Source organism: Macrotis lagotis, chromosome 1 (genome assembly GCF_037893015.1).
Source record: "Macrotis lagotis isolate mMagLag1 chromosome 1, bilby.v1.9.chrom.fasta, whole genome shotgun sequence".
NCBI lineage: Eukaryota > Metazoa > Chordata > Mammalia > Peramelemorphia > Peramelidae > Macrotis > Macrotis lagotis.
This window is the reverse complement of record NC_133658.1, coordinates 794,379,291-794,523,469: the sequence shown is the minus strand read 5'-3', so window position 1 is coordinate 794,523,469 and position 144,179 is coordinate 794,379,291. Positions and strand designations below refer to the sequence as shown.

At 38.0% G+C, this 144,179-nt stretch overlaps 1 long non-coding RNA gene and 1 other non-coding gene across 3 annotated transcripts; both read right to left on the bottom strand.

Moving 5' to 3' along the window:
* Positions 1-25,036: 25,036 nt before the first annotated feature.
* On the bottom strand, positions 25,037-25,139 carry LOC141510460 (U6 spliceosomal RNA). Its single transcript, XR_012474946.1, has one exon. It is a non-coding gene; the product is annotated as a U6 spliceosomal RNA (small nuclear RNA).
* A 12,362-nt stretch (positions 25,140-37,501) lies between these two features.
* On the bottom strand, positions 37,502-95,864 carry LOC141488477 (uncharacterized). Of its 2 annotated transcripts, XR_012468704.1 has the most exons (4): positions 95,814-95,864; positions 95,299-95,536; positions 94,756-94,859; positions 37,502-37,770 (listed from the first exon to the last, which is right to left on the bottom strand). It is a non-coding gene; the product is annotated as an uncharacterized LOC141488477 (long non-coding RNA). The 2 variants fall into 2 exon arrangements; XR_012468702.1 differs by lacking the exon at positions 37,502-37,770 and having other exon boundaries at positions 94,282-94,859.
* Between the last annotated feature and the right edge of the window lie 48,315 nt (positions 95,865-144,179).

Here is a 144,179-nt window from a genome sequence, read left to right as displayed (position 1 = left end):
GGCAAACTTCTCCCATATTTTTGCCAAGAACTCCCTCTCCCCCCCCCCCCAAAAGGGGACCTCAAAGAGTTGGACACAACTGAAAAAGACTAGATTAGAAGATAGATTATTGGACTTGGAGCTAGGAAGAACTGTGTTCAAATCTAACTCAGAGACTTGTTAGTTGTTCAACACTGAAAAAGTTACAACCTCTCTAGCCTCATTTTCTTCATCTATAAAATTAGGGGACTTGATGGACTCTTAAGGTTCTTTCCTCACCATATTCAGGATCCTATGATCTTGGGACAAAGCCCTTGTCTCTTCACCATAGTGTTTTGTACTATTCATTTCTCATATTAGTCGTAGACTCCAATGCATGCAAAAAAAGTGTAAAGAAGGAGAAATATGGATATTCAACCCAGAATATATCTGCTATGTCCTATTCTGCTAATAAGAAACTGGGTAACATCAAGCAAGTTGCTCAAACACTCTAGGCCTTAGTTTCCTTAACTATAAAATGAGGGGACAGGGCTAAGTGTTTTCTAAAATTCTTAATTTAAGAATAAAACAAAAAAAACCCCCCAAAATATTTTCTGAGATTTTAGATATTCCTATCTGTGTGGTTGAAATGTCCTGGTAGTAAGAAACTTTGGAACCTTATGGACTTTGTTTTTCTGGACATCTTAGGTTTTATTTAAATGAGTCTTGCAAACAAAGGGTCTCTCACTAGACCTGTTGGCAACACCATACCAAGTGGCAAAAATGCTGTTGCTTGTATTTTTCTTATACATATATCCAGGAGGCAGTTTGGGGGGGGATGGGTTGATAACTTTTCTGATTTATAAAAGGCTACTATGTGATAGACAATTGTACTAAATGATCTCATTTCATCCTCACAACCCTGGGAAGTAGGATCATGATTCCCATTTTACAGTGAGAAAAACCAAAGCAGAAAGAAGTCAAGTGACTTGTCCAGGGTCAAACAGTCTGTGTCAGAGTTTGGATTTAAACTCTGATATCCGTGACTCCAGGCCCAGTTCTATAATCATTGTACCACTAAGCTGCTTACCTATCAGGATTCTGAGACTTGATTCTGCTAAGTCTTCAAGTTCCCTACTTACTGTGCCCTATTTCAGGGAAAAATTCATCCCTTCACAGAGCAGAATGTGGGTGGTATGGACCTTTTCCCAGCTAAGGCTGCCCAGCAATCCAGTATAGATAGTGTTTTCTTTCCCATGGCAGATGGCCCATGGCCTGAAGCCTGGGGAAACCTGTAGCAGGATGAAGCTATACTGGCCCTGGTCAGACTGATCAATGGGCTCTGATGAAGACAGTAGCTGCTGCAAGACCCCAGGCAGCAGGATGATTTATCTCAGGAGAGGGGACAGGGAAACCAGCGATGGTGGAACTGAAGAGAGCTGGCTCAGGGTCCCCAGTCCCTACCCCCATCTTCAGCATTCTTAGACTTGGAGAGACAGTCTTCTGTGGCCTAGGGTTGGGGGAAGTCGACTCAGTCAAGGATGTAATCCCATTTCCTTCATTCCTAGGAGCCCAAGGACCCTAAAACTTTGATTCTGGGTCTGGCTGAGATTGAGCACTAGGACCCTGTAGTAAACCTCCTTTGCCTCTCTCCTTCCCTACAACTCATGTGCCTGATTTTGTGATATCTCTTATATAATTGTGTATGTGATTTTTCTGTATCTATGTCAAATGACTGTAGCTGTTAATTGTTATTGTGTAAACAAAGGATATATCTCAGGCTCCTCTTATAGAGACTCTAATGACAGCAGAACAGAGGGAAGCCCAGCCTTCCTGATGGAAGGAAAGGATGGGCACCTAGGATCTCTGGTCTCTAGTAAGAACACAGGTCCCCATGACTGGTCCAAAGCAATTACTTCCCAGTTCTATACACTAGGATCTTAGAACCAAAAAAAGGGAGACGTTTGTAACAGAAGGAGCAATGACTCAGGAGTCATAAGATCTGGATTTTAGCCCACGTTCTTTCATAGACTAGTTGTATGACTTTGGGTCAACCTCTTCATAACCTCTATTAAAACCTCAGTTTTCTCATCTGTAAAGTATTGAAGGGCTTCTCCATCTTTAATGGTTTACAGACACTCAGAAATGGTAGGGACCTCAAGAATCATCTAGTCCAACCCATATCAGAATTAATTGAACAGTAAGCATTACTAAGTAAGGTATTAAGCATACTAAAATAAAAAATATAATAGTGTCTGTCCTTGAGGACCTGACAAACAACCAAAGAAAATATCATGCATGCACTTAAGTGTGTATAAAAAGTGTATGTACCCAACAACATATCCTTTCAGGCTTTCTTTGAAGATCTCCAGAAAGGAGGCACTTACTGTATCCTGAAGTGATCCATTTCACTTGCTCTATTAGGAAAGTTTTCCTTATAACTTGCCTTAAACATCTCTCTTCTGATTTCAATCCTCCTTGTTTTCTGGGGTAAGGGAAGGGTCAATCTTCCTTCCATGTGACTGCCCTTCATATTTTCAAAAATACTTATAATGTCATTTCTATCCATCACTCCCACCCCAGTCTTTTCTTCTAACTGAATATCCTTATTTCCTTTAAGTAATTATCAAGGCATGATTCATCATCCTAAGTCTAATATGGACTTCAGCTCTTTGTCTATACATGTGCCACCAACCATCTTCTCTGAGACTCCAAATTGAAGCTTTCTCTTTCACCTGCAACTGCTCCCCGCAGTTCCTTCATCCCAGAAATGGGAATAAAAATCAAGCCTTCTGTTGATCACACAAGAATCCAAACAGAAAAACTATGCAAAGTACTTTGGAACCTGCAATGTTAATGCCTGGCATGCTAATTTTAAAAGGTTAGGAGAAGTTTAGATAATACTAACTGATAATTGGGAATGCTTTTTGCCTTTCATTGTCTGGTACATAGTAGGTACTTAATAACTGCTTATTGACTGTTCTAATTTGATCCTTTAGATTGTAAGCTCCTTGAGGATGGGGTTGTCTTTTACCTCTTTTTGTATCCCCAGTAGATACTTAATATTTATTTGTTCTCCCTAAAAACTCTGTAAGGCAAGTGTTTCAGGCATTGCTATCACCATTTTACAGATGAGGAAACAGAAGTTGAATGGAAATACTCATTTTATTTGATGTTTATTAAGTTTGGAATAACAGTAACAATAAAAAGAAGAAATGGAGACAAAGACAGTTGAGGGGCTTATCCATGTCACTCAGCAAGCAGTCAAGTCCAGCCTTGGTCTTTCTGACTCCAGATGCAGTTCTCTTCCCTCTTGATCATGCTGCTTCTATGAATAGTGAGGACAATCATAATCCATGGGAATGAGTTGCTACTGGAGGGCATTTGAACCATGTGGGAGATATTCTTAAGCTTTTCCTGGCACCCTTCCAATCAGATCACAGTAGGCCCCCCCATTACTCTTCCTACATCTAAAGCTGGGGCTGACAGTGGTTGAATGGGTTCTGTTGGAAGGATACTGCGGAAAAATAGACCAAATCCAAAAAGCAAATCTTCTCCTTTTTCTCCAAGAGGGAAATGAATAAAGAAACTAAATTAACTTAAAAGATTTTTTTTTTATTTTGTGGGTGGGGTGAGCCCTTGGGAAAGACAACAAGCAGGCTAGTTTTTCCTGATGAGCTCATGTTTGGAGAGCCTAGTGCTATTATCCTGCCTCTTCAACCCCTGCCCTATGAGAGGGAGGAAGAGGCTGCTGGGCAGCAGAGAGACATGGAGCACAAGCCTGATTGATAATCGGTGACTGTAATTCTATAATTCATCTCCTGGCACCACAGCGAAATTAAAAGAGTTTAGGTTCCTAAGCATAATGATCATCAATTAACCGCCACCGAGATTTAGTGTCCCCATTTGGATTTCATTTTATTTATTTAAATTTCTCTTTCTTTTTTTCCTATTCATGAGCTTGTGGGGGGGGATGAGGAATTTTTTTTTTTTGAGGGGGTGGTGGGGTTAGACACTAGGAAGTCAAGAAAATGAATGCCATTGTCTGGAAGAACCAAGGGAGGGAGAGAGGGCTTTCTGAGAGACCCAATCACTCCTTGCTGCCTGGGGGGAGACGGAGGGCGGCTCTCAGAGGCAGCGAATCCATCATCCTGAGCCTAATCAGTTAATACTGATAAACTGCCAGCAATAACTGCCAATTGAGCTCGAGTTTTTGAGCTGCCAGTTCATCCATTTAGGGAGTGCAGCGGCACGCCTATGAAAGTGCTCTTTCTCCCCACTCCTACCCTGCTCATCCTCCCCTTTATCCCTACCCCATGGGCTGAGCTGGGAAGGCAAAGGATGCATTTTGCTGATGAAAAGGGGCACAGTTGGCTTCTGGAGGGGGATACATCTTGTCTGGAGAATTGGAATGTGTAGGAGGGAAGGGTGAGATGTCCTGTTTATTTCCAAAGCAGGGATGCTACACACTGCTTTAGAATCTAGGCATGAACGTTGTTATTGTTTTCAAGTTCTGTTTGACTTTCTATAACCCCATTTGGGGTCTTCTTGGCAGAGATACTGGTGCGATTTGCTTTTTCTTTCTCTACCTCATTTTACAGATGAAGAAACCAAGGCAAACAGGGTTAAGTGACTTGCCCTGGGTCACAGAGCTTGTAAATGTCTGAGGCCAGATTTGAACTCAGGAAGATAAGTTTTCCTGACTCCAGGCCTAGCACTCTATCCACTGCACCAACTAGCAACCTTAGGCAAGGATGAGATGTTTTCCAATCATAGGATAAAGAAGAGAAGGATGGGTGTGGGATCTGCTTGAAAAGGCGATGCCATCACCTTTCTTATAGGGCCAAAATTTCCATTTCTTCTTTGACACCTCAGATCTGATCATCGTAATGCTATTAACACTATTAGTAATAATAAAATTAAATTTGGTTTATATTGTTTTTTATGGTTGTAAAGTGATTTAAATGCATTGTCTTTTTTGATCTTCAGAAACATTCTCTGAGAAACAATATTCTTGTCCCCATTTTTAGAGAAGAGGGAACAAGCTGAGATTTAAATGATGTGATCAAACTAGTGAACTGATTTGGGGGGATAGCTGGTAGAGGCTGGAGTCAGGAAGACTTATCTTCCTAAGTTCAGATATAACCTCAGACACTGACTAGTGGTATGACCCTAGAGAAAATCACTTAACCCTGTCTTCTTCAGTTTCACCATCTGTAAAATGATCTGGAGAAAGAAATAGCAAACCTCTCTCTCCTATCTTTGCCAAGAAAACACCAAATGGAATCATAAAGAGTGAACTGACTGAACAATAAAAAATAGGATGTATAATAGGGATGTGTCTATATGGTTATCCTTGGGCAGAAAAAAATCAACAGGGGTGACTTCTTATCAACCCAATATTCTCTCCACACTGATACATTTCTCTCTTTCTTCCCTTCTTTTCAAGAAATATTACTCATTCAACCATTGCTTATGACTCCATCCTTATTAGTCACTCCTTTCCATTCTTTCCTAGGTGCTATGCCAATAAAACCAGAGTAAAGGGTTATAACTAGTAAGTTGTTTAATTGAATTAGATAAAGGCATAGCAAAATGCAAACAAAAGATAAATATGTTTCTGAAGCTTCAACCATCTAACAGATCAAAGATATATGTTTGGAATAGAATTTAGAGGCCATTTAGTTCAACCTACTCATTTCTACAGATGAGGAGCTTAGAGAAGGAGTGGTGACATGCCCAGTATCACACAAGTGATAAGAGGCATGTGTGGGCTTTGAACTGATGCTCTTTCCATAGAATCACATAACTTCAATTCTCCTTTCTCCCACAGAGTGGGACCACACTTTTGCTTCCACTCTAAAGTTCAGGGTAGCTAGTGGTGTAGTATATAGAGTACTGGCCCTGAAGTCGGGAGGACCTGCATTTAAAAACTGGCCTCAGACACTTAATAATTGTCTAGCTGTGTGACCTTGGACAAGTCTCTTAACCCCATTGTCTTAAATAGAGAATTTTTTTTTAAGTTCACTTGCTTAGTATAAATCTCCCAAATCCCACCAAATACAGTGAGAGGTAGTTTAGTTAGTCATGAAAGTCAGCACTACTGGGAATTTGGTCTAAATGACTTCAGATACTCTCAGTGTTGTTTAGTTCATTGGCTAAACTGGATAGGAACTTCTTTTTTCTCTACTGATCACCCTTTCTCATACAAGGATTTTTCTCACATGTACTCAATACTACAGGAATTGGAAAGACTATTCCTTGTCCTGTTTGTGATCTGGGGAAAAGACTATAACTTTGATCTTCCTCCTGTTTTGTCTCTCACATTCACCATGAGTTGGTAATTGGGGAATTTGGGGAAATACAGTTAGAACCTGGCTGTTGATTTACTATTTAATGGTGAGAATTCTATTTAACTTTTCTGGACCTCAGTTTCTCTCTTTGTTAGAATGGAATGCAGTGAGTTAATAGTTATAAGAAATGTTGTGGAAGAAGGGGGTCATATAAATGTAAGACATGATTATAACTTTCATCTTTCATGCATAGAAATAGGCGACAGTCCAGCTTTATCTTCTAAGGGGCAAGGCAGACAGCGGACTTTATCTCCAAGCCTTGCATGGCACTACCTCACAGGCCCCTTTCTTACACTAGGATATCTTCAGGATCCAAGAAGCCTCTTCTCCTAGGGAGAAGAAGGGAATTGGCTAATATTAGAATCCAGAGACTTGCGGTTTCGGAACCTCCGATTCAAATCAAGATACTGTCTTTCAGTTTCTGCTCTGTTTTGCTGAACTCAATTCAATTCCCTTTACCAAGCTGATATCTATCAGGGAGAGCCAGTCCTTGAAAATGTGATGATTTCTTCAGGGATGAACCAGACCACTGAGGCTGCAAGCCTTGCCACTGGGGTTACCTTTGTACTCCAGGGCTCTCTTCATTGTCTTTCTCCTCCCACCTCCCATTCTTCTCCTGACCTGAGTCATGTGCCCTTCCCTATGCTTTAATCATCAAGTCATCTCTCATCTTTCATCACTACTGCTTCAGAAAACTTACTTTTTTTCACAAAACCTTTCTAGATGGATGAGAGGGGAAATGATGACAGTGATTTCTCTGACTTTTCCTTGTCTAACAGTGGTATTTTAGAAAGGGTGCTAGGCCTAGAATCCAAAGAGTTGGGTCATAGCCTAGTTCTAACACTTAATAGCCATGTGACCATGGCAGGTCATCTAGATGCCTTTAGTGAATTAAAGTTACCAAGACTAGATGAACCACACAGCAGGCTGGTTAAAGAATTGTTACGTGGAATTGCTGAGCCATTCTCAGAGATTTCTGAAACATAGCAGAAAACAGGAGGGGTTTCATAGGAGTAGGTAAGGGCAAATGTTTTGATTTTTTAAAAGGGAAAGAGAGTAAAGCCTGTCTACAAACTGATGAACTTGAATTTTATTCCTGGCAAAATTCTAGAAGGCATTATTAAAGGGATGATTAGTGACCATCTAGAAAAATAGTCATGATAGAGTTGTTATGGCTTCCATGTGACTAACTCATGCAGATTAACTTTTTTTTTTTGGATAAAGTTTCCAGACTGGTAAATTTTAGCGAATCCTCTGACAGAAATTCTCTGAATCTTTTTGTGGATATGATAGGAAAATGTAGTCAGGTAAATTCTGATCGGTCTTAATGATCAGATCCAAGACCATTTGAATGAATGATTTGATTTCAATTTAGAAACAAGTCTCTATTATAGCAGTGCTGGTTACTTTGATTCTTAATAATTTTGTTCAATGACCTGGTGAAGCATAGATGGCAAGCTTTCCAAAAGTTCAGATGACTGAAAACTAGAGGGGATAGCCAAGACATTGAATAAAAGAGTCAAGGTCTAAAAAGATCTTGATAGATTAGAACATTTTGCTAAATTGTGTGTGAAATTGAATAGTGATAAGTAACAAAAGCCTTGAAGTCAGAAAAGCCTGGGTTCAAGTCTTCTTTCTATCAAATGCTGATGTGTGTGACCTTGAATAGATCACTTAATATTGGCATTCCAAGCAAATCTCTAAGGCTATAAGTCACAGAGTAGGTGAGAGACTGCATTGGTAAAGGGAATTTCCTTTTTTCAGTAGTTTTCTATGCCAATGAAATCATAAGTTCAATACTAAATAAATAAGTAAACAAAGAAACAAACAAGCAAATAAAATCTTTCCCTTGGTTTCCAATAGTCAACTTTCCAAATATAAGATATGGAAGGTATGGCTAGATCAAAGTTCATCTGAAAAAGATCCAGAAATTTTTAATGGAACTGCAAAATTGAAGTTGACATTGTGATATGCTGGTCAAAAAAATTAATGGGATTTAAGGATACATTAAAGGACACATAACATCCAGGACAAGGGAGGTGATAGCCTCTCTCCATTCTGCTTTGGTCATGTGACACTGAGTACTATTTCAGCAAGAACAATGATGAAGTATAGCAGACTCAGAAGAGGGTTATCAAGACTGTGAAGGCTCTCTATAGCATGCCATAAAAAGATCTGAAGTCAAAGAAACTTAGGATGTTTATCTTGAAGAGCAAAAAATTTGGGAGGAGGTACAGAAGTGATAGCTATTTTTGAATACTTGGAGGGTAGTAATGTGAAAGTGGGGAAAAATCATTTTCTTAAATATAATTTAAAAATTATCTCTCATTCTCTCTTCCTTCACTTTAGTTTCTGATGAAGAGATGTTATCTTTTGACCAGGCCATTCTTTCCACTTCTTACCCTTCATCCTATTCCCTCTCATCTCTTCTTGCAGTTTGCTTAGGAAATCTGACTCTGATGCCACAATATTTAATCTCTCACTATGTACTGATTCCTGTCTTGCCACAATCACATCTGAGTCTCCCCCATTAAAAAAAAATCTCTTGACACTATCACTCACCCAAATTAGGCAAATAGATAGTATAGTGGCTAGAACATTGGGCCGGGAGTCAGTAAGACTTGTCTTTGCTACTTCATATCTGATCTCAGATACTTACTAGCTGTGTGAAATTGGGTTAGTCACATAACCCTGTCTGCCTCATCTAGTATATTTTAGCAAATCTATGAAATGAACTGGAGAAGAAAATGGCAAACCACTCCAGTATCTTTGCCAAGAAAGCCACAAATGGGGTCACAAAGAGTTGAACATGACTGAAAAATGACTTAACCAACAACAACATTTAAGGAACAGGACATGGATGAGGTTTAGCAAAAAATAATGAGGAGTGGCCAGACAGTCAGGAGGAAAACTGAAAGAAAGGAAAGTTGCAAAAACCAGGGAATAAAGATTATCTTGGTGAGAGTAAGTCAATAATACCAAATGCTGCAGAGAGGTCAAGAAGAAGGTGGATTAAGAAAAGGCCATTGAAGTTGGCAATTAAGAGATCATTGGTAATATTGGAGAGAAAAGTTTCAGTTGAGTGATAAGGTCAGAAGCCAAATTGCAAGCAGTTGAGAAGTTAGTGAGAATAGGTGAAGTGGAAGAAATGTGAGTAGACAGCTTTTTATAGAAGTTTGACTGTGAAGAGGAGGAAAGATGTAGAACAATAATCTGAGAAGGTGTGTATATGTTTAGTTTTTTCAGTCATGTCTAACTCTTTGTGACCCCTTTTGGGGTTTTCTTGGTCGAGATACTAGAGTGGTTTGCTATTTATTTTTCCAATTTATTTTGCAAATGAAGAAACTGAAGCAAATAGTATTAAGTGATTTGCTTTGTGTTAGACATTAAGTGTCTGAGACCAGATTTGAACTTAGAAAGATAAGTCTTCTTGTCTGCCCTGAGCTCTGGGCCTACATTATCAATAACTTTTGAACATTTCCAACTTGATGGCCCATAGGAATTTCAAATTCAATCTGTTCAAAATGGAATTTGTTATCTTTTCCCTAAACCTACCCCTATTCTGAACTTCTATTTTTCTTTAAGTCTTACTTGATAATTCTGAATTCCTAGATGAGGATGAGAGGAAGTGTTTATTTAGCAGCCTTTCTACTCAGGTTTTTAAAGGGGCAAAGATGCTACATCATTCTTCTGATATGGCTCTCAAGGAGGGAGAGGTTTGGTGATAAGCCAGGGAATGCTGAGAGGGTGGTAGTACAAGGAGAACCTCAAATCTACTTAGATCCCGAAACCGGTTGAATTCAAGAGGCTTATGATCTCTTAGCCACTTTGTCACAGATACCCCTGATGCATGATGAATTACTGATTGTGGGAAAGTGTCATCATCTGTATTGTGGTCATGATGTTGGAAGTGCCATTCCTGGTCATCATCACTGCTGTATATCAGAATAAGCCTGGAGGTGTCATCATTGGTCCATTGCTGTGCTGGTCCATCAGCTATCCTTCTTTCATATTAGGAAATTCACTGAACTGCAAAGATGTGGCATTATGCATTGCATGGACTAGATCATTGAGCTCTGATATTTGGTTTTTCCAAGGTAGCAGGGGGAGAAAAATCCAAGGATTTCTGATTTCTTTTCTATATTTATTTCTATATTTCTTCTTTGTAGTGACTCTGAGAAGTTGGTAAGGGGGGCTATAATTGTTTTATTTTTTGTTCTTTTCCTCTTAGTATTCCCTATTACAGGAGGATTATCAAGTACATTCTCTGAAAATATTTAAATGATAGAAGGTTTTCTAGAAGGTCCTTAGGGCCTCAAGAATATAGAAGTGGTATGTATTAAAACTAGTTTCCCTATTTCCTCCTATCAGGAATTAATTTTTTCCCAAAAGGTAATAAAATTGTCCCTGGGGCCTTATCCCTCCCTGCCTCCTTTGACCTAGCTTCCTGGTTGCTTACGGGCATAAAAGACTCATCTATAAGGAGTTGAGATCTCTTTAACTTGGTGGATCTTTAAAGACTGCACCACACTCTGTTTTGCCAACCAGAAACATTTTCATGAAGAGACCAGGGTCACATCTATGGAAATTAGGCACCACTGTGTATTTGTTGAGTAAGGACAAGGCTTGTCACCTTTTTTAACCATTCAAAGACAAATGAGTACTTAATTTTATCCCAAATTGAATGTGAACTAAGAGTGGGCTAGTTCCTGTCCCTAGCAGAGGTCATATTGTCCAAACCCATAATTTTGCCAAAGAACCTGAAGCCCAGAGATGTTATGATTTGCCTAAGGACATACAAGGAGCAAGAATTAAAATTAAAGTCCTCTGACTATGAATCTAGTTCAAATAGGGAGGGCAATTCATGATATCCTTAGGCTAGAAAGAACTCAGAAGTCGTGTCAACCATTTCCCTTCCTTCAGGTAAAGCAACACCTATATAACTGTTTCAATTCAATTCAACAAATAGTCATGAAGCATCTAGAATTTACAAGGCATTCTGTAGCATGTTGGAAATATACAGATGAATGAAAAACAAAACAGTATGGCATCATGGAAGGAACACTATATTTGTAAGCAAAAGACCTTGGCTCCATCTTTTACCGCCTACGTGACTTTGGGCAGGTCCTTTAACTCCTTGGGTGTTCTATTTCCTATCTTCTAAATGAGGGGTTTGGACTTGGCAATATTGAAGGTCTTTTCTAACTCTAACATGATATGATTCTGTGATTTACAGTATATAATTGAAGTCAAATTCAATGTCTATAGTTTATTGATCTCACTCTCTTTCCTTTTTAAAAAATAAGGACATTTGTCTTTATTCATTCCTGGGGCATCTTTCCTATTCTCCACTACCTTTCAAAATTCATAGATATTACCTCAGCAACCATAGCCACATACTCTTTCAATGCCCTGGGCTTGCTGACTTTAATTCAAAAATGCAGGTGCCCTGGGACAGGTAGCTACTAAGTGTGGAAGTCAGGATATAAACTCCATTCTCCTGAATCCAGGAGCAGGACTCTTGGCAGTTAGGGGTTACAGGGGAAGAGAACACTAGGCCCAGAGTCAGGATGCTCTGAATTCAAATCTGATATCAGATACTCCCTTGCTGTGTGAAGCTTCCTTGTTGGATAAATCACTTAATCTGTCAGCCTCAGTTTCCTCAACTGTAAAGTGAGGATAAAAATAGTACCTACCTTTAGGGCTGTTGTGAGGATCAAATGTGAGCATTTGTAAATGGCTTAGCACAGGATCTGGTGCATCCTGGGGCTCAATTAATGCTTGTTTCTTCTTCTCTTAATCCTGTTTCTACAACAGCTACCCTGATAGACAAGATAAGGCTCTCCTCAGATCAATTTCTAAGGCAACAGGATTTCTGGGGTGGATTTAACTCCAAGAATGAATTAAAGAAGATGAGATGAGAGGTAAAAAGTGACTTGGTGAACAGGGAGAAAAGAAGGGCATGTGACTCTAGCCAGGAGAAGATTCACAGGTGTAGCAGAGAGACACACTCTCTCCCTCTCTCTTTCCCAGGGGTGCAATGGATAGAGGATGGGCATGGAATTGGGAAGACATGAGTTCAAATTTAGCCTTAAGCACTTCTTAATTATGTTCCTTTGGGTAAGTAGGTTAGCTTCTATCTGCTCAATTTTCTTATCTGTAAAATGAGGGTAATAATGTCATCTGCCTCCCAGGGTTGTTATAAGAATGAAATTAGATAATATTTGTAAAGTGCTTAATATAAAGCCTGAGACATAGAAAGTATTTAATAAATCCTTCTTTTCTTCCTTTCCTTCCTTCACTTTCTCCTTCTTTCCTTCCTTTCTTTTTTCTTCCATTTTCCTTCTTTCCTTTCTCTCTTGTTTTATTCCTTCTTCCTTCCTTCCTTTCTGCATTTTTCTTTCTTTCTTCCCTTCCTCCTTCCTTTATTCTTTTTTCTTCCATCCTGTCTCCTTCCCTTCTTCCTTTTCCTTTTCTTCCTTCCTATTGCTCATACATAACACTGATCCATAAAATTTCAGAATAAAATTTTTCTAGATGTTGCCATACCTAGTTCTCATATTCTCCAAATTATATGAAAAAGAAAACTTTCAAAATATAAATCTTGGAGTCAAGTGTTCTGTTTCTGAAGTCTGTTCCCTTGGCACCATATAACTGTGTTCTATAACATTCATGAGTGTGTTGAGATCTGAAACCCTTTCCCTTAAGAATTGAAAAGAATTAGGAAACAGGAACTCAACTTCTACTCCATTCCAGGACATAATCTGACTATGAATAGATTTAATAGTCATCCTTAATAGCATGGGCCAGTGTGCCTCACAGTGTGCCTTTTTGAGGACACAAATTAGTCTTGAAATTTGACCTTGATCCTCCTCATTCCCCAAAGAAATTGCCATTGTTTTCTTCCACATCACAATGTAGGATCCAGGGAAATACCAACTTGCAGATATTGAAATTTCCTGCCATATAGGCCTATAGCTTTCCTTTTACCAGGACACCTTTGCTAAATCTGTTGTCTGATTCTCTGGGACAGTGAGGTTTTCCCCTAGTTCATATTTTATTCTTGACCTAACATGGACATATTGTCCTTTCAGATAGATTTACTTTGTGTCTGCGTTTCCATAGCAACTCCAGTGGCCATCTTGGGTGCACCCTGCCCTGACTCTTGTCAAACCCTTTAAATGCTTTCTTTCTACTACTGCCCTCCAAATTCACTCAGTTGTTTTATTGGTGGTGGTTGGACTGTTATCTTCCTCAGGATAGTAATCCTGGCAACCACATCAGCAAATATGTAATGAATAAGTCTGGATGCCACAGTTTCCTGGAGGAAGAAGATGACATGATATTTATTTCTCAGATTCTCCAGTTTCAGAATTGAAGTTTTCCATCTATTTTTCTAAATCATCTGAGTCCTAAATCACATAGGCCCCTTTGTTGGGCTTTGTCTGAGGGTCCTGTTAGTGTAGAACTTCCCAACAAAGTCATGAGGTTGACTTTTTAACACACGGTAGATTTGTATGTCCCTAGTAGTGTTATTCTCCTTTCAGGCATCTCCTGATGAGGTTGCATGCCGGTTTCAGAAATGCTGTTGTGACTTTAGTGCAGTGATGTAACTTGGGATTTTTGTACCTGAGGAAAATTTCACAAAACATGCTTGGATGAAGCCACAGAAAATACACCTGTACTCAAATCAACTTTTAAAATTTAATTCATTTTTAGGAGAAAGAGAGAGAGAGAGAGAGAGACACCCTGCAACATTGTCTTGTAATAAGTGTGTGGGGGATATTTCCCTCTCTCTTCCCCAATCCCTATAAGAGAGACCCCAGGACATCTGAACCTAATATTGTAGAGGTTAGGTTGGTAGAGGGAAGCTTTATAAATTTCTATTTTATCTAATTATTAAAGTTAGATGTTTGTTAAATTCAATTATTTCTTTTACCCTGAAATATAGGTGCTGTTTTCATCCTTAAAATTTCAGTTCCTTGGGACAATGTTTCAGTTCCTTGGTTTGCCTCTGTTCAGACATTTTGAATTCCTTTTTGGGACTTGCTTTCAGAGTGAATTCATGAGTCATACAAGAAAACTGCCTTATTTACTAGACTTGGCAGTAGATGACTTTTGGATGTTTTAAAAAAGCATCATCATCCTGGCTAGGTATGGAACATTTGGCTTCTGCCTGTAATTCCTGCTTCAGGGGAGGCGAAGACTGTTGGATTTCCTCAGCTCAGGAGTTTTGAGCTGCAGAAGAGATAAAATCAACCAAGTATTTGCAATAAGTCCAGCCTCAATGGGGTAAGTTTCCTAGAGTCAGAAGGGTAGGGAAAGGGCATGGACCCAAGCTGCCTAAGGAGGGGGTGAACCAATGGAGGTTGTAAATAGAAATGGATCAAAGTTTCCATGCCAATCACCAGTAAGATAAGACTGATGAATGTCCACTGTACTTCCAGCTTGGGCAAGTTAGGGTGACCCTACCTCCAAAACCATCTTCTGCCCTTCCTTCTGCTTCCCCCCTTACCTGCAAAGAACAAATATCAGCCACCACTGTAAATATTCAAAAGAATCTAGTTTATGTCTTAAAAGCAATTCCAAAGGAAGCCTTCCTAACAGGTTTTGTTTGGTGATAAAAATAAGTTGGAATAGGTGACTTTCAAGGTGACTGTTTTGAAAAGGACAGCAGTCACTGGATATGTCAGTCATTTAGAGAGGCAGTAAAAGGAACATTGAGCCTAGAATAAGAAAAGCTGGGCTTGAGTCCCATCTCTTCTACTTTCTAGCTGTGTGACTTCAGTCAACAAATATTTTTTAATTTTTTTATTAAGTACTTTCTAGGTGGCAGGCACTAAGTAATACAAGCACTGGGAATACAAAGAAAATTGAAAACACTCTCTGGAAAAACTATGTCTCTCCAAGGTCTATTGGTAAAATTGGAGGTTATCTCAAAGGAAAGGTACCAGCATGGAAAGGAGAGGGCAGGGAAGGACTCTTTCAAAAGTGGGATTTAAGCTGAATCTTGAAGGAAGTCAAGGTAACCAGGGGGAGGGGATAAAGATGGGAAACATTTGAGATGTGGGGTATATTCAGTAAAAATTACAATTGGGAGATGAAATCTTGTGAGAGGAACAACATGGAGGCCAGCATTATCGTATTGCAAGAATAAGTGGAGGGGAGGAGGGAAGTATAAGTTCACGAAGACTGGAAAGATAGGAAGGATCCAGGTAATCCAGGTTGTAAAAGGCTTTCTTAAAAAGCCAGAGGATTTTCTAATTGATCCTGGAGGGAATGGAAAGCCCTTGGAATCTGTTGAGAATAGAAATGACATGATCAGATCAATACTTTGGACATAAGGGCACTTGAGGGGAGGATGGTTTGGAGAGGAGAGTCTTGGACTCAATCTGAAGGCTATTGCAATGATGCAGTCATGAGGTAAGGAGCATCTGGACCAGGGAAGAGGCTGTGTCAGGGGAGAAAAGAGAATGCATTTGAGAGATGTGATGAAAGTACAATCAACAGGATTTAGCAACAGATTGTGTGGGATGAGTATGAGTGAGGACCTTGGGTAAACCAAATAATCTCTTAGAGCTTCAATATCCTTACCTATAGAATGGGATAGGGGCATCTAGGTGGTGCAGTGGATAGAGCACTGACCTTGGAGTCAGGAGGGTGGAAGTTTGAATCCAGCCTCAGACACTTGCCATTTATTAGCTGTTTGACCTTGGGCTAGTCACTTAGCTCTGATAGCCTCTCATCCAGGGCCATCTCCAATCATCCTGATTCATATCTGACCACTGGACCAGATGGCTCTGGAGGAGAAAGTGAGGCTGGTGACTTAGCACAGCACTCCCCCATCCCCCCCACTCAAATCCCATTCATGTGTTTGTCATGGTATTACGTCTCTGATGTCATGATCTCCTTCAAGAATGAAGGACAAACATCAGCAAAGTGGGATAGAGACATAAACCTATACAAGCATCATGGTTAAAGGTCTCATTCTTAGAATGAAGAATGAGTTAGAGATAAAGGCACATAATAGAACTGAGATTGTTGGATCTAGAGAAGAGAAAAACTATTTTAGTGGATGGCTACCTATTGTTCTTCAACCTTCCTGTGGGCAATTTGTCACAATCGTTCTGCTATTTTCAGTCATGTCTGACTCTTTGTTATGTCATTTTGCATTTTCTTGACAAAGATACTGGAGTGGTTGTCCATTTCCTTCTCCAGAACATTTTTAAAGATGAGGAAACTGAGGCAAATGGGTGACCTACCCAGAGTCACACAATTAGGAAATATCTGAGGTCAAATTTGAACTCAGGTTTGACTGATTCCAGCCTCTTTATTCACTGTAGCACTTAACTGTGGGCAATAGCAGAAGAGTTAGTCTTTGTTGGCATTAAGGTTTTGGGATATTTTCCTAAGCAATGAAAGTGTTGAATGATAGAGGAAAACTGGAATAGTCTCTTAAGAGTCTGGGTCTGGAGAACCACCCATTACAGTTTGACTAGGTTAGTTGAGATTTATTTAGAGATATTTTGAGCAACTTGGGAGACAAACCAGTTTCTCTTCTCTAAACTCTGGACTCTATGAGCAATACTGGTTAAAGTCAATGCCTGGCAACATTGAGACATCTAGGGTTGTTACTGAGGGGAATCCTTCCTTAAAACATTGTTGGATAATAAATTAGATTGTATCATATGTATAATAATGTGTAATAAATTAGATGTATCATATATATAATCTATCTATCTATCTATCTATCTATCTATCTATCTATCTATCATCTACCTAAAATTTCACTTATAGCTTCCATGTAGCGCAAGATGGTGATTCAAAGTTGGCTTTAGGGACAGGAAGACCTGGGTTCAAATCCTATCTCTGACACATATGGATAGTATGACTTAGGGCAAGTCATTAAGCTTTGTGATGCTAAATTACAGAACAGTCACTGATCTGTGTTGGTAGAGGGAGTTTCTTCAGTGGGAGTGCCTTATGCTAATAACCTCACCAGTCCAGATGCAAAAAGTCTATAATGTACAGAGGTGTTGGACTGAGCTTTGGATATAGAAGATCTTGATTCATTCCCTGGCTCAGGCAATTACTAGTTGTGTCAAACTTAGACAGTCACTTTGTTACCTCATCTGGATAATGGGGATAAAACAATATTTGTACTCATTCCCTGACTCATGGACTGTTGAAAGGAAAGTGCTTTACGTACACCAGAAATAATAATAGGAATTTATTGGTGTTACATTTCATGTTTGGAAGTATTTTAATTGTGTGTGTGTGTGTGTGTGTGTGTAGTCTGTCATCAGTATCTTTCTGTCTCTCTGCTCTGTCTCTGTCTTTCTGTCTCTCTGTCTGTCTCTCTGTCTCTCTGTCTCTCTGTCTCTCTGTCTCTCTCTCTCTCTCTCTCTCTCTCTCTCTCTCTCTGCACATTTACAACTCTCTCTCTTTTATCCCTACCTAAGCCCTCTTTGCAATAGTTGATGCCCAGTCAATGTGACTAGGAATGACTGATCTGCCTTTTTTTCTTTGTTTCCAAAGACAAGCCTCCTTTTTAACCCCTCCCACCCCCACCCCTTGATCCATTCTCTCCTCTTCTACCGATTCTCTCCTCCTTTCCCTTCTCCCTCAGTCAAGGTGTATTCTCTCAGCTAGATGTGCTTCCCATTCCCAGATGAGAGTAAATTTGGGGCAAAAGTAAGGAAGAGTACAGTCAAACGCTGCTGGACAAATCTCCTGTTGTTTCCCATACTCCTTCTTATTGCTCATTTGCAACCTTTTCGAAATATAGTATTTTCAGCCACCAGGAGGGGAAGAGTCTTTCTCTCTCTCTCTCTCTCTCTCTCTCTCTCTCTCTCTCTCTCTCTCTCTCTCTCTCTCTCTCTTCACCTCCCCTTCTCTTTTCCCCCCATTGTAATTAGTTGTCAAAAATTTTTAGATGGAAGGGGGAATGCTCAGGTCCTGATGAGATGATACAGCAAAGATTTCATTTCATCTTGAATTTGACATTAAACTTTAATAGTCTCAAGGACAAGAAGCCAAGAGATATCAGATGTAATGAGATAAAGCAAAGTTTCTCTGACAGCAAATTTGATCACAAATGGGCTCCGAGATTGCTTCTTTGATATAAATGAAACATAATTCATCTTCCAGGGCCTTGAATGGGCTTTCAGGCTGGGGATGAGGCTGGCATCTCCCTTGCCTGGCTCTGACAAGTGGCTTTGTGGGGAGATGATAAGAGGCCTCCCTGGGACCCCTGCTCCAGCCCACTTGTTTGGAGACTACTGAGAATGAAAGGATTGAGTCAGCTCTCTCAGAAAGTGTCCTGGGAACCTATGGGCAGGGACTATGAGAAATATCCATCTATTGTGAACCCTAAGGTGCTGAGGCCACTGCTTTCTTGTTCCTCCTCCTATGATGGGGTGGTATACCAGAATGGGTTGGAGATATTTGAAAAAGAGAGACTAGGGTATGATTATCTCAGAGGGGAGGTAGCATGGTGATGAGGCAGCCCCATTCATAATGTCCTATTTTGCTGATGAGAAAACTGAAGTGCAAGGTTAGGTCACTTGTTGAGGGTCTTATGACTGGTAAGTAGAGTATGAGCCAATTTCTTCCTCACTCCAAGTCTCTCTATTACACTACATTGGCTCTCTAAGAAGTAAAAAGGCAGGATCAGAGCAGGAATGAGTGTTTAAAAAGTCTAGGTCATGATCTGACTAGATGTTAGTACAAACAGTACAGGAGTATGAAAGCTAAGAAAGAATCAGCCCCGGAGTCCAATGGGCTCCAGCAAATACTATGATTTTAAAGGGACCAGGACTTAGTTCATCAAGGAGCAGAAGCAATAGTTATACCTTGCTTAAGAACTCCTTGGATCTGTTAGCTTTTTAAGTCTGTCTTGTTCATAAAGAAGTGGACCACTATCAGAGGCCAATGGTTCCCAGGTTGGGTGGGATTTTTTAACCCAGTCACATACATGAGAATACATGAAAATCTATTTTTCTTTCATGTTTTTCATTTAGTAACTTGGTGCTAGAAAGAACTTCTTTCTTAATGTAAAAAGTACGTGGCCCAAATCTTTTATGATGACAAGGATTTGGTTCTGAGAATCTAAGAAAATGAAACAAAAAATATGGCCACTTCATTTTCTCTTTTCCTCTTTTGGGGGCCCGGGGGGGGGCATAATATAGTATCATTCAGCTTTTCCCAGTTTACTGGGATTCTGATTGAAAGAAGGACTACAAAGGAGATTTGAAGCCAGTTCCTACCATCAGTCTCTCTTGTTCATAACCAGATGATGCAATTAAAATTCCTTTTTACAGCTACAAATTAAAGTGACTTATCACTCACTCAAAGGACTGGCATATGGACAGACTGAGAGGAGATTCTTGCCCTCTCTGGCCTTTCCTACTGTTCCATTCAGTCCTACCCTGGAGATAGAATGGGGGGGGGTGCCTTCTCCAGAACCTTATAGATACATGTTACTCCCAGGTTATAGTCTCCAAGGTGATAAAGGGATGCTAAAGAGGTGCTAAAGAAAAACACCCCCATCCATACCCATACCCACATCCATACCCACACCCATATCCACATAATTTTAATAGATTTATTTGGCTATTTTAAGCTTCTTTGTCATTGTCATATCAATTAGATTGACTCCAAGACTTGGTACTTCTTTAGAATTGCTTCATCATTATCATTTATTTTTCAGGGTTGTTGTAGCTGCTGCTGCTGCTAATACTACTACCCCCCCCAACCCCTAAGATCTCCATGACCATCATCAACAAAACTACAACTATTACCACTCCCATAATCACCTTTATCTTCACCACTCCCATTAGTCCTAATACCACCTCAACCATCCCATAACCACCACCACATCACCATCACCAATCCTTACTATTCTTGTTACCCTTAATGACACCTTCATGCTCACCTCTGCCCACTCATGACTACTAGTATCTTCCTCTGCTATTGCCCCCCCATATATATATACACACACATATATATATTTACATATTATATAAATATATGTGTATAAATATATATATGGAGAGAGAGAGAGAGAGAGAGAGAGAGAGAGAGAGAGAGAGAGAGAGAGAGAGAGAGGAGTGTCTCATGGTTACAAAGATCTTTTTAAACTTTATTTTGTCTAATCCTTATAATCGACCTGTTAAGATAGTATTAAGTTCCATTTTGCAGATGAGAAAAATGAGTCTTCAGAGTGCTCAAATGACTTGTCCAAGGTGATACAGCTAGTCTGTGACTGAGCTGGTACTCAAATCTCAGTCTTTGATTTATACTCTTGTTCTCTATCACATTATGCTGTCATAGCAGGCTTACCTCACTTATCTGCTAAGCACATAAATATGTTCAAATACCGCTGGAATTTTGGACCATCAATTGATATCCCCAAAGCCTCACCTAGAGAATCTAATCCTCATTTACAATACAATTAGAGGGTTTTGCCCTTAAATTGTTCCACTGTGGGAATGTGGCCAGTCTGCTGAATGAAGCCCATCCAATTGTAGACTGTGCTGATAGCCTCTCAAATAGCCATTCTGATTCTGTAATAAATGGATGAGTTCGGAGTATAGTAAGCCTATGATAGGGAAGGTACTGCAGCTTTATTTGGAATTTGATAATTCTTTTCTTTTCCCTCTCTTCTTTCACCTCTATCTTTGAAGAGAGACAAAGTGATAGTTTTGTTAAGTCATTTCAGTTGTCTGACTTTTTGACTCATTTGGGGTTTTCTTAAAAAGATACTGCAGTGGCTTTTCATTTCCTTCTCCAGCTCATTATATAGATAGGGTAACTGAGACAATCAGGGTTAAATGACTTACCTAGGGTAACAGCTGGTGAGTATCTAAGAACAAATTTGAACTCAGGTCCTTCTGACTCCAAAGTTGGTTCTCTATGTAATGTGTCTCCTCCTGTTTTGTTGTGCCCTAAAGTTAGAAATGGGAGACTAGTCTTCCAATGGATAAAAAACAAGGATTTGGAAAGGGGAGGTTTACAGTCATTGGAACTGGGCCCCAGTTATTGCCTTAGTTAATGGGGTATAAGCAGATAGCTGTGTGGTGGCTAGAACTCTGGGTTTGGAGTCAGTCATGAAGATCTGAGTTCAAATTTGGCCTCAAGACACACAAGTCAAACAACCTCTCCTGTCTCAGTTTCCTCAAATGTAAAAATGAGGTAATAATAACATCTGCCTCTCATGATTGTTGTGAGAATCAAATGAAATAATATTTATAAAGTGCTTTGTTAACCTTAAAGTATTATATAAATGTTACTATCATTATTATTATAGCAGAAAGAGCACTGGATTTGGAATGAAAGAAACTACATTCAAATCCTGCCTTTCAGACTTACTGCTCTTGGTGTAAGTGGCATAAAATTATAAGGAGAGGGAGGCAACCTTCCCAACATTAGTGATGAATGCCTTCCATCTCTCATAGAGAGGAAAGTAGAGAGTCACATTATGCAATCCCAGATATATTTTCTTAATTGGTGAGGGGATTGATTTATTTGCTAATTAACAAATGGATGTAATGTAGTTTCTTTTATTTATATTTGAGGTTGGCAACTCTTTGGAGAAACATCTTTGGACATGGTCAAGGAACTGAACCCTTGATGTGGAAAGCGTCCTTTCTCTTTTCTGGGTCAGGTGATAATGAAGGAGAGGTGGTAGGCTACAGTGAATCAAATGCTAGGTCAGAATCCTACCTCAGATAATTATGAATGGTGTGACAACTTCTCTCAAATGTCTGTGTAGATATGTACACTTACACATATGTGAGTGAACTTGTATTCTTGGACTTATGATACACATATATGTGCATATATATATTCAAGGACACAGAAGTGCTCCCTGAGTTGACAAACCTTCATCCTTCTTAGGAATTAAAGAACTTACTACTTGAGTGTAATTTTGCCTGTTATTCAAAGCTTTCAATAATTTGGCACCACCGTTTTCAGCTTTATTTCATTATTGCTCCCCACCAATATACTCTATGTTTAAGTTGATTTAGACCACTGGCCCTTCCCCCTAGACATCTTTTACTTTGCTGATTTGGTGCCTTTGCTTATACTCTTCCATAGGCTTGCCTGGGATTTCTTTCCCTCTTTTTGCCTACTGAATATAAATATTTGTCCTTTAAAGTCCAGTTCAAGTATTGCCTCTTCTATGAACTTGTTCTGGCTTTCCTTACACAGCACTGGTTTACACAGACACTTATTATATAATAGTTGCCTACAACTATAATCTGCCTACAAAACAGTAAACTCCATGAAATCAAAGACCAAGTCTTATTTATACTTTGTAATTCCTCCAATATCCAATATCTGTTTGTTGAATTAAATTGCTCAAAAACTTTAAATTATTCCTCATTGGCTATAGAATTTACCTGAGACTCTCAAGCCTTGGTATTCAAGGCTCTCCATTATTTGTCCCAACTTCCTTTTCCAATTTTATTTGCTACTCTTCTCCTTTGTAACCACCGAAACTTCAGCAAAATTAGATCTACTCATGGTTTACTCTCTTATTCCTTTTGGTCCTGTGATGTTTCCTCATTTTTACTTGTCAAAATCCTGCCCACCCTTCAAGGTTCATTTTATTTTTGTTTTTGTTTTTTTTTCTTTTCTTTTTTTAGACTCATTTTAGATGCCATTTTCTCTGTGAAGTCTTTCCTGATTGCTCCAGTGGGATATACTCATGTAGCTAGCTAACTTTCTACTTTCTGTGGAAACCTTTCTTATAACTTAACACATTCTGCCCTGTTTTCTCAGCTCAATTGTAAGATTCTCAGGGGGCAGATCCAATATCTTGTTCATATTTATACTCTGTAGTACCTGGGCTTATGGATACAACATTAGCTTCATTCCTTCATTCAATGAGTATTTATTAAGATCCTGCTATGGTCCAGGCATATGAATATATTACAAAAGAAAAGAAAAGTTCTTGCCCTCAGGAAGATTATATTCCATCGAATGGAGTGTGTACAAAGAAAAGTAATAGCCATATACAACATAACATGTAATTTCCAGGGGAAGGGCACTAGCCCCTGGAGAAAGAGTGGCTTTTGACAGCCTTCTTGTAGGAGGGGACATTTGAAATTTATTGAAATCTATCTGGAATCCATTTATATTTTGAGATTGTGCCATTTCTTGAAGTAATGAGTGTCACAAGCTTTCAGCACATTAAAGTAAGGGATGAGTTCTTTTATTTGTTTTTAACAACCCTCTCAACATTCTCCCTAGCTCTGGTTTTCTGGGATTTGGCAAACAAGTCCTTATTTTTCTTTAATAAACTTGGATCTTATTCTCTGTATTACTTGACGCCAGCCCACCATCCTTTTCACTCTGTCCTCCTACATTAGCCAAGAGGATTTTGAGTTCTGAATGAGGTGATCATGCCCTGCACCCAGGAGGCAATTGATCAGGGCCAGAATTAGTCCAGGACCAGTGGGGCTTTGTTCCAGTGTTCTTACATTTCGAGATTATTGATGGACATTTTTCTCCCTGAGAGAGTGAATCCATGCTGCCTCCTTGATAATCCCTGCTCCTTGCCTCTGGGTCCTCCAGAGGTGCTGATCCCCTTATGATTGTCTCTGGGGACTGTCTGACTGTTGACTGGGGAAACTGAGGAGGAGAAGGCTATAATAAGAAAAAAGATGGAATATCTTTTTCAAAACCTTCATCTTGTTTCAGCCTGTCTGAGGTCTGGGAGTTTGGGATGAAAGGAAAAAAAATCCCTATTTTTAGATTCACTTCCAATCTGGCCCCTGCCTCTCTGGAGTCATCAACAATTGCAGTGTGTGTATGTGTGCGTGGGTGTGTGTCTTTATTTTCCATTTACCTCGAAAATTGATAGATTTCCAAGTGCCCCTTAAATTTAAAACAGGGGGGAGAATGAGGGAGAGGGAAAATGAAGCTGCCCATCAAAATTAGCAGGGGAGTGGGTAAAGGTCATTTGATCACAGCTTGGCCGCTCTCTGAATTAACCTGCCTAACAGAGACTTGTTGAGTCTGAAGCTCTTTACAATGCACATTAACACAGGGAGGGAGGCAAGGAGACATCCAGAGAGAAGGTCACTGCCTGCCCTTCTCAGACCATCAAACTTCAGATGAAACTTTTGTGGAGATACAATTTGAGGGGCCTAGCAAGGAGGACAGATTTCTTAGCATTTTCTTATCTTTGGGGGGTATAAATCCTAAATTTAAAGTATATGGGGACTGCCTGGAGGAAATCTTTGTCTGCAGGATGAGAACTTTCCCAGGAGTCCAAATAACCCTTGGAATTTTTAAAAAGAAGGTGAAGACTTTCTATCATACCAACTGCAGATTCATTAATCGTCAGTGGGGAAAAGAACAGGAGGCATTTAGATGATAAAGATGCTGGGAAATTAGAGGCAGCCGCTGCTCTGTTTACTGTTTTTATTTTATTTTTATTATCATTAAATTGCTTCTAGTCACCTGTAATTTTCTTAGACTGTCACAATTACAAATCTTTGAGGATTACTCAAGACACATACATAGGCAAATAGTCATAAAGGCATGATTTAAGCTTACCAAAGGGTTGAGGACCTCAGCTTTCTGTGCTATGAAATCCCAAGGACTATGGTGTATCAATCATTTTTCTTTCAAGGCACAAATATGACTTGTGATAATTGTGACCATGGAAGTCTGTCTCTCTGAATTCAAGACATCTGCACATGTGTGTCTTGAACAACTCCACTTCATGAATTTGCATGTCATCCTCGCTCAGGGGTCATGCTAATCTTCTCTGTGTCGTTCCAATTTTAGTATATGTGCTGCTGAAGCGAGCACCTTGACCAACTCCAGACAGTAACTGTATAAATTTGCTATACACTTATAAGTAAGGTAAGATGACCATCTCATGGACTAAAATTTAGAGGCTACTAAGTTAGCAAGAATAACCACTTAATGAAAATAGCAGATGATACTAAGGTAATACATCTTTCTGTTGTACCTCCCCTTTCTATTCTTTTCAAACTTTGGTAATGTTTCTGCATACATTTGCCCCCTGAAAATTTGATGCTACGTTTTGAGATACTAAAATTTTGATAATTAATTGTTATTTAATGAGAAAGAAGAGGCACTATTCTGACTTGTTGGCTCTGGGAACTAAATGAAAAAAAAAACAGAAGAAAAAACCAAAAGAGTTTGATTGGGAGACAGAAAATAGAGAAATATCAATATAATTTTGTAGAAACTGAGAGTTAAGGGAGACCTGCAACAATGCTTTTGGAGGGTTCAGACCAGAGCTTGGTCTGTTTGAGGATAAGAGGTCAGGGGCAGAAGATAATTTTTTTCAAGGTCCCTGGAGAAGCTAAACTTAGCTTGAATATGAAAGAACAATCATATGGACCTAAAATTCAAACACAGATTTTTCAGTAGGGGACAGGTGTTTGGCAAAAAGAGAAAAGGTGAGCTATGAAGAGGCTTTCTCTTCTAAGTGAAGCAAAGCTGGATTCTGCGTAATAGTAGGTATCCTCTTTTAGTAATCATAGATTTGAGCTAAAATGATGTTAGACATCATCTAGCACAAAGCCCTTATTTTTATGTCATCCAATCAATGAATATTTATTAATTTCTGGGATTTCAATGTGCCAATGCATTGTGCTTTGTAAACTGAGATTCAGAGAGATGAGTGATGCTTAACAACTACTACTACTTCTAAGATAACACAGGTGTAATTTAAACATAGGTTCCTTGATTTCAAGGCTACCATATCAGTAATCTCAGACTCAAATAGAAATGGGGACCACCAAATCATATCTAGGTATCCCTGTGTCCTATATATATTGACAAAGGAAATCACATGTTAGCATGATCTTTGTTCTATTGTATTTTTATTTATTTTGTTACATTTAACATGGTTCCTGCACACCTAGGAGCATTTTGAGCCATAGGTGATATGTTTGACACCTGTGTTCACACTGTATCACGTCTTTACTACCTATGTAATAGAACAGTTTCTGTTGTTCTCAAGAAGTCTATGTTGCTGAGGACTCACTAGGAGATGATCCCAGAGAGGCAGTGTGGTATAAAAGAAAGATCACTGGATTTATAGTGAGAAGATATGGTTTAAATCCCACCTCTTGTTATTTTCAAACTGTGGCCTTAAATCACTTAATCTTTCTGAATCTTAGTTTATTCACTGGTACTTAAGTCATGTAAACTCTGAAGTTTCCAATTCCCACTCACATAGATAATTTGGATTCTCAATTCTCTTACTCCTAGTTTTAGGGGTATTCATGAAGAAGTGATATTCTTCAATATCCATCATTGTGCTTCCCCTGTTATCAGTTGAGAATCATTTAGTCAGTCAGCTTTAGGTAACTTTTTAGAAAATAGTATTTCTTTATGAAGATGGTTCAGTAAACACATAGGGTATCAAACATCCACCATGTCCTCCCCTCCCCCCAAGTCTGTGATACCTTTTTTGAAAAGTACATACAGAGCCCAAGGGAAAGTGGGTTCAAGCTTAGAGAGTGAATTGGGCAATAGGAGTAACTCCTTGTAGCCTTTTCCCTCATTCACAGAAGTACTCTAGAATTCTTCCTAAATTTGGTGAAATACATCTCCTAAGCTCTTGGTTCCTAATGCAAAAATTGCCTGTCAGTTCATTTAATGATACAAATAACTCCAATGGGATGATATGAAGTCCACCCTACTCAGGACCCTTTGGAGCTTGCAAGGTCCTCCTCAAACAAAACTAAATCCTTCTGCTTCATATGGTTCATTCCAGACATATGCTCGAAGTTGAATCCAATTTTAATTGGAAATAAGCTCAGGGGCATGGCCAATTTTCTCAACCTATCCAACAATTCTTGTTTTATGCAATGAGTCATTTCAGTTCCAAATGACTTAATTAGTCTAAAGCCTATGATCAAATGATTGAGCCAAGCTTTCATCTGGCTAAGGTATCAAGGCTAAAATGGAGGTGGTAGATTTGACTTCACCCTTACACATAAAACTAGGAGTTTGGATTAGATAGATGACTTCTATATTCCTTCTTGTTCTAAATCATTATCATGGGAATGGAAGTCAGGAGATCTGAGGTCAGGGCTAATGTCTAATTCTAATCAACTTCATCTTTGGACTTCATTTTTTTTCCCTTTGTAAAATGTAAAAATCAGACTTTTTCTGATGCCAACATTCAGACAACCAGAGTCTAGGTCAAAGAGAAAGTGGCTTTTGAAGGTCAAAGGAACCTGGAACTCCAAGAGAATAGTAAAATGTTAGGAACTGTTGTGTGAGGGAGCACTGTAAACTATCATCACCTGGTGTCCTTGAGCACAAGAACCTTATTTTGCTAGGTGCCACAGGAGTGGGAGTGGATTAGAGACTGGGGAGGTATTTAAGTACTGGTGTTTTGGTAAATAAATGGAGACCTTGGAGACCTTGGAGTACTTGGGGATCTTGGAGAACTTGTCATGCTTGCCATCCTTGTCTCTTCCCCCTTCAACACTCACCTGGGGAAAGGTTGAGGGAGTCCAGAAAGGGACTCAGCATATGATGTCTGAACTGGAATTCTACAGTAAAGAACTGTGTTGTCCTAAGAAACTAAAGTCACCCCAATTAGATTAATAAAGTAGACTTTGGGGCTACCCCATGAATCTTCTGGCTAAGGAAAAGAGGCAATAATGCTAGAAACCTAGCATCAGGTATGACTAGAGCATGCTGCTGATATGGGGTTTGAAAGTTAATTAATGTCCTCAGGGTGAGTTAGGAGAAATAACAATTGCTTTGATTATGGAAGCAGATGACAGAAGACTTGCTTTAATTGAAATGGCTGGGGAAGAGATAACACAGAAATCATCCACTTCAGGCTGGTTTCATTCTCTTTCTTTATACTTTCATTGACTGATTAGCTAGGTTCCTTCTTATACATAGTCCCCTTCCCCAAATAAATATTACCCTCAAATAAATAACATATTTATATGTGTAAATAACACATAATACACAGATAGAAGTTTATTATAAAATGATAAATTTATTATTATTAAAAATAATGTTTAAAGGTGAAGTATAGTGGATAGAAAGTCAACTCTGTGGTCAGAAAGATCTGGGTTCAAGTCTTATCTCAGATTGATTGACTCCAGGCAAGTCATTTAACTTCTCAGTGACCTGGACAACTATCTAAAGCTATAAATGGAAGCTCAGGTGCCTATCTGTATTTGCAGAATGAGTTCCTCACTGGGAGATCTGAACCCTCATGAAATAACAGCTTTAGTTAAAAAAAATACTCAAATGTATCTGAAATCTTATTAATTTGGAAGTTTCCTTCCATGATATTGATTTTAATCTATTTACTTTTGTCCATCTTGTATGATTCTTCTCCTTGTCGCCTTCCAAGTTCAACTTCAGGGCTAGATAGAAGTCTTCTAGTATTTTTCCTGATATGAGAATAACAATGAGTAACTATGGCTGTTCATCCTTTACCTTCACTCTCTGATCAAATTTCCTTCTTTTTCTATCATACATTTCTTTGATGCCATCCTTTATTTCAGCCCTTTTTCCTTGTTATATGTTGCACCCCACTTATTTCTGTATTACAACTCTATTTTAATACTCATTTTTAATTCTTTGGAAACTTGTATTCCATATACTCTAGCCATATAAAACCAGAAGAATTAGCTCTAAGGTCAACAAAGGAGCCTTGAAATCTCCTGAAGTCAGTCCAGTCTACTTTCCTTCTCCTATTTAGTTCTCATCATCTATTTGTATTGTTTGTCATATATATATATATATATATATATATATATATATATATATATACATGTGTGTGTGTACACACACATACACACATTTGAACACATTATATACTGATGTATAAGTTCTGGATGTTGCTGTCCATTCTTTACCCAATTGATTTTTCCTCTCTATGAAGGATTAAACCGAAATCTTTTGAGAGATCATGGATATCTTCCAGGAGTCTGCAGCATTCTGGGGCTTGCTACAAAGTTATCTACATACAAATTCATCTGGAAGATCTCAATTTGAGCTTTACTTTCTACTTTACACTGGCAAACATGTTTAGCAGACATTCTACTTTTTGTTTGATGTCTCAAATAATGTTTATGATCACATTATAGTTATACAAAAATTATCACTTTTCTTCAAAAGCTCTTGAATGATTCAGATATATGGATAGGGGATACTTAATTGGAAGAGACCCTTGATCTGCTAAATCAAATATATCTTAAAAATAATTTACAAATAATAAGTGCTGTTGAATCTTGCTACCTTTCAATTGTTTGATGGTAAAGGTTTATTCTATAATATGAAATATTGCTTGCCTGCCTAGTTTTTGCTGTACTATCATTGATCTATATATAGATGACTCTCATAAACATTTTATATGGATGAGAAAATAGCCTTATAGAGGGTGGGGTATTATTCTTCTTTTATTCACTTTTTTGGATAAGGTTTGAAATATTTTCCCTCCCACTCTAAGTATCTTCCCCTACATTAGAAATCCCAGCACACAACTGTCTGGCTTTCAGAAGAGAATTTCTTGCATCTTTGGCCTAATTAGGTTACTTTATCCATCTTTGTTATATTTAGTGCCACTTCTATATCCTTTATAAGTATATCTAGCATTATGATATTGTAATCCAAGGGTGGTCACTCACCTGTCCTTGGGGAAATCAGTTTGCTATAAAAATCTTTGCAGATCCTTTCCATTTTTTTCTTTTCTGCTGCTCTTCCATTTTCATCACTAAATGACTATTTAGTTGGACCTCTTGACAAGTTTTCTTTAAATTGGTTTTATGCTCCACCACTCATAATCTGTCATCATCCTTCTTTGTAAGATTTTATAAACAAGTTTATATTCTATAACAATATTGCCTTTGGCTCCATCTCTCTCCACTTGGCAAAGAAGTCAAATGTTTGCTGAATAGGCTCATTTTAGTTTAGGTTTTTTTTTTTTTGATCTCTTTGTTATGGCAATTTACATCAATTAAACTTCCATATGAAATTATTATAATCAGTGTTATTGCTTTTTCTTAGGTCCATTACACATTTTTCAACATCAATAACTTGTTTCACATCAGGATTGCATTATTTCAATTGCATGCTATATTTTCCCTTCTTCTAGCTTCATACTAATTTTGTTCTTTGTTTTAACAAGTCAGTTATCTAAGTGTACAAAACAACTGATTCAGGAATGGTTGCCATATTAACAACAACTTGTTTTATGTCAGTTAAAATTAATTTCATTTTTAATGTGATTAGGTATTTGTCCTGACCAACACCTACTAATTCCTTTATTCTGTAGTGTACAAGTCTGCTCCCTCTTCCATGTCTTATAATCTCTCTCTCTCTCTCACCTATTCCCACCTATTTAAGTATCATAGATTATGTTGAGTCAATTTGGAGGGGAAGTGAAGGTCTCATAGAGTCTCCTCTAATCCTTCATCTTTTGCAACAGATGTTTGTGTGTATACAGCAATTACTTTTATGATAGTTTTTTTTTTTGCAAATCCTACAACATGAAATGACACATATCCTGTAAGATTATGTTTTTTGTTGTATTTGGGTATCTAGTAAAATCAGTTTTCCATTTGCTTTATTTGACTTTCCAAGGAAGTGCAACTCTATTCTTTCTTCTTGTTTCATTTATTGTGAGAACATTTATCATTGAATCCTTCCTCCCCACAGAAGAATGTCTGCTTGTTGATCATTGCACAATAATCTCATTTTAAAGTTCTGAGGTCCTCTTAAGTTATTTTAGGAGGACAATTGCTTTAACCCTGATTTTTGCTTCTCTGAATCCTTCTTTGTGGAGGAAATCTGGAGAACCTGAACATTTCAGATCTACTCTAGCATCTTCCCAGAATGTCCCTGTAGACATTTAATTGCCAAATTAAAATGTATGGTTGATCTAAAATTCTCATAGGCCCCACTCACTGTTTTCTATTACTCTGCCATCATCATTGTAGAAGCAAAAGAGGAACAGCTCAGAACTGAGAGTTGGTTTGTAGTTTTCTCTGTTTGGTGGATTTCCATGGTCAAAGAGATCATCAGCAAGTGGCCAACATGCTAGTGATGACTCTCTCTGCTTTTTGCTGGGTAGATCCTCAGCAAACAGACTTGGTTTATTGCTGAGACCTTCCTCAAAACCTTTCAGGCACTCTAGAAACTACCAGAGTATATATTTCATTTGTATTTGGTTTGAGAACCCAGAATCACCTCTTTACCATGATAAGACATCATAGGAGAATTTTGTATAAGCATGATGATGATGATGATAATAGATGATCTATATATGGTGCTTTAAGGTTCACAAGATTTCATTATTGGATTCTCAAAATAATGCCATTATAATAACATTAATATTAATATCAACATATCAATACATTTAATTAGTAATTAATATATTAATTTTAATAACATTAATTATGATAGTTATGGAGATAAAAAACTGAGAATCACTGAAGATATATGATCAGACCACAGCTAGGTAGCTAATGAGATAAGGAGTGGAACTGTTTTGATTTCAAGAAAACTGAGATCCAGAGAGGTCATAAGATCATATATTTAGACTGAGAAAAGACTTTAGAGGTCATTTCACCCAATTGTTTTATTTTACATATAGGGAAATAGACACCCAGAGAGGTGAGGTGACTTGAGGAAGTTAGTTGGTGCAATATGGTTGATGAATTTAGAATTAGGAAAACCCTGTTCAAACTGAGGCTTTCTTAACCTGTTCCTCCTTCTGTCAAATAAAGATAATAATACCACCCTTTCTGAGTTGTTGTGGGAATCTAATGAAATAATATTGGTAAAGTGATTTGTAAATCTAAAAGTGATATGTAAATGTAAGTTGTTGTTGTTGTTTATTGTTTCCAAGATTACACATATATTAAGTGGTGAAGTAGAAAGGTCTTTGCTTCCAGATCTCATGTTCTTTCCACTAAACCTGCTCATTAGTTATAAAATACTTTAGAGTTTACAAGACATTTTACAGTAGAAAAATGAACTAGGGAATGGAAACATTATTGTCTCCATTTTTAAAGAGAAGGGAAACTGAAGTTTAGAAAGAAAAATGACTTGATCATGGTCCCATGGCCAATAAGTGGCAGTTTAGGTCATTTGACTCCAAATCTATCACATGACATGCTGGTTTTGTGAATGGCAGATTGAACATGGTCAGAGACAGTCCCCAAAGTAGCATGTGTGGAACCAATAGCTTTGTATTGACAGAATTGTGGAACTGGAACAAGAGAAAGACAAAAAGAATTCAAGGAAAGGTGAAGTGTGAAAAAGAAGAAAAGGTGGGGACAAAGAAGAGAAGATGAAAGCAGATCAGTCAATTTAGGGGAGGTGGGGTGGAGAAGGGAAGAGGATTAAGTCTGTTAATCTAGAAAGGAGCTAACAAAGAAGAGAATAGCTTGGCAAAGTTGATTTAGGTTGGTAGCACAGAAAGGATCTGGTAAAAGATAGTTCTGCTCATAGGAAATAATAGAAGATAGAGAAATCAGCTTGGCATTCTGCCTACTAGAACATGATATGATACCAACCAGGAAGGACATTATTGTGCATAAGAAAATGCCCCTTTAAACGTGCTATCTTGCTCAAAAGTCTTCAGAGGCTCACCATTAACTCAAAGAGCCTATAATTCAAACTCATCAGGCTTCTTTCTATTCAAGGAGATAGTGTACTGAACCAGAAGACTAGATTTTGGAGTCAGTGGACCTAGATTGGAATCCTGACTCTATCACTTACTGTTTGTGATCTTGGAAATATCCCTTAACCTCTCTAGGTCTCACTTTCCTCACATTTCAAAGTCAGACTGAATCTCCTTTGAAGTTGAACTCTTACTCTACAGGCCTATCAAGGTCCTCTGTCACCTGGCACCAACTTAAGTTTTCAGTATCCTCTTGCCTTATTCCCCCTCCAACCAATCTTGTCCTTGAGTTTCCAGGAAGGAAATACAATGGAATTCTGATGGAAGGGGTATGATGGAATCCCAGAAAATGGGTTGGAGTTGGGTGGTTGGGTGGTTGGAGGGAGATAGAGTGCCTCTTCTTTGGGGAGGGAGGAAGTATACCCCTCTAAATATTGGCTCATGAGACAAAGCCCATCCTACTCCATGCTCTTTTCAATTATGATAATTGACTTCTTGTAGTTTCTAGATCCTATGAAGAGAAAACAGGGGAGAAAACAGAGGTTCCCACCTCTCCTAGAACACAAGTCTTAGGTTCCCACTCATGATGCCGAGTCCAAAAAGTTAAGTTGCTACCAGCCAGAACACATATAGACTTCTTAAGCAAGTCAGCCAGTTAGAGTGGAAGGTCAAGAACTGAAAAAAGGGGAGACAGATTACAGGGAAAAGAGAGCTAAGAAGAGTAAATGTGGGTGGTATAGCATTCAATATTATTTTCAATTTGTAAGTTTTTCTTTTAGTTTGTGGGTTATATACTCTTGTATAAATATATTTCTCTAGTCTGAGACAGAAAACCCTTTTAAAAGAAACCCCCCCCCAAACCAAAAATAAAGAATATTGTTTGCCATATTTAGGGAGAAGGTAACTGGAAATAAGAAGAATGTGCACTGGAAAGTGTGCCATTTTTGGCACCAGAAGACTGGACTTTGAATCTGATAATGAATGATCAGTGAAGGAATCTTGAGCAAGATTCACCCTTTCTCTCTTGTGCTTAGGTTCTTCCTCCACAAAAGAGCTTCTCCCTACTTCATAGAGTTGTTTTGAAAAAAGCAACTTGTGAACAAACATCAAAACTTTATCTACTTGGGAGTTACTCTAAGAATGAAATTCTTTGTTAGAGTATGAGATTCTGTAGTGATGTTCCTGTTTTCAAGGGTGATGGATGTGTTTCTTCGAGGAAGAAGGCAAATATAGCCATGATACAGCAACAATGAGAGCTCATATTCATGCAGCACTTCCCAATTTAAATCCATTATTAGCTCTCTGGGTCTGTTTATTCATCTGTTAAACAAGGTGGTTTGATGAGAGTACCTCTAAGGGCCCTTTTAGCTTTAGATCAGATATTTTTACATTTTTCTGCCTGTCAAGGACCCCTTTTCAGAAGTGTTTTTAAATTTACAGAATTAAATGCATTGGATAGGAAATCAATCACATTAAAATACTGTTTTTATTTTTTAAATAAGTCTATGTCTCCATCTATGATGTGTTATCTCATTTAATCCTCACCACTACCCTGTGAGGTAGAAAACATAAGAATTATTTCCATTTTACAGATGAGGAAACTGAGTCTCAGAGATGTAAAGTTATTTGACAAATGTAGTCAAGGTATAGCTGAATTTAAACTTCTCAGTCTTTTGACTCCATGTCTACTTTTTAGTAAGAAATACAAACTGATCTGATCTGATCTTGAGCAAAAGTGCTGTTCTTCTGGGTGCAACCTCTTATATTTCTCTCTGCTTGGCAAAATAGGAAGTTGGAGATGTCCCCTCTAAGTAAGCTAAGTGTATTATTTTAAGTCAAGTTTTTTTGGATTGAATCACCAGTGCCTTCTGTAAACTCTGGGTGTGTGTGTGTGTGTGTGTGTGTGTGTGTGTGTTTCAAAGCTCCATCCCCTCCACTTTTCAATCAAGCAATAAACCAGTACTGCTTTGTCTTAAAAGTTTTTCCTCCTCCTTCTCCTACCTCCTCCAGAAACCTAACCTCTCCGGCCCCCCTCCCCCAACACATACAGTTTTAGCGTCTCTAATAAATACCTCTGTGGTTTGTTTTGTTTCAAGCCCTCTGCCTGAATGCTAATTGATTCCTACTGAAAGGGATAATAGCCAACCCTCCCTTTCTCACTGAGCCATATTGCTCAATTATTACTGCTAAAGCATTTCACTCCACAGCTTTCCTTTTATTGCTCCCCATTCCCTACTAGTGTTAAATTCTAAAATACTTCATCAGTATGGAAAGAACACTCCTGGTCTGATGGTAAGGGGACCTGAATTCTGGCATTGTCTCTATTGCTACTCACTGGGCCTCAGTTTCTCCATCAGTAAAATGACTTATTTATAAAATTTTTAGATGACACAAAGCTGGGTTGGATAAATAATATAGAAAGACAGAGTTAGGATTAAAAGAAAATCCATGGATTATTATGATAGTCTATATCCAATAAAATGAATTTGATAGGGATTTATGTAAAATTCTATACTTAGGTTAAAAAATTCAACTTAAGTACAAGATAGGGATAGTATGGCTAGGCAACATTTCCTGTGAAAAAGATCTGGGGGCTTTAATGGTCTACAAGCTCAGTATGAGTCAACAATGAATGTAATCAGCTGAGGCTAGCACACAGAAGATAGTAACACTGTTGTATTCAACCCTGGTCAGATAGTATCTGGGAGACCTTGCAGCCGTATTCTGGACACCACATTTTAGGAATGACATTAACAAGCTAAAATTTCTCAATTAAAGTATCAGAATGATGAAGGATCTCAGGATTATGCCATATGGGGCAGCTAAAATAGAGCATGGGTCCTAGGGTCAGGAGGACCTGAGTTCAATTGCAGCCTCAGTCACTTAGTAGCTATGTAACTCAGGGCAAGTCACTTAAACCTGATTGTCTCCCTAGGTCCTCCCCCCACCAAAAAAATGAAAAAGACTGTGCCTCACGGGGATTAATCGAAGGCAGTAGGAAAGATTAGCATAGAGAATTCTTAGGGGAACAGGATAACTATTTTCCAACTCAAGTGAAAGAAGGATAACCCTTGTTCTATCTGGCATGAGAAAGGAGAAATGGAGCAAATGGGGTAGATATTACAAAGATGCATGGATAGGGAAAAACTTCTTAAATTATTAAAAACTATCCAAAAAGAATAGTTAGGTTAGAACTATCCAAAATGATAATTAAATGGCATAGTGAATAAAGTGCCAGACTAGAAGTCAGAAGACTCATTTTCCTGAGTTCAAATGTGACTTCAGATAAATATTTATTAGCTGTATGACCCTAGGCAAGTCAATTAGCTCTGAGAATGAAATGGCAAATCACTCCAGTCTCTTTGCCAAGAAGAATACAGTGGTATAGTGGAAAGAGTACTGGATTTGGAATTAGAAAATCTGGGTTCCTAATCCTCTCTCTGCCACTTTCTGTCTTGTACAGTAAGGGGATAATCTCTATGGACGCTTCTAGCTTGCTTTCAGATTGATTTTGAGATTACCATGATAGTCTCCCTTTAAGGGAGCTTATAGTATGTTCTTTCTATAAGAACTGACAATGGAAAAATACCAACAATAATATTTTTAAGGTTAATATAAATGTGTCCCAAATAATATTTTGTCTTCCAGTAGCTTATTTTTAGTTCCTGAAAACAACCTTCCCCTCAATTATATTTTGCCCTGACCCTTGATATGTAATTTACCCAGTTCTAGGGTGGCCACCCAAAATCAGAATGTAAGAACCCCACTCTCAGAACAGCACTTTGGAATCCAGGCTCCCCTCCAGCAGGAGCATGCCTTCTGACTGGATCTTTCCCCCCTTCCTGATCAATGGATCTGTCAAGCTCTCCAATGCAGGACTACTGTTGGATGAGTTATACTCTCTGCTAGTGTGCATGTGGATCTCCCTTCTTCTCTCCCTCCTCTTACCCCTCTTTCCCATTTCTTGCAATAAAGCTTTGCATTGAACTGACTCTCTTTGTTTTACATGCTATTCTCAGCACCCGAACTCAGTAATGGATTGTTTTCTTTGATGTCTCTGATTGGCCACAGGTCTTTCCTCAGACATAAATTGAGTAACTGGAGAATGACTTAACCTCTAGACAGCTTCACCTACACTGGGAAGTAGGGGATTGTGAGTCCACTTGTAGAACTGGCAAGGGTTCACTAGCAAAGGAGAATCCTTTTCCTCCCAGGAGGGATGCTCATATGTCAGAGGAAGTCACAAAACAATTAGGGCATGAATGGGATCTCAAAACCAAATATCTTATGAACTCATCATTTTCTACTCTATTATAACTACTGATTTAAAATGTTGCTAACCATAGCTAATCCCCACCCCCAACTGCTTCTTCTTATCCAGTACTGGCTTTGTTTATAGCTGCTCAATAAGTATTTATGAGTGAAGCATTGAACTACCACGTTGACTTTAGATGATGATGAAGACTACAATTGTGATAATAGAACTGGCATTTAGACAGTATTTTAGTGTTTACAGACAGTGGTTTAATGTTTAATGTGTCTTTTCTTTCAAAAAAAGAGAAGATAAAAGGAAGTTCACGGCATCACAGAGTTGTTGTTGTTGTTGTTAGTCCTTTGTTCTTGAAGACTAATGACATAACGAGGGTGCTGTCTTGACATGCACCTGAATTGGATTTCAGGAATGCAAAGCTAGGCAAAGTCATCCATCCCACTGTCTCCTCCAGAGTCTAAGGAGTAGGAGTTGGGTCCAACAGTAAAGGCCATCTCATTCATTCATCAGTTCTCATCTCTCATGACCTAGAGAAGTAAGGGGTAGAATTTAGTCACTTAGTAGAACCAGGACTTGAACTCCAGCTCTCAAAGTCCAGATTCAGCACTTTGTGCCCGACAATATACATGTCCAAGTGAAATAATAAATTTCTGTATTTCTATAACTGTTCTGTGCTGGTCTGTGGTTTATGTCCCCAAATTGAGGTCACAACAGAACTCTGGGTATAGGAAAGATGAGTGTACATCTTGATTTATCTTCTCCTTTAGAGGTAAAGAGACCAGTTAGTAGATCTGCTGTTTCTTACCTTGGTTCCCATTTTCCAATAAAGCTCAACCCTCAGGGCTCTAGAGGGTTATCCAGTGGCATGTTCCTGGTTCTCTTTGCTGCTTGGCAGGGAAGGTTGACTATAGGCAGAGGGAGGCCCTCCTCTGTGACCTGCTCCTCTTTTCCTCCCTCCTTCCCCTCAAACCCCAGGCTACACTTTGAATATGAAGCATTGAATTGAGTCACTGTAATGAATGAAGCCGTTGGATATCTCATTTACGGTCTGACATCCATGCTGGCACCTCGGCAGATGCCTCTTACCCCTGCCTGGGGAAGCCACTTATGAAGATAGCATATTGCTGATCTACAACCGTCCACCCGCAACCAATCCATTTAGCATTGGGCTTCCATTAGGAATAGGATGGGGGTGGAGTAGGAGAGGGGAAGGGGAAGAGAGGAGATGAAATAAGTTAGTATATGCCTTTGAATATGTCTCTTTTATCAGTCAATTGCAAAGGAAATTTGGGGAAACTTTTGTGGCCAGGAAGGTGCTGATGGTCTCTTGAAATTTTGCAGCTATGTGTGACATTCCCAAATGAAATAAAGCTAAATGGATGAAAAAAGCTAATTGGGCCTTGCAGGTATCCACAGATGTTTACCAGCCCAGAGACCACCAAATCATCTTCCTGGGCCCTAGGCACACAGGTTTTATTTTAGCCAGAATTGTTGTCTTGAAAAAGTAATATTTCTTTGGGGGCAAGGAATATATATTGACAGTAACAAAAGCTATTACTTGTAAATCACTTGAAGATTTGTAATGATTTACATATGTAGTAGCATATCACCTGAACCTCACAGTAACCATGTGAGTTAAGTGGATTCAATTATCCCATTTGATGTAAGGAAATTCAAGGTTTAGAGAGGTTAAGTAACTTATTCAGGGTCACATAACTAGGATGTGCCTAGGGCAGGGTATGAAGTCAAGATTTTCTGACATTAAGACAAGTAATCATCCTCTATACAAAAATGAAGCTGGTGTTTTCCCCCTATTTCTTTGGCCAGCAGCACCATCTTCCAGGTACCCAAGTTCACCAGTTCAGTTCCACCCTCAGTTCCTCACCCTCATTTACCCACATATCTAACCAGTTGTCAAATTTTGTTTCTACTTCATCTTATCCTTTGAATCAATGCCCTCTCTCTTCTTTTACACAGCTTTCATTATCTCTCATTTGGACTATTTCTTGACTCAAGTCATTCCCCACTTCAATCCTTTCTCTACAGAACTGCTAGACCTGAAGCACAGGTACTGAACGTATCATATTCTATTCAATAAACTTCAATGGCTCCCTATTACCTCTAGGATCAAACATGACCTGGCTCCAACTTGCCTTTCCAGACATTACACATTATTCACCTTACAGTCTCGGTAAAATGACCTTAGTGTTCTTCATACATAATTTTTCATATCTTTTTTCTAAGGTTTAATACTAACTATCCCCCATGTTGGAATACCTTTCTTCCTCATCACTGTTTCTTGGAATCCTTAGATTTCCTCCAGACTCAGCTCAAATTATACTTTCTACATGAAACTTTTCAGGATTTCCTATTAGTTTTTTCTCAAATCTTCATGTATCTGGTTTGTACATACCTATCTCCTGGCTAGACTGTATACTTCTCAAGGATAGGGATTCACTTTGGTCCTTTTTTTCAGTAACATTGTATATTAGATATGCTGGATCCTTAACATCTAATACAATGTGGTACTCAGTAGAAGGAATGTTAGTGATTTTTAAAATTTTGCACTTGGAGTCAAAGTTTCAGTTGTTCAGCTAGTTACTGGCCTGTTCTGACTCCATCCTGCTTCCTGGACTGCCAATTTCTTTCCTTTGGGTGATTGTCCCAGGGGCTTCTAGGTAAATCTATACTTTACCTAGAAGGAAGTCTGAATCCTAGGCCCATCCTACCCCCTATATCTTTTTGCCTCATTCTTCCCCAAATATAGAGCTCTGGGCCATTTGGGAGGACATAGAATAATACTTCATCCCTTGGAGGTAAGCTGGCAGACATGATCAGTGGAGGTTCGACTGCTCCAGGCTGCGATTTTGACAGCTCCTTTGATCTTTTACTGACCAGTAAATTATTTATTGGGTTAGTCATAAAGAAAACCCAAAGACTATAAAATATATTTATAGTATCACGAAAATCTCCTCTCCTCCCTACTGTCTTCAGACATCTATTGTAGACCTCCTTTTCTATAAAATAGTCAGTGTACTGTAACATCACTGTGAGCTTAACTGTCTCTCTCTCTGTCTCTGTTACACACACACACACACACACACACACACACACACTTTCTTTCTCACTCCCTTTGTCTTTCCTTTCTTCATTTCCTTCCTTTATTTTTCTTTCCTCTGCTCTCTCCCTCCCCTCTTCTTTCCTTCTTCATTTTCTTCCTCCTCCTCCTCTCTCTCTCTCTCTTCCTTCCCTTCCCTTCCTTTTATTCCCTGCTGCTCCACATTTCTTCTGAGTTTCATTACATTTTGTCCCCTTTCCTTCTTCCCTAGGATCATAGAAGGTACTTTTGAGATCTTCCAATCAAAATTATAGCCATGGAAACTGATTCTCCTAGGAATTAAGTGAACTGTCCCAAGTCCTACAAGTCACAGGCGTCAAAGGCAAGATTCAAACCTAGGTCTGATGATTTCATATCCAGTGCTCTTTTTACTATGATCCCAGAATTGAAGTTTTATCTGAATTGGGGTTGAGGTAGCTGTAGGTGCTAGTACTCCCTAGGTCTTTAGGCCTTTGTAATCCTCTTCTGTAGGGTTTCCAGATGGAGCCTTCACTCTTACTTAGAGAAACCTGATGTTTCCCAGGCCCTGGGCTGGAGTCCCATCAGCAGATTCTTCTAGTGTGATTTGTCTGCCTCAGAGCCTCAGAGGCACATCTGTCAACCCCCTCCTCCCCACTGCCAAAATGAACTGCTCAGAATCAATGCTCAGCTTCAATCTGTACTTTGGGTTGTCATTCAGTAAGTTCATTTCAGAAAGCAGTGGATGGGTGTGCACGTGGGGGGTTGTATGTTTGTGTGACAGTGGGGAGGGGGGTAAGAAGGGTGAGGGGAGGGTGCACATAGATAGGCTCCTGCAAATTGCCAAGTGCTTCCTCTTATTTTATTTCTCCTTTGGCTTTTAGCTAGCACCTTCCTCAATTAGAGTGGCAGGCCTGAGCAGACAAGGAAATTAGTGGATCTTTCCCCCAACATCAATAAAACAAATTTCTCTCCGGGATACCTATTTGTTATTTGGATATCAGAGTGACTGTAATCTGTTTCCATTTTCATTCTACATGTCCCCAGCAGAAGCTTGAGGCTCAGCCGTGGATATCCTGCTGTTTCCATTTGGATGTACGAGACGATAGATTAGATTCCTATTTGCTATGTGGCCTCCCCCCACAATATCCATTAGCTATGTCAGGAAGAGCCAGGAGAATGTACCTCCCCCTATTTATATTGGGTGGGGTAGGATGGGAGTGGAGGCCATTTACAGATGTCATCAACTATCAGAGTCACCAAAATGGCTGGCTCTCTCTCTCTCTCTCTCTCTCTCTCTCTCTCTCTCTCTCTCTCTCCTTGATAATTAATCATGGCAAAGGTTATTTCTACCAGGAGAGATATGGTTATCAGGACTGCATCCTGCTGTTGCAAGGCAGGTGGGGGGGCAGTGAAGAAGGAAGACTCCAGTTGAAAGATGGGGACATGGGTTGTTTGTCTTCTTTTTCTCTATAGTTTGTCAAATAGCTAAAGTATCCTCGACTCTACAGGACTGAGGAGGGTGAAGTCATTTTGACTGTTTAAGTTCTTTTCAGTCATTCGGTCTCTTTGTTCAGTAAACTTTGTAAATGGGGGGGGGGGGGGGATGCTAGCCCATAATCTTAACTACTTTTAGCTCCCCTGACCACGCTATCTAATTTGGTTATCAGATTTTTCAAGCTTTTCAAATGCAGGGCATATGTGATCACAAGTATTTCTTCCTAAGTCTAGCTACCCTGAATTCTTTGCTGAACTAAACTACCACCTTCCTCCTCAGACTTAATTCTTTTCTATTGATTTATGTTTTATTTGCCTGCTAGATTGTAAGATCCTTGAAAGTAGTCTTAGGTTACTCTGCATCACCTTCTATTGGGCATAGGTACCCAATATATACTGGATGAATTGATTGATGCCTTGGAATTAACCTAAGGGCTATTGACTTAAAGGGAAGAAAAGCTGAATTTGAGTCTTAATTCCATTGTCTACTAGATATGGTGACCCTGGACTAATCATCTCTTCTCTCTGATTAGCCACACTTGCCTCATCTGTGAGAAGCCTCACTCCCAGGGTTATTATAAAGATCAAATGAAATAATATTCTTGAAGGTACTTTGTACTATAAAGAAGAAATTCTTAACCTTTAGAAGTTAAGTGACCTTGGGTCACTCAGCCTCTGTTTACCTCAGTTTTCTCAATTATAAGATGGGAATAATAACACCTACATCCCTGAGTGGTTGTGAGGATTAAATGAGATAATAATTGTAATAATTGCCTGATCTATATAAATACTAGCTATTGCCATCATCATTATTATTATTGCTATTACAACTACTGCTGCTGCTGCTGTTGCTATCAGTACTACCTGCCTATCTGCTTTTTCATTATTATGAACTTTCCAAACTGATAAAGTTCTTTATAGACTGGTTTAAAATCCATAAAATAAAATCCATGAAATTATAAAGGAACCCAATAATACTGAAATATTATTACCCATTTATTTTCAAAAAGATCATGGTTAAGAACCCCTGACAACATATGTATGTGAGTTGCTATGACCACCATCATAAACATCATTCTGTTGATGTACATCAACTGTTATTTTCCTCCCACTTTGTCAGACTGAATAAACAGTGATGATGGGATCATCCTAAACCTTTCTTACCTCTGACCTATTTATAAAGTCTGAGTTAGCTTCACTGGGTCCAGGTCCTCTGTTACCAGGATTCTACTTTTCCTTTACCCCTTCACTTGTTCTATTCCTATCTTCCCAGCAACAATGAGACCAGTTGTTGGGCATCCCTCTTGGCTATTTCCCCCTTTTCCCCTCTTTTCTTCTTCAGGTTTCCTCCTCCTCTGCACAACTCAATGCTGAATTTCAGGTTCACAAACTATATGGTGAGGTGGTTGTTGGGCTTGTTTTCAAAGAAAATATGTCCTCCCCTGTGACATTGACACTTCACAATTGACAACACCTGTCTCTGCTGTCTTTAGTACTGACACGTGGCTCTAAACTTGGAGCCTAAGTGACTTGTCAGCTTCTCTTGTCAGGGTTTGCCAGCTTGGGTTCTTCATCCTCATTACTCCATACCTGGAGCCATAATCCACTACCTTTCAGATTACAATTGTTTCCATAGCATTGTATATTACTCATTTCTCTGGATCTGCCCCAATCCTTACACAGAGAGACAGCAACAAAGAGCCTCTTAGATCAAAAGGGAAAAGTTCAAGTTGGACCCCTTCTCCAATCCCACCTCCATCACCATCACCCCTATTTCTAAGTAGAAATCAGAGAATGGCAGGGCTGCCTTCCAAAGGGAGGGTGATATTGTTCTGGGGACTTGAAGCATGATTATTTCTTGTTTAGGCAGCACTAAGGGAGGAGCTGTCCCCTACACATGTAAAAAGAGAGGAACAATGAGCTCAATGCAAGATCAGATTAAGCTCCCTGAAGGTGCAGAAGCAACCAGAGGTCACCATCATTATTATTGATCCTTAGAAATACCCTGGAAGTATAGTTTTGGCTCCAGGAAGCAGAGGAGGGAAGAAAGAGATTAAATAGTTCTCAGAGACCCCAGAGATCTTTTATTCTGAATCTAGTAGCTTGATATATGATGCAGAAATACCATCCTCTTACTTTTGTGTGAATATTCTAGAATTCCAGGATCCTTTATAGACCAAGCCATGCCCCTACCCTATCCCAAGAAACTAACTAGGTATCTTGTAGAAGGGATACCTAGCAAGTACTTGTTGAAATAATCCTCTGTGACTCTAGGCAAGTAACTTTATCACAATTGTCTTGCAAAAAAGAAAGAAAGCATGAAAGAAAGAATCTCTGATGTCTCTAAGTATTACATACACTTAAAAAGGTTTATTTATTCATTCAACATTTAGTCATTCATTTAACACTATATTACTTCATGATTTCCCATATTTTAGTCTATCGGTCACTAAGCATTATTATATGCTTATTCTGTGCCAGGCACTATTCTGTACTGAGAATATAAAAAGAAGCAAAAAATGTTCCTGTAGAAGATGGGATTTTATTTGGGACTTGAAGAAAATCAGAGAAGTCCAGTGGTAGAGATAAGGAGGGATACCATTTCAGGCATGAGGGACAGTCACAGAAAAATGGACTGAGAGATGGAATATCTTGCTCATGGAGCAATAAGGGAGCCAGTGTCATTTTATCAAAGAGAATGTGATGGAGGAATGTGGTAGTAGAAAGGGTGAGGGGTAAGATAAGATATGACAGCTCAAAAAGTAAGCCTTAGAGTGGGGAGTTAGGTTATGCAAGACTTTGAACAAAACAGAGGATTTTATACTAAATCTTGGAGGTGATAGGAAGACACTAGAGTTTATTGAATAGAGAGGTGACATGGTTGAACCTGTATCTATTTATTTATTGATTTGTTTATTTTTAAAGGACAGCCTTTTCTTTTATTTATTTTGAGTTTAACAATTTTTTTCCCTAATCTTGCTCCCCCCCCCCCCCCCCCCCAAGAAGGCAGTCTGTTAGTCTTTACATTGTTTCCATGGTATACATTGATCTAAGTTGAATGTGATAAGACAGAAATCATATTTTTTTTTTTTTTTTTTAGGTTTTTTGCAAGGCAAACAGGGTTAAGTGGCTTGCCCAAGGCCGAACAGCTAGGTAATTATTAAGTGTCTGAGACCGGATTTGAGCCCAGATACTCCTGACTCCAGGGCCGGTGCTTTATCCACTACGCCACCTAGCTGCCCAGAGAAATCATATTCTTAAGGAAGAAAAATAAAGTATAAGAGATAGCAAAATTACAGAATAAGATAACAGGTTTTTTTTCCTAAATTAAAGGTAATAGTCTTTGATCTTTGTTCAAACTCCACAATTCTTTCTCTGGATACAGATGGTATTCTCCATAGCAGAGAGCCCAAAATTATGCCTGATTGTTGCACTGATGGAATGAACAAGCCCATCAAGGTTGATCATCACTCCCATGTTGCTGTTAGGGTGTATAATGTTCTTCTTGTTCTGCTGAACTTCCTTAGTATCAGTTCATGCAAATCCTTCCAGGCTTCCCTGAATTCCCTTCCCTCCTGGTTTCTAATAGAACAAAAGTTTTCCATGATATACATATACCACTGTTTGTTAAGCCATTCCTCAATTGAAGGACAGTCACTTAATTTCCCATTCTTTGCCACCACAAACAGGGCTGCTATGAATATTTTTGTACAAGTGATGGTTTTACCCTTTTACATCATTTCTTCAGGTATAGACTCAGTAGTGGTATTGCTGGATCAAAGGATATGCACCTTTTTGTTGCCCTTTGGGCATAATTCCAAATTGCTCTCCAGAAAAGTTGGGTGATGAAGCTGTATTTATTAAGTACCATTTGGATACATGGTATTTCCTAGACATTAGAGACACAGAACTTGTTCTCATGAAGTTTGCAATTCATGGGCCAGGAAGAGAAAACATAATAAAGAATGATGACGAGGGAGAGTAAAATTCTTCCATTCTGTGGAGGTGATGAGACATCTTCTGATTTTTGTTTTCTAGGGAAGAAGATGTCTTGGCTCTTATCCTCAAATGTTTCTGTCTTTGTAACAGTACTGAAGGTGGAAAAAGCTATCTCATTCTCCTTGTTATAATGACACTGACCTCCTTGCTGTTCCATGAATAAGGTACTTCACTTTAAAGGAGGGTTATAGTATTTTTTAACCTTCTGCTGAAGTTACTTCACTAAAGTTATTATGATTTTATGTTCACTCTCCACTGGGGAGACTGTAGTTAATAAGCCTCTTCCTGGTAAAAGAGGGCTACAGCTCTCCTCAGTCAACCTCCTCAGCTAATAACTATGAAGATCTTTCCCTTTGCCATGTTCTTCACAGAGATCAATAGATACCTAGGCAAATATTATATCTTCTTCATTTTAACTCCCTTCTTTTTTACTGTTCACTGACTCAATTCAACTTATATCTGACTTATTGTTAGAAAATAATTTTAATTCATGGTTGTTTAATTTTTAAATTCCTCCTGGCTAAGGAGACTATTATTACCTGTTATCTACTTCCTCAAAAAGAGGAGATGAGTGAAAGTTGGTGAGGAAATGACTTTGAACCTTGCTTATCTTCTCCATTCAATACAAATGAAAAGGATGGGCTTGATGGAGAAAATTTAAGACTGGGACAAATTTTTTCCCACTTCTTACCAGCCACAAATCATAGTCTTGTTTCCTCTTCTTTTGAATCCCTTGACCTTTGTCCTTATGCCAATTTTGCTCTGCCAAGCCTCAGCCTTGGATGACTTTCTCCAGGGCCTAAATGTCACTCAAGAGCATAAGTAGAGTCAGTAAATGTTGGGAGTTATCCAGGGTTGAAAAATTGTCAGAGCATGAATGACATTAGAACAAGGGAGTAAGGGAATCAAGGATAGAGGACAAGGTAGAGGTGTGTTGATTAACTATAAGGTTTAATATTTTTAAGAGAGGAAAATGAGGGGCAATAGACTGGCAGAATAGGCATAAAAGAAAAGACTGGAGATTGTATGAAAGAGACAATATGGTTATGAAGTTCTGGGTAGAAGGAGGAGTTTAAGGAAAAGGAATAATTAGAGAGGGGTATTTCAGAGTTCAGTATTACAGCAATAGCACAGTTATAGGTAAGCACGAGAACTAAGCTATGTTAGTCCCTATAATATGGGTTCATATCTAGAAAAGAGAAAGAGACCACAGAGGTAATCTGGTTCAACCCCCCTCTCTTTGCAGATGGGAAATTGGGATCCAGGGAAGTTTTTGGTTTGTCTGAATTCACATAAGTAGCAACATCTGAACCAGGATTTGAACCCTGGACCTCTGACTCCATAGATAATGTTCTTTCTATTTTATCTTAGCCCTCAACCCCCAACTCCAGCCTAGATGTGGAATGAAGCTGTAGGTTGTTGGAGTTGAGGGGGTTTATGAACATAGAAACCAGTTTGTTTGAGGGAACACCAATGCTATATTTAAGAACCCAAGTATGTGTATGTAGGTTGGGCTAGGGTTGAAGAGACAAACTCTGAGTCAGGTAGTAAAGTCCTTGAGAAAGCAAAGAGAATGTCCTGGAGACTGGTTAATTCCATTCAGGAGATCAGACTGAATGATCTAGATCTGAGGTTCTTAACTTTTTTTTTTTAATATCATGAGGGTACTTTGCTCAGGCTCCTGCTGTTTGTTGCTTTTTTGCATAAAATAAAATAAAACATACAGGATTATGAAGGAAACCATTTATATTGAAACTCAGTTATCAAAATCCTTTCTAGTTTAATGGACTTGAGACTTAAGGACTTGAGAAAAAGGAGTTAAAACTGTAAATGGTGACCTAGGATGAAGCATTTTTTTAGCTTTCTTTGAGTGTAAAAAAAAAGAAAAGGTATATTTCTGTGTATGTGGTGTGTGTGTGTGTGTGTGTGTGTGTGTGTGTGGTATATGGAGGAAAAGTGGGGGAAGAAATCAGGATGAAGGGAGGGTTCCAGAAAGTTCTCCCCTGGCATGTGAAGGTTATCTAGATACTTTGAGGCCTGAATTCAGGAAGTTGGACAGTCAATACTCTCTTCTGGTTTGTACAGGAACATCCACTTAACTTCCCAGTTGACTAGTCACTCAATCCTTAAAAATAAAAACAAAACAAAGCCCCCCCTCCCCCAACAAAAACAAAAACAACTGCTTCAGGGCAAATTCCTTTGAGAGAAGAAGAAAGAAAAGGAGCCCAGGACATCAGACTGACATACTTTGGGGGCCTATTCAGTTCTGAAAGTAAGTCTTTCTTGAATATTAGTATCACAAAGTTGAAACCAAAGTATTAAATGATAGCTTTGCAAACTGACTTTGAAAAGAGAAGGGATGCAGAGCCAGGCGTGAGATAACAGTAAACAGAAGCATTTGGTGATTCACCACTGAGAAATAGGGCCCTCCAGGGTCTGGTTTCTGGTGAGAAAGCTTTTAAATAAATACATTCAGGGCAGTGTTTCCTGGCCCCCAGTAGAGCAATCCCTGGGTAGTGCCTCTTGGTAACCAAGGAAGGCAATGAGGACAGAAATCCTAATGAAAGAATGGATTGACTAATAGTCTCCTATATGCTCCAGGGTAATGACTCACCAGCTCCCCACTGTGGTCAGTGCAGAGTTGGAAAGTGGAACATTTAAGGAGATCTCAACCCCTAGATCAATGCTGTCAAGCAACCAGGCCATTCCAGAACTTCTCAGCATCTTTTTCCCATACCTCAGACGTTCCTCAATCCAAAAGGTTGTTCAAGACAGGGACTCTCAAGGATCAGTGGAAAAAGCTCAGTCTGAAGGATCCTCAAGGACATAGTCCTTTCTGTATCACTGCAACATGTCTCCCCTGGATCTCCAAAGAAATTAGCATCAGGCCACAGACAATTAAGATGCTGCAGCAACTCATGTGGTGCATCATATTATGAATCAGGAGAGGTATGGAAATAGGAACACTAAAGCTTGATAGAAGGGAACAATAGTGTATTCGATCATCAAAAATATATTTGAGCTTTGTGATAAATTTGAAAATTCCATTAAGGAGATGTCTCTTGCTCTGGAGATGCAGAAAATTTCAAACCAAATCATGAAACTCTGCTACAAAGGTCTGACACAGGAGAAGATAGAGTATAGTCTAGTTTCTACATCCCTACTCAAATTCTCTTTGCTACTTGTTCCATCTGGGGATAAGCAGTGCAACTCTCAGACAGATGTGAAGCACCAGCCTAAGAAGAGCTGATTCTTCTCATGCCTTCTGTTGATCCCCTGTAACTCCCACTATAAGTTTATATTCAAACCTTCTCTATAGAGAAAGAAGGAAAATAGCTGAGTATTTTTGTTTAAAGATATTTTTAGTTTAACCTGAAAGTAGAGATAGAAACCTTAGACTTCCTTCTCTTTAAGCTATAAGCAAGAGGAAGAGTAAACATATTTATAATATAGGTCTTAAATAAACAAAGCATGTTGATGATTTTGCTTTAGTCAAGAAAATGGAAACAAGGTTTGCCAGTGGTTCATCTACATTGATTAATAATTTTTTGAAATTCTACCATAAAGCAGGACTCACAGACCTTTCATGGTATCTGTGGGAACTTGGGAATCAAATCCCACACCAAGCATTATAACTTGAACATAGTAGGTGCTCAATAAAAGTTTTATAGATGATGGTAATGATAATATCATGTCCACTTATAGTCTCCTAATACTCTGTAGTTGAAGAAGAAAGACAGCTTGCTGTGGAGAAGGCAGTTGCAAGTCTGGGAACAGGAATATCACTAGTTCCAGATGTCAAATCTCTCTCCCAAGTTTGGTGTGTCAAGCAGTAATTATCTCTAAGGAGTCCTAGCCAGGAAACTTTTGGAGGCAGGGATAATTCTATGTAGGGAGGCGGTTTCTTTGTATGAAACTGGTTATACATAATAGTTTGTATTGTTTTTGCACTCTGATCTAGTTTGGGCAGCTAGGTGGCCCAGTGGGTAGAGTACTGGCTTGGAGGTAGGAAGACCTGAGTCAAAATTTGTTCTCAGATACAACCCTGGGAAAGACACTTACTGTATTTGCCCAGTTTCCTCATATATAAAATGAGGTGGAGAAGGAAATGGCAAATTATTCCAGTATCCTTGCAAGAAAACTCCAATGGGGTCATGAGAAGAGACATGACTAAACAGCAAAAATAATGATGTATTTAGTGTGATGAATGGAAAGGAAAGGGAATAAGCTTTGTATATATGAGTCAGGCAATGAACATATATGGATTTTCGCAATAACTTGAGAAGTAGGTGTTACTATTATCATTTTACAGTTGAGGAAACTGAGGCAAACAGAGATTAAAGTGATTTGTCTAAAGTCACATAGCTAATAAATGTCTGCATCTGGGTTCAGACTTAGGTTTTACAGACCTCAGTCCAAGGGGACATGATTTAAGCACAATGTCAGAAAAGTATCATAATTTTTTATTGAATTCAATTCAACAAATATTTATTAAGCATAAGGACTTGGACAGGATATACAAAAGCATAAAATGAAATAGATCTCCCTCAGTGAGCTTACATTTTAATGGGTGGTATATAACATGCAGAGATGAGGAAAGGTAAAATACAATCAAAGTAATAAAGCAAATTCAAGAGGAAGAGAGTGCTAATCAATAAAGATGATGGTATTCTGTAAAAGTTTCAAGTGGAGGTGATCCTGAGCTATGCTTTGAAAGCATTCTAAAAGGTTTCAGAAGTAGGTATGGAGTCAAGGATCATTTGTGCAAAGGCAAGAGGTAGAAGGAGTGGACAGAAAACAATTTGACTGGAATGGTGTGTCAAAGAGAATAATATGAGGATAGGAGTGGCAGGTTGAAACCACAGTAAAGTTTAGTATGGATATAAATACTAAGCTGAGAGGCCTGCTAAAGGCAGAGAGACAATGAAAATTCTTGAATGAAGAGTCAGTATGACCAGATCTGTATTGAAGGAGTGGAGAGAGACCAGAGGCAGAAAGACCAAATAGGAAGCTATTGCCATAGAATTGGTAAATAATGATGAAGACTTGACCTCTGGAGAAGCTGTATGAGTTAGAACAGGTAGATAGATGGGGGGGGGGGTGTAATATTGATAAGATTTGATAACTGATTAGACATGAGGAAGAGGTAGAGTTGAGAATGATTGTGATATTGTGAACATGGGTGACCAAAAGAAGAGGTATTTGGAGGAGAGATGAGTTTTTTTTTAAATATTAGGAAATTAGCTGATATTAGATTGCTCTTTTTTCAGGGGGAGGCAGGAGGGAAGGGAGGGAGCAAGAAAAACTCAAAACTCAAAGCCTTATTAAAAATGATTGTGGAAAGCTTATGGTTAAAAAAATAAATAAAATATTTAAAAATTATCTGTTTTAGGACAAGGGTACCTAGCAGAGCCTGACCAGTATCCTAATTCAGGTCACCCAGAACAAGAAGAGGGCTCTATAGAATGTAGACTGTATATGGATGATTAATGAACACTCAGGAAATGGAGTGGTGATGAGAAAAATGACAGCTTGGCTTCATCAAGAACAGGTCATCTCAGAGTAACCTTTTTCTTTCTCTCTCTTTTTTCCTAATGGGGTTTCTAGACTGACACAGAGATAGAGATAGTGTTGTGTAACTGATAGAATGGTGATCTTGAATTCAGGAAGACCTGAGCTCAACTCTTACTTCTGATAATTACTGTGTAATGTTGGGTTATGTCAATTTAACTTCTTTTTTTTAATAGATATTTTATTTGTTTTTTCAATTATTTATAATAGTAGTTTTTACCTATCATTTTTTGTAATATTTTGAATGTTACAATCCCCCCCCTTCCTTCCCTACCCTCCTCCCACAGAAAGCAGTCTGATAATCTTTGATTGTTTCCATGCTATATACATTGATCAAAACATGTCTGTTTAGCTTCTATGTGCCTTCAGTGGCACCTGGAGCAGCTACTAAGCTTGAGACCTAAAGGTAATTATGATCTGACTTGTAAGAGGGAATTCTCATGCTGGGAGTTTTCCACGATGATAATATCATTGATCCTTCCTGGACTTGATTGGTAGATCAAGGTGATGCTTATATGCATAGTTAGAGAAAGCATTTGATGTATTTCATTGCTAAAAGAGAATTGACTCTGGATTCAGAGAACTCAGGTTCAAATCCTGCCTATGATGTTTACTATCTATGTGACCTCGGGCAAATCACTTCACCTCTAGAACCTCAGTTTCCTCATTTGTAGGATGAGGGGATGGGACTAGATGTCATCTGAAGTTCCTTCCAGCTCTAGATCTATGCTTTTAAGTCTCTCAAACAATTCATATGTAAAAGATGAATGAAAATGGATATAACAATGGTCCAATCAGTTAGATTCAAAGCCTTTCAAATACTTGGAACACAGGTGTGTTTAGACTGGAGAAGAGAAGAGTCTAGGTGAAAATGATAATTCTCTTTAAGTATTTGAAAGACTCTCAAGGAAAAGAAGGAATGCCCTGGTTCTGTTTGATTTCAGAGGGCAGGACTAAGCTGAAAAGCAGAAGTTGACTCAATGTAAGATATAATTGGTTAATAGAGCCATATAGATATGGAATTAACTCTCTCTGGGGCTCCTTCATCAGAGATCTTTTTGGGAATAATACAGAAGAAATTCCCATTCAGGTATGGATTGGTTCAAATGGTCTTTGAAGTCCTTTTCAATTCTGAGTGCTGATTCTGTATCCTGGGGAAAAGATTGTGTTCTGAAGTTGGGAAAGGGCAGAGGAAGTATCTATAAAAAAGTGCCTTTTTATTCAAGGATGGTGACTGTGAAGACCAGCTTTCTAATTCAAATGGGTTTGGTTGGTGAGGAATAGGGGACATGCATATGTGTTTGGGAGGGGAAGGCAAGATACTTTAAATGAGGAAGTTTAAGAGACTGATAGATAATCTCTTCTTCTAAGACTCTTATGGCCCCTGGTGGAACTTTCTCAATTCATATTATTTCTGAGTCCTAGATCTAGAGCTTGAATCAGGGACCTCCCCCTTATTCTTAGAAAGCTAAGGTCAAGGGAGGGTAAACTACTTGTCCAAGGTCATATAGATGGAAAGGACTCTTTCCATTGGACCAATTTTACTGAGTATCTATTGTGATGTTAGGGACCCCATGACAAAAAAGGAAGTAGTTCCCATCTTTCTCTGGTTCAGACACTGTTGCTCAAAACACTTGGGAATAATATATCGTGCTGCCTGTCACATAGTACACAGAGGACTTTTCCTCCTTTTTGGTACCTACCCCATTTATTTATTTTTAGGTTTTTGCAAGGCAAATGGGGTTAAGTGGCTTGCCCAAGGCCACACAGCTAGGTAATTATTGTGTCTGAGGCCGGATTTGAACTCAGGTACTCCTGACTCCAGGGCTGGTGCTCTATCCACTGTGCCACCTAGCTTCCCCAGTACCTACCCCATTTAAAAGAAAGTTTCATTGAGAGAATAAGGACAAAAATATTAAATGAAACCCACTAAATGAAAAAAATTAAATGAAAACCCATTAATCAGCCTCAAAAATCCCATGTTCTATTATAAATCCCTACAATTCTTTATTTTTTTGTTCCCCTATTTGAGGATATTCACCAATCTTGTCTTTCCTTACTACTTTTTTGCTGGTGCAGTTCATTTGCACCCCTTCCCCCTTTCCTCCTTTCCTCCCTTCCTCCCTTCTTCTCTTTCCTCTTTTCTTTTTCTCTCTTTTCCCCTCCTTCCTCTCTCTCTCCTTGCTATTTTTTTTTCTTTTGGTGAGGCTGGGGGTTAAGTGATTTGCTAGAAATCATCAGTATCTGAGGTAAAATTTGAACTGAGATCTTCCTGATTCCAGGGTTGGCATTCTATTCACTGTCACACTGCCCCTCCCCTGCTATTTCTCTCCTGTGATTTTGTCTGTGATTTTGTCTCTATGTCTCTCCTGTTTCTCTGACTCTCTCCCTCTGTTTCTCTGCATGTCCCTCTCTTCCTTCATCTCTTAGTCTCCCCTCCTCTAATTCTCATACTTCTTAATGTTCCCTTGGCATTGCTTTCTTTAACTTTGCAATATAACTATTTTTGTACCCTACTCAATCTCTTTGAGAAGATGAGCAAAAGATTTTTAAGAGTTTATATAGTGATAGCTTTAAAGCTGAAAAGGACCTTGGAGAACAATCACCTAATCTAACCCTCTCATTTTACAAACGAGGAAACTCAGACCCAGAGAGGGAAAGTGAAATTTTTCCAAGGTCTCTCAGACCAAGTCCTACAAAGAGCATTGTGTCATCAGGACACCCCACCTCTTTCCTCCACCTATCTACCCCTCTTTCTGTCTCCTCAAAGACTCATGGGAGCTACCTCACGGCCAACTTGGGAACTATGAAGGTTCCAACCCCTGAAATCACTCATCACATAGATTACAGAACCATAACTCTTGAAATGGAAGGGGAGGGAGCTCAGTGGTTACCTAGTTCAGCACCCTTTATTTATTTATTTATTTATCCATTTATTCATTCATTCATTCATTCATTCATTTATTTATTTATTTGTTTGTTTGTTTGTTTGTTTGTTTGTTTTTTGTAAGGCAAACAGGGTTAAGTGGCTTGCCCAAGGCCACACACACAGCTAGGTAATTATTAAGTGTCTGAGATGGGATTTGAACCCAGGTACTCCTGACTCCAAGGCCCGTGCTTTATCCACTATGCCACCTAGCCGCCCCAGCACCCTTATTTTATAGTTGAGGAAACTGAGGCCCAGAGAATTGTGTTATATCTAAGGTCCCAAAGCTGTTAAATATCAAAGCTAAAATTTGACCTAATACCTCTATTTCCAATTTGAACTTTCTATTTTGCCCATCTATAGGGCAATGCTCCTTGTGCAAGACAAAGGGTAAAATCTCAAGTGTTCCTTGTCTGGTGGAAATTCTCCCCCCTCTCATTTTCTGTGACTCTGAACTTCCCAGTGAAGAATTCTCCTTTGGGTGTGTTTTCTTTCTTTTTTTCCTTTATTTTTATCTCCCTATCTCTGTCTGTAACTATTCCTACCCCAGATTTTCTTTTGTGGTACCTAAAGCAGAGTGACATCATTCTCCTAAATCAGTACTATATTTGAACTTAAGAGTATGTCTGTGCTTGGGGTTGGGGGGAGGGAAGTAAGGGGATGGGAATGAGAGGAAGAACCAAATCCTAATATATCTATGCAAAATTTTGAGCTACACTAGAGTACCTCTTAGGGTTTGTAAAAAGAACAGAGTGTCAAATGCCAGAGTTTGGAGAGCATACTAGCCTTGGCTTTTGAGAAGCAGAACTAGAAGAATGACTAGAGTCCAATTTGACCTCAGAACTGAAGAGGTCAATTCAATTCAAGAGTAAGGAGAAGGTTTATATGAAGGATGAAGAGCAGAACCAGGAGAACAATTTCTACAATAGCAATAACAGTATAAAAACAAAGACTTTGGAAAGATAAGAACTCTGATCAATGCCAGAGGACTCATGGAGAAACATGTTATACTACCTACTGAGAGAGAGGTGATAGACTCAAAATGCAGTTATAAGACATACATTTTTGGCCACAACTAATGGTTAGAATTTGTTTTGTTTGACTATGCATATTTGTTATAATCGTTTTGTTTTGCTTTATTTTTTAAATTGGGAGTGGGAGGGTGAGGGAGAGAAAAGAAATACTTGTTAATTGACAATAATTAAATTAAATTTTTAAAAAAAGAGCTAAAGACTATAGGATTGGGTCCCAGGTGCAATTCAAATCAGATGCTCTGTTAGCCCCTGACTACTGAAAGGTAGGTCTACAGGGTCCTATCACATTCTATCATAAATGTATGCCAAGGCTAGGCCTTCTTCCCACGGCAAGCCCCAGCTGCTTCAGGGACCCTGGGATTAGTTCCCACCAGTCCAGAGCGATGTCGCCTATTTAGCTAGCTGAGATTCCTATCACTTTTCTTGTTGTGTATATTGAAACATACATCATCTGTTCATTAAAGCATGATGTCAAATTATACTGACTCCAAGCAAACAAGGTTAGCCTGGCTGTGGACGTTAGGATGAATCGATATTACTTTGGGCTGTAGAGGGGATTGTGGCAGTAATTCATACCAAGGCCTGGGTTTTATTAGGTAAGAAATGGAGTGATATTTGGGGGTCTATGTTTGTAGCTGCAAGGTTGTGCAGGATGGACTTGAGTCAATGACTTGTCATTAATTCATTCAATCAGTAAGTACCTACTATTTGCAAAACAATATTCTAGGTGCTGAATATAAAGTTTTAAGACCTAGTCCTGCTTCTTGAGGAGGAGGGAAGTCGCTTTCCTCAAGGAGCTTACAATCTAGTAGAAAAATAAGAATTACTTACCAATGACTATTATAGAAGCCAGTGTGAGATAGTGACTTGAGAGGTATAAACCAAGCATGCTGGAATTCATAGAAAAGAAAGCATTTTTGGATCTAGGGACTGGGGATGAAGGGGGCTAGATCAGCTAGAAGAAGAGTTGTGATCAGCAAGTTCCACTGGAATTGCTGTGCTTTTTTCTTTTCCTCTGAGTTTCTCTAGTCTTGAATTTGGATTATAGTAGACGGGAATATATATGAAAGTTGTATGGGTGTGTGTGTGGGGGGGAATCCTAATTTTATAGACTTTAGTAGTATGACAACTTGCATTTGCTTAATCTCAATTAATTTAATTTAAATTTAACTAGTTTCCTCATCTGTAAACTGGGTCTAATGATCAGAACTCCCTTTCCCAGGGTTGTTGTGAGGAACAAATGAGAGACCATATACAAAGCACATCACAAATCTTAAAGTTTCTATGTAATGGCTAATATTCATATAGTGTTTAAAATATGTCAAATATTTTATAACTATTATTTCAAGTTATTACATTTAAAAAAATTATTACAAATTTATGCTTATTTGCAGTTATTATAAATATCATTTCATTTGATCCTTAAAACACTGGGAGATAGATGCTGTAATTATCTCCATTTTACAGATGAGGAAACTGAGGCAAACAGGTTAAATATCTTATTTTTCATTCTCAGATTAGGTTAGAATCAAGTTACAGTGTCCAATTGTGGCTGATCAGAGCCAAGAATGTTCTACTATAGGTCAGAACACAAATAGTTCATGTGAACATTTGGGGTAGATTCTTCAAATTTGCACATCTAGTGTTTCTTTTGAGCTGCTTCAGTTCTGCTTTGCTTATAGAGCCCAGCACTCTCTCTGATGAGGGCTCACCATACTGTGCCAAGTCTCCCCTGATATGCAATCAGTTTTTTTTTTTAGGTTTTTGCAAGGCAAACAGGGTTAAGTGGCTTGCCCAAGGCCGAACAGCTAGGTAATTATTAAGTGTCTGAGACCGGATTTGAACCCAGGCACTCCTGACTCCAGGGCCAGTGCTTTATCCACTACGCCACCTAGCTGCCCCTGCAATCAGTTTTAAAGTTCTTAAGAGAGATCTTAGATTTCCTTGTATTGTTTTTCTGACCACCATGTGAGCCCTTGCCCTTTGAGTTATTTCAGGCAAGAAATACCAAGATCAGAACAGATATCTGTATGCCAATTTGTAGATGTGACCAGGTTTTTGATACTGTCAATCATGAGGGTTTATGGAAAAATCATGTCAAAATTTTGCTGCCTGGAGAAGTTCACCAGCATTAAACTTCAGTTTCATGCTTGCCAGGCTTCTGGATAAATGGATGATACTCTCACTTTCCTATTCACCAATGGCCTAAAATAAGGCGGTGTGATTATTTCCATGCTTTTTAACATGAGTTTTCAATAATGTTGTCAAAGGCCTTAAATGAGGATAAACACAACATCAAGGTCAGCTTCTGCACTGATGGTAAATTCTTCAACTTGAAAAGGCTACAAGCCAAGCCAAAGTGAAAGTAGTGCTGGTGCATGGTGTTTTGTTTGCAGATGATTGATTGTGTCTTCGATGCAGCCTCTGAAGCTGAGATGCATCAAAGTATGTATCAATTTTCTACTGTGCTAATTTTGTCCAGAATCACATAGCTAGTGAATAAATCTGGATTTGAACTCAAGTCTTCTTGACTTTGGGCTCACGCTCTATTGTGTCACCTAGAAACTATTAACATAGGGGTTCCTGCCCAGATTCCTCTGCAACTTCTGCCATCTGTCCATGGGAAAGGCCACCTCACCCAGAGGCAGTGAGGTGGTCTTGATGTCAGTCAGAGAGGTGATGGAATCTTTTGAAGCCTGAAGAGGGCAGTAGGATTTTGAAACAAGCCTGGTGGTGAGGGAAACATGTCTTTGTCAGTCCCATCTGCAGCCTTCTCCTCTTGGGCTTGGAATGCTGCTCTGTAATTGATTTTTGAAGGTGATGGGATGAGACACCCGACAGCCTCTTTATTTCCTTTTCAACAGTTTTGTTTTTTTCCCCTGGCTGCTCTGGGCCTCCCATACCACTCAGCAGATTTTCAACTTCCCCTCCCTCTTCCCCTCCTAGCCTCCTGTCACTAGCTGGTCCCTACTTGCTTTTACTTTTTCATTCCCCTCTTCCACCTCCCCCTCAAGGGCAGTGACTTGCAAATTGGGAGGAGGGGAAGGGAACTGCAAAATCCCATCATGGTAGGTTTGACTTTGGGATAAATAGTTCCACCTCCTCAAATACTCTAGCCTTATATAGCACTTACAAATATCAAAGCAAGGTAAATTCAATTGTATTTGGAGAGTTCTTTGACACCTTTTGAGAGAAATCATGGTGACCCACCACCAGGGTCAGCAAATCTTAGTTCTGGGGTGCAGCTGGCTGATAAATTGGTGTCATGAAAATAATACTGATTTGGAAAAATGTATATCCAGGGTTTAGTTCTGCTGCTAATAACCCATTTGCTTTTAAGCAAGTCACTTATACTCCCTCAGACCTTGTCTCAGACAGTCCTGTGACTGAGGGCAAATCATTTAATGTCTTTTAATTTAATTTAATACCTCTTTGGTGTCCTCACCTGCAAAATGGTAATAATAACAGAACTTACATATTAAGGTTGTTATGAGTATCAAATGAGATAACTCGTAAACTGCTTGGCAAACCTTAAAGCATTTTATAATTGTTAGCTAGTAGTAGTTGTTGTAGTAATAGTGGTAAAATGGAGTTAAGCTAAGTGGTCTCTTAAGATTCTGGTGAATTCTTAGCATTCCATTTTTCTACCTTCTAAATATCATGAATATCCTTGAAGGACCCATTAGGTCTAAATGTCCCTCTGCTTCCTAAAATCCAGAAATCAGAAGTTTTCCATACTTCAGATCTTTTCTCATTCCTATCCAGTAGGGCCATATCATTTAGACTTTTGCCTTCATATTGTGTTCCTTTGTAAATCTGACTATGATCTCTTCATTATTATTTTTAATGGATCCCTGAAAAGGAGATATTGTGGCAGTTTCCTTGAATCCAATCAAGAATCAGGCCAAGCAGATTTTCAATTGTATTTTTCACCAGAATTTGTGGGTTGAAATGAACACAAATCTGTATTTGTAACTATAGATACAATGAGTGTGAATACATATATGCATGCATATATGTATGTATGTACAGTGAGTGTGTGTGTGTGTCTGTGTGTGTGTGTACACAGAAATGGTGATGGAGTCCCAGAATGAGTGCTAATTAATTAATTATTCAAGCAACTTATGGGGAGAGGGGATAGATAGGTACCAAGCAATTACAGTGGCCAGGATGTTTGATTTTACTGGCTATTTACAATTAAGTCAAAGGTGGAAGTATCATTGAGCTTGTGGACAACCAACATGAGTGAAAAAAGAGTTAGGTCAAAGTTGTATAAATTAGCATCAGTGTCAGGGTTCAATGAATATTGACATAGGCATATCCAAGGATGATGATGCGATGTTTGCCCTTCATTCTCAAAGAAGACCATGACATCAGGGAGGTGATATCATGACAAGCTCATGAACTGGATTTGAGTGAGGGAGTGTGGTGCTAAATTGCTATATCCAGGAATATACAGGAGTCAGAACAGACTTTCAGAGGCAGTTTTGATTCACCTTGGGATAAAGGCCTTTCTGTGCTGAAGACTTCTGGGGCATCTCATGGCAGCCCAAAGCCCCAAACTTTCTACAGGGATATACATAGTTGAGTGGGCCATGAATAAGAGCCTACAGGAAGAGTCACCTAGGTTGCCAACCTTCCCAGAGCTTCTCTGCTGGCACAAAGAAAACTCTCCTGGCTCTTTTACTCTCCCTCTTACCCAAAACACATTGCTTCATCATAAATTTCAGCCTGGAGGTTCAGATCTTAGGGAAAAGAGGAGACATCTTCAAAATGAAAGCCTGGAGCCCTCATTAGGGCTACTGGCAACAGCTGCTGCCTTCCTGACCCAGAGATCAACTAATTGCCTTGCCTTATTGAATTAGGTAACAATGGGTTCTTCTGGGGCAGTGATGATTGGATTGACTGCTTACCAGAAGTGCCCAGAAATTACTATACAATGAGCACTTCTGGGCATATCTTGAGAGGAAGCATATTCAAGAGTGTCCACTAATTAGAATGGACACCAGGCTGGTCTGACTGTACTCTTGTCTGAGAGAATAGCTCTGAGGCATCTGAGTTCTCTCCCATTTACAGTGGTGTGCCATTTCCAAAGAAGAGTTGGTATCTTCTCAAAATCCCCTCACTTTTTTTCCCCAACAGTGCTCCAACTCAGTAATAGCTGATGTGATGATGTGATGTTTGTCCTTCAGCCTTTCTACCTTTTATCAAAGAAACAATTTGTTTCCCTCTATGCTGCAGCTTCCCTCCCATACAAGTTAGTGTATATTCAGATGCAACTATGTAAAGCCATGTTGTTTTATGTGACCCGAGAAAGGTGACCTGTGTTTTAGATTGATTTATTATGATTTTTGAGGTGAAAAGGACTATGTTTTAGGCTGGATCCAGATTGTAAAGGGCTTTAAATGACAAAGGGAGTTGTATTTTATCCTAAAGGTAATAGGGTAAATCTGACAGCTAATTGAATTTGTAGAAATTGAGGAAGTAGAGTTGAGGATAGATCTTAGACTGAAAACTTGAGGACTGGGGAAATAGTGTGACTCTTGACAAAAATAAATAAATTTGGAGGGGGAGTGAATTTAAGGGAAAAGTCATGGGCTCTCTTTTGGATATGTGGACCTTAAGATGTTGGTGAGCCATATAGGTAATCATGGAAAGCAGGTGGTTAGATAAATACAGATGTATCTTTAAAGAATCATTGAAATAAAGTCAGAGCAAATACAAAAGTTAGCCTGGGAGGTGGGGAGTAATTTTGAGAGAAAGGTATCATTCTTATCACTGGTCATAAAAGAGCTGTCTATAGCCAAACTAGAAGCAACTGGGATGGGCTGTGATAGACCTGAGATCTATTAGGGAAAATTTGTGATTTCATTGTGAACTCCATCCACCAATGAACCTCAGTGTAGTCTTAGAAGGTTCTTTAAGTGTCAAATATGCTGCCTGGTCATGGGGCCTATTACAGTCCCCAAACTGATTAAAATTTAATTGGGAAATATTTAACACAATAAATAAAAATGTGATAGAATATAGTAAATTACAGACAATTTAGCTCTCACTTCTACTTGAGTTTGATAAGCACCAAGAAGCTCAATGACTTACCCAGGGTCATGTAATATATGTTAGAGGAAGATTTTTAAGCTAGCTCCTCCTGGCTTCAAAGTCTGCTCTCTACTATAGCACACTGCTTTTCAGGTTTACTTAGGATATTTTAGGGACTAGGAGATTCTTTTTTATTTGTATTTCCAATTACCTTACCCTGGAGCATTTTCCCCTGAATTTATATATTCTCATTTTCCTTGTAAACAAAAGATAGGGGAAATGTTCATTATCTGGAATGAATTGAGATGGGAATTTAGAAGACAAAGAGAGAAGTGGGCTGTTTAGAACCAGACATTCAGGTATGGCAGAACAAGGGGAACAGGAAATCAGGCTTCAGGCACAGTTGAACTCTGAAATCAGGGAACCAATCATCATAAGAGTCAGAAAGATCCTGGGCACAGGGTGCCTTGAGTTGGAGTTCAGTCTCCAAGAGATTTACAAAGTTGTGCTAGGGTCAAGGCTTGGGACTGAAGGCCAGGCTCCTGGGGCCAGCTCCAAGAGGAAGATTTTTTTATGACTGAAAAGTGACCATGAGTCATTGAGGGATAGGATGTATAGTTGAAAACTTGAATGTTTTTCAAGTTGTCTCTTCCCAGCTCCCATAAACCTGGAAAAACTGTGGTCAACAGGCCAGTATGTCCTTCATCCCATTCCCCCCACCCTACTCCATTGATGGATGTATGAGTATTGAAATCTGTAGACCTACCTTCCTGCCTGGATGCAGGCTATTGATTCCTATAAAATTCTTAAGAGGAATTAAACAACACCAGCTTCTACCCTTTAAAAAACTGGGTTGGATTCCCTCTTCAAGCTTATAAGACCATTGGGACACCCTGACTTTATAGTCTCTTATAATGGCTTTGTCAATTGATAAGCTGAAGAAAATTCTCCCCAAGCTGCTCTTACTCCTTTTTTTTTCTGAAGGAATCATTATGCAATACTTAAAATAGTCATGGAAAGCAACCCATCCCCCTCCTACCTTAGCTGGTACCGGAAGAAAACTAGGCAGAAGGACTAAAGAAAATCAGATGGTGAGCTAAAAAAGAAAAAGAATGTACTCCTCTTCTTTTACTTCCCTCTGGGCTGGGCTTTTTTGAGCTAGGAAGAAAAGGGGCAGGAGTACGATTTGTAATGGCCAAGGAAATTGGTGGTGCTTCCTGAGCATGATCAGCAAGGGAACCTGAATAGGAGCTCAACATGGAGTCAGAAAGAATTCTCTCTCTCTCTCTCTCTCTCTCTCTCTCACACACACACACACACACACACACACACACACAAGCTAAAAATATGTCATTTAACTTCTATTTCAATTTTCTTATTTGTAAAATGAGGTTATTGTAAGGCTCAAGTAAAATGACATTACATATAAAGCAATTTGTGAAATTTAAAGAACTATATGATCTATGATGATGTTATTTCTGCTTTTGCTCAAGTTATCTCTATCAATCAATAAATCAAGCAATCAATAAGTATTCATTAAATGTCATCCATACTCCAGGCACTATACCAGGTCCTAGATCTTGAATCCTTGATGTCTTTTTAGCATTAATTAACTCTGAGGTCTTGGTTCTTGCTCTTTCTTGGCTACTTACTAGTTGTGTGACTTAGGCAAGTCATTTTAATCCTCCAGGCATCAGTTTCTTCATCTATAAAATGAAGGTGTTGGATTAGATCATCCTTAAAATCTCTCCTAGCTCAAGCATTTTATGATTCAATGTTATGGTTCCCCACCAATTTCCTTATATCATTAAATAAAATAACAGAATTTTGATCTTCAGAGAGATTTTAGAGATCTAGTATAACCTTTTCATTTTATAGATGAAGAAACTGAGGAGTAAAGATATTAAGTGCCTTTACAGGACTCACACAACTAGATACAAGCCTTCAGGACTAAACTATGTCATCTTGTACAAAACTCACTTTCTTTAATAAGCCTTTCTCAATTAACCTCACCTTACTCTGCTCTCTTTCCTTGGGAACCATCAACATTTACAAAGTTTACCATTTGTAATGATTATATTTATATAGTACTGTAAGTTACAAAGTTCTCAACATACACAGGCAACTCATTTGGTCCTCACTGTAACCTGTGAAGTTCATAGAGAAAGGATCATCATATTCATTTTATAGATGAGGAAAACTAAGGTATAGAGATATTAAATGACTTACTGAGGAGGTTACATTGCTAGCACATGAAAGTCAGGACTTGATTCTGTCTACTAATCTGACTCTCTTTCCTTGGGGGTATCATAGCACATTAATTTTGTATCAAATATCATTGTTCTACAGTTGTTTGTATGTAGCCATTTTGGGTTTCCCATTTCAGGTTCCTTATGAGACAAGAAAATCTTCTTCCTTCCATGCCTGCATAACAACTCACCCTAAAGTTAAGCACTTTAAATTGAATTCTTCATAAGTATTATAAAACAGGCGATACAAGTACTGTTATCTCCATTTTATTGCTGAGTAATCTAAGAACAAAGTAATTTATCCAGGATCACACAGCTAAATTTTTAAAAAAGTATTATTAAAAGATCTAGTGGGCTCATAAAAGTTGCAAATGTTTTTATGGGATAGCTAAACATATAGATAGATAGATAGATAGATAGATAGATAGATAGATAGATAGATAGATAGAAACATATAGATAGGCTACCCTCACTAAGGGAGACTGATTTCTGATTTGGGGGAGTAGAAGATGGGGCAATGAGGCTAGCCTCTGTTCTTCTCTGAGAGATGTGTCAGACTAGAATTATGTCTACATGAACCTTTAAATATTACTTGCCTAGGGGCATGACTGGTTCAGAACAAAAAACTACTTGCTTCACTGGTCTCTATTTCTTAAAGAGTGGGGAAGATGACGCTTAGCTTATACTCATCAGTTTGACTCTTCTCCACCAAATGCTAGTTACACAAAAGACCATCATAAATAGTGAATAGCATGTGATCCCATTTATCCAAGCAAATATCAGACAGAAATGGGAGAAGTTATATAGATTAGAGTAGAACAAAAAATACACAAGAGTGAATTCACTCTTTTGATGGAAGTGAGTTCATTTCAATTCAATTCAACTGAGAGAGGCCCCAATCTCTCCAAAGGGGAAATTGCTCAATGTCTATAAAGAAACAAGTTTGAAATCAGGGATATCTTGAAGCTGGGTTCCTTATATGTCTGAGATTTGTACCAGAGAGATATTGTATACATGTCTGTCTTCCCTTCAAGAAGGAATCTGTCTCTCTTCTAAACCTTCAGCATTTTTTTTTCACCAGTTGAGAGAGTCTCATATTAAATGACTGGAAATCTGGGTTACATTATCAACTCAATAAACATCAACAAACACAACTATGTAAACATAGAAAGAGCAGAAAAATAATAATATATAAAATATCGAACTATTATATATAATTTGATTTTTAGGTGTATTGTAAACTAAACATGATAATACTAAATCCTCTTTCTTGTCTGTGTCTCTAAATTTTCTCCTGATTTTTTCTAAGCATTTTAAAATGTTTCATTGGCATTTTTTCTTATATGTTACATTGCTTTTACCCCCTTCCAATCCTCCACTCTAAAAAAGACCTCTAACCTCTAGTGACAAGTGAGCATAGATTAAACAATTAGTCATTTCTGAAAATGTATGTCTTGTTCTGCATTTGGGGACATGAAGTGAAGGGCAGCAATTGAGGCAGAACTGAGCCTCACCTCTGATTTCAAAGGATTGAACACATAACTGCTGTCCCCTCACCATGTATCCCTGTTGCATCTTTAGTCCATCATCTCTTTGCCAAAAGATGGGAAACTTTTTTTGTCACCTCATCTGGGGTCATGACTAGTCAGAATTTAAAGTCTATGAAAGTGATTTTCCTACTGTTATTGTAGTAATTTAAAAAATATTCTGGCTCTAGTTATTAATTTTGTATCACTTCATACAGGTCTTTACAGATTTCTTTGGTTCCCTTTGTCTTTCATTATGACACAATATTATTCCATTATGCTTATATCCTAATTTGTTTAGTTTTTCCCTAATTTATGTTCCTACTTTGTTCCATTCGGCTAAAACAAAAATGTTCATTTTATCTTTTACTATATCTTGATTTGACATACATGGCTAAAGTAGCATTGCTGAATCATAGGAAATGCAAAGCATGTGCAATTTAGTGATTTTGGGGGGAATAGCTCCAAATCACTTTCCAGAATGGTTAGACTAATTTACAGTTTCACCAAAGGTGCTCAAACCCCTCAAACAGTTGCCATTTCCCTTTTTTTGTCATTTCTGCTGACATGAGTGTGAGAGAACCTCAGAATTGTTTTAATGTGTTTCTCTTATTATTTGTAATTTGAAGCCTTTTGTATTATTTTTGTTTGATTGCATTTCTTATTTTGAAAACAACATAAACTTACCAATTTATGTATTAGGGAATTGCTCTTGTTCTCATATATTTGAATTAATTATCCACATATCTTGGCTATCTGATCTCTTTTAGAAAAATTTACTGCAATTTATTTTCTAGTTCATTACTTCTCTTCTAATTTTATCTTGATTGATTTTGTGTAAAATATTTTCAATTGTATAATAAAGCTTGTCCATTTTATCTTGTTCTAATGATCATCTCTCTCCCTTACTTGGTCAAGAACTCTTCCCATATCTATAGTCCTAAATACTATTGGCATCTCTTTTCCTCTAATTTGTTTCTGATGTGATTTTTTTTTTTTTTTACTTAGGTCATATATCCATTTAGAGCCAGTAGTGGCAGAAGTTATGAGATGTTAGACAGCAGCTAGTCAATGTTGAAACTAGGTCCAAAGGGTCCTTTGATTCTAAGATCAATATCTTTATCAAACTTCATACTGTATTTCTTCATGTATAAGATAAATTCTTTTTCAGAAAATTTGGGGTCTAAAAACTGGGAGTATCTTATATGTAGTTGTAGATTTTTTTACTTGCATTTCCACTTTTTCACACTTCTTGCCTTTATGCTCATTGTTTTGCATTTGTTACTGGCATATTAGGTGACATTTTGCCAGGTTTCTGCCCAGAAATGGCTCAGAAAAGATTTTCATTCAATGATGAATTCAAGTTCAAAGTGATCCAATTTGCAAAAGTGAATGGAAATCCTTCTGTTGAATGTCAGTTTGGCTGTCCTGCAACTGAGAAAACAATCCAAGACTGGCTATGGGACACAAAGATGTGTCACAAAGATGGTTCAGCAGGAGGCAAGAAGAATTGCTGATGAAAAAGAAATGACAGATTTCAGAGGTGGACACAATTGGTGCTTCAGGTTCATGAAACAGAATAGACCAAGCATGCATATATGCATCAGACTTGCCCAAAAGATACCTGAAGACTATGAGCAGAAGGTCCTTGAATTTTATGATGAATAAAACTTGAGTTCAATAACTTTATGTGATACACTTCTTTTCAAATTTCGGGCCCCCAAATTAAGGTGACTTATTAGAAATGGCTGAAAAGAAACATGGTCATTTATCAGGGTCCAGAGGCCTGAATTCTGGTGGGAGAAGGATAAGGGTGACCAGAGTGTAAGTGGCATGAGGAATATACAAAAAAATAACTAGAAAATGGTATGGTGATCTGGTCCCAGACAAGCAAGGCAAAGTGAAAAGTTCATTGGTCAAGGCCCAGGTATATCCATGATCCTTTCTACTATTAGAGTCATGAATGTTACAATGAACCTACAGAAGAGAATTTAAATCCAAGTCTTTTTATTCTGCTTCCAAAAGCCCTTACTTTGTACACCTTTGCAAATCTGTAGGACAATAAATAGTAAGGAATAATAGCAGGATAGTAACTTATCCCAGGACCATTTTTATCTGAATATAATTGAATAAAATGGAAATGATTTTTTTCAACAACAATTTCCATTTATGTAATATAATTAGGATGTTCATTTTCTGCACTAATGTCCTAATATATCCCGTGTGTGTGTGTGTGTGTGTGTGTGTGTGTATTAGGGGAGTTTCTCAGATGCTATCCCAGTAGCACAAAAGCTGTGTGGCTCCTAGCTGGAAAGATTTCAGGTCTGGCCTGATGACAGATTGTATGTTTGTCATCCGCGAACCAGTCTAGTTAAACCCAGAAAGGCTCATCATCAGGGTGGCTGCAAGAAGATGAATTTTCGGCCACAGTAACTTTTGAAGATTGTCTACCAAATTGAAGATGAATTTCAATCTGCGTCATCAATGGAGAGAGTACTCAGACTGATGAAAGCAGGGATCCTTGAAGATGAAGTAATAAAGGTGCATTTGGGGGTGCAAAGTGCTTTGCATTCCTAATTCCATTTGACAATACCCAACCCTTCTAGCCTCCAGGCCAGTATGATTTCCCTCTAACATATCAGCTGCCTCCCTTGTCAGCCTTCTCTTCCCCAGCTAAATAATAATAATTATAGGACTATAGATTTAATAATGATGATAATATTAGTAGCTGGTATTTATATGGCACTTTTGAGGTTGTGCAGCAAATTCTATACATGATCTAATTTGATCTCCACAACAATCCTGTGAAACAGATGCATTCTTAATCCCCATTTTACAAATAACAGAGATTGGAATTCCAGCCTAAATCAATCTTCTGACTCTGAATTCAGTATTTTCCCTATTACAGTATGCTGCCTCTATTACTTGTAACTATTCAAAGTTGGAGGCTACTTGGTGGCTTGGTGGTTAGAATGCTGTGCTTAGGAAGACTTGAATTCAAAACTGCCCTCAGAAGCTGGTACCAGCTCTTTGACCCTGGGCTGATCATTTAATGTTTGTTTGCCTTACCACACTGGAGAAAGAAATGGTAAACCACTTCAGTGTCCTTGCCAAGAAAACCCCATAGATAGCATGGTCCTTGGGGTCACAGACATGACTAAACAACAACAAATCCAAAAAGATATTTAAATGAGAAAGCTCTGAAATAAAATTTAAAAAAATTTAAAAGCATAGAGAACAGAATGACAGGCAAGCAGGATGACTTTGAAAATCACATGCTGTGGCTAATATGGAAATGTGTCATGTGTGACTTCATATGTATAATTGATAACACATTACTCATCTTAATGAGCTGGGGAGGGGCTGGAGGGAAAGAATATGGAACTCAAAATTTAAAAAAGTTAAATAAATAGTAAATTAAATAGAAAATCACGTGAATTTGTTTTGTTCTTCACAAGAAAAACTAAGATTTTTATGGTACATATAAAAAAATGAAAATGATCTCTTCATATCCTTTGATCTATTATTGTGGCCTGTGAGTCACTTCTATGACTTTCAAAAAAAACAGTTCTTTATGTGTTTTAGATATTGAGTTTTTTTCTATTCTATTTACCTTATGCTTTTTTTCAATTAAAAAAATTAGGATGAATCATCTGTATAGGTTTTCCTGGAATGGGAACACCTTCCTATTCCTGTAGGTCACAACTTAACAAACAGCAGCTATAGGGAGTCAGGAAGACATGAATGAGTTCAAATTTGACTGAAGACATATACTAGCTGTATGACACTTAGACTGTTTGCCTCAGTTTCCTCAATTCTAAAATGTGGATAATATCACCAACCCTTAGGTTTATTAAGAAGATTATGTTTGTAAAATTCCTGATACATAGTAGGTACAAGTATAAGCTAGTTTTAATGAGGGTTATGGTGATTTGATGATGCTGAGGCAAAAACTAGGTATTCCTGACTATCCATTATGTCAATTTTCTTCTGCCCCTGATATTAATGATGGTAGATTGCATTCATATGGGTTTTAAGAGTAACCCCAGTTTGCTTTTAACCTGCATGCTGCTAGTGTGAAGGGTTCAGTTCAAGGTGGAATTTCACCAGAGAGCAACAACCTTCTATATTAATTTTTAAAAAAAATTTTTTTTAATTTCATTTATCTTTTTCTAACCATGCAAAGATAGTTTTCACCAATCATTTTTTGGCAAGGTTTTGAGTTTCTTATTTTTCTCCCTCCCTCCCTTCCCCCCCCCATCAGAAAGCAATCTAATATAGATTATACATGTATAGCTATTCCATCTTACTTTTTAAGAGGCAACTGAGGGAAGGAACAGCATTATCCTTGATCCCCTGGATACTTTATTTCATGAAAATGTATCCTTTTCTGGTGTTACTGTGATCCCTTTTTACAGTGAATCCTCTCCTGGAAAGATCATAGATCTAAGGTCCTCAGCAGTCATCTAGTCCAACTTCGTTATTTTACATACAAGGAAACTGAGACCAAATAGTGAGCATCGGAGGATTTGAACTTAGATCCTCTGGCTCCTGAGACTATATGCTCTTTCACTGAAGCATGAGTCCCAAAGAGGTGCATACCAGAGCTCTGGGGTTCAGTTTTCAGAATATTTTATAAATTTACTGATCATCATTTTTTTTCTAATAGGGAGAGGATAGGATAGAGAAAAGAAAAGTCCTCCCGTTTCAAGAGTTATCTATAAGCCTTTTTTTTTGCTCCCTGGCTCTTTAGGGAAAAATAGCAAGAGGGTAGCTAAGACCATTTATATGAGTCCAGGATCAAAAAACCCTATCTCTCCAGAGAACCCAGGAAAGCTTAGGTGGAGTGTACTTCCTCTCTCTTTGCCCTGAGTGATCAGTTGACAAAATACATCTAAGAAGGAGAAGCTCTCTATGATCAGCTGTCATCTCCTCTAAACACCCCTGATGTATTTTCTCTCTTCATTACCCATGAGACGTCAAAGCTTTCCTTGCCTGAATACAAACTCATATTTGCTTTCCAGACGTGGGGAACCAATTCCAGAGCCATGGCCAGCAGTGCTGGGGGCACAGCAGAACTCTGACTCGGTTCTAGGAGGATGAGGATGAGGAAAAAAAGGAAGTGAAGGGGGAGGAACAGGAGAAGAAAGAATGGTTGGGATTGAAGAAGTAGAAGGAGAAAGGGAGGAGACACTGAGAGAAAAAGGGAAAGCAGTGGCTATTAGCTTACTAGTCCATTTCTCTACAACTAGCTCTTTCTCTAGCCTCAGATTTTTCTATAAAGTTTCTATAATGAAACTTTTATAAAGTTTCTATAAAGCTAACTTTGGGTGATGGTCACCTAGTGATTTCTATACAGACACACTCACACACACATATACCTTAATGATGGTAGATTGTATTCATATATATATAGATATATAGATATAGATATAGATATATAGATATATATATATATACACACACACATATACATATACATTACAACCATGCTTACAAATATATACAAGTTGACTGGGTCTATCTTCTTCCTTTGTGGTATTTCCAATTCTGGGCTAGAAACTAATTGATGCACTTTCCTCTTTCCAATATTTAGTCTCACCTCTTCTCTCTGATTCATTCTATTCCTTAGCAGGAGCAAAACCAATTGGCATATATTGCTTTGTATAGCATGTAAATGAAAGTGAACTCAGAGACCATCTAGGTTAGAACAAACCTTCCTAACTACACAATCAGTTAAGTATCAAATCCTTTCAATCCTTCCTTTGTCATTTCCCTTTCATCCATCTCCTTTTCACTTCTACTGCCACCATCTTAATTTGGATCTGCCTAATTACATGCCTAGACATCTGCCACAATCTCTATCTTTCCTTGAGTGTTCTTGATGTCATTTGATTCATACAACAGCCCTTTGAAACAGACTAATGAAAAAACTTAGATTTAAGGAAACTAAAGTCTATGTTTGAGATTCCAGAGATAGGAAGTGATAGAACCCAGACAAGGAACCAGGTTTTCTGATTTATAGTCAGTCTTGGTGTTCTTTCCATTATATAATGGCATCAGCTCCTCACATTCTTATCATGTTTCAAAGTCTTGTTGTTTTGATAGTGGAATGAATTGCACTGGAGCAGGGGAATGGGTCCATTGAGCCTCATTGGAGGCCCTGAAATGAGGGCTGAGCTGGTTGGGATATCACAAAAAGAATGCTTGGGAAGGTATGAGTTGTCTGGCCCTAGATGACTTTCAGAGGGCCTACCAAGTCCAGGTTATGATGTTTTCACTTCCTCTATGAAGCCTTTGAGAATACTCCCAGACTGGAATAATTTCTCTCTCCTCTGAACTTCTGGAGGAGTGATTTTTTTTTTTTGCTTGTCAAATATGGGCATCCAGGTAACAAGGTAGATAAAGTGATTAACCTAGAGTCCAGAAGATCAGAGCTCAAATCCAGCTCCAGAAACATTAATTCTCTGACCTGGGACAAGTCACTTAAGCCTACTCAGCCTCAGTTTTCTCATCTGAAAAATGGAGATGACAACACCTACCTTCCAGAGATGTTGTATAGATAAAGTAAGTTAACTTATGAAAAATGTTTTGGAAAACTTTCAATTGTTATATAAATGTTAATTGCTGCTGCTGCATTTCCTCCTCGAAAGCAGTTATAGTTTCTTGTATTTTCCTATATTTCTAATCTCTGGCACTGTTTTTTCTCCAATAATTTTAAAAAATTGGCGTTGTGGATAATTTATTTCATTGGTCTGTGATTTCATACACGTAGGGAACTTTTAGAGAAAAGCCATTCAGAGTGGTTGCCAATATACAATTTATGGTTTTATAGAATTATTTGTGGTTGCCAAAATGTTCTTACTCAAGCTATATAGCATTTATATGGAGAAGAAGCATTGAAACCCAGGTCTTCCTAGCCATGAAGTCAGTACTAGGCCATCTTGCCTGAGAATAATAATATGAAAAATGTGATTATAATGTTCCCCATCCACTGATTCAGAGGTCTCACTGATAGGCATATTTCCCCCAGAAGACAAAGGTAGGAAGAAAAGTTCCATTTATACCAACATGTTTGCAACAGTCCTCTCTCAGTAGCAAAGAACTAGTAACAAAAAAATAGGATCCCATGGATTGAGGAATGACAAAACAAATTATGGTACTTGACTATAATGAATAATTTTACATTGTAAGAAATAATGAATATAAAGAAATGAGAAAAGCATGAGAAGACATATTAACTGAAGTAGAGCACGATAAAGAAACTGATCTACAAAATGATTGGACAATGTAAATAGAAAGAATAAAAAATAACTAAGCTGGATGAGAAATTGCACCCTGGGGTAGAGTGGGGGGAGTGAGATGAAGTGAGGTAAGCCTATGGGTATGGAACTCTGAATATAGTCAGACTTGGTTAAAATACTTATTAGTTTTCCTGTTATTATTTTAAAATTATTTATTATAGGAGATAGTAATTTCTTTGAGGAATATATTTGGAAATAAAGGTGATTAAAAACAAAAGGCCCCCCCAAAGAAGAAAAATTTTAAAAAGAAAAAATATAGTTCTTTCCCTTTTTGTAGGGGTTGAAGGTCTTTCAGTATGAATGGAGGAGAATCCACAATTCTCATATTTGGTTAATATTTTGGTTAGTTTCACTAAACTACTTTTTCCCTCTAGTATTCTTTGTTATAAAGAGTTCACTGTGTGGGGAGGAGAGAAGAATTCTGGAATGAATTTGATAGAACAAAAGATCATCAATTTAAAAAAATGATATTCAGAGAATTCTTCCTGATGTTTAAGCTATACTTCTTTTTTGCACAATAAGGAAGGGAAAAGTAATGTATTAAGGGCCTCTATGTGCTAGATACCTTAACAAACACTTTATAATATTATTTCATTTGATCCTCATAGCAGTCCTGGGAGGTGGGTCCTATTGGTATCCCTGTTTAACAGTTGAGTAAACTGAGGCAGACAGAGGTTATGGGACTTATCCAGGGTTTGCCTGAGATTGCATTTGAACCCAGACCTTCCTGACTCCAAATCCAGCTTCTACCACCTTACTGCTGATCTATGAGTTTGAGTTTCCTCTTTCCCTTTGCCCCTTAAGAATACAGTTTTTTGGGGGCAGCTAGATGGCGTAGTGGATAAAGCACCAGCCCTGGAGTCAGGAGTACCTGGGTTCAAATCCAGTCTCAGAGACTTAGTAATTACCTAGCTGTGTGTCCTTGGGCAAGCCACTTAACCCCGTTTGCCTTGCAAAAACCTAAAAAAAAAAGAATACAGTTTTTCCAGTACTGGACCTCAGAAACCTTAATGTTGTAAGGGATCCACTCCAACTTCTCTTCATATGTTAGAGTTCTAAATAATATCCCTGACAGATGGTCATGCCATCTCCTCTTCAATGCTTTCAGTGACAGGGAGCTTACTTCCCAACCAACAATTCAGATAGGATCCCACCTTAGTTTTGGACAACTATTATTGTGAGGGAGCTCTTTGTTCACTGGACATTCAAAGAAGTCAATATTCACTTTTTGCATTCAAAAAATGATAATCACACTTAAGGGACTCTGCTAGGCACTGGAGATTCAAGACTGAAAAAGGAACAATACTTGTCTTCAAGATGCTAATAGTCTAAGTCATGGTCGGGAAAGTCCAACCTCTGACCATTTGGTCTGGTGCTGCCATGTCAACCGCAGGCAGGACTTGAAATTCAATAAATCTAGGAGTTTTTTAGAGGTGAATTAATTAAATGTTTAATCAAATATAGTAGATGAATGATATTATAAATATTCAAATGGCCCTTGGCAGAAAAATGGTTCCCCACCCTGGTCTAAATAATGAGAACAAAAATTCATAAAGAGCTTCAAGAGTGACAAAGTCCCAAAGAGCAGATGGCTTCCTTTTAAGATGGCAGCAGGAATGAGGTTGAACTTCCAAGTCAGTGATGGTCATTGCCAGACCAAGTGAGAGGCCTCAGAGAGGTGCTGAGGGACCAGAGGTTGATTGAGTAACAGCAGGTCATCTTGTAAGCCATTATCCCAGAGGAGTAATCCCCACCCCCTCATCCCCCACCTTGGCAGCCTTTCCATTTGATCTGCTAGGGGATGGAGGGGATAATCAAATGGTTTTGGCTAATATTGTATGCATGCATAATTAGGCAGCAGAAATTACCATCTGGGCTCAGAGTACTTGTTTCAATACCCAGGCTTTGGGTAAGAAGTTGGTAAGAGAAAAAGAAGGCCTCATACCACCCTGTATCAGCTTCCTAGATCTGATTGGAAGCCTGTAGTCAGAACCCTCATGCCCTATCATGAGGGAAGTCCCAATCTCTAGGAAGACCACTGGTGCATTGAGCAGATACAGTGAGCAGGTGGCAGAGGGAATATTGACTTTTGCCAGTTTTTTCCAGTTTTCTCCTTCCACACAGTGGGCATGGCTTTGCTGGGTAGGTGGGTTGCCCTAGGTGGAGGGTGTCAGGGTTGAATGAGCAGCCTTCTAGAGAAGAAGCCAAGAAGGAACAGAGTGATGACAAGGGCTGGTGAGATGCCATCTGCCCCACCCCTCAAACAGAACTCTACTGTCTCTTGGCTGTCAGAGTCTCCCTGCGGGTGACAGTGACACAGTCTTATGCTTGGCCAGGTCTGGCTGACATTTGCCCACAGTCGTGCTCTCTCTGCCATTGGATTTTCCCCTTCCTCAGACTCAGGGTTCTGGCAGAGTTGATATAGACAAGGCTTGAAATGCTTCAGAGCCAAGCCTGTGGGCATTTAATTAGCTGTTATATTTTTACAAGGGCAGGGTCCCAACACTGAGAGGACTAGTCCAGCCTTATGTAGCACCTGGTTCAGTCTTTAGGTTCAGATCAATCCATCCTCTTTCTCTGGAAAACAAGGGAGTTGGATGTGATCACCTCTAAGTTCTTTTCCAGCCAAGGAAATTCTAGAATTCTGTGAATTAGCTGAGTTTGCATGTGTTCAGGTTGTAGCTATGAGTTCAGCCCCAGTGACTTTTTCCAGTTTCCTTTCATAGAAGACAACAAAGTTGGGTCCCTAAGGAGTATTCATTCTGGAGCTTCTTCCCATTATGTCACAGTGGGGATATGAGGGAATCCACATTTTGCCTACTTTCTTAAAGGGGCCTGAGTCCCTGGATACTACTCAGGGACCATGCCTCATCTGCTTTGAGTTTGGTTTCATCATGAATTCCCAATCTTTGCATCCTTCCCATTCCACCCAACTCAAAGTTTACCTCTTATGCATCAAGTGCTACAGCTCACTTTTATCTTGAATTCTAAGCCAATGTCCCCTGAGCTTGGAACCTCTCAAAGGTATTCCTCTTATCTCTTTGTTGATGGTTTTTAATCGGGGTACTATTAATATTGCCTGTCCCAGTCCCAGTTCCACCCATGTCAGGGAGGAGTGGGAAATGACTTCTTCAACATGGAACCCTTTCCTAACTAAGCATCCAGTTCGCAAAGAGGCGGAGGGCTTTGAGACTGGCCCAAACCCCTAGTCAAGGCAAATTCCCTGATGGCTGACGAATATGAAACAGGTTGGAAGTGAGCTTGCATTTTGTTTTTTAAAAAATTCTCTTTTCTCTTGTGCAGTCTGTCAGAACTCCAAAGCAAGAAAAAGCCCCTCAAGAGAACAAAGGGAGCTTTGAAAATCTTTCTCCCCCCATCCCCCTTTCAAACGCTTATCTGAAAGGACATCTTTTTACCCTTAGTTGCAGCAATCATAAAAGCACAGGTGATAAACTGCCTTTTCATAATCATCAATTGGGAGGTGAGGTGTTTTTTTTTTAAAGCAGGAATTGCAGCAGCAGCAAGAGAGAAGATCTGGTCTAGACCCATACTTGATACCTAGCCCTCTTGGCAGGAAGGGAAAGAAGAGGAGGCGGGGGGAAGAGGAGGGGGGTAGGAAAGAGAGCACACCAAGTGAGCAAACAAAATAGAATGAACTTTGTTTAGTGACACTTTTATCTCTGGGTCTTGTGGCTGTGGAAATGTCAAGACAGCTCCTGATAGCATCTTCTTTGACAGCTGTAGCCTCTGGGCTCCATATGAGAGGGTATTGGTTTTAAGTCTGCTGAAGCCCAGGGGACCATGGAGTGGAAAAGACAGGAGGAGGGCTTATGGGTGCATCGGAGACATCATGACTCCCTAAAAGACAGAGAGGAGTTCTTGGCAGGTTTGCCTGGGTCCCTGGTGAGAGCAAATCAGGATGCAATGACTGGAAGGGATCCTGAGTGGTCATCTTTTTTTTTGAGGTTTTTGCAAGGCAAATGGGGTTAAGTGGCTTGCTCAAGGCCATACAGCTAGATAATTATTAAGTTTCTGAGGTTGGATCTGAACTCAGGTACTCCTGACTCCAAGGCCAGTGCTCTATCCACTGCGCCACCTAGATGCCCCCTGAGTGGTCATCTTATCCATTCATTGACCTACCTTCACATGGGACAATTTCCAAAATATTCAAGAAGATAATCTTGTTTGATTTTCGAAGCTCTTTAGGTGGAGAGATTTTAGAATACTCTCTGGGACAAAACTGAAGCAGCTACAATGGATAGAAAATGAGACTAAAAATTGTGTTCAATTGAGTTCAAATTCTGGTTCACCCTAGTTGCATGACCTTAGATTTAGACACTGAGCCAAAGTTAAAATAAATTCATCTGCCTTATTGAGTTGTTCTAAGAATCAAATAAGACAATATACATGGAAGGTGCTTTGAAAACCTTATGAAGGTCTTTACAGATATTAGCTATCATCATCATCATCATCATCATCATCATCATCATTATTATTATTATTATTATTACCATTATTATTATTGAAGGGATAGGAAGGTAGGGGAGGGAAGGAAAATGCTGCTTCTAGTACAGAGCATCTATCTAGGTTCCTGGTACTTTAAATCAACTAATCATATGTTTTCTACCTTTGTCTACCTCAGTTTTCTTATGAATATAGTGAACATAGTAATAGAAACTACCATTCAGAGTTGTAAGGATTAAAATGAAATAATATTTGTAAGGCAGACACTGCAGCACTTTTCACCTGGCTGCTCAACTAGACTTCTCCATTGTTTTCAGAAATTCATCGTTTTGTTTTGTTTTTGATAAATTTATTTATTTATTTTACATGCAAAGATAGTTTTTCAACATTCATTTTTTTTGGTAGGATTTTGAGTTCCATCTCTCCTTCCCCTTCTTGAAAGTGAGTAATCTGATATAGATTATATATATATATATATATATATATATATATATATACAACTTTATTAAACATTTCTATAATAGTCATGTGATAGAAGAATCAGAACAAAAGTAAAAAAACATGAGAGGGAAAAACATAAACATTGAACAAATTTTAAAAAATTAAAAACAGTATGCTTTGGTCTGTATTCAGACTCCAAAGTTCTTTCTCTGGATATGGATGGCATTTTCTATCATATGTCCTTTAAAATTGTCTTTGATAGAAATTCATCTTTTTTGTAAAATCAATTCAACTTTGAAACTCACAGTTCTTTAGCACTCCCTTCCCCTTGTGCTTATCCCATCCATTGATTGGATAAGGTAGATATTAGAGAACTCCTCAAAGATCTTCTAGGAAGGAGACTCAAACAGACACATCATCCTTTCCTGCCTAGCAGCAGAATTTCTTTATTCTGGTATTACAAGTATTATCCCTCCCCTTTCCCCTATTTCATCTTTTTAAATGTGTTTTCTCTCCCTCCTCCCCTTAGATTGTAAACTCCTTGAGGACAGGAGCTATTTTTTGCCTTTTCTTGACCTAGTAGAGCATCTGGTATTCATACTGACTGACTTTTAAAAATTGGGACATGGTCCAAATCTCTAATAATCTGTGGTTTTCCAAAGATTGATGAGAGCATCTTAGGAATAACACCACCCACTTCTCCCAGTACCCAGGGATAGAGCTAACTGGATATCTTTCAAAAAATTAAACCCATCATAAAGAAATCTGTGATCCAGACTCCAAAAACCTTTAATTCTCTAAGATCATAGGATTTAGAGGTAGAAGAGAATTTAGACATCACCTAGTCTAGTCTCTTCATTTTACAAATGGGGAAATTGAGGCCCAAATAGGGGAAACAAGTTTCCCAAAGTCATACAGACTTGAGATAATTGGGATATGAATTTCTGTCTTCAAATTCCTCATTTTCTATCATCCTCTCCTTTAGCCCTCCCCTTTTAACCTCAAAGGCTTATACCTGACCTGCCTTTCTCCTTGTTAAATCACCTGGTAGTAGGGATGTTCAGCCTTCCTCTTTCCCCTGCACCTGGTTCAGGATGAGGGAATTCCCAGTTCTGCCTACTCTAGACTCAGGTGCATGTAAGACTCTCATTCCTTTACAGGATCCTGTTAATTGCTTCACAATGCACCTGTGCTCTGAAAGCCCTTCCTCCTCACTACTATTAACTAATTGCACTGTAGCAGACTCTTAAAACCCACATTTACATAGGAATAGCAATAGCTCTAACCTCACTAGTTTCCAGGACGAGTGCTTTACACGTGGGAAGTATTTAATACTTGCTTGTTGAGTGATAGATTGGTTTCTAAAATTTCCTAGCCCCTTCCCTTAGGAAAAGACAACATTTTCTTACATTCTCAGGCAGCCTCATTAGATTTCAGGAATTTAGATTTCTGCATTCACAGTAATGTAAGAGAAGAAAGAGACCTTGGAAGTTATCCAGTCTACCTCCTCATTTGACAGATGAGGAAAATGAGGCCCAGAGAACAGAAACAATACACCCAAGGTCACATAGCAAAGTCAGGATGAATAACAATTAATACAGGTACAAAAGGTTTTACATGTATCAGGTAGAGGGACTTTGGTTATATTAGGTAGTAGTATCAAACTCAAATAGAAATGGGGCCATTGAATAATATATAAGGATTCCTGTAGGCTATACATTGACTTAGAAAACCACACATTAACATTATCTATGTTCTATTGTATTTTTATTTGTTTTGTTAAATAATTTCCCAATTATATTCTAATATGGTTCTGGCCACACTTGGGAGTGTAGTCCACAGAGGCACATTTAACAGCCTTGATGGAGTGGATAGAATGTTGGGCTTAGTATCTAGAAGATCTGAATTCTATTTTTTAAAATTTAAATCTTTCTCCCTTCTCCCCCTGCACTAAAGAAAGTTATGATTTGACACAGATATTTGATACAGAGAGAGGACACAGTTTGGAACTTAAAATGTAGATCCCCTATAAAATTTAAATTAAAAACAAAAGAATCCAGATCTTCCAGAATCCCCCCTTACCATGCTCTAGAGAAGGTTACTATTTGACACAGATATATAGATATAGATATATAAATAGATTTAGATAAAAAGATAGATAGGTATATACATACATACATACATACATATATATATATACACTTCATATGTAAAACCACATTATAATTTTACACTACTTTATTCTATTTATACTTTTCTGGAGGTGGATAACACCTTCCTTCTGAGGTCCTTTGAGCATTTGAGTATTTATAATTTTCAAAAATAACTTAGTCATTCACAGTTGTGCTTCAAATAATATCACTGCTATTGCATACAACATTCTTTGGTTTCTGTCCATTTCATTCTTCATTATTTCATTCAAGTCTTCCCTTGTTCTTCTAAAATCCATCTGATCATCATTTCTTACAGCACAATAGTATTCCATCACAATCATATACCCCAACTTGTTTAGCCATTCCCCAGTTGATGGACATCCCCTCAACTTCCAGTTCTTTGCCACCTCAAAGAGAGCTGCTTTAAATATTTAAGAACATGTAAGTTCTTTTCCTTTTTTTTTTTTTTTTTTGCTGTTCACCTTGAGAAACAGACCAAATAGTGAAATCACTAGATAACTCTTTGGGCATGGAAGACCTGAATTCATATCCTGCCTTGGATAACTACTAACTGTGTCACTCTTGGAGAGTTACTTAATATCTCCTAGTCTTAGTTTCCCCAATTAAAAATGAGGATAATCATAGAATCTACCTCACAGGTATTGTGAGAATCAAATGAGTCAGTGAATGTAAGGTGCTTTACAAATTTATTATTTTTTTTAATCTCATATGCTCTCTGAACTCCTAGGCCGGTGTTCTCTCTCCATCACAGCAGCTGCCTCTATTATGTTATGAACAGCGGATGCTTCCTGGATTCTTCATCATCATTATTTCCTCCTCCTATCTATTTGTATCACTCTCTCCTTTTTAACATGCCTGTCATATCCATTACCTCATTTGTTCCTCAAAACAACCCTGTGAGGTTGGTAGGGCAGGTATTATTATCCCCATTTAACAGATGGTCATCATCATTGCCATACATATTAATTAAGTGTCTTTCTCTCCCTGTGGTGATGTATGTGTAAAAGAACTGGTTATAAAGCAAGATAAACATCCATAACGATGGCCCTTCAGGGCTCACTCTTATAGAGATTACATGCTCATATTGAGACAATAATAGCCAATAATACTCAATGTCATATGGGAACAGTATCCTTCTTATCCTACCTGCCACTGGAGGTGTACCAAGAATATTTCCTATGAGCCCTCAGAAACCCCTTTATCCAACTACCAAACGAAGTTATTTTAGATACCTGTGCAATACTATATGACATTAAATATAAATGACTAATAGCAGGATAGCGACTCTTTCTAAGGACATTCCTATCTGAACTCCATTGAAAAAGATGAGAAAAACAGGATGATAGCAAGAACAGACAATTCATTAGCAGCAATTATAAGTCACATTTACATGACATCTTAAGACTTCTGATTCTGTGCCATGATTAAACAAAAAATGAATCTGCATAAAGTTTCTTTTCTCTTATTGTACTCAGGATTTTTTTAGACTGTGGGAAGACTGAGAAGGGAAACAATCAAGCAGCCTCAACAGCCTTCTGACAGTGGAAACAACCCTGGACTAGGGGCTAGGAGTCCTGGTTTTGAATCATGGCTCTGCAGAAATCTCTCCATTTTCCAGACCTCAGTTTCCTTGTCTCTCTACTCCAGATCATCCTGTACCATCAATTCCATGCTAAATAACTCTACCTGATGTCTTGTTGGCTCTATGTTTTATGGTTGCCTCCTCAAATCTCAACATTAAATAAGATTCAACATGGTGTCCACTCTTTTTTTCTTTCTATGTATTTCCTTACATATATTCCCTGAAATATCATCTACTATTCTAGTCACTCAGGGTCAAAGTCTTAGAGTCATCCTTTACTTTTCCCTTTCCCTCACCCACCATATCTAATCAGTTGTTGATTCTTATGAATCCTACATCCATTATACCTTTTGTATCTATCCTTTTTTCCCACTTAATATGGTCACCCTTCCCAGTCTTCATTACTGCTCATCTGGACTACTGTAATTAATATCCCACAATTGGTCTCCTTGATTTTAGTCGTTCCCTTGTTCTGTCCTTCCTCCACATATCTGATAAGGTATCATTTCTAAGGTTTAGGAAATGTCATTCATTCACTCTTAAAAACCTTTAGTGGCTCCTACTGTAAAATCCAAACTCCTAGGCCTGGTATTCAAGGCCCTTTTCACTCTGATTCTAATTTACCTTTCCAGATTTATTTTATATTACTCTCATTCCCATACTCTATGTTCAAGTCAAATGATGTAAGTTCCTGAACTTAAAAATTCCATCTCCTGTCTCAGTGGATTCTGAGAAGCCTCTCATGATGCCTGGAATTACCTTGAAAATCTTTTAACTTTTTTCAAGATTGCACTTAGGTACCAAATCTTCTATGAAACCTTCCTTGATCCCTTCCCAGCTGCAAGCGCTTTCTCTTCCCATGATTGACCCCATATTGTGTTCATATGTATTGTAGTTGTTTCACTAGTGGGTTCCTGGAAGGCAGGGATCATGTCTTTTCTTATCTTTGTACTCTTAGTGGCTAGCACATGATAGGCACTTAATAAATGCTTGCTGAATCTAATTGAATTTATAAAATGATCTCTAAGGTCCCTTCCAGCTCCAAACTCTATGATCCTATAAATAATAATAAGTCCAGAAGTAAGATAAAGAGCTTTACAAATTGGTCTCCCTCCAGCCTTCAGAGTTAGAGCAATTAATTCAATATTATGTGCTTTAGGGTTGGTTATTACCTAGAATAGGACACTGACAAAAGTTAAATAACTTTCCAGTACCTACTTAGTATAGAGACCAGGCAATGTTGGGGTAAAGAGAAGTTTGGGGGATCTCCCCCCAAACAATGTTTTTCTACGGTATAAGAATGAGATTTGGAATATGTATGATTTTCGCTTTCACATTCCTCATCAATAAATTATCCAAGAGTATGGGACCAAGGAGGAGTGAGCTCAAAGTGGAAATGTTTGTACAGATTCCTTAGGTCTAAAATGGACCTTATCCCATTTGGTCCCAAAATAGAAGAATTCAGATCAACAGGTTATAGGGAGAAGATTTTTGGTTCAATATAAGGAAAAACTTTCTAAAAATTGCAGTTGTTCAACAAAGAAAAGGATAGTTCTCCTAGGTAATGAGTCCCTTGTCATTTAAGATAATGTAAGCGAGGCCAGCTTTCTGGAAATGTGGTTGGGATTCAGTCTTCACAGGGATGGATTAGGTGAGATCTTAGGTTTTTCCCATCTCTAAGATTCTCTGATTCTCTGAACTGTGAGTCATCTGAGGTTGGAAAGGTAGGGAAACCCTAAACCTAAACTGGGTTCCCTTTCTGAAGCTCTTCAGGATTAGGGGACAAAACACCGCATTCGAGACTTCAGCTTTCCCCAGTCACTTGTTCCATTATGGAACTCAGCCAGCCCCCCTGCGCCCTCTGGAGGCCTTTTAAAATATCTTCCATCCCTGGTCGCTCCCTTTCCAGTTTCAGTAAGGAGCATCTTTGTCCCGGTGGCATCCCTTTGGCTGGCAGATTGAAGTAATCCCCGTGATATCTGGGCATCTTTAAAACTCCACATCATGTAAGGTTTAACAGAGGCGTGTCTGTTTTCTAGCTAGCGGGGATGTTGTGGGGGAATGCAGCCTGGGAGGTCTGAGATCCAGGGAGCTTATGTGGAACCAGTGGAACTCACTAAAGTTTGGCATTCAAATACTGAGATCTAGAGTGTGTTGAGGTCAGGGACTAGGGATTTGACTATGGAGGTGAATCAGCCCAAGTCAGAAATAGATACAAGAAAACCTAAAATTCCCAGGTCAAAACTTTCCAAATGATCAGTAGAAGGATCTGTCCTTGAGTATACTCCTGCAGACTGGGGGATAGGGCAACCCAGTCTTTAAAACAAGAACAAGTAAAAAAAAAACCAGACCATGACCCAGGAAGACAAGAGTAATTATTTAGTGAAGAGAAGAGCAGAAGAATTAAGCTTTAGAAACTAATCATTCCATCATTCTGGACCCTGGGTCTGGGTGTTAGTCAAGGGCTGGTAAGAACTCCCCAGCACATACTGATTTTCCCCTGCCCTACTTTGACTTCCTCTGCTCTATCAAGTTTTCCTAACTTCCCAACTTCCCTCTGACTCTCTCTCTCTGTTGCTCAATCTCTCTCTGTCTCTCTCTGTCTCTCTGTCTCTCTGTCTCTCTCTCTATCTCAATTTCAGTAACTGCAGTGAATAGTCATAGAGATCATCCTAGGAATCCCATAAACCTTCATACTCTTCCCTCATACTAGGGGGTGAGTTAGTGGGGAGGAAAAAGGGAGAGAAGCAGAAGTGACCCAGGCATGGCCACTGAGCTCTGTTTGTGTTGAGGCAGGGAGACAATGCATTGGAGGAAGGTAAGGAGGTGGGCAGAGAAAAGTCTGGATGGAGAAGACTGGACAGTCCCCAAATTTCACTGAAGCACCCCAGTAGGCTTACTCCCCTCTATTTTCCTGGTTTGGAGATTAACTATTGTTCTTTTACCCAAATGACTTGAGTCGCTGTTTCAAAAGTAACAGTCATTCATTTGCATGGTATTTGCATCTCATTTGAATAAAACTCGTTTAATGTTCCCAAATCACTGAGATGTCTCCTAAGCCTCCATTTTTCTCTCCTCAGTACCTCTTCTCTTCCAACTCTTATCCTTATCTTTTCTAATCTCACTCTGAGTTGATCTAGTTGGACTAAGAACCCCCTGGAACTGAACTTCTGATTGCACTCTCCTTCCCTGGCCTGGGTCTGTACCACATATAGTTCCAGAAACCCTGCATTTGGCTCCGGTAGGTAGAGAACCTATCAGGAGAAAGGAAAGCCCAGGAGTGGGCAAAAGGCAATTTCCGTGTCTCAACAATATGAGAGCTCTCCCTACTCCTAAGGCCCTCTGTTTGAAAGAATCCTTCCTAAGTCTTTCTGGCTGTGAGGAGCAGAGTGAGGCCTGCCTGCAGCTAAATAGAGCTAACAGAAATGAGAGAGAAGGAACTGTGTACATTAGCTGCCAAGCAGCTTTATGACACCCCCGGGAGGAAAAGGAAAACAATTAAAGAATTGATAGTTTTGCTTTGTTTTGCAACCTGCAGGTGGCCAGGGAGCTCTGCTGGGGGGGAAGAATTGGGTAGGCATCCCAGAGAGATGCTCTCTTCCTGGGAACTCTAATGTTGGAAACTGGGATGGAGCTGAGTCTGGGAGGAACAGAAGGAAAACAAAGCCCTGTGTTTTGCTATCTGGAAAAATCCTCCTCCTGGCCCCTGGCCATCCTTTCCCTAACTAGATTAGATTCCTAATAGGAATACAGGTGAAGCTGAAGCTTGGAGTCGACTGCTGCTACTGCTGCCCCTACATTCACTCTGCTCCTCTCCCTAGACTTGGAGGTCTACCTTGACCCTGTGCAATCCAATCCAAGCCTGACTCTCTCCACTGACCTTATAGACTCATAGAATCACAAAGCTGAAAGGGACCTCAGAGGTCATCTAGTTGAAACCTCTCTTTTACAGATGTAGACACAGACCCTTTCCAGAATTGAAGTAATTTCCCCAAGGTCATGTAGCTATTTCAGCAGCTAGGTGGCACAATGGACAGATTACCTCACATGGAATCAGGAAGATTTATCTTCCTGAATTAAAATCTAACCTCAGACACTTAGCCACTATATGATCCTGAGCAAGTCACTTAACCCTGTTAACCTCAGTTGCCTCCTCTGTAAAATGAACTGGAAAAGGAAATGGTAGACTACTCTAGTATCTTTGACAAGAAAATCCCAGATGGGGTCAAGAACAGTCAAATAATATCTGTGGACCTCTACCTCTGTGAAGAGGTGGGTTAGGGGTGTTCTCTCATATTTCTTCATTTAAGTCATGCTTGATCTTTATAATTTTATCTCAACAACAACAAAAATGTGCAACTATTAAGTCATTGAACTGAGAGAGGACTTTGTGGCTATAAATCCAGTTCTCTTCCTAGAGAAGGTTGGTGGAACAGTGGAGAGGTCTGGAATCAAGATCTGAGTTCAAAAGAGATAACATTTGTAAAAGTAGCTGAACATGATTTGAGAACACAATAGATGTTGGATAAATAGTAATTCCCTCTGCCCACACAACTCTGCTTATTTATAGTGACTCAAACACACAATACTCATTGTTTTGTACTAGGAAAATAAAGAGATGAGGTCTATGGTCATAAACAACTCTGCTTTGCAATTAATTCTATAGCATCATATATGGTCATCTATTAATGAGTTGTGATTTTCATCAGCATCATTTAGAAGACAAACTCTAGTGATTTGCCTTAAGATCAGGGAAGTTAACACATTAGTTGTCTATGATCAACATAGCTGATAAGAGCTAGGGTCCAGATTTGAATCAAGGTATTCCAAATGTAGGAATCTATCCATTATTCGCCCCCTGCCTACCTACAGCACAATGGAAATTTAAACTATTTGTATGCCTTTTCTGTAGAGAAACCAAAACAATTTTAAAGATCTCTCTCACAATCTTTAACAGAGTGCTGTAATTGTTATTCAGTAAATACTATTTGGTTGATGTGATTGCTTGAGCCAACTTCATTGCTGGCCCTATTCCTTTAACCAAGGAAACACCCCAATTGATGTTCCTACTTCCAATCTATCCTTCACACAATTGCCAAAGTGATTCTCCTAAAATATGGGTATTACCATGGTAGTCATCTATACAATTAGTTACAATGGTACTCTTGACTTTGAAAACAAAGGCAATAGAGAAAGGGTTGCTGTTTGGCATTTAATTCCTTCCTAACCTGAGTCCATTTACCTCTCCAGTCTAATTACATACTTCTCTCCTTCTTGAGTTCTCTTATCTAGCCAAACTGGCCTTCTTTGCTCACCTATGACACTTCATCGTCCATCTCCATGCCTTTGTGTTGGCTATCCCTTCATGCTTGCAATGTGCTTCCTCCTCTGTTCTACCCATTTCAACTCCAACTTCCTTCAAGGCTCATGTCAGGTGTTACTTTCTATGTGAAACCTTTCCTGATCCTCCAGGTGCTCTTCTCTATCTCTTCTCCATGCTTTTATCATCCAGTCATCTTCATCATCCATGCTCTTCTCCAAACAAATTACTTTGTATCCATTTTGTATATATATTCTGTATACATGTGCATACATTTACATATATAGTATATATAATATATATGCATATAGATACATATCATGTACATAAACATATGTCTATAGAATATAAACCCCCTGAGCACAGGAACTTTTTCACTTTTGTCCAAGGCTTAGCACATACTCAGCTTACTGTAGGTGCCAGTTTGGATACTTCATGTCTATGTCTACTGAGACCCTTCCCACAGGACTGATTTTTCTATTCCCTGCTTTTCTTTGGGGGGGAGGGAGAAGCACCAGATTGAAGGAGCTTGAGCACTGATGAACAGAGAGAAGGCTGGCTTCAATCTTGGGACTGAGAATAGAGGTGGGAGTGAAGTAGCAGCTTCCCATCAGTGCCCTTGGTTTCACTGGCACTGGGTGTGAGCAAGCCCCCTCCTCACCTGCTGAGCAAGCCTGCATGGCTGTCAGGCACTGCTCATTATGTGAGTATAATGGGAGCCGAGTGACACCGAATATCTGTTCTCTCTCCGCTATTACACTTGTCTCTCTCTCTCTTCCTCTCACAGGTGAACTAAGGGGTCTGATTGCCTGTGTGTCGGATCTCTCCATAACAACCAGGCAAACGAGACAATCCCGCTGCTCAGATCTGCTTGGCACCTGTCTCCCAGAAAACCTTGGAAATAGGGTTCCACCTTTCCCAAGCAGCATCTTAGTAGTAGCTTCCAATGTGGGGAGGTTCATTGCCTATCTTTGGGATCCCTCTTTTCTCTCCTAGAGAGGGAAGGGTTTCTATTGAATGTAGCACAATCCATCATGGGGAGTATCAGACTTGGAGGCAGGAAGACTTATATTTGACTTATGATTCAGATGACTGGGAAGGTCACATGAGCTTCTCTGAGAAACCATTTCTTCATCTTTAAAATGGGAATAATAATAAATTATAAATAATAATAAAAATTCTTAGGAGGTAGAAAAACAGTTTTTCTCTTCTTCCCTTTTGCTAGAAGGGAAATTGTATATCTAAGAAGAGGGGTTCAAGGGAGAAGACCGAGAAGGAAAAAATCAAAGGGTTAATTATTACTGCTCAATTTGGGGCTCAAATGTCATCTTTTTCATGTAGACCTCCATGAAACCCCCAATTGTTAATGAGAACTTTCTCCTGGAATAAAGAAAAAAACAAACAAAACCATTTTTTTTGCTAATCATATTCTTTTTAAAAAGAAAAGTCCTGATTATCTTCTTTTTTCATTTCACCTATTATTCCAATGTATCTTTCCCCTGCCCCTGAGTGCTATCCCTTATAATGAAGATTTTAAAAATGAGGAAAAAATTAAGCATCATATAGCAAAAGTCTAAAATGATATGAAGTGTTGAACACCCATAGAAACACACCTCTGCAAATCAAGGGAATGTCTTTTCATAGCTCTTTGTTATTAACCCTTAGTTATTATAATCTCACAACATTTAGTCAATCAAGAGGTACTCATTAAACACCCACTACTTGCTAATCTCTAGGAATGAAAAAAGGAAAACAAAACAAAATAAATCAATGAGCAGTCTAATGGGAAAGACAACAGGCAGGCAAAATTATTTATTATTGTTCTTTTCATTTATATTGTTGTAGTCATTGTATAAATGGATTTCTTGGTTCTGTTTTATTTCACTTTTCATCAGTTTGTAAGGGAGAGACTATGAGATAGAGGCAGGGAGGGAGGAAATTCTGAGCATAGGGCATTGCCATTGCAAAAGCACAATGATGGGACAGGGTATGTTGTTTATGAAGGACAGAGAAAAGGTCAGAGTGTAGGAGGGGAAATAATATCCTGTACAATAGGTTAGGGACTAGTATGGTAATATTTGACACTGTTGACTATCCTTTCAACTTGCATTTTCTTTCCTCTTTGGATTTTTGTGACCCAAATCTCCCGATTCTTCTCTACCTGTTTGAAGCCTTGCAAACATATAAGTCTAGGAGGTTGATAACATTGGCTGCTGAAGGTGGTGAGAGAAGCATCAAATGGTCACTCCTACTAAGTAAAGTTAGAGAGATGTTCACATTATGTCCTAGAGGCAATAGGAAGCCACTGGAATTGATGAGTAGGGGAGTTATATAGTCAGTTTTTGCTTAAGGAAAATTACTTTGGTAACAGTTTGAAAGCTGATTGAGGGATTTGAGTTAGGGACACTAATCAGAAAAAATAATCCAGGTGAGTGGTGGTAATGAAAACAGTAGTTTTGAGAGTAGAGAGAAGTGGTTGGATGTGATTGTTTTGGGGTAGAGATGGCAAGATTTGGATTGGATATGTGGAAATTATGGCACGTATAAGGTGAGGGAGAGTGCGGATGGAAATTGGGAGCAAATACCAAGATGGCAGGTCCTGAATAATCTCAGAGATAATAAAGACATTCATTCAACAAACACTTATTAAGTGCTCACTAGAGCATTGTGCTACACAGAGAGAAAAAAATTTGAGTTATAAAATACATAATCTTGAGATAACCCCAGTGTAAGCTTTAGTAGCTAATACAAGATTCTGAAATATTCTTTTATCTAGTCACCATTCTTTTATCTAGTTATGTTTTGAGAGGGTAGCTAGTGAGAGGCTCCTTAAACTCTGCCTCCTATTTACCTGCTAGAATGTCTCACTATTTGATGTTTCTCTCACCACCTTCAGCAGCCAATGTTTTCAACCTCCTAGACTTATATGTTTGCAAGGCTTCAAACAAATTGATTGCCTCATGTCTCTGATTCCCACTCTGAGGAAATTTATTTAATTACAGGACTATAGGCATCTTATGTATACAGTCAATCCAACAATTAAATCCAGGAGTCACATTCACATATGGTTCCCATCAATCATAAGGTAAGGGTCATTTCTTTGCTGGGACCTTTTTATTTTGCCCCAGAAGGTAGAACTAGGATCAATGGTGTGAAAGTTGCAAAGAGGGGATGCCAAATTTAATGTCAAAATATATATATATATAAAAGCCAAACAAGCCTTCTGAACAATTAGAATTATCCTAAAGCAGCCAGGTAGCACAGTGGATGGAGCACTAGGCCCGAAGTCAGGAGGACTCATCTTCCTGAATTTAAATATGACCACAGACACTTGCTATCTCTGTGACCCTGAACAAGTCAGTTAACCCTTCTTGCCTCTGTTTTCTCATCTGTAGAGTGAACTGGGAAACGGCAAGCCATTTCAGCATCTTTGCCAAGAAAATCTCAAATGATGTCATGAGTTGGATAGGACTGAAAAATGACTCAAAAATGTGAAAAGCAGACATAGTTTATTATTTCTCACTGTTCAAGTTTTTGGCAATCATTTAAATTCCTTTGATAGTAGAAGTAAATTTATCAAAATTTATCAAATTTATCAAAAATGGGCAGCTGGTTTATACAGATAGAGTACCTGGTCTGGAGTCAGGAAAACTCAACTTCATGAGTTCAAATGTGACCTCAGACATTTACTAGCTATGTGATCCTAAGCTAGTCACTTAACCCTGTTTGCCTCAGTTTTTGCAACTGTAAAATGAACTGGAGGACATGACAAATCATTCCAGTTTAATGCCAAGAAAACCCCATATTGAATCATAGAGAGTCAGACATAACTGAAAAACCACAGAACAACAATAACAAAGTAGAATGAGTTACTTTCTCTTTTATAAGAAGTCAAAGAGAGCCTGAATGATCACTTGTCATATAGTTATAATGGAAGATTTCTTCTGAGTACAAATTGGATCTGATGGCTTCTGACTGCTAGGAACTAGATGTTCCCTTCTAACTATAAAATCCTGTGTTCCTATGACTTTAGAGCAGGGTTTCTTTACCTAGGGTCTATGTACATGGTTTTCAAAAAGAAATATTTTGGTAACTATGGTCTCAATAGAATCAATTTCCTTTGTAATCTTAGATTCTATTTTATGCACTTAAAATATTTTGAAAAAGAGTTCATAGAGCTTATCAAACTGCAAAGCAATCTGTCCTGCAAAAGGGTAACAACCACTTACTTCAAGTTATATTTCAAATCCTTGCTCCTCACTTCCATTTTACAGATGAAGAATCTGAGGAAGCTAAAGAGGGGAGACAACAAACCTCAAATCACATAGAACCAGAACTAGAATGAAAGACAACCAATTCCCAATACAATGTTCTTTCCAAAGGAATTGATGGAATCTTAATGCAGATTAAAGTGCACTATTTTCACTTTTTTTGTGTCTATTTCTTCTCTTACAATATGGAAATAATATGGAAATATGTTTTACATGATTGCACATAAATAAACTGTATCAAATTGCTTACCATCTTAGGGAGGAGTGAATTCAAAAATTTTAAATAATGTTAAAAATGATCTTTTACATTTAATCAAAAATAATATTTTATTAAAAATATTCCAATGTTCTTCCCAAGGCAGTCTTTCTACACAAGAGATACAGAAAGGAACCATTAGAATCAAATGGAATTATTAGGGAAAATCTTCATGGAGGAGGTGAGGGGTAAGAATCTGTTCTGGTAGAAAGGAAGGAACAAGGTGAAGGGGGGCATGGTCAATCAGTGCCTAGGGCTGGTTGAATTCAAGTTGAACGTGGACTCTGGATGCTGACAGTCAAGGGAACAAAGTGGAGAGTTTCCTCTCCCTCACTTTGACTCCTTCTTTCAATTCCCAGCAGAGAATTCAAAGAATGGTTGCACCAAGGAGGAAGATATTGCTTACACTATCTGGTACTACCTTCCCAAGAGTGGGCAAGGGTGAAGTGAGTGAACTAAACTAGGGAAGAGAAAATGAAATCATGGGTGTGAAAGTGTTCTGTTGAATACTGTGTACTTTTACACATGATTATTCTTGCAATTTCTTCCTTCCCTTCCTTTCTTTGCAATTTTCCTCTTATCCTCCACCTCTTAGGTGATTAAACAGCTGTCCTAGATGAAGAAGGTATCATATAAGAAAAAAAAGACTAGGAAGCTGTGTGAGGAGTAGATGGGAAGATGTCTCCTTTTATCCTTCCTATTCTCTTTAGTTCTCTTTACCCATTCTACCAAAAATAGAAATTCCTTTTTTTTGGGGGGGGTCAGTGTGTGTGTGTGTGTGTGTGTGTGTGTGTGTGTGTGTGTGTGTGTGTGGTGGGGCTAGGAGGCAGGGTTACATTTGCAGACTGGGACTATCTTTGGACAGAATGAGAAAAGAGAGAACTTTTTTTTTGCTCAGATTCCTCAGGGTTTTCAGCCAATACAATCTGTCCTTTTCTTCTCTTATGGCCTCTGGGTTAAACAAATAAATGAATAAAGGAGATAAATAGGAATAAGAGCAGGAGGAAGAAGAGGAGCCGATTTCATGGCTATTCTGTGGGGCCTGTGGTTTCTCCCCACTCCATGTGCAATGCATAAATCATCAAGTTGTATTGCTTAGCAATTGCCATGGAAACATGTTCAGACTACCAGGGATGCAAGATCCAAACAAGAGTAAAAGATCAAATTATTCTGGCCACTAGAGGAATTCAGGGGTAGGGAAAGAAGAGATGACCTCTTCCCTGTCCCCTTTCTCTCTCACCCCCTTGTCCCCTTACAAAGAGAGCTTCTACTGTCTTCTATCATCCCTCCATCAGAACCTGAGGCTTTCCCATAGTCAGCAACTCTCTAAGTCATTTTTCCAAAGTGAGCCCTTTTGAAACTCTATGTTAATCAATATCCTTTTAGTGGACTTAGGATCTAGTGGAATCTTCGTCAAAAATGATTTCCTTTCATTGCCCTTCTTGAATGTGTTCATCAGGGCTTCCAGTTGACATTTCCTGAGCAGGAGGTACATGAGAGAGATATAAAATTATGAGTATTCTGAATTTAAAAGGAAAGTTAATGGTACCTGCCAAGGACTGGTACTCAACTTAGGAAATGAACAGAATTGATCAGTCAGTTGGCTTTGTATTCCAGATTCATTGGACCATAGATTTAGACTGGGAGATTTCTCAGATTCTATCTAATCCAGCTCCTTGCCCTTTACAGATGAAAAATTTGAACCCCCAAGATGATCAGTGATTTGGATGAGTCAAGGATAGAAGATAGAAAATTTATCTAGAGAGATAGAAGAGGGAAGATAGAGGATAGAGATAGAAGGAACTAGACTCCCATTTCAACTCCCTGACACCCATTTTGTTCAATCATTTCAGTCTTTGTGACCCCATTTGGGGTTTTCTTGGCAAATATCCTGGAATGGTTTGCCATTTCTTTCTCCAGTTTATTTTACAGATGAGAAAACTGACATAATTAAGGTTAAGTGACTTGCTCAGGGTCACATAGCTAGTAAGCATCTGAGGTTATATTTGAACTCAGGTCTTCTTGACTGCAGGCCTCATGCTCTATCCATTGCACCACCTAAATGACTCCATAGCTAGAGCTTTTCCTACTATATTCTGCTGCTTCGTGGTTGTGACAACTTTTCTGGAATGCAGCTCTGAAATTTGTATAAATGCGTTGTTAATAACCAAGTAGCAGTTTTTAAAATAAGCCAACTCTCCTCTGAGGTAACTGAGAAAAGGGCTAGTTAAGCAGTTTAGGAGATATAATTTAAATATTGGCAGATCTATAGAAATCTCAACCAGTGTGCCAACCACCTGACCTATGACTCTAGTTCACAGTCATATGGATTGGAAGAACTGGACAGGACCAAGGGTCTTTGGATAACAGGTTTAGAATAGGACTGAAACTTAGAAATTAAAGGAAGATAATGATGTTGTTGATGATGATGATATTAGTAGCTAGCCTTTATATAGAGTTTTAAAGTTTTTTTTAACAAGTATTTCATTTTGTCCTGTGAGAGATGTGATTGCTATCCCCATTTTGCAGAGGAGGAAACTGAGGCAGATAGAACTAAATAATTGGTCCATGATCACACAGCAGCTAGTGACTGATGCCAGATTGAGTTAGGTCTTCTTGACTCAAGATTTAGCATTCTATCCTCTGAGTCATCTAGATACCTAGGATCATAGGAGCCCATCTCCAGACCTGGAAGAGACCTTAGAAGATAGCTAATTGGACAGCCTCATTTCACAGAGAAGAAAACTGAGGCCAAGACAGATTCAATCACTTGTCCAAGATCATGCAGGTAGTAAATAAAAGAAGTGACACCAAACCCATCTTTCCCTTTTCATTCAGAGATGTGAGGTGAGGGGATGGCAGGTGAGACTGTATATATGAGGTTCAATCCTGCCCTGCCATCCCTTACCTGTCTTCCTTGCTTCCATTATGTCAGATTGTCTCCCTATCACTTAATCTAATCCTTTACTTTTTTCTCTCCAAGAGGAGAGAAAAATTTGCCCAACCTAAATTGAAAGGAATAGAAAATCTCTTGATTTCCAGTCTGGTACTTTTTTCAAGATGAGTTAACTCAAGCAAACAAAGGCTACATTGATTAATAGATGACTCTAATAATAATTCAATATGGAAGAATTTATACTTTTTTAGGTGAATACTCCAGGTATGGAACACTTTTTAATTCATTTTGATTTATTTTATTTTTTCCAATTACATGTAAAGATAGCTTTCAAAATTCATTTTCTATAAGATTTTGAGTTTCATGTAGAAATACCTTCTACCAAAAATAGTAAGAAACAAAAGCAGTCTATGACTTAGGAAGTGACTCCTTGGACACATACAGTTTAAGTAACTTGCCTAAGCTCATATAACTAGTAAGTTTTACAGTCAAGAATCAAACAGAAGTAGACTTGACTTAGGCATGCTACTCAATCTACTATGCCATGATAGCTCCATTGAGTAATTAGACATAATTTAGAATTACATGATACTTTCTATTTTTAAAAATATTTTATATGTTCTTTCACTTATGCCTTATCTCAATCCTTTGCTGTAGGTTGTGCTGCCCCATTTTAGAAGTGAAGAAACTGAAGGTCACAGAAACACAGTGACTTGCCCAAGGTCAAATAAAGGAACTGTCCAAGGAGGACTCAAGTCTGAGAATATGTCCAGGTCTTTTCCCCCTAAACTCACTATGTCCCACTAGATACTCTCAAATTGTTACTATTAGATTGCCTGAAAAGGAACTTCAAGATCTCATAGATGTTGCAATATGCCGCCAGTTACCAATTGGACTCCATATTCTGTAGTAAGGTGGTTATCCATCTGCTTCATCCTCCAGGTCCCAATGGCACTGCTCACTGGAGGTTATGAGGCTACTGGATCCATTCCTGATTTAGGGTGAGAAGGGGAAAAAGAGGTAAAATCTTGGTTCTAGTGAGGACTGGGCCCCTTCCTCTCCAGCCAGCCCGGGACTTAGCAATGGCAGAAGGTTTGAACAGCTACTATTCCAGACTGTGGGCATAAGCAAATCTTTTCTTGTCTATCTGATCCAGTCAGCCGATCAATATGGATTCCTTCAGCAGTCCTGGGCTACAGCAGTCTGATTAGCTGTCCCTTTCATCCAGCCAGATTTTCCTTATCTGGTGCCATTGTTGGGCCCAAGTACATCCAAGCTTTGCAACATGACCTTCCCAGTGGGAGGGGTGAGAGGAGCTACAATGGGGCAACAGGATGGCAGTCAGACAGTTGTAATAATAGCTCCCTTTTATATAATACTTTAAGGTTTGCAAAGTATTTTATATTCATTGTTGTTGTTTTGATTCTTACCTCTCTTCTGGAAAGATGCTATTTTAGCTCCATTTTACATCTGAAGCAACTAGGTTTGGAGAGATTAATTGATTTATCCAAGGTCATTCAGTAGTGGGTGTTAGAGGTAGGAATCCAGCTTTGGTCTTCCCTAGAGCAGCATGTGGTTGTTCAGTCATTTCAGTTGTATCCAACTCTTCATGACCCCATTTTTCTTGGCAAAGATCCTGAAGTGGTTGGCCATTTCCTTTTTCAGTTCCTTTTATGAATGAGTAAAGTGAGGCAAATAGGGTTAAGTGACTTGCCCAGGGTCACATAGCTAACATGTATCTGGGTCTGGATTTGAACTCAAATCTTCCTGACTCTAGGCCTGGAACTCTGTTGCCTGTGCTGCCTAATTGCCCCTAGTGGGAACATGGCAAAGTGGTTAGATTAATGACTGGAACTGAAGAACTTGTGTTTAAACCTCTCTGCTACTTGCTATCTCTGTTACCCTGGGCAAATCCCTTAACCTTTCTAGACCCCCTATTTCTCACCTGTAAAAATAAAAGACTTGAATAGGATGACCTTTCAGGTCTCTTCCAACCATGGTGCCTTGGAAAACCTCTCTAACTTGCCTAGTAGTCCCTCTTCCCCCTCCTTTTATGAGTTCACAAGTCCTTTATGAAGTCTTTGTTGCTATTGCAAGGTCAGCAGGGCAAACAATAAGATGAATAAATGTATTCAAAGAGCACAGAGTCCAAGGCAGTAATGGAGGCCAGCTGGAATTGTTTACCTTGGGTACTTGCATATTTTAACACCCTCCAATCTCCCCAGTGTCTCTCTTCTCTTCCCTTCTCTCCTGATGCTGCTTTAATGAGAGTTTATATTATCCTGCGACAGTGTGTAAGTCTATTTACAACCCAAGTGTCTTTGGTGTGTGTGAGAGATGCTCCAGCCCCAGATTAGTTAAATTGGAAATAAATTGGTTGTTAAATAAAAACCCTCTCCGGAATGTGACAGTGATGAATGAGGGATTCTGCTGGGACAAGGGGAGGTGGTGCCCACATTGAAACAACAGGTCTGAGCTGCACCCAGGAGGAACTTGAGTGGGGTTGGGGTCCCCTTCTGGCCCAAGGATAAGGAGGGTGCCTTGTGGAGGGACAGGGCAGTAAAGGAATGAGCAAGTTTAGAACTACTGGTCAAGAATTATAGAAAAATTGTAATGAGAAAAAATGTAGTATAGTGGGAAAAGCATCATTACTGAAGTCAGAGGACCTGGGTCCTAAATAACTGAGATGTATTTTCCATTTCTAAATTCATGGTGCTAATGCAGAGTCAAACTCCAGTCTGGATTCAAAAGGCTGGATTTGAGTACCTCCCTATCTCTATAACCAGTGTGGCTTTGAGCTTCACTTGTTGAACCCATTTTGGAATATTAATATTTACATTATTTGCCTCACAGGATTTTCCTGAGGCAAGGGTTTTATATACTGGATATTTCTATATCAATATAAATGATCAATTAGTTAATCAATGAGTATTTATTAATTATCTTCTACTTTCCAGGCACTCTGATTAGGGGTTACAAATACCTAAATGAGACAGTTCCCTCCCCTTAGGGAGCTAAGTCTTTCTTGGGGGTAGAGTGGAACAAACTGTGAAGAAATAAATACAGGATATTTTAAGTGTGTGTGTGTGTGTGTGTGTGTGTGTGTGTGTGTGTGTGTGTGTGTGTGTGTGAATACAGTCATTTAGAGGGGAACAAACAACTGGAAGAATTAGTAGATGATGGAACTTTTGGAGACCTGAAGATCACTCGGGGTTCCAAGAGAAAGAGATGAAGAGTAAGAACATTTCAGGCAACAACAAAGGTTACACAGAGGTCCAAAGGGACATGTTCTATATGAGAAAGAACAGGTATGTCAGCTAGACTAGAATGCAGAATATGTGAGGGGACATAATATATAATCACCCTGAAGAAGCCTGAGTTCAGTTGTCAAAGACTTGAAGTAAATGTCAAACAACAGAGACTTAATTTTACATTAGAGTCAATGGGAGCTTTTTGAACAAGAGAGTCCCATTTTCAGATTTGTACTTTAGCTCTATCAATTAGGCAGTTGGATAGAGGATGGATTGGTGAAGGGAGAGGCTGAATATGGGGAGAGACCAATTATGAAACTCCTGAAATAATCTAGATAGGAATGTGCTGGAGCTAGATTGTTAAATTTTTGGTATAAGCATTTATACCTCAGAAATTAACTAGTACTCTAAATCAGGGTTTGATGCCTTATTTTATTAATTGATCAAGAGTTAAGAAAATGATGGATAAAAATGTCAATAATGCATATTAAACCTAAAAGTTTATGATGAGTACCTTTTTTTGTTTTTGTTTTTTGCAAGACAATGGAGTTAAGTGACTTGCCCAAGGTCATACAGCTAGATAATTATTAAGTGTCTGAGGTCAGATTTGGACTCAGGTTGTTCTGACTCCAGAGCTGGTGCTCTATCTACTTCACCACCTAGCTGCCCAAATTCCTTTTTTTTTTTTTTTTAAGAATGCTGGCTGTTAAACTAAAACACACCCCTGAATATAGATGAGGTGATAGGGGCCTAACCTGAGGTAATAATGATGTGAGTAGATGAGAGATGTTTTAGAGGTAGAATTATTAAAGACTGATAATTGAGTGGATATAGTGAGTGTAGAAAAGTCAAACATGCCTCTTAGTTGGTGTCACTAGTCTTTGGGGTATAGATATTTGTGAATCTGGGTTACTGGATGAATGGTGTTGTCATTGACACAAGCTCAACTGAAATAGGAGCATATATTGGTTTCAGAGGAATGAAAATGAGTTCTTAGATATGTTGAGTATGAATAACTTCTGGAACAGCCCAGTGGAAATATTCAGCAGACAGCTGGAGATGTAGGACTGGAGCTCAGGATAGACATAAGGAATAGATAACATCATCATCATTATCATCATTATCAAGACCACCACCATCATCATTATAATCATCATTATCACCACTATCATCACCATCATCACCATCATTATTGCCATCATCATCACCATTATCATCATTACTACCACATCATTATCATCAACATCATTTTATCATCTTTTGATTCACTCAGAGTGGTTATCTTGGAGTTCCCTACCCTTGACTCTTTCTTTCCCTCACGTCCAAATTCACTAGTAACTGGGATGGATTTGTATCAAGAATGACCTAGTATAGTTAGTAACACTTGAGGCAAGTTAGGGAGACAGAATGTTATCCACTAGAAACAGCCACAAACCGGTCAGTTTAGCTATTACTGCAAATCAGTCTAGCAAGATAGGTTGAAACTAGGGGTGTGTTAGATGCTTGTTCCTATTGCCTCTTGAGAGCTGGTTGTTAAAATTTCAATGGTGAGTATTTACACCTTGAAAATCAACAAAAGTCTTAATTTGGGGGGTTGATTTATTGTTCAGTTGATTCTCTAGACTTAAAGTAATGGAGAAAATGCTAATGTAATTTAAACATAAAAGTGTGTCTGTACTTTTTTTTTTCAGAGTACTGGTTGTTACTGGTTTACTAGAATATCTTGGGTTGGACCCAAGTTATGAATGCCTTTAAATGCCAAAGAGAGACCTTTGCATTTAACCCTAAAGACAATAAAGATTCCCTGAGGCATTTTGAACAGAGGAAAGACTTGGTTCAGACTTTACTTAGGGAATAAAAATTTGACAGCTGTGTGTGGGGTGGCTTAAAGGGGGAAGAGGCTTTCATGCAGTTGACTTTTAGATTTCTATTTCCAGGTCTGATCTCTCTTCTAAGCTTCATATACAAGGATACATAGACTCTACTAGTATGTTCCATCAACATCAAATTATTATAGGATTTAGAGCTGGAAGAGACTTTGATCAAATTAAATTCCTTTTTGTTACTGATCATAAAACCAAGAGTAATAAAAAACTGAAATTACTCACTCAAGATCACACATTTACATGGGGACCCAAATACCATGATTGGCAGGGTTTCTGAACCTGGGATATGGGGGACTTATATTTTTAAAAAAAATTATATCTATATTTCACTATAATTGGTTTTTTAAACATGTATTTTAGGTTACGAGTTTAGACACATTATCCTGAGAAGGGCTTCATGTTGTTCATTTTTTTTTTTTTGAAGAGGACCAATGATATCTTAGAGTGATATCTTGACTTGTGCTTGGATTGGATTTAAATGAGGCAAAATTGCATAGTCATCAATCTCACTTTCTCTTCCAGAGTTGTCAAAGTCCAATGGCAAGACAAAAGTCAAGACAATCATTAATGGCTCCAATGTGGTAGATGACTTTGGTGTCTTTGATGTCAGATCAAGCTCTAAGCATTCCATTAGCACTCACTTTAGCCATCTTCATGGCTGCTGGAACAAATTATAATCATACTGCCCTTTTTTTTAGAGGAAGTCTTTAAATGCTTGGTATAGACTAATTCATCCCCAGATTTGAGCCCTGTTGTTTCCCACCAATCTGGTTTTAGGATCCACCAGACTGCCTAAGGGCAAAAGGGGTTGAAATCTTCTGGACTATGTATAATTCCTGATTCCATATTTTCTCTAATATACCTGTGCTTCTCCTCATCTATAATGGTTGCTATTCTAGGAGTCAGATGTCTTGTTCTAGGTTTGCTTGGGAATTTCCCAACCTTCAGGGAATCCCTCTAGAAAGGTTATGTTGGGTGGGTGGGAGTGAAAAGGGTAGTTGAGTTGTTTTTTACCATACCTGAAGGAGGTCTATAATGACTATGCCAATTCACTTTTCTTCTGTACTAAAGTCTCTTTATATCCAACAGAAGTTCCTTGAAGATTATTCATTTTTTGTTATTCTCAATATGTGAACACAGTAGGTATTTTATAAACGTCTGATTGATTGACTGAAGTTTCCTGAGCTCCACAAGTAAACGAGATTAGACAAAGATGCGGATGTAAATATGTCCTAATTTTTGCTGCTTTCTCTGGAACTTGACCCTAGCAGCTCAAAAATGGGAAAAAAGACCTCTGCTGCACATGACCAGGGAATCTATGGGGGTTCTGCCTACAGTCTCACCTCCTCCCTTTCCTTTTCATCACAGCAACAAAGACTAAAAGGCAGCCCAGGGGAGGGAGTATTGTTCTGCAGGGAATAAAAGCCTCTCCCTTGAAAGGTGACAAATTCCTTACTAATTATGCAATTATTTTATTCTGCAGCCCTTATGAAAACACACACACAGACACACACAGACACACACACACACACACACACACATAGACCACTCAAAGTCTAAAAGGGAGACTGCAGAGCCAGGATTTATCCAATTTAATAAATCCTCTGGATCCAGCAATTATTGCCTTTATGCCTCTTAATGCCAGACAGCCAGAAGGTGCAGCTGTTGATCTCTCCCTGGGTGATGGCAAGAAGGGGACAGGCCCATGGGGGAGACTTGAGAAGAGTAGGAACATACCCTTTCTCCCCACATATTTTACATACTTTGATCCCCTTTTATTAGAATAAGTCTGTGACCTCCTTTCACAAAATGAGAAAACTGAGGCTCAGAGGGTTCTGTTGCCCCAATAACAAAGCTTTTCAGTTGCAGAGATAGGATTTTGAACCCAGATCTTCTTCAGTCCTTCTGAGACACCTAAATTGAAGACAGGTTCTAAGGGAAAGAAATAGGAGCTGAGGGTCAGAGGAAGGTGGATTGGGGATATGGGGTTTTTACTAAATTATGAGTAGGTGAAATTTGACATTGATTCCTTCCTTCATTCCATCCCCAAACCTGTATCCAGTTCTAGAAAGCCCTGGTTCTTAGCTTATATTAACCTATCATCTCCCTATCTCCTACCACTGACTAGCAGATAAAAATTTAATGCATTATCTTTAGGCATGTTTGAACTTTCTGGATTTCAGTGGTGCATCCAGATGCCCAGTCCTGTGTTACACTCATACCCTATTATGAGCCATTCGCTATTTGCTACTCTGTTGTCTTGTGGAGATGGCAGGATAAGCCTAGTATGGGGAATCAGGAGCTAACTGTGCTTCTTCTGGGAGGTGGGGGCAGATAAGCCTTGTGCTAAGTGCTGAGAATACAAATAAGAAAAAGAAAGACTATCCCTATTCTTAAATAGCATACAATCTAGTGGGAGAAGATGATAAACAAAAGGAAGCTGAAATGGGTAGGGGGGATTTACCGGTCAGTGCTGGTGTACAGGGAGTTGAAACCAAGTAAGGCTACTGATGGAAAATGAAGAGTTGGCTGGGAAGTTCTGATTCTTCTATAAAGGAAAGCTTTGGGGAGGGAGTTTTGTGGTCTGCCCTCCCGCCCTCCAATCATCAGAGGGAGTGCTAAGGAGGTGCAGAGTATCAAAAGCTGAGTCAATCTGCATGATGAGATTTCTAATGATGAGCTTATCCTAAAGGAGGCATGATGTCAAAATGGAGCAGAACTTATGATGGGAAATGAAGAGTGAACCACCTGAACCACAGGTGGTAGTTTAGAAAATGATTGTTGAGAGTGTTTCTGCTTGATCTGACTCCTTGGCATTTTCCTTGCATTCTCCTTTTAGATATATTTTATTCTGGCTTATTTTTAAAGGAGGCTTAGTGGAAATAGGGGCTCATAACTTGTGGACTGAGTAAGAATGGTCCTATGGATCTGGGAATAGTCAGTAGGGGCCATGTTAGAGATTCTCATACAGCATATTGATACATTATACCATAGTTAGTCATCTCTCAGTGATTCATGTTAATGTAGGAGGAGCAGTAACGTAGATGGGTCATTCCTAATATGGTGAATTGAATCTTGAAGACTTCAGAGTTACTGTAAGGGTTTCAAAAACCCTTGTGCTATATATGCCAAATACCATCATTTTGAGATACAACAAAATACAGTATCAATGAATTGCTATTGTATATGTGTTTGGGAGGAGTTTCTGAAAATTTTTAATGTTTAAAAAAGAGTTCTAATACTCAAAAAAAATTAGAAGCTACTTGTAGACCATTTATAACTGTTTGAGGACCTCAATAGTCATTCAGTCTTACTCCTCCAATTTTGTAAATGATGAAATTGAGTCCCAGAGTAAAGAGTAGAATTAAGATTTTAATCCAGGCTCTGATGCCAGAGCCGGCATCACAATACCATAATCATTCTAAATAATGAATAATCTGATAGTCAGCAATATTGGACTTTGGAATGCGCTGTAAGTTTTGGGTGTGGTTCATGGGAAAGATGCTGGAATGAGCTACCATTTCCTTCTCTAGTATGCTTTACAGATGAGAAAACTGAGATAAATGGAGTCAAGTGACTGCTCAGGGTCACACAGCCAGTAAGCATCTGAGGCTGGATTTGAACTCATGAAAATGAGTCATCCTGGTTCCAAGTTCAGTGCTCTATCCAGTAAGTCATCTAGTGGGCCCTAGCAACTATTTCTTAGGTATGCAATCTATTGTGAACATCATGCTTGGTACTGGACAAGGGAATGGAAGGACACAGAGAAGAAGTGTATTACATTGTTCCTGTCCTCTAGAAGCTTGTAAACTTTTCCGGGGAGATAGAAATAATATTCTTAAAACATTAAATAGCAATTTGAAATAGTCTTAGAAACAGCTGATAGTAACTAAGGGGTCAAATCAATCCTTAAAAATCAGAAAGACCTGAATTATATATATATTGTGTGTATATATCTATGTGGCCAGGGGCAAACCATTTAACCTCTCATACTCCTCAGGCAACTATCTCCTTAAGATTATTTAACAGGAAAAATTGCTAGTCTATATTGGTCATGGGATTTCCTCATATCAATGAAATCATAGATCTGGGTAATATAATATCTTCCCTTTTCCCCCAAATAATGGAGCCATCTATGATAAGTGCCTCAAGAGTTTTTCAGATAATTAATGCTGTAGAAGTTCATAGAAGGAGAGATTCTCTATGGGATGAGGCAGTTTGGGAAGATTTCACTGAGTAGTTAGACTCTGAAGGTATAGGTAGGAAGAAGGGAATAATAGAATAAATATCCTGTGATGAAAAATTGAATACAGAAAAGGGGAGTTGATATTTCCATTGTGTTTCATGCTGATCAGGACAATCTAGAGTATTTTGTTCAGTCTGTGTACCATTTTTCTAGAAGGAATGTTGACAATCTAGAATATTTTGATAATGGTGGGATCAGTATAGTGAAGGGATTTGAAATCAATTAAGTTAAAAAATGGATGAAGCAATAGGGAATGTGTTATTTAATCAATCAACCAGAAAAATGTCAATTGCTCATGGATAGACTGAGCTAATTAAAAAATGTCAATTCTACCCAAATTAAATTACTTATTCAGTGCCATACCAAACTATCAAAAAACCTATTTTACAGTTAGAAAAAAATAGTAAAATATTCATTGAGAGTTGTCTTAAAGTATTTGAAAAAGGTCACCATAAAAGAGGAAATAGATTTGTTCTAAATTGTCCCAGAAGCAGAACTAGGGGTCATGAGCCGATGGTACCTGGGTAGGGGTAAACTCTGGATTCACATAATGAAGACCTTCCCAAAAATTATAGGTGTCCTTAGATAGCACAAGCTCTATATTACAATTTCTCATCATTGAACGTCTTCAAGAAGAGATTAGATAATAATTTGTCAGAGTTCCATTTCAGGTGGGAGCTGCACTGAGTAAAGAGGAAAATCCCTTCCAGTTCTAAGATTGTGTGGTTCTTTGATAGAATGTACAAAATTACTTGTCTGCATATGGATAACAGTATTCTTCATGAATCAAATAGGAAGCCAAATACATACATGGACATGCACACATAGGGATGCACACATCTCCTGATGCACAATTATCTTCTTGTCTTTGAGCACCTAGCAGAGATTGGACATCTCAGTGTCATAGCTTCATTCCATTCAGCCTCTCTCTCTCTCTCTCTCTCTCTCTCTCTCTCTCTCTCTCTCTCTAGAACACAACACAGCCTTTTCTGTGCTGACCAGCTCTTGGCCTGTTTTCTCATCACATATCAAACTCAGCTTGATCAGATCTGACACCTTCCAATACTAGGGTCAGAGGAGGTGATTGTGTGGGACAGGGGCACCAGAGGGGGTCAAGAGTCATTGTGCCAATAGGTCCTGGCCTAGCTGAGCTGGGGTCCCTGAGGGTCAAAGAGCAGTCTCTGGGGCCTGGCCTCTCCTATCCAATCTAAAGCTCTGTGACGGAGATGATTAGGAGACAGGGCTCAAGCTGTTGTCAGGGAAATGAGGATAGATTTGGATTGTTTCAGAACAAGGGATGTGAGAGAGTGACGACATGCCATTAGACACTCAGTACTGGGCTGGTTGGCAGAGCTGTGGACAAGGCAGACCCTAGACAAGGTTATAAAGACTGAGAAGCTTATTTGTAGCCCCTCATCTCTTCCATTTTCAGAAATGAAACAGGTACAGGGCACTTCCTAAAGAAGGTTTGACTTTGATAATTTTCCAGGTCCTGTGGCTCTATATGTAATTCTCTTTCTACTACATGATTTTAATCCTTTAGCTTCATGTGCCCTTCCTCCTGTCTCCTTTTAGCCCCTCTCACTCCCCCTATCCTTTGGGAGAACTTGATGGACAGGACTCAGGCCTTGAAGAATTGAGAAGGGATGGATTGTCATCTTTCCCTGATGAACTTAGAGAACTGGAGAAATAGTCATTTCAAACTCTTTGGGGCCCTCCATAGTTATCTAGTAGTTCATTCCTTTGCTTCCTAGACTATAGAAACAAGACAATAGTCCCATATCCTAATCATAATGCACTAGTCAGAATTTTGGGTCTGGAATCACAACCTCTGTCACATCCTACTTATGTGACCTTAAGCAAATTGATTAACCGTTCTGGTCTTGGTAGGTTGGGATGCGTTGACATCCAAGTTCCCTTTCTAAGTCCATATATATATATATATATATATATATATATATATATATATATATATACATTTATATAATTTATCTTTTAATTTTATACTCCAATTAAATCATATATGGAGTAGGGAGGGGAAGGGTCTAGGACTTAGAGTTGGAAAGAGACGTTAGAAACAATTTAGACACCTTAGAAGTCTAGAAGAGGCCCTGAGGAATTATAGAGAGTCAAAAGTACTGCCAACCAGTAAGACTGACTAGATCTAAGTATGTTTTTCCCTTTATATTTTAGCAATACATTTTTGTAATAGAATTTCAGTGCTTGACAAAGTGCCGATGTAGTCCTGTCTTAGATGGGGACAATGATTGGTTGTTTGATTTATAGGAAATGATTTCAGTTTAAATGTTTATTAGAATCAAATTCTCTTTTTAGGTGATATATTACATTTTTATGAAAATTGGTATCTTGGTATCTTCTTGATTGCTCCCCCTTGAAATTTTTAAATTTTCTGTAGCTGGGACATTATTTTCTAATGCCACTGTTGAGTAACACTGAATGCTTTTTATTGGCTTTCTATCTGTATCTTCCCATCGGATCAGGTACTGTCAAGCATGAGAAATTTTAAGTTTGTGAGCACAAGGGTGTCTTTGGGTATTTCAGTTGACCTTACTGTGATTATGTTCAGAAATTTTGTAGGCTGCCAGTGCTATTTTTCATACAAGAGTAGTAGAGGCAGAATAGTGTCATGGCAAGAATATTAAAACAGGAGCTTTAAGGGCTAGTCATTGCCATCAACTCACTCTGCAATCTGTAAATTAGGGCAAATAATTTATGCATAGAGTTGAAGAATGTTGGAGCCAGAAGAGGCTTCTGAGGTTGACCCATCAAATTCCTTTATTTAACAGAGAAAGAAAACAACTGATCCTCAGAGAGGGAAAGGAGGAGGGGAATGGGACACAAATTTATAAAGTATCTACTGTGTATATAACATTATGGTCAGGTTCTGGGGCAGGGTGGAGTGGGGGAAAGAAACTAGAAATTTGAAATCTAGAGGAGGCAGGTGTTAAGTGTATAGTGTGGTACAGTATGGTAATGGACTTAGAATCAGGAAGGTATGTGTTCAAATCCCATTTCCGACACTTGCTATGTCATCATGGTTGATATTGCTTTAGTTTCTTTATCTGCAAGACAGAGATAATAGTTGTATCTACTTCACTTGATTGCTGTGGGGTTCAGATGAGATAAAATATGGAAAGTAGTTTACACACTTTAAAGCATGATAAAGCATACTTTCCCTTTCCCTTGTATTCTTAGTGTACCCCTCAGGGATTGGGAGTATATTTTCTCTAATGTTATCAACTCAATCCCCTTGGCTGGTATTTTTCCCTACTGTTAACTGCCAGTGATCAACACCCCAGTTTCATTTAACCAATTAACATCAATTAGCTTTTCTAAAGGAATATTTACTTTGAAGATACAGCAAGCACAGAAATATAAACATCTCTCCCCAACACCTGGGAGGCACAGGTTCCCCTATGTCACCTAAATCCCTGGGGGAAGTGAGCTCTGTCTTAACTTGGTTTCTACAAGCTACCAAATTCACTTCCCAATATGCATAGCTACTGAATGAGTTTACTTTTTAACTATTATTTGTCTAGGTCCTCAAAGGTCATTCCTTGGGGAATTGATGTTGAACTGGCTAGCCAACAAAATCAGCGTGGGCTCTGCTTAGTACCTCCTAGTGACTTGCTTGACCTTTAAAAGTTGATGAAATCAAATCCATCTCCAATTCAACTCCAAAGCAGGAAAGAGTGGACATAACAGGACAGATATAATAACAGAGCCATGTGCTCATGTCATCTTTGGTTAAGAAAGACCTTGGGGGGGGGGGCAGCTAGGTGGCGCAGCGGATAAAGCACTGGTGCTGGAGTCAGGAGTACCTGGGTTCAAATCTGATCTCAGACACTTAATAATTACCTAGCTGTGTGGCCTTGGGCAAGCCATTTAACCCCATTTGCCTTGCAAAAACCTAAAAAAAAAAGAAAGACCTTGGGTCTCTTCTCCAACTTGGAGGCAATCAGCAACTTGTCTTCCTTCACCAAGGCCAGAAAATTTGGATAGATTCTGGTTTTTTTTTTTTTTTTAGGTTTTTACAAGGCAAACGGGGTTTGGGTTAAGTGGCTTGCCCAAGGCCACACAGCTAGGCAATTATTAAGTGTCTGAGACCGGATTTGAACTCAGGTACTTCTGACTCCAAGGCCAGTGCTCTATCCACTGTACCACCTAGCCACCCCCAGTTACAGAATTTCTGCACACATTCCAAATCTCTCCAAGATCCTTCCATTCTACTTCATGCTGCTCACTCCCCCCCCCCCCCATGTCATCACCCTCTACCCTTATTTATACTTTGGTGTATAAGAGAAGTGCAAAGTTGGGTGCTTTGATAGGGCCAAGGGGGAAGATAAATTTGGAAGAGGAAGATAAGAAAAGGCTTCCTGGAAGATTAAAACTCATGTCTTCTTTCTCTCTAGTACTGTTTCTTTAGCTATAAAAGGAATTTGAAATAGAAAATCTCTAAGGTCTCTTCAAATTCTTCATATTGTTTGACCCTCTGGTTCTGTTTAGGTGGTTTGTACCTCTTTAGTCCTGCTGGGCACTGGGTTTGACTGAAACCAGGAGACCTGCATAGTGTAGCTGTGCCTAAGCTATTTGGAATAAGAGATGCAGAGAAGCTCTCATGGTTACTTACTTTCCCATCTTTCTTCCTATTCTCTCTTGTTTCCTTTCCTCTCTTGACTCCTCACTTAGTTTATCTTCCAAACCTTGATCTAGTTGTTCTGAGCTTTCTGCCAACCTCCCTCACCTACCACCCATCACTCCCTTACCTCTCCTTTCTTCTGCCACTAATCTCCTTGTCCCCAGCCCCTCCTGGATGTATTTGGAAAATACCCTGTAATTATATTGGAAATCACAGGTTTCCAGAGATTGGGGAATAATTACACTTAATAGGAACAAAATGACTTCCCAGTTACCCGCTCTGGGGTGTATGACAGCCTGAACCCTATATTTACCTTGTAATGATATGGTAATTACCACTTAATAATTACCCCATCACTTGTTGGCACCTGTCCAGCCATTAATTGGTTAATGGCCACCATGCCATTTGGTTGTTCTTGTACAATATGTCTGCTCCACAATTTCCATAACTTAAAACTTCTGTAGATTTCAGGAAGCTTTTAGGAGACAATGCCTCCTGGTAGGGGAGAGGAGTGGGATCTGGGGGAGGGCCCATACTTTTAGTGTGACTTTTTTCCTCTATTTTTTTCAGGCTGTGAGGGGCAGCAGCTTGAGTCAGGGATAAGAATTTGGGATCTTAGGGGTAACCAAAAGGGCAGAGAGATCTAGGCAAATATTGAAGCTCAAGTCCCTATGATCTAGTCCCTACAGATTTCCCCCACTTTCAAGTTCTTATTAAATCTTATTGAGAAGAGTGAGCATCTTATCCAACCATTACTTCAGGTAGAAACATTCTTGACAAGTGCTTATCATCCTCTGCTTGCATACCTTCAGTAACGGCAAATTCACTCACTTTTGAGTATTATTACATTTTTGGACAGTTCAAATTCTTAAGTTATTTTCCCTTTTGGAATTGAGTTGAGCAATTATGCCACTGTATCTACCATCAATATTATTCATTGCTTTGAATGGTGTTGAATCATCCCCTGTGTCTTGGTTATCAAACAAAACTATAAGCATCCTGGAATTAGAGGGCATGAATAGTTCACATATCAACTATTTAATAAAAACTTATTGAATGATGAATATTTAACAACAGGTTAACACTAGATATGCATTCTTAGACTGAGAGTAAGGAAGAAGTTCATATTTATGAGAAGAGAATGTAGATAATGGATAACATTGACTTGTATTCAGTAGAGACTTGGGTTCAAGTCTAACCTCCAACACTCACTATGTAACTACCAGCAAATCACTTAACTTTTCTGAGACTCATTTGACTCATCTGAAAAAGGAAGATAAAAATACCCATAATTTCTAACTCATAGGACAAACTGAAATTATGTTTAAAATCTCTTTTCAAACCTTAAAGTTCATATAAATGTCAAACATGTGCATGCCAATACATAACTTCCACCCATAGACCAAAATTTTCTTATGTGAATGCAAATTGTTAATTATTTATTAAGTATCTACTGTGTGTAGATCCAATACTAGTTAAATACTAGGGGAGATACAAATTTTAGATATAATCTAATCCCTCTTGGAGCTTTTTAGTTTTTTAAGATATTTTCTCTCATCTGTGAAAGGACCACTCAGACTTGATCATATGTAGGGAAAAAAAAACCCACAGTCATTTAGAACCAATGGAAAGGTCAACACTTATTTAGATAGGTTTGCTGGACCTGAAAACATGAAGTCATTTAAAGGTAATAAATTCACTATCTAAGACAATGAAATCCTTTACATGGTATTTATGAGATATTAATTCAGGTTTTACAAACTTGGTTTCAGTGAATCATGAAGGCAGAAGAGGGGGAATCAGTTGAACCTTCTTTAGTTAGGCATGTATATTTGTGATTATAGCAATCTCTGAGTGATTGCAAGTAATAAGAATATCATAGATTCTAAAGACTGGAATGGATCTTGAAATCAGACATTAAAAATATCTCAAAGTATACTAGTACTTGAGGATGAAAAAGAAAATGTTTCCTTTCCATAAGCTATGTTTTGTTGTTCAATTTTGAATTGTGCTTCAACAAATTTATATAAAAATATCATTCACTTGTTACGTATGTGAGGATCAGTTTGTTCCAATTCCTCATGGACTTGGACTCATATGTATGAATAATATATTTTGTTCTGTGTAAAACTGGTAATGTTTAAAATTAACTTTGGTCAAGATACTAAATTTTAATCATACAAAACCAAGGAAAATAACAGTATAGAATTAGTAAAAGTAAATGCTTAAAAGAAAAAAGAGAAAAAAGAAAGCAAAAATAAATATTAGAATTATTTTTAGAAACACTCTCCAAAAGAATACATTTCTATGCTCCTATTCCTTAGTATGGATCAAGGAAAAAGCTGCTCCTGCCTGCAAACTGGAGAATATCAGCATGCAATGTCATGGCAGCCTTGAGCACCCATTCCTCACATGATTAATGTTCCCATTTTATAGAAGAAGCAACAGGGAGTTTAAATGACTTGCTTTAAGATCATCCATCTAGTTAGTGGAAGACTTGCAATCTTCTAATTTCCAGCCCCAGATTCTTTCTAATAGACCACCTAGACTTCAGGGCAAGAATTCAAAAACACAAAGGACATTCAGAAAAACGACTTAAAATAATAAGTGAAATTGGAAGTAAGTGGGTACCCAAGGGACTCATCTGTCCAATGGAGCATGATGTAGCGGAAAGAATACTGAATTTAGAGTTCAGAGGCTTGAGATTGAGTTCCAACTTTTAAGTCTTACTAGTCTTTATGACCTTGGGCAAGTCAAAGTCACTTAGTGTCTCTAAAGCCCAAATTTTTTCATCTGTAGGTTGATGAAATACAAAATGCCTCACTGGGCTACTGTTTTTGGTTTGTAAACTGAAGAGTTTCACCAATGGGAGATAATATCATTATCTAGTTATTTATTTTCTATCATAATAGAGAAAGGAAGTATGAACCTAGAGTAAAGAATACTATTCTCAAATTTCAGCCTTTGCCACTTACCCACAGTGTGATCTTGGGCAAGCATCACCCATCTCAAAGGGTTTTTTTTTTTTTGTCAGGAAAACACATAGTGAACTGTCAAGCTCTATATTAATGTGAGTTTTATTACTACAATCTATCGGCTCTCTCCTTCTCTCCTATCTATTATCCAAGATCTATGATATACTTTCTCCTTGTCTAGTATCTTCTAAGATTTCTAAGGTACTATCTGTCATGTACTTATCCTTGACAAAGTCCTAGTCCAGTTGTGGTATGGAGGTGACCTGTGTTCTTAGGGTCTAGGTCAGTGAAATGCAAGCTCTGATAGGTTTCATCATCCTGGAAAGCTTTTAAGTATGGTCTGAGCAACAGAATATATTGTCTTTCCAAGGTGAATGTCAAGGTGAAGACAAGGGAGTTTTGCTAGTAGGGTAGTCACTTGGTGATTAGTTCTTTAGATGTGGCAAATCATTTGTGTTAAAATTGTACCTTATTCTGGTTCCAATTGCCTCCCCCTTCTAGTGTAGTAAGTTTATAAACAGCTAATATAAAGGATCAAGAGCAGAAAATAAGGTTATAAAGGAAAGCCTGAAAGTCACATACTAACTGTCCCAAAGATCAAAGGAACATAATTTCCAAATTGTATCATATATTAGCAAAATATCACATTCTGACAATATGTGTGGATTTAGGGGAAAATATTTAGACTCTGTTGTCAAGGATATAATTATCACCAAAAAATTGAAGTGTATTCCCTTGAATTTTTTTAGGAAGATTCTGAAGATCACCTGGCAAAATAAGGTACCAGACACAGACCAGATCTTTTCTTGAGCTGAACCACTAGGGAGTTCTTCTACTACAGAGAGCACAACTCCAATCAGTTGGCCACATTGTTTGAATGTCCAATGTACATTTGTCTAAAAGATTATTTTACAGAGAATTCACACAAGACAGGTGCTCACATAGTGGGAAGAAGTAATGCAAAGCATTCTCATGATATTTTTAATAACTTTGATATTAATTGTGAGATATTGGAGGCCCTGGCACAGGATCATCCAGTGTAACATGCCTGCCTCAAAGAAGGTGCTGTGCTCTATGAGCAAAGCAGAAATGCAGTAGCTCAAAAGAGAAATGAGATGTGTAAATTTAGAGACATCTCCCTTCCAAAAGTTCATTAAGACTATTTGTGCTTGAACTGTGATAGAGCTTTCCATGCCCATATTGGTATAATCAGTGAAAGCTGAATACACCATACATTGACCCTAACATCATGATGTCATCTTGGTTCTCTTTGAGTATGAAGCACAAACATGATGATAACTATCTAAGTGTCGGACAAACATTAGATATCCACCAAACACCAAAATGATCATTTTCAGATGATATGGGCATGTTAACGTTAAAGTTTTACTTGCAACTTTGATATTTTTGTCTATATTAATGAGAAGGTGGCACAGAGAAGAGTTATTCTGCCCTCATCACTCTTCCATATCTATTGGCTCCATGGTGTCAAGTGCTTCCAATTTTAAGTCATAATTATGTGAATGATTCTATGTACTCCTCTCTCTCCCCCATCCTCTTCTTTTGGCTCCTTGCCTTCCTTCACCACTTTATCCTCCATTCCTACACCATTTGCCTATCTATCCCTTTCATCACTCTATGCTGCTCCCCCCCCCACTCTATCATTATTAAAGTATGATTGCAACCACATTTCTTGCTGCTGGCAGCGGTTTCTCCCAGGGAAGTGGGCCTGTCCTCATTTCATAATTTCATAAATTATCAAGTCATCATTAAATAAATGGCCTTAGTCCTATGTGATGTTTTTCATTTCTGTAGTGATGGTGGCAAAATGGTAGGAAAAGTGAGGAGGGAGGGCATTTCAGGTATGGAGGGCAGCCAGTGAAAATGCCCAGAATGAGATAGAATGTCTTAAACTATAGGGCTCTTGAAAAGGATTTTCTAAAGACCCACCATGAAGAAAAATACCCTTTATGTGCTCAATATCTGTTGTAGAAGATCAGAAAGTAAATTGAAAATTTACAAAGAGTTTGATAAGATCATCATCATATACTTTAACAAAATAACTTCAATGGAAAGGCAAGCAAAGGGAGAATGACAAAAAAGTTGGAAACATATTGGGGTGAAAAAAGATACATAAACCTTATATCTATATATCTTAAATATTTTCTTTGAAGTAAGAGTCAGACTATGCAGGATTTGGTGAGTATTGAACAACCTCACAAAAATTGAAATTGGTTGGGAGTCATTTCCTAATCGGTAGTCTATGAACAATCAGCCCACTGACTTAGAAAAATGATCAAAATCAATACCTAATCAGAAAAAAGAATAAAAAAGATATCATATATGGTGACAAATCATTGTGGCAATTCTAACATGACCTATTTAAACAAATCTTGGAGGACAAAAAGGGTGGGGGGAATGGATAAAAGAGCAGACATTAACAAAGATTGACAACTTTTCCCCAAGTATAATTAATTGGTATAATCAATCGCCATGAAGTAGGATGAAAGAGTCTGGAACCACCTTAACTAATAACCTTTTATTACCTTGTTGAGTTGAAAGATGTGGCAAGTAAAAGGAAGATCAATTTAAGACACAAACTTGTAATCAAATCTTACAGGGGATGGTAAAATATTGTTTAATATCATGTGGAAAAATGAGAAAAAAATTTTCAGAAAGTTTGCTGATTGTTTTGTCAGATCTTCTTAAGAACATTTATGTATAAAACTGAAAGGAGTACAACAAACATAAATATTTCAGATAAATCTATTTTCTCCATTAATGGCAAGTGGAACCATTACATTTTAACGCTAGCATTCTACGTGAGGAAATCAAAATGGCACAAAGAAAACAGAACAGCTGAGTGCTAGTAGTGCAGCATGGTTCAGTGAAAAGAATACTTAACATATTAAATTGATTGAGGTTCAATCTCAACTCTGCCACTTATGGCCTTTGAGATCCTGGGCAAAGTATTTAATTTCTTTGGGTTTGAATGTTTTCAACTGTAAAATGAGGAAGTTAGACTAAATAACTTACAAAATTTGCTTCCAAATCTAAATCTATGATCTAATAGGATCTAACAGAACTAGATTCATAATAGGAAGTGGATGTCCATACTTAGAGGTGACTTTATTTTGAAGAAGATAATATCTTGGAAAAACCATAGACTTCATTATAACGTCAAAACAGTAACAGAGAAAATCATATCAACAACTACTATAGATGTACACATACATAAATATTCCTATTACTATGAAATTATTATAAGAAAATTATACAATACATGATAAAGGAAGTTAGGCTTTTGCACATTAAATTCACTATCAAACCATATCTTTGTAGTGATAAAATTGACTGAAAGCTACAGACAATACAAGATGCAAGACCCCACTGTGCGTATTACTTATTGACTACAAAAAAAAATTCTATGGAATAAAATTCTGCCTTAAAAGTTTTTTTCTGACAAGGTATCTCCTATATTTATTAAAAGCATGTTCAATTTTTTGAAAGATGTAACAACAGAGATTTCTTTGTTTGATGCTACTCTGATTATAAATATTAAGCAAGTTTTAAAAAAGAAAGACATTCTCACCAAAGGTTTTTGCCATTTTCATAGGCAATATCTATTGCAGAACCCAACTAGAAGAGAATTATCTTATAAATGATAATGCTCCTATTTGAGGATATTTCTACATTGATTATGCCAAGTCCTCAAACATTATAGAGATTTTTACCCAAGATCCATAGTCCCTGAAAAGGCTTAATTTTTATCTAATCCTTTCAGTCTAATTATCCAAACAAGAAAAATGGAAGAAAAAAATGCTGTGGTTTAAATTATGAGCCACCCACCCACTTATCTACATCTATCTATCTAACTAGCTAGCTAGCTATCTTGCAGCTATATGGCACTATAAAGCACCAGCTCTGAAGTCAGGAGGATTTGAGTTCAAATTTGGCCTCACTTACAGCTATGTGATATTGGGCAAGTCACTTAACCCTGATTACCTTGCATCCAGGGTCATGTCCACTTGTCTTGATTCATGTCTGGCCACTGAATCCAGATGGCTCTGGAGGAGAAAATGTAGCTGATGATTTAGCACAGTTCCCCTTCACTTAAATCCAATTCATGTGCTTGTCATGGCATCACCTCCCTGATGTTATGATCTGCTTTGAAAATGAAGGGTAAACATTATTATTATCTGTCTATTTATTGACAGACATTATGGATGGACAATAAACTAGGTTCAATATTCATCAATAGGAAGAAATTAAGGGGCTGAATTGCCTTTGTGAAATTATGCATGTTTTTAATGTTTCTAAGCTCCTTTTTGAAACAAAGATCCATCTCTGCATGACTATGACAATCTCCAAGGAATCAGTGTTTCAGAATATGAACAAATAGCTCTCAAAAGAATTGCAAAGTATTAACTTTATGAAAAAATATTTCAAATCACTAATAACAGAAATAGAAATTTAAAGAACCCTGATGTTCCACCTCATACTCTGAAAATTGGCAAAGATAGTCAATGTTAGAAAGGTTGTGAGATAATAGGCATGATAACACATTGTTGGTGGATCTGTGAAAAGGTACAATCATTTTGGCAAAGTGACTAAAATGTCCATACCCTTTGACTTAAAGATTTATTATTGAATTTAGACTGCATGGAAAGTCTCCATAAGAAGAAAATCTCCATATACTCCAACATATTTATAGCAACACTTTTTGTGATAGCAAAGAATTGGTAACAAAGCAGATGCCTATCAATTAGGGATTGGCTATACAAATTATAGTACATGAATGTATTAGAATATTATATTGATATTCAATCATTCTGTTATGTTTGACTCTTCATGACTCCATTAACTATGCCAATATTTTCTTTGGAATTTGTTTTGGCAAAGATACTGGATCGATTTGCCATTTCCTTCTCCAGTGAATTAAGGGAAACAGAGTTTAAGTGACTTGGCCAGGGTCACACAGACAGTAAATGTTTGAGTTCAGATCTAAACTTAGATCTTCTTAAATCCAAATTCTTTTTTTTAAATTTATTTTTATTAAAGATACTATTTGAGTTTTACTATTTTCCCCCCAATCTTGCTTCCCTCCCCCCCCCCCCCCATGGAAAGCACTTTGTTAGTCTTTACTTTGTTTCCATGTTGTACCTTGATCCAAATTGGGTGTGATGAGAGAGAAATCATATCCTTAAAGAAGAGAAGAGAAATCTAAGAGGTAACAAGATCAGACAATAAGATATCTGTTTTTTTCTAAATTAAAGGGAATAGTCCTTGCACTTTGTACAAACTCCACAGCTCCTTATCTGGATACAGATGGCACTCCCCTTTGCAGACAGCCCAATATTATTCCCGATTGTTGTACTGATGGAATGAGCAAGTCCTTCAAGGTTGAACGTCACTCCCATGCTGCTGTTAGGGTGTACAGTGTTTTCCTGGTTCTGCTCATCTCACTCAGCATCAGTTCATGCAAATCCCTCCAGGCTTCCCTGAAATCCCGTCCCTCCTGGTTTCTAATAGAACCATAGTGTTCCATGACATACATATACCACAGTTTGCTAAGCCACTCCCCAATTGAAGGACATTTACTTGTAAATCCAGATTCTTAAGTTCTATCCATTGAGTCACCTAGTTACCTATAATAGAATATCACCATACAGTAAGAAATTATGCATTTTATTAATGTAGGGAAGCATGAGAAATTTGACTTAAACTGATGTAGGAAGAAGTAAGCAGGACCAACAAAACAATATACACAATGACTACAACAATATAAAAGGAAAGAACTCACAGATAAAAATCAAAAGCTAATGTATTAAAATTATAAAGATCAAGAATGACTTACATGAAAAACTATGAAAGGACACTCCTAACATACCTCACCATGGAGGTGAGAAGTCTACAGGAATTGTACATGACTGGATTTTTTCCAGTGTATCACTTCCCCCCCCCCCATACACACACAATCAGTTCTGTTGATTTTTGTCTCTCCTTTTTTCCTTCTTCTTGGTCTTTAAAAATACTATTTGTCATATAAGATGGCACTCTGGGAGGGGGGAAGGTGGAAGGACACTGGGGAAAATAATGAGGATATCAAAAGCAAAAATATCAATTAAAAACTCTAAAAAATAATTAGTATTTCAAGTCATTCAAAGGTCAGTGGTAAGATACACGGTGAGGGGAAATTGGCTATAACATATTACCACTGAAGACTTGTTAAAGGGAAGTGAGCCAAAGGATATTCAATTCAATTCAACTCATCACATATTCAGTCTAATATGTGTAGTGCACATTTGTATAGGAAGAAATTACATTTATGTGAAAAAATGCATAAGCTATGGGAGAGAAGGATAGAAGAATTCCTCTAGGTGAAGATCACTTGAGAGAAAAATAGAAGCACCTACCACTACAAAACACTCCTATACACAAACACTCACATACAGTCTCTTGCTCCTTTTTTAAGTCAGCAAACATTTATAATGACTGCTATTCATTCAGACATGTAATAAATATTTGTTGACTGGTAAACATATACACCCATTAAGTGTAAGTCCTCAAGAAGCTTACATTCTATTGGGGATGGGAGGTGGGACAACATGTTTTCGTTGTGTTCACTGTAAACCACATTTCACTCTGAGCTTCAGCCATCCTCCCATTAATCTTACAGGACCATTCAATTTTTTGGAATTCATCTTCTCTTATATGCCTTTTTTCCTTCCTTAAAAAAATCTAAATTGACGAACAAGTTTCCTATGGATTAATGTCTATTTCTTTCCCATACCTCTTGGGCATACTTCTCTTGTAGAATTTTCAGCTATTGGATTTTACCTACCCCTTCCCAGAATCCTTTGAAACCTATTTTTCTGAAATCTGGGATTTTATGTCAATCTGAGATTTTCTCCCCTCTCCTTTTTTTGTCATGAAGTATAAAATGAAGTTATCACCTTTCCCCCTTGGTTCTATCATGTTGGCTTCTACAAATGCATTCCTCCTCATTGGTCAGACTTCTACCTAGAAGAGCAACTTCCCTGGACACTTACTCTATCTTTTAAGAGGTTATATTATTTTAAAAATAAGTCAAGAACTATCATATGTTCTAGAAACCCAAGTTCAGAAGAATATTTGAAGTTCTCCATCATTATTATATAATATCTCTGTAATTAGCTTGTGACTTTACCCCTTAGCTCTTCCCTCTTTCTGTCCAGGTGATCTGTAGAATAATTTCAAAACAATATTGCTTCTCTTCCAGCCAAGATGGTGGAGAGAAGACAGGCACAGTGCTAAAGTCTCCTGATCTTCCCTCATATTTAATATGAAACAAACCTCTTAACATAAATCCAATCTACAAAACCCAGAAAGAGAAACTAGGAGAAGAAGATCTACCTCAAATTTTATCCTCTGGGATTGTGGGTGAGCCAGGTTCAGAGGGTGGACTCTGCCAGGAGCACAGGACAGGGTCAGAGCCTGATTGGTGGGGTGGGTGAAATCCTGAGATCCTGAAAGCGCGACCAGTCTGATCAGCAATGGAGTGGGTGAGAGTCTGAGAGCTCAACTACTCTGATCTGTGGGGCAGACTAGAGCCTGAAAGCTCAAAAGCAGGGCAAGCCTGATCAGCCACAGGGGCATGGACCATCTAGGGTGTAGAGGCATTGGTTCTGGCACTGATGGTCTGGAGCTTGCCTGCAGAGTTGGAGGGTGAGTTCCAGTGTGGGAGAGCTGCAATCATATCTTCATTTCAGCTGAAGCTTCTTCCCAGTACAAGTACAATTATAGCCCATCTCTGCTCCAAGCTAAGGTGTGAGCAGCAGACCTCCCTCAGCTGTGAACAGGGAGAGCAATTACCTTGCCCTAGGGCAAAACCAACCATTGGTCAAAGATAGAAGTACTCAACAGCTTCATCCACCCTCTCTAGGCTAAGGGAGAGGGCTTCAAATTAAGGTCTCAGACACTCCAAAGAAAGCAACCATCACAGCCTACTGGCCAGCCCACATGGAATTACTAAACCCAATGAGTAAAGCCTCTAGGGATCTCAACACTAAACCTCTGTGAACCAGCCCCACACCAACATAAGGTCTTAGGAAAATGAAGAAAGGTCAGTGAAAAGGAGGGTTGATGGAAAAATTCCTAGAAGGAAAAGACCCTAACTCAGAGAGACCTAGAACCTCTGAGGAGAATTTGATCTGGTCTCCAGCACAGAAAGACTTCCTTGAAGAAATCAGGAAGGAGTTTAAAAATTAATTGGAAAATGTGGGAGAGACAATTAAAAAAACACCTTGCCACCTTGCCACAAGAAAACAAATCATTGGAAAATACAATTGGACAAATGCAAAAAGAAAATAATTCTCTCAAAACTTCAGTTGGTTAAATGGAAAACTCTTTCAAAAATAGAACTGACCAATTGGAAAAGGAATTGCAAAAGGTAAATGAAGAAAATTCTTCTCTAAAAAAAGTCTGGAATCTGTGGAAACTAATGACTTCATGAGACAGCAAGAGTCTGTTAAACAAAATCAAAAAACCAAAAAATAGAAGAAAATGTAAAATACCTCATCAATAAAACCACTGACCTCGAGAATAGATTGAACAGGGACAACCTGAGAATTATAGGTCTTCATGAAAACATTGAAGAGAAGAAAAGCCTGGACTTAATATTACAAGATTTAGTGATGGAAAACTGCCCTGATATCATGGAACCTGAGGGTAAAATCATTATTGAAAGAATATATCAATCCCTTCCAGAAAGAGATCCTAAAATGAAAACACCAAGGAATGTTGTGACCAAATTCCAGAACTATCAGATAAAAGATAAAATCCTGCAAGCAGCCAGAAAGAAATAATTTAGATTCCAAGGAGCCACAGTAAGGATTACACAGGACCTGGATGCATCATGCAGCCAGCAAAGCTGAGCCTTCTCTTCCAGGGGAAAAGATGGATATTTAATGAAATAGGAGACTTCCAACATTTCCTGATGAAAATACCAGAACTTAATAGGAAATTTGGACATCAAACAGGAAGCTCAGGAGACACATGAAAAGGTAAAAAAAAGGTAAAGGTAAAAAAGAACTGCTATTCAATAAGATGAAACTGATTTTATCTCCTCCTGAGAGAAAGATTCTCATAACTCTTGAGAATTGTAACTCTATTAGAATATACTTAGCCAGAAGTGACTTTTCTGTGACTCAAATAGAATGATTTAAAAACAATACCTCCTTAAAAAGGGAGACAGTAAAGAGAAGGAAGGATGGAGGAGATTGAATGGGGTAAATCTCATTACATTAAGAGGTACAAAAGACCTATTGTAATAGTGGGGAAGAAGGGAGGAGCAGAGAACCACTTGAATCTTCCTCTTATCAGACTTGGCTTAAAGTTAATTACATAAACACTCAAGTTAAGAAACTTATCTTAACTTTCAAGTATTAAAAGGGGAAAAGGGGAGGGAAGGGATGGAGGGGGAAAAGGGGGAGCTAACAGAAGGAAGGGAAGAAGGGGAGAAAGGAAAGGGGAAAGAAAGGGGAGGGGGGTTGATGTAGGAGGGCAAACACACTGAAGGGGTGGTATTCAGAAACAAAATACTGGGGTATATGGATAAAGGGAAAAAAGGGGGAAACATACAAACAGAGGGAAGATAGCATAGAGGGAAATAAAGAGTTAATAATTATAACTTTGAATATGAATGGGATGAACTCTCCTTTAAAACATAAACAAATAGCAGAGTGGATTAAAAACCAGAATCGTACAATATGCTGCTTACAAGAAACTAATTTGAAGTGGAGAGATACATATAGAGTAAAGGTAAAAGTTTGGAGCAAAATATATTTTGCTTCAGCTGAAGTGGAAAAAGCAGGAATAGCAATCCTTAAGTCAGACAAAGCAGCTGCAAAAATAGATAGTGTTAAAAAGAGATAAGGAAGGAAACTATATCCTCCTAAAAGGTACTATAGATAATAAAGTAATTTCAATACTAAATATGTATACACCCAATGGTATAGCATTCAAATTCTTAGAGGAGAAGTTGAAAGAGCTACAGGAAGATATAGACAGCAAAACTCTACTAGTGGGAGACCTCAATTTCCCACTCTCAGATTTAGATAAATCTAAACATAAAATAAACAAGAAAGAAGTTAAGGAGATAAATAGATTGTTAGAAAACCTAGATATGCTAGACTTATAGAGAAAACTGAATGGGGATAGAAAGGAATATACTTTTTTTCCTGCAGTACATGGCACTTACACAAAAATTGACCATGTACTAGGGCATAACAACCTAATGCTCAACTGCAGAAAGGCAGAAATAGTGAATACATCTTTTTCAGATCATAATGCAATAAAAATCATATGCAATACTGGACCAGGGAGATACAGACACAAAACTAATTGGAAACTAAATAACCTCGTTTCAAAAAAATGAGTGGATCAAACAACAAATTATAGAAAGAATTAATTATTTCATCCTAGATGACAATAATGAAACAACATACCAAAACCTATGGGATTCACTCAAGGCAGCTGTCAGAGGATATATTATATCTTTAAATGCTTACATGAATGAATTAGATAAAGAGGGAAATCAATGAACTAAATATGCAACTAAAAATTAGATAAAAAATAAAAAAACCCAATTAAACACCAAATTAGAAATTCTAAAAATTAAAGGAGAAATTAATAAAATCAAAAGCAAGAAAGCTATTGAACTAATAAATTTTTTTGTGAAAAAACCAATAAAATTGATAAACCTCTGGTCAATTTGATTAAAAAAAAAGAAAGAAGAAAACCAAATTACTAGTATCATAAATGAAAAAAGGTGAACTCACCACCAATGAGGATGAAATTAAAGTAATTATTCAGAATTATTTTGCCCAACTCTATGCCAATAAATTTGGTAATCTAAGTGAAATAGACAAATATTTACAAAAATATAAATTTCCCAGGTTAAGTGAAGAGGAAATTAAAAACCTAAACAACCCTATCTCAGAAAAAGAAATTCAACAAGCCATTATTGAACTCCCTAAGAAAAATCTCCAGGGCCAGATGGATTCACCAGTGAATTCTATCAAACATTTAAGGAATAATTGGTTCCAATTATATATATACTATTTGGAAAAATAAGTGAAGATAGAACTCTGCCTAACTCTTTCTATGACACCAGTATGGTACTTATATCTAAACCAGGAAGAGTTAAAACACAGAAAGAAAATTATAGACCTATCTCCCTAATGAATATAGATGCCAAAATTTTAAATAAAACCTTAGAAAATAGATTACAACAGGTTATCCCTAGGGTAATACACTATGACCAAGTAGGATTTATTCCAGGGTTGGTTCAATATTAGGAAAACTGCTAGTATGATCAATTGTATCAATAGCAAGCCTATCAGAAATCATATGATTATATCAATAGATGCTGAAAAAGCTTTTGACAAAACATAGCACCCATTCCTACTAAAAACACCAGAAAGTGTAGAAATAAATGGTTTGTTCCTTAGAATAATAAACAGTACCTATATAAAACCATCAACAAGCATTATATTCAATGGGGAGAGGCTAGAGACATTCCCAATAAGATCAGGGGTGAAACAAGGATGACCAATATCATCACTACTATTCAATATTGTATTAGAAATGTTAACCTCAGCAATAAGAGAAGAAAAAGAAATTGAAGGAATTAGAATTGAGAAGGAAGAGACAAAACTCTCACTCTTTGCAGATGACATGATGGCATACCTAGAGAATCCCAAAAAATCATCTTAAAAAACTACTAGAAATAATTGGCAGCTTTAGCAAAGTCGAAGGATATAAAATAACCCTCATAAATCTGTGACATTTCTCATTATAACTAGCAAGATACATCAGAAAGAGCTAGAAAGAGAAATCCTAATCAAAGTAACCTTAGACAATATAAAATACCTGAGAGTCTATCTGCCAAGGCAGACTCAAAAACTTTTTGAAAACAATTACACAACACTTCTCACACAAATAAAATCAGATTTAAATAACTGGGTAAACATCAACTGCTCATGGATAGGCCAAGCTAATATAATAAAATGACAATTCTACCAAAACTAAATTACCTGTTTAGTGCCCTACCAATCAAAATTCCAAAAAAAATTACTTTAATGATTTAGAAAAAGTTGTAAATAAATTCCTATGGAGAAATAAAAAGTCAAGAATTTCCAGGAATTCAATTTAAAAAGTGCAAAAAGAGGTGGCTTAGCCTTACCAGATCTAAAATTATTTTACAAAGAATCATTCATCAAAAGTGTCTGGTGTTCGCTAAGAAATGGAGTGGTGGATCAGTGGAATAGATTAGGTGCAATAGCAGGAAGTGATCATAGTAATCTGCTATTTGATAAACCCAAAGAGTCCAGCTATTGGGATAAAAACTCTCTCTTTGATAAAAACTGTTGGAAAAATTGGAAGTTAGTATCGAAGAAACTTAGATTAGACCAATACTAACTTCCAATTTTCACACCCTATACCAATATAAGATCCAAATGGATACAGGATTTCGACATAAAAACAATGTTATAAGCAAACTTGAAGATCAAGGAGTAGTTTACCTGCAGATCTATGGAAAGGGAAGCAGTTTATGACCAAGGAAGAGATGGAGAGCATCATTAAAAACAAACTAGATAATTTTGATTACATTAAATTAAAAAGTTTTTGCACAGACAAAGCCACTGTAACCAAGATCAAAAGAAATGTAATAAATGTAGTAAATCAGTAGTATTTCTGACAAAGGACTCATTTCTAAAATGTACAGAGAAATGAGTCAAATTTTCAAAGAAAAAAGCCATTCCCCAATTGACAAATGGTCAAAGGATATGCAAAAGCAATTTATAGATGAGGAAATCAAAGCAACCCATAGTCATATAAAATTGCTCTAAATCATTACTTATTAGAGAAATGCAAATTAAAACATCTCTGAGATACCACCTCACACCTCTTAGGCTGGCCAATATGACCAGAAAGGACAATGATCAATTTTGGAAGGGATGTGGGTAATCTGAGACACTAATACATTGTTGGTGGAGCTGTGAACTCATCCAACTTTTCTGTAAAGAAATTTGGAATTATGCCCAAAAGGCAGAAAAAATATGCATACCCTTTGATCCAGCAATACCACTACTAGGTCTATATCCTGAAGAGATTATGAAAAAGAGTAAAAACATGACTTGTACAAAAATATTCATAGCAGCCCTGTTTGTGATGGCAGAAAATTGGAAATTAAGTAAATGTCCTTCAATTGAGGAGTGGCTTAACAGTAGTATATGTATATCATGGAACACTATTGTTCTATTAGAAACCAGGAGGGATGGGAATTCAGGGAAGCCTGGAAGGATTTGTATGAACTGATGCTGAGGGAGATGAGCAGAACCAGAAAAACATTGTATACCCTAATAGCAAAATGGGGGTGATGACCAACCTCAATGGACTTGCTCATTCCATCAGTGCAATAATCAGTGACAATTTTGGGTTATCTGTGATAGAGAATACCATCTGAATCCAGAGAAAGAATCATGGAATTTGAACAAAGACCAAGGACTATTACCTTTAATTTAGGGCCGGGGGGAAACCTGTTATTTTACCTTGTAATTCTGCTGTCTCTTACACTTTATTTTTCTTCCTTAAGGATATGATTTCTTTCTCATTACATTCAACTTAGATCAATGTATACCATGGAAACATTGTAAAGACTAACAGACTGCCTTCTATGGGGGGGAGGAGAGGGAAGGAAGATTAGGGGAAAAATTGTAAACCTCAGAATAAATAAAATCTTAAAGAAAAAACCAATATTGCTTCTGTTTCTCTCTCAAGTGACCTTCACCTAAATGAATTCTTCTCTCCTCTCCCATAGCTTATAGATTTTTTCACATAAAAGTATTTTCTTCCTGTACAAATATGTTTCACTGTCCATTTTATTATTCTCTTACTTTGAAGAAGGTATCCTCTTCTAAAGTCATTTCAGTTCTATCATTCTACTAAATCTCAGGAATATCTATAGGTCAAAATCTATAGGTCAAATATCTATAGGCATTACACATTATCATTACACATGATAAGTCCATCATAATTCTCGATTTTGCCTTCCATATTGAGTCTTGTGAATTACTGGTCCTCCTTCCTATGTGCCAGTTTTACAGCTAGTTTTATCACTGGACATGATCTCTTATATATCACTGCCCATTTCTGCTGGTATTCTTTATGTGTCATACCAAGTATCTGCTGTGGTATCTAGTTTGCAGATCTATGGGGGCAATTTTTTGCCCTTCTCTCTTGTTATAACTTGTAAACTAGAAAAATATATTTTTCTTGATCAAAAATGTGAATTTTTAGGTATCCCCTGTCCTTGGTCAAGAGCCTATCAATCCTCTATTTTAGTTGTTGTCCTTTGGTATAGAAGACCGTGACATCAGATAAGTGATGACACATGACTTGCACATAAGATTGATGAAAGTGAGGGAGCATTGTGAAAAGACATCATATTCTATATGAGCCTAGCAGTCTGTCATAGAAAAATCAGTACATTTGGTATCAGCAGGGGCCCTTGACCTTTTAGACCATACCTCTGAGGCTCTTCGTTTTTAGCGACAAACTTTTGAGAGTAGGCAAAGCTAATCTGTCTCTCGATGAAAATCATCAGCACAGTAATTTTATGGTAACAAACTTAGGTCTTGATGATCTAATCTTCCGTATGGTAATTTTATGGCTATAAACTTTCAACAGTACAATAGAGCTAACCTGTCACTCAATGGTCTATTTATTCATCTCTGTAATTATATTCCCTCTCTATTTTAAGTTGTGGTCCACATATACAAACCATATTCTTAGAAACAATTTTCTTCACCCTCAATTCATATTCCAAATCTGCCCTTTTCTTCTGAAACTCCTGACTTTTATTGGTATTGATGAAAGTACTACCTGTGCCCCCAAGGTACTTCTGATCCCTGGCAATGCATTCTGGCTTCCTTCTTTTGGCATAATTTGATCCCACATTGAGAGCAGGGACTAAATATTTTTTCACCTGAGGCAAAAATGATTGAGGATAGGGTGGCAGTAGAGAAAACAGTCTGACCCATGCATGTGTAGTTTTCCTAATAATAATGATAATAACAATAGATATAGAACACTTTAAGCTTTATAAAATGCTACCATAAATTTTGCCATTTAATCTTCACAACAATCCTATAAGAAAGGTGCTATTTACTATATACATTTTAAAATGAGAAAACTGAGACTGATAGAGGCTAAATGACTTGCCCAAGGTCTCACAACTATCAAATGCTTCCAACTGGATTTGAACTCATTTATTCTTGACTCCAATTCCAACACTTTATCCATAACCCCATTTAGCTTCCTCAAAAGAGTGGGAAATCTCACATATCTCTATGGATTTTGGAGAGAAAGATGGACCCAAGAAAGGAATGGCATGGTGATAGGACCCTGGAAGTGTTAGTGGCACAGACGACTCACTGGTGACAGGTTTGGTTGTGCTGAGAAGGTATGGATTAGCTCTCACCTTCTGAGGATTTAAGAGGTCATTAAAATAGAATGGCGTCATCACCAAGGGGTCTTGGGCATTGAAGTGTATTTTATGGCAGCATGGATTACCTACCAGAGAACAAAGAGGGAAGGTATAGGGATAGTGGTCATTCTGGGGAAGTAATGTATCCTAGTCAAGAACCTATCTTTACCATAGGGGAGTAGCATGGTGCTCCTCCCACCATTTAACAAACCTGGTTGGTCCTGAACCTGCATTAAACACCAAGTGTGAAGAGGAGTTTGTGGATATGACAAGCCTCAGAAGGATCTATGTTATCTGCTTAGTATGGAATAACCAATTAGTGCTGTTCAAATCTTTTTCTTCTAAACATTATTGGATGATGGACTTATCTTTGTTGACACCAGTGGCTCCATATCATCATTCCCTGGAGGACACACTTCCTTTATCAAAGGATCCAGTTCTGTCCTCTACAGAAAGACTTTCATTTCTACTATACACCTCCAAATGTTCTGTACACCTTTCTTCTCTTCTTCATATAGAAAGGCTTATGACACCATGCTCTGCCTTGCTGCTATACTAGCTGACAAGCTTTCAGACCAGATCAAGCATTGTCTCCTACCCAACTCTCCAAGTATGTTTCCTCTGTTTAGTCAAAAGAGCACTGTCTTAGGAGTCAGATGACCTGACTCCTGAGCTGTGTCCACTGAGCATCAGCTTTCTCTTCTGAAAAAAGTAAATAATGATACTTTCCCTGCCTACATGACAGGGTAGTTGTGTGGAAAAAAATATGATAATATATAGAAAAATGCTTTGTATATTATTAAAGACTATACAAATAAAAGATAGTATTGTTAGTATTTCTAAGGTGACTTCCAGCTTGAAGTATCTATTATTTTATTTTATGATCTATTATTTTCCTAACTCCAGGATCCGTCCACTGGGCCACACAAAGTTCAGGGCAGGTGTGTTCAGACACAAAGAACATTCATTAAAACCTGTTAAAATAACAGATATATTTGAAAGTTATTTTGTATCCAAGGGAGCTATCCATCTATCTAAGTCCCTATTATCTACTACCTATGATGTACTCTCTGTTATATGCTATCTATCATCTATCTACCTACTACCAATTATCTTGCTATCCATCATCTGCTGCCTGGCTACCATCATTATCTATCTTGGCCTTTCCTCTCTTACTAAGCACTTAAACAGTAATTAATAACCAGCTGAAATCTCAGGCCAAAAGACAGTATTATGTAATGAAAAGGGTGCTGACTCTGAAGTCAGTTCTAATTCTGGTTCCATTATAGTGTCCTGTGTGACCTGGGTAAAAATGCTTAACCTCTTTGGGTCTCAATTTCAATGTCAATAAAATGAGGGGGCCAGTCTAGATGATCTCTAAAGTCTCTTCCAATTTCAAATATCATAAGCTATAACTATAACATATATCTATATCTATCATCTACCTACATATCTATCTAGATATATATCTATAGCTATATCTATCTATATCTATCTATCTATCTATCTATCTATCTATGGATTCAGAGTGAGTAGTATTTCCTGCATCTGACAACACTGACCCAAATAGCCTCATCATCACTGAGGTCACTGAGCCTCTGAGGAATTCCCTGGGCCAGACTTGCCATGAATTTCAAAACCAGGGACTGGTAGAAAGGGATTGAATGGGAAGGAAGTGGGTCTTTAGGTTATTTTCAAATCTATCTCTTGAGGGGTGGCTAGGTGGCATAGGGGATAAAGCACCAGCCTTGGAGTTGGGAGTACCTGGGTTCAAATCCGGTCTCAGACACTTAATACCTAGCTGTATGGCCTTGGGCAAACCACTTAACCCCATTTGCCTTGCAAAAACCTAAAAAAAAATCCGTATCTTGAGAAAACTGTTCCATGGCTAGCAGAATCTTAGAAATGAAAAAAAAAATTTTTTGACCCAGTGTAGCTGAATCAGCTAATGGTCAATGCTCTGCTCACATTATGATCATATCCAGGAGCCCCCTCTCTTCTCTTCTCTTGCAGCCTACTTCCTCCATCAAAGTACCTAATGATTTTGGGGCAAGGTACCTGATTTCTGGATGCCAATTTTTCTTTCCTTACTTTCCTCAGGTCACAACTGTATTTGTTTCTAAGGAACTAATATAAATATTAGGATTAAGATATTTATGGGAATATTGATATCAGGAATCAAAAATATAGCTAAAAGACAGGGCAGTTTCCAAGTTTATAAAAGAAAAACAAGAGTTTCCAACTGATCTTAGAAACTTATCCATCAAGCTCTCCAGTGACCCTCAAATAGCAATGCCTCTTCTTTTCTCAAGAAAATTTTGATTTTTGTCGTCTTCCAGGTGGTTGTTTTGGACTGAATTTATTCATCCAAGTTACAATTCCATTTCCACTCTCAGACAATCAGAACGTGTCTGGTTGCTGGTAGAACTGTAATAATTTACATATTTAATTTCAAATGTTCAGAGGTTAATTAAATGACCACCATGTCCTCTCAGAAAAGAATTTCAGGGTCAGAATGAACATAAGTACAAAGATGCAGAAAACCCTTTCCAACTTTCCCATTAAAAAAAGACACCTTAAAATGTTTGGCTATTTTTGTGTGTATTTTTTGCACTGCTGTTATTTTCCAATAACTCTTTCCATAGAACCCTCCAATGTAATAAAGAGAAACAGTTAAGCAAAACAAACTGAAACATCAGTCATGTTTGACAGCATATGCAGTCTTCTGCACCTATACCCCTCTGACTTTCTTTTGAGAGGAAGGAAATATATTTAATAATCACTTCTGGTTTCCTCTAAATCCAATCTAAAAACTCTATCTTTTACTGAAAGTCTTTACCAACACCTCTGAATTTTAGTGCCTTCCCTTTGCTAATTATTTTTCTATTTGTCCTGTTTATAACTTATTTTGTATATATTTCTTTGCAAGTCATCCCTTTTATTAGACTGAGGTCAGGGAGTATCTTTTGCCTCTTTTTTTGCACCTCAGGGTATTACCTGGCAGATAGTAGGTGCTTAATAAATGTTTATTGATTGGTTGATTGACTTCTGTGGAATTAAAATTGATCATTACATTAGTCTGAGTTCTGATGCTATTTAATGCTTGTGTTAGGAAGAATATTCTTATTCTTTTCCCTAGGCAGGTAAGCTGTGGTCTTTTTTTTTCCTTAAAAAATAAAAGACATTCATCAAGACTTGGTTGGCTCAGGGGATTAAGGGTTCAGACCATTGACATTGCTTCCTCATTACCTAGATACTAAGCAGTCATGAAGAGTGCCAACAAGAAACTTGGCTGGTGGTTGCCAATGGGTAATGGGCAGAGAAGCTTAGCTTAGTTGAATGAACTCAAAGGTTCTCAATGCCTATTCTTGTAGAATATCTTTTTCTACAGCTAAGTAAATTTCTGTTTAAATGTTAAATGACTTATGAATGTCTCATTTGTTTCAGTATCAAGCCTAAACTATTAGGGTAGTTTAAGCAAGAACAGTATTGCTTTCCATTCCATTTTTAATTGGCATTATATATATTTTGTTCTCGTATTCTGCTTACTTCACTATGCATCAATACACGTATCTTTCTAAATTCTTTTGAATGTAGCATTTTGTTATTTGTGTTAGCATAAACTTCCTTTACTTCCACCACAATTTGTTTAGCAATTCCCCAGTTGGTAAGCACCCACTTTTTTAGCTGACAGAAAATGTTTCTATGACTGTTCTGTTATTTATGGGATTTTTACCTCTTTGGGATATATACCCATTAGTAGGATAAGGCCAAAGGTTAGGAACAATTGAAGAACAGACAAATGATAGAGCCTTGAACTTGGAGTTAGGAAGAATTAGGTTTGAATACCACCTTAGACATTTTACTAGCAATATGGCTATGACAATTTGATTTCTCCAAACTTTCTTTCCTCATTTGTAAAATAGGGGGATAATAGTATCTATCTCACAGACTTTTATGGAGATTAAGTAGGACAATGTGAATGAAACATTTTTGTGGATTTTTTTGCAAACTATAAGGTACTATATAAATATGACCATAATAATTAATTTAGTGACTTTTCTAATATAATTCTAATATGTTTCTTATATGTGTTGAACCAGTTCATAGCTGCCCCAAAAGAATATCAGAAAGGTTTATCTTCCTCTAACATGAACTATTATGCCTTTTTTAAAAATCACATTTGCCAATTTGTTATGTGTGAAATAATTTTCATAGTTATTTTTAACATGCATTTCCCTTTTTATTAGTGATTTGGAGCAATAGTTTACATGGTTTTTTTATAGCCTTTCTTCATTTGAAAGCCATTGTCCATTTCATTGACCTCTTATGTTGTGGGGAGAGGCTCTTGGCAAATACTGTTTTCTCTTTATAGAGTTTTTATTAATCTATTGGAATCTATAGCTTCTTCCCTCACCTTTCCACATTTCCATATCTGAAGCCCATATTAGTTGGCCTACTACCTGATTTTAAGTCTTCTATCTTTAGTTACAAGAACACAAATTTGAGAAATTATTTGGTCAATGTAGGTCAAATACTACTTAAATAAATGCTCATCTAATTGATGTCTTCTCTCTGCATTTTTATACCTATTTCTTGTTATGCTACTTTTCTGTTCAAAAACATTCATTCAGTTGTTTCCTATTGTCTTGAGCCTAGTTCATAATCTTTTGCCTGACATTCAAGACCCTCCAAGTTTATTACCCCCTTCCTTTATAGTCTTACCTTATGTTATTCCTTTCCATGATCTCTTAAACTCTGTGATTTTAAAAAAATTCTTACCATGCTTTGAAGTTCAAAGTGAAGCATGGTAGAAACATTATTATTAATTTAGTTTAAACAAGTTCTAAACATTTCTGTTTGGGAGGCAAGGAAGTGACCAAAGATGAGCAGCATTTCCTATACCTTTAAAAATCAAACACAAACTGTTCCAGAGTTATAATTTATAAAATCTACAGATAAAATCCCATAGTTAGGATTAAACAGGGGTTTAGAGTTTAGATAATATCTTCAGAACAGTAGTGACTTAAAATGTCAGCACACTCTAGAGGATAATTTTCCTAAAACCATTCCATTCCTCTTCAACCACTCCCTCCAAGGATTCTCCTTTCTATCTTGACAAAAATGAACTCAAGAGATACTTCCATTAACTGGAGTAATAAAAATCATTTTTTCTTTGCTTAGCCAGAAATTACTCTAATTCTGTCAAGGCATGAGAAAAGAAGTACTGCTATTAAGTAGATCAGCCAAGAACACTCATTCTACCTACCCCCCACAACTTGTCCAATCACTGTCCCTACTTTAACTTCAGGGAGACACACTGTTCTTCCCTGAACTTTAACGCAATTTCCTCAAATAAATTCATTAGACCTTTGGTAAGGGGAAAAGAGGTTTTAGTGCAAAACATTGATAAGATTTCTCAAAAAGATGAGAACAAGGATATTAGAATGTAGAAATAGTTATTTCTAAATATTTCTGAAAGAGCGCAGGGGTATATTTCTACACTGTCTAAAATATTGTTTCCAACTTGAAACTTTCTTTAATATCTCTTTTTCAATTATGATCTCCCTCTTTGGACTTCATGTACCCTTTCGTTTTACATTTTTAAAAACACATTTATCAGATTCTCTTATCTGTGTTTGTATCTCATCCCCTTTCAAGACTGTAAACTCCATGATTTCAGGGGTCTGATTTTGAGGGAACTTAATCTTCTTGTGAGAGAGATAGGGTGGGGAGAGGTGAGGAGAGAGAGAGAGAGAGAGGTGCAATAAACTTCTCCAAACCACTTTACAGTATAGCAAACCCATGGCCCCCTGTGCAAAAAGCTTGGGACAGTGCCCCAGGAGCAAAGTTCAGCTTTAAATGAATTGAAATAGGTTGGAAAAAGAGCCAAAAAAAAAAAAAGCCCTGATCATAGAAAGATACTATGGTGACAGGGAACATCAAAAACACTGAAGAGGATAACCATGTCAAAATGCTTACATGTGAAACCTCAGAGAAATATAAGGTTTTCTTCTGGAAAAAATCTTCCTGGAAGAATTCAAAATGGATCTTAAAAATCAAATAAGAGAATTAGAAGAAAAATTGGGAAAGGAATTAAGAGTTAAGCAAGAAAATAATGGAAAAAGAATCACTGACTTGGTAAAAGAAGTACAAAAATTCTCTTAAGAAAACAATTCCTAGGCTGGCTAAGTAGTGTAGTGGATAGAGCACCGCCTGGATTCAGGAGTACCTGGGTTCAAATCCAGCCTCAGACACTTAATAATTACCTAGCTGTGTGGCCTTGGGCAATCGACTTAACCCCATTTGCCTTGCAAAAAACTTTTAAAAAAAAGAAAACAATTCCTTAAAAAGTAGAATTGGCCAATGGAAAAGGAGGTAGAAAACCTAACTGAAGAAAATAATTTAGAATTGAGCAATAGGAAGCTAATGGACTTTATGAGACATCAAGTATCAATGAGACAAAACCAAAAGAATGAAAAACAAAAGAAAGTGTAAAATACCTCATAGGAAAAACAACCGACCTGGAAAATACATCCAGGAGAGATAATTTTTGAGAATTACTGGACCACTTCAAAACTATGATCAAAAAGAAAGCCTGAACACATCTTACAAGAAATTATCAAGGAAAACTGCCCTGATATCCTAGAACCAGAGGATAAAACAGTAATTGAAAGAATCTAGCCATCACATCCTGAAACAGAACCCAAAATTAAAATTCTCAGAAATAGTAAAATCATATTCTAGTACTCTCAGGACAAAGAGAAAAAAGCTGCAAGCAGTCAGAAAGGAACAATAAGTAATGAGGAGTCACATTCCAGATTTCATAGGATTTAGGAACTTTATATAACAGGACTAGGGGGTTTTGAAATATGATATTACAGAAGGCAAAGGACCTTGGATTACCACCAAGAATCAATCTCCCAGCAAAACTGAACATAATCTTTCAGGGGAAAAAGTGGATATTCAATGAAAGTGTCAACTTTCAAACCTCTCTACATATTGATAGATTGGTCCAAGGCCAGTAATTTCGGTTGAATGAACAAAATTTTGCAGTCTGTAGAGATATATTTCCTGTCCATTCCCTCATATTTAGTAGCAAAAGTTGTCTAAATGGGTTGCTTATGAGTTTGCCAACATGCTAGAGAAATTAAAAGATCTCCTACACAAAATTACATATCCTAATGAAAATTATTAAATAAAACTATATACATCTTATAGAATTGGTTAAAACATGACTATTGCAATTCATTTCATAGTATCTAGCCATTTTTATTCTGAAGAATGTAAATTAATTAATATTACTTGTTAGAAAATAAATATGTATATACATGCATTCATACCTAGAAATATTAATAATTAAGGCTTTTCCCTTTGTTAGGATCTTTGCATATTGAAAGTTTATCCTTTCTCCCCTATGGAATCAGAGTTAGCATTCATATGTAATGTCCTAAATGAAAAAGTCATATATAGAATTGGATACTATCCTGTATTTCTTGGTTGTGCTACCAAACTCAAATAGACAAATGGGGCCACTAAACTATATCTAAGAATTGGTGTATAATTGACTTAGAAAATCATATGTTAACATTATTTCTGTTGTATTCTATTTTTATTTATTTTGTTAACTATTTCTCTAATCTAGTTCTGCTTACACTCAAAGTATTATGATCTCATTCTGAGTGTTGATACCTCTGTTCTTTTCCCTTTTCATAGCAAAATCCTTCCTTTTGTTTCCACCTCTGAAATCAATTAAGAAGTTCTCCTCTTTTTTCTTTATTTTAAAATTAAACATTTTTTTATCTGGGATCAAGAAAACTATAGCAGCTGGTGTAATATAGAAGAACCTCCTCATTCTTTGTTAGATAATCTTGAGTGAACTGGGAAATCAAATTCCATCCTCTTATTTCCCTTAACTAGTTACAGTTTTCAAAGACCCCAAAAGTATAGTTATAAGCACCTCTATTGTATCTCTGGTGTTTAACATATTGCCTAGCACTTAATAAATGTTTACTGATGTATTAAGTTGTGTAAGGCAGATGATGATACCTTGGTCAAATATAAGACTAAAGCTTTTGGGCTTTTCATCAATGTCAACATCCCTGAGACAGAAGTGGCTGGCAGCAGAAGCCAAAGATTGAGAAAACAAAAATCAAATAGATCCAACGCTTATAAAGAACATAACAGGAAAATTATATAATACCCAATGGGAACATTTTGTGAATTCCTTAAGAGGACTTCCAGGAACTATGATTTCATCCCTTTACAATATTATGCTCTCTAAGCCTGAGCCCACTTTCCCCTGAACTGTATTTTGTACCTATGGCAGATAACTAAAAGATTTTTGTGGGGAATGTTTTATATCAGTGATGTCACTGTATAGTTAAATCTGGAGGACTAGTTGATAATACCTCATAATGAAAGGGGGAAGTACATTGGTGGGAGGGGGGCACATGAATTATAGCTTTAAAAAACTCCCAGCCCAGCATAACCTTCTCCCTTTTTCAAGTTTTACCCCATTCTATTCCATCTTCCATTCAGCTACCAAAGAGATTTTCCTTAAGGGTAGTTCTAACCATGTCACTCTCCTACTCAGTCAAGCCTGGTGGTTTCTTATAACCTCTTAGGATCAAACATAAATTCCCCTGTCCAGTTTTTAAAAGCCTCAAGTGTTCTTATCCTGTTTGTCCAGTCCCATTGCCTATTACTTCCTGTCCTGCACCCTATATCCAGTTGCTCCTATAAGCTTACAACCTCCAGCTCTAGTCTCTGTGTTTTTGCATTGGCTGTTCCTCATTCCTGAAATGTACTTCCCTTCTTCACCTTCACTTTAGAAAATTCTTCTCTTCTTTCTAGAGTCATCTAAAGCAACATTTTCTATTTGAAGACATTTCAGTTCCTTCCCACCTGCTAGCATTCCTTCTCCCAAACTACATTTTAGCCTTTGTATTTATTCTCTTTCTGTTTACTCTGTAAATACTCATATATGTACTTGTCTCCATTAGAGTGTAAGCTAATTGGGAGAAGGGATTCCCCTCTATTCCCCATTCATTATATTTGTAGCTCCTATACTACCACAAAGCCTGGGACAAAAAAGGTATTTAATAAGTGTTTATTGATGGATTGACTTTCTAGAATGAGAAAGTGACGAGAGAGGATATGAGGGAGCTATGTTGAATTGGCTCAAAAGTCAATTTCCTGAATCCTCTGTGTGGGCTCTTCTTTTAATTTGTTCTGGTATGGTATGTCCCTGCAAGAAAGCTCTTATACTCTGGCCAAGTTTCCAATGGTTCTATTTTCCACTGGTCTAGTAATACTGGTGACTGTTAGCAAACAGAAAGGACATGGTAGAACATGGTAGAAATTGTGAGCAGAACCAGACAGTTGCCTGAATAGAGTATGAAAGGAAGAATGAAGCACTTGGGAAGTGATGCAGGTGAGAATCGAGTGGTAGAGGACCAGATAATATGAGAAAAAAAGATGCTCAAACAAGACACCAGAAAATGACAGTCCATCTGCCATGAGACTGGGAAGTGATTGCTAATAGAGTTGAAGCAGGTGCAGTGGGATGGCTGTTTATTAGAACTGGATTAATCAACATAAGAGATGAGAAGAGAGTGAATCAAGAATCTTGGATAAAAAAAAGAATCTGGGATGAAGATCATCAAGATCTATTCTTTCATTTAGGGAAGAAGAAACTGAGTCCCATAAAGAGGAAGTGAGTAACCAAGTTGGAATTGGAACCTAGTTTCTCTGACAATAAATTCCTTACCTGGTTCACTACACTAATTGCCTTATCTTTATACAGTGATGGGTATACCCCCCTATGATGTCAGAACATCTATAGGGCAGCCACCATAGTCTTTGGTAAAAGTTTCTATTTATAGGAAGAATGTCATAAAAATACCTTCATCCCCTGCCTCAGCCTTGCCTCTGGGGACTATATCATTTAAAACATCTAACCTGTGAGTTTCTTACATGATTAGGTAAATGAAAGAAATAGAACATTTACCTTCTGTTAAGCAATGAGGCATACATGGTATGATAAGATAGAGAGGCCTGCCTTTGGAATCAAGAAGACTTGGGTACAATTTTTATCTCTGACACACACTAGCTGAGGGTAATTCACTTAATTTCTCAAAGCAGGTAACTCTCTAAGTGTATACAAATTGCTGATGAATTGCACATCTGTATAAGTAGGAGGAATTTCCAAACCAGAAGTTTCCTACACAGATGAAACAGAAGCTTCAGACTCCCACTCTCACTATAATGACCATCAAACAAGTAAATTTTGACTTTACTTTTGTAAAGGGGTCAATGTCACAAGGCAATAGGTATAGATGGACAGACACACTTATTCACAGTGAAACATACAGATATACACATAAATTCAGCCATATACTTGGAGTTTTGTCATTCAAAATGTTTCAATCACAAGCCCAAGTTCATGAAGGGGCTTGGAGCATTTCTGAAGATGGGCAAGTGTAGAGTTGAGCTTGATATTTTCTCTCATTCTCTCACTTCAGTTCCCTCTGGGGACATGACTTTCATTAAATGCACTGACCAGGCAACTTCACTCTTCCTTTCTAGTCCCAAGAACCCAAGATAAATCTGGTTGGGAAGCCCATTAATGGGAAACATGATCTAAACCTGTAAGGGCTTTAATGCTCTAGGGAAAAATATTGTTTTTTTCCCACATTTAAAAGAAGTGCTTCTATTATCTCCCTCAAGATGAATTCTCGCTATTTACTCACAGTTTTCACTATGAAAAAAATATGCATTCCCCTGGGGCTTCTTTCTTGCTTGATAACCTCATAACCAGATTGTAAGCTCATATATATCATGGTGCTTGTTACTGCACCTTCTCTCAGGTTTAGAGATGGATGAAACTGTGGTTTATTTATCCACAGTGCAGTAAAACTTAGTCCTTGCTTTTAGAACATGTTCAGTCAGTTCCTGACAAGGTGATGGCCATTTGTAGTGGACACCATTCATATTGTAAGAGAGCTACAGGGCCGGAGAATTGTGTCCCCTTTCTAGCCACAAGACTTGAATTTTCCCCAGATCCTCATGGAATGTAAAGTCAACAAATGCTTATTAAGCACCTACTGTGTGCAGAGCACAAAGATGAACATAATGAAATTTCTCTCTGCTTGCAGTTATAGTCTAGCAGAAGAAACATGTATACAAAGATAACTCATGACTCAGAATCCTCTACAAAGCCTTTGGGATCATGGACCAGTTCAGGCCTAAGGATTGACCCAAAAGGCTCATTTTCTCTCATTGATTAGAGGCTCTCGCCAGAAAAATATCTAATGATAACTGACTATTGGCTTGTGTCTAGTCTCCTCAAATGTAGAGAAAGGATCCTAGTTTCCATGCAAGTTCTAATATTAGTAATGCATGTGGGTAGGACAAACTGGTTGTTCATTTTTTTTTCATCCCACAAAATGCAAGAGTTGTAGAAAACTTTACAAGAGCCCCTAAGCAAAGAGAAATTCCTTAAGTATTCAAATAGCCTTTCAATTCCCTCAGTAGGGAGTAGAACTGGGGTTAACTTTGAAATTCTGGTGAGTTCCTATTTCTAACATAGTATCACGTACAATGCTTCTGATTCTTGTAGAGTTATCCTGTAGTTTTGGTTTCCTTCCAGAAAATAAGCAATCCCCTCATACCCAAATAACTCAGTGACTTTCTTTTCCGAATATGACACTGCTCAGAGACATTGTAGATAATTTTCTTTTTTCTTCAAGGTCAGACTGTAACAGAATATCTTTTTTAGAGGACCTGAGTCCAGGATTCTCAAAGATGGGAACTTTTGGATATCATTGTGTGAATGCTATTGTATAAAAATTTAGGCTGTAAAGACAGAACTCCTGCCTTCTGTTCTCAGGCCATCTAATCCTCCTTCCAAATGACTAATTAAAAAATTCTGTCAAGGGCAGTGATGAAGACAGCCCATCAGAGATTTTCTTTCTGTTTAATATTGATCTTCAGACATTAACTAGCTGTGTAACTATTGGCAAGACCCTTAACCTACATCTGCCTCAGTTTCCTCATCTATAAAATGGGAATGGGACTAGCACCTCCTCCCCCCCCCAAGGTTGGTGTGAGGATCAAATGAGATAATTAAAGCACTGAGAATAGTGCTTAGCATATAGTGGAGACTACATAAACATTAGTTATTTACATCATTCAATGCTTCTTGGGTATAGTTGTTTAATCACTCATGAATTCATACAGACAATCTCTTATCCAGCCCATATTTCTCTATCTCATTCACATGGTTGTTATGACTTTGTCAGATGCCCTGCTGAAATCAAGGCCCATTATGTCTCTATCATTCTTTAAATGACTATTCTGGTGTTTCTTCAAGGCTTCAAAAGAGCTTTGATTTCATCAGTAGAGCCCTTTACCCACTAACTACAGATTAAAACTACACTATGGTCTTCATGAATTTCCACCATCAAATAAAAAATTATCATCTAAGGGCTAACTTTGCAGAGTCTAGTAGCTCTGGCAAAAAAAGAAATTATAATGAGTTAGGTGTGGCATGATTTGTTTTTAGGGAACCCAAACTTGATCCTAGTGATTACTTCTTTCTTTTCTTAGTGTTCACAAGCCATTTGTTTAATATTCTACTCTATAATTTAGTCACATATGATGACAAATTCTGTGGTTTTTGAAATTCACCCTTTTGAAAATCAGGATGATAGTTTTTTGTTTCCAGTCTTCTGACATCTCTACTCATGATTCCTTAAGAATCATCAATAGAATTTCTTTTATCACATTTATAATTTCCTCCAGTTTCTTGGAAAGTGAGAAAAAATTCATTTGGAGCTACTAAATGTTCTCATACAATCTTCTCACACATATTGGACTTTAGTTTTCTCTTAAAGATCTTTTGTTTTGGCCTGTCCAGTTTGAAGATCCTTTTCCTTGGTGAAGAAATTCAATTGTTCTGCCTTATTTTATTATCTGCAATAATACAATATTTTCCTATTGGCCTTGTTGCTTTAATAGATACTAAATGCTAAGTGCTGAGGAGACAAGTACAATCCAAGAGAGCCCCTAATCTCAAAGAGCTTTTATTCTAATAGGGAAAATCTTGCCAAAAAGGGGAGTTAGAGAGAGGGAAAGGCCACTAGTGAGAACCTCAAGTCCCAGAAAACTAAGAGTAAAATGAAGTTTCTCCCATTCCAATGCATCTTTAATATAGCTGCTAAATTGATTTCTCTAAAGGTCAGATTTCATTGACCATGTCATGCTCTTTCTCAGTCAACTCCAATGACTTTCCATAATCTTTAGAACTAAACATAAACTCTATTGGACTTGAGAGTCTCCTATAACCTGGCTCTCATATACATTTGTTATAATTTTTTCCTTTCAGCCCATACTCTGGGGTCCATCCAGATTGACTTTGTTTTCCTTAAAACACTCCATCTCCCATCTTCATGCCTTTGCACTGGCTGTCCCCCATGCCTGGAATGCAACCCCTTCTCTTCCCAACTGGTTTCTTAAAATTTCTAATTTCCTTCAAAATTCTGTTCAAGTACCACTTTCTACTTGAACATTCTGATCCCCCCAACTTCTTGTCTCTTTCCAAATCCTACCCACTCCTTCCCTTTCCAGAATTTTTACTCATATCTTTTCCTCCTATTTACTGCTCATTGTAGAGTATTACTATATTTCTGGTTCCTCAAAGACACTTTTTAGATCCTACCTCTGCTACCATCACTTAGCAACCTCTCTTCTTTGAGGTTTATGCTATTCACATTTATCATTTAATCCAGAACTCATGTCCTTTATCTATCAACCCTTGCCAAACTGTATCTTTGGTTTATTCCCACCACCTACTTCCATCCCTCCTATGCATATTATGTTGAAAAGAACTGGAGTAAATAATGAAAGCACCCTGTCTGGATCCACTACAAATTTTTATATACCATCACTTGGGCTAGCCCTGCCTTAAGGCAATCCTTTTACACTTCCCTAATCTATTTGCTATCCCTCTCTCCACGACAGCTATTCCAAATCATTTAATCCCTTCTCAAGTTTCCTACAGTGTTTTTTTCTCCCAAACTCTCAGCAGAGGACCTTGACCCACACTTCTTTGAAAATATTGTGACTAATCACCTCACTTTTCAGAGGTGCTACCTTTTTTCCTTCTTCTCATCTCATATTACTGACACATCTCTCACTATCTCCTTCTTGTTATCCATTTCCTTTCCAAAGTTCAATCCCTCTACAAATACCCTTGATTCCATCTACCTTCCCTCTTCTTCAACTGATTGCTTCCATTATCATCTTTCCAGTCTTTCTGACTCTGTGCCTCTGTTCTTTCTGTCTCTCTATGAGTCTATCTTTATCTTTTATCTTTCTGCTTCTGTCTTTGTCTTGCTGTTTCTGTCTCTGTCTCATATGTTCAACATCTCCCTATCTACTGGATCCTTCTCTGTTACCTACAGATTTTTCTGTTTCCCCCATCACAAACTCTTTTGATCCAACCATCTTTGATAACTGTTGTCCTGTATCTCTTCTCTCCTCAGCTAACTTTCTTGAGAAAACCATCTATATTAGGTGAATCTATTTCTTTTCCTCTCATCCCTTCCCTGCTAAACCATCTACAGTCTCACTTCTGACCTTTTCATTCTACTCAAATTGCTCTCTCCAAAGGGTCCAATGATTTCTTAATTGCCCAATCTATTGGCTTTTTCCCAGTCTTCATCTATAGCCTTTAACACTGTCAACTATGGGAAATGTCTGTCTCTTTCTGAATATTTTCTCTTCTCTACTTTTTGGTGACACTCTTCTCACTTGGTTTTCTTCCTACCTGTCTGACCGTTACTTTATAATCTACTTGACTGGATCTTCCTACAGGATATGCCTATTTACTGTGAGGGTCGCCCAAAGTTATGTCCCAAGACCCATTCTCTTTTTCCTCTCTATATTATTTTGCTTGGTGATTTCATTAGCTTTCACAGTATCAATTATCATCTCTCTGCAACTGATTGATTCCCATGTTTATATAATCAGTTCTAATCTCTGTCCTGAGCTTTACTCTTGCATCAACAATTGCCTTTTGCCCATCTTAAATTGGATATTCTGTAGGTATCTCAAATTTGACATGTCCAAAACTGAACTCATTATCTTTTTTCCCCAAACCCTCCTCTTTTTTATCAATTTCCCTATTACATTCTTCCAGTAACCAAGGCTCACAACCTCATCCTTAGCCCCATATTCAGTTTGTCAAATCTTGTCATTTCTGTCCTTACAACATTTCTTATATTATCCCTTTCTCTCTTCTAACACAGCTGCTCTGACAACATAGACTCTCATCACCACTATTATTCGATATTTTACTAGAAATGTTAGTTTTAGCAATAAGAGAAGAAAAAGAATTTGAAGGAATTAGACTAGGCAATGGAGAAACAAAGCTATAATTCTTTGCAGATGATATGATGGTATACTTAGAAAATCCTGGAGAATCAAATAAAAAAAACTACTTGAAAAGATTAACAGCTTTAGGAAAGTTGCAGGATATAAAATAAACTCACCCAAATCATCAGCATTTCTATGTACTACTTATAAAGCTCAGCAAGAAGAGATAGAGAAATTTCATTTAAAATAACTGTAGGCAGTATAAAATATTTGGGAGTATATTTGCCAAGACAAGCCCAGGAACTATATGAATACAATTACTTTTCACACAAATAAGATCAGATCTAAACAATTTGAAAAACATCAATTGCTCATGGGTAGGCTGAGCTAATATAATAAAAATGACAATTTTACTCAAATTACTTTTTCAATGGCATACTACTAAAATTTTACTTTATAGAGCTAGAAAAATAACAAGATTTATCTGGAAGAAAAAAAAATACAAAAGGAATTAATAAAATAAATGCAAAGGAAGGTGACCTAGCTATACCACATCTAAAATTATATTACAAAGAAGCAATCATCTAACCTTTTTGGTATTGGCTAAGAAATAGAATAGTAGATAAGGGGAAAAGTTAGGTACACAAATCACATTAAGAAATGAATATAGTAATCTACTGTTTGATTAACTCAAAGACTCCAGCTTCTGTGATAAGAACTCACTATGTGACAAAAGCTTCTTGGAAAATTAGAAAATAGTATGGGAGAAAACAGGTAGAGAACAACTTCTCCCACCCCATAACAAAATAAAGTCAAAATGGGTACATGATTTAGACATAGGGGTGATACCATAAACAAAATAGAAAGCAAAGGAAAGTTAGATTTATGGAGAAGGGAAGAATATTTGCCTAAACAAGAACTAGAGAACAATATGAAATGAAAATGGATAATTTTGATTACATTAAATTAAAAAGTTTGGGGGCGGCTAGGTGGCACTGGGGCGGCTAGGTGGCACAGTGGGGTGGCTAGGTGGTGCAGTGGGGTGGCTAGGTGGTGCAGTGGATAAAGTACCAGCCCTGGAGTCAAGAGTACCTGGGTTCAAATCCGGTCTCAGACACTTAATAATTACCTAGCTGTGTGGCCTTGGACAATCTACTTAACCCCATTTGCCTTGCAAAAACCTAAAAAAAAAGTTTGCACAAAGCCAACACATCTAAAAATTAGAAAGAAAACAGAAAGATGAGAAACAATTTTACAGCAAATGTTTTGGATAAAGACCTCATTACTCAAATAATTGAAGAACCGAGTTAAATTTTATGACTATAATTCATTCCCCAATTGATAAATGGTCAAAGGATATGAATAGATAGTTTTCATGTGAAGAAATTAAAGCTATCTATAATCATATGAAAAATGCTATTGATTAGAGAAATAAAAATTAGAACAATTCTGAGGTACTATCTTATTCCTGTCAGATTAGATAAAATAACAGAAAAGGAAAATGACAAATCTTGGAGGGTATGTGGGAAAATTGGGACAATAATGCATTGTTGGAGGAGTTTTGGACTACTCCAACCATTCTGGAGAGCAATTTGGAACTATACCAAAGGGCAATGAAACTGTGTTACCCTTTGATCTAGGTACTAAATCTATATCCCAAAAAAGATTATTAAACAAGTTCTTTTGTGGTGATAAAGAAATGAAAATTGAGAGAATATTCAATTGGGTAACTGAACAAGCTATAGTATCTGAATGTGATGTAATATTATTGTGCAAAAAATGAAAAGGCAGATTTCAGAAAAACTTGAAAAAACTTACATGAACTGATGCTGAGTAAAGGCCAGAAGAATATTGTATACAGTAATAGTAACATTGTGATGATCAACTGATTGACTTAGCACTTTTCAGCAAAACTGTAATCGAAAACAATTCCAAAAGTTTCACAATGGAAACTATGATCCACATCCAATGAAAAATATGGATTCTGCATGTAGATTAAAGCTTATTATTTTTTCTTTTTTTGCTTTTTGTAGCTTTTTACTTTTGTTTTATTTCTTCCTCTTCTTCTTCTTCTTCTTCTTCTTCTTCTTCTTCTTCTTCTTCTTCTTCTTCTTCTTCTTCTTCTGCAAGGCAATGGGGTTAAGTGGCTTGCCCAAGGCCACATAGCTAGGTAATTATTAAGTGTCTGAGGCTGGATTTTAACTCAGGTACTCCTGACTCCAGGACCGGTTCTTTATCTACTATGCCACCTAGCCGCCCTATTTTATTTATTCTTTAACAATATGACTAATGTGGAAACATGTTTACATGATTGCATATCTATAACTTATAGCAGATTGCTTTCAGTCTTGAGGAAGAAGGATGGACAGGAGGGAAGGAA